At 37.1% G+C, this 144,179-nt stretch overlaps 1 long non-coding RNA gene and 2 pseudogenes across 3 annotated transcripts; 1 reads left to right on the top strand and 2 right to left on the bottom strand.

The window, feature by feature from the left end:
• The first annotated feature begins 52,777 nt into the window (after positions 1-52,777).
• LOC308552391 lies at positions 52,778-102,575 on the top strand. The gene is made up of 3 exons (XR_013998125.1): positions 52,778-52,884; positions 54,132-54,291; positions 102,075-102,575. It is a non-coding gene; the product is annotated as an uncharacterized lncRNA (long non-coding RNA).
• On the bottom strand, positions 62,671-66,030 carry LOC308553520 (small ribosomal subunit protein eS6 pseudogene; annotated as a pseudogene). The gene is made up of 3 exons: positions 65,906-66,030; positions 65,614-65,630; positions 62,671-63,452 (listed from the first exon to the last, which is right to left on the bottom strand). The product of its transcript is annotated as a small ribosomal subunit protein eS6 pseudogene (transcript).
• An 18,410-nt stretch (positions 102,576-120,985) lies between the features above and the next one.
• Positions 120,986-121,866, bottom strand: LOC308552845 (ubiquinol-cytochrome c reductase complex assembly factor 1 pseudogene; annotated as a pseudogene). Its single transcript has one exon. The product of its transcript is annotated as a ubiquinol-cytochrome c reductase complex assembly factor 1 pseudogene (transcript).
• Positions 121,867-144,179: the final 22,313 nt, after the last annotated feature.

The raw sequence follows: 144,179 nt of genomic DNA, 5'->3' as shown, positions 1-144,179 counted from the left end.
GTACATTCCTGTACATACACATTTTGCTAAATGGGTAGTTCTAAAAAATGTTCATGGTGACTATGGGGCATTCCCCCTATTAGAAGAGAATACAAAGTCCTTTCTATTCAGAGGCATTTTTATGGGTTCTCTCACCTCTGATGATGTATTTTCCAATCGGCCTCATTCCTCCTCTAATTTCCTCACAATCATGGGAGAAGGGGAGAGAAAAGGAAAAAAATAAAATAGTGTGTACATATATACAATAAATGCTTGGTACACACACGTGTTTGTATGTGTATGTGTGTATACGCATGTATACCTAGCAATCAAGGCAATACAAGAATAGACTACACTCACCTCAAGAGATATTTGTGATTCCTGGGTTTCATTGCGTATTAACTTCCTTCTTGTTTTCCAATGTATCTTCAGCTGTGTGGGAAACTTTCCGATGCTGGGTGAGCCAGAGTCTTTATTCCCGAGAATTGTGTAAGGTCAGTTAACTCAGCCAACACTTCATGTTGTGCCTGTTTGTCTCATTTATGCTAGGTGGCGGTATCTGCTTCTAATTCAGTGTAGATAATGTGTTCTGATTCAAATGTTCCTAACCTTTAGTCCTAAAACTTTTACAGGAAAGTAGAAAAATTCTCATTACTCACAGAAATTAATGCATTTATTGTGTGTGTGGTGTAATCACAGATTATCAGTAGGGGACAGTAGGTGCCAACTGTATAGTTCAATTTCTACCTCACCTTGTTGGTGCCTGGACCAATATATTGTGTTTTTTTATATTTTACTAAATATATTGGGGTGACATTGGTTAATAAGATGATATAGGTTTCAAGTGTACATTTCTGTGATACATGATATTCCTATTGCATTGTGTGCTCACTACCCAAAGTGAAACAATCTTCCATCATCACATATTTGACCCCCATTTACCCCCTCACCCCTCCTTATTTCTGGTAACCACCATATTGTTATCAGTATCTATTGGTTTTTGTTTGTTTTTCTTATTAGTTCATTTATTGCTTTCAGTTTTATATCCCATATATGAGTAAAATCATATGGTTCTTAACTTTTTCTGTCTGATATATTTTACTTAGCATGACATTCTCAAGGTCCATCCATGTTGTCCCAAATGGCAGTATTTTATCTTTCTTACAGCTGAGTAATATTCCATTGTGTATGTGTGCCACATCTTCTTTATCCAATCAGCTATCAAAGGACTCTTCATTTTTTTTTTTTCTATGTCTTGGCCACCATGAATAATACTACAATGAATATAGTAGTATTTGTCTTTGTGAATAGGGGTTGAAGAAGAGGAGTTGCTGGGTGATGTGGTAATTCTACTTAGAACTTTTTGAGGAACCTCCACACTGCTTTCCACAGAGGCTGTACCAGTCTACATTCCCACCAGCAGTGAGTGAGGGTCCCTTTTTCTCCACACCCTCTCCCACATTTGTTATCACCTGTCTTGTTGATAACAGCCATTCCAACAGGTGTGAGGTGGTACCTCATTGTAGTTTTGATGTGCATTTCCTTAACTACTAGTGAAGCTGAGAATCTTTTCATATATTTGTTGACCATTTGCATATCTTCTTGGGAGAAGTGTCTGTTCAAGTCCTCTGCTCATTTTTTTAAATATGTTTTTATTGATTTTTAGAGGGAGGAAGAGACAAGGATAGAGAGATAGAAGGAAAAATCCTGAATGGCTGCTTCCTGCACGCCCTGCACCCTATTGGGGATTGAGCCCACAACCCAGGCAAACCATGACCACTGGTTCCTGGGTGGACACACAACCACTGATCCACACTGGCCGGGTTGCCCATTTTTTAATTGGATTGTTGGTTTGATGTTGAGCTGTATGAGTTCTTCATATATTTTGGGTATTAACCCCTTTTGGAACTATTGTTTGCAAATATCATCTCCCATTGGTACACTGCCTTTTTGTTTTGTTGGAAGTTTATTTTGCCATGCAGAAGCTTTTTTAGTTTGATATAGTCCCATTCATTTATTTTTGCCTTTATTTCCCTTGCCTTTGGGGTCAAATACATAAGTTCTTCCCTAAGCCCAAGGTCTATAAGTTTAGTAGCTATGTTTTTTCCTGTGAATGTATTGTTTCAGGTCTTATATTTAGGTATTTGATCCATTTTGAGTTAATGTGTTATATATGGGGACTAACAGCAATCTAAGTTTGTTCTTTTGCATGTGGCTTTCCAATTTTTCCAGCACTATTTATTGAAGAGGATTTCTTTTCTCCATTGTATGTTGTTGGCTCCTTTGTCAAAAATTATCTATACATTTGTTTGTTGATGGATATTTGGGCTGATTATACATTTTGGCTGTGACGAATAATACTTCTGTGAACATTCATGTACAAGTTTTTGCTTGGACATATATTTTTCTTTTTTCTGGTACATATTTAGGCATGAGTTTGCCAGGTACTCTAGTATATTACATATAGTATATATATTAAGCTTTTGAGGAACTGACAATCTATTTTACACAGGAGCTGCATTATTTTATATTTCTGTTAGCAGTTCCACATACTCACCAAAATACCGGGGGGGGGGGGGGGGGGGGAGTAGGTTTATAGTTGTGAGTATGCAAAACACAGAGTTTATTCTTATATTATTATTTATTAATTATTGTATTACTTTCCATATACAGACAACTTTCCTGATTTTCCTTGCTAGTATTTTTAATACAGTGTTGAAGAGAAATTGCACAAGTAGGCATCTTTATGTTTTTCCTAATCTTAAGGGAAAATTATTTGTTCTTTCACCATTAAAAGTGTTGTTAGCTGTGGGGTTTTTTATACATCCTATATCAAGCTGAGGATGAGGATGCCCCTTTTATTCCTAACTTATTGAGTGTTTTTATCATAAAAAGATGTTCCAGCCTGGCCAGTGTTGCTCAGTAGTTGAGCATCAACCCATGAACCAAGAGGTCACCAGGTCGATTCCAAGTCAGGGCACATGACTCAGTTTGTAGAGGTTGTATCCTGCCAGGTTTTTGTCCATTTTATCTAAGCTATCTATTTTTAATTCATAATGTTAACAGGTTGTTCATAGTATTTATTAGAATCTTTTTTTTATTTCTGTAAGGTTTGTAGTAAATTCCCTCTCTATATTTCCAATTTCAGTAATTTGAATCTTCTCTTTTTCTCTTGGTCATTTTAGATAAAGACCTGTCAATTTTGTTAATGTTGTCAAAGAACTAACTTTTAATTTTGTTGGTTTTGACAACTTCATTAAGTTTTACTTCCAAAACCACACTGATCAAGTAAGGGAACTGCTTTTATTTAGGGTATTACAATAGGATAAACACTCCTGATCTGAACATCAAAGTGTCTCAGCAGGGTGACTCTACACTTTATACTCTATAGAGAGAAGTAAACAAGTTATAACTAGATAATTTACATTTGGGATTTTTCTGTGATCATGGAAAGTCTCAGTCAGTCAGCTGAATAGGAAATGTTTATCTCTCTGCCTAGCTAGTTTCACAGGGACAAATAGCTCAGCTAATCATTCATAAGACAAAGAAAACAGGGAGTTGGTGGTTTTATGTCTTGCCATATCAGCACATTCAGGTAAAGGGGAAATGTCTGTGTGTAGCTATGTCATAAGTAAACAAGTGAGTCACCCCTGAGTCTATTGGGAGAAGAGTGGACAGCAGTCTTATGTAAGTCATATTTGTACAGGTTTGTTCTTTATTGTAAGCCATTAGCCAGACACAAAAGGAATGGAGGGGCTCTTTAACTTTTGCTATTTTCCAGGACCACAGGACCAAAGTGCAACATTGCCACCACTCTAATATTTATTATTACTTTCCACTTGCTTTGGGTTTAGTTTGCTCAGAAGTAGTCATAAACCTCTTGAGAAGGGTGAATCTGGGTGTAAAAAATAGTTGAATCCTATCGAGGCATGATAGTAAATATAAGTTGATTTTGACTCCTGGAGATTAATACTCTTAAAAGAGGTATCCCTGAAATGAAAAAGAAATATTCATATAATAGTTGTGTTAAAGAACCAGGAGTTGAATATGGAGACTCTCAACTCCAGCAGATACCAGGAGGTTGGTAGATGAAAATGTTTCTATTGTGCCACACTGTTCATTATGTTTTTTAAAAATAAGGCGTTAGGGCTCTTGATGATGTTGTCCACAGTACTGATGACTTTTGGTATAGAGACACACATGACCCAAGCATTTCACTAGACTGACTTAGAGATCTCGACTTTGGTTTTTTCAGGGAGAAATCAAACCCATGTGTGGTCTGCTGTACTGACAAGACCTAGGTGAATATGTGAATTTGTTAAGATTTTGCAATTAATTATTCTTTAGATTGTGAGAGGGGGAGAAACAGGTGTGAGTCATCTTAGAGTCCTGATAAGGATCCGAGTATTCGGGTTTTAGTTTTGGGAGCAAAACTGGAAATCTTAGTTTGAAGGGTTGCGTTTGATATTGAAGGAAACAAGAAGAATTAAAAATTTGCATAACCAATGTTTCCAGTGAAGTCTTGTTAACTGGTCAAACACTTGCTGAACCTATACAACTAACTACATTAACATGAAGATAAGAATACACAAAAAAGTTTCCAAATTGTGAAGGGTTCCACAGGGATAAAATGATAAATGTTTCACTTCTGTTTATAAAAGCATAGTCTACTAAATTTATTTGAGTTATAGATAGTTTAAGAGAAAAGACAAAGTGATTCCATATATCCAGAAAATAAAATATTAAAACATCAGCATTACTCTGAAAACTCATAATCCCCTTTATCAATTCACTTAGTCTTATTTACTTAATTCTTGTTTTCTTTTACCTTGGTTTAGCAATCTCATCAACACATCTGCTTCTCCACTAAGATTCTGGAAATCCTGATTTAGTCTACTGTGTGGTCTTAAAGTTATTTATGAATAGACGCTTCTCCAAAGTAGACATACAGATGGCCAAGAGACATGAAAAAATGCTTAAAGTCACTAATCATCAGGGAGATGCAAATTAAAATCACAATGAGGTATCACCTCACACCTGTCAGAAAGGCTATATCAACAAATCAACAAATGACAAGTGCTGGGGAGGGTGTGGAGAAAGGGGAACCCTAGTACATGGCTAGTAGGAATGCAGACTGGTGCAGCCACAATGGAAAACAGCATGAAGTTTCCTCAAAAAATTAAAAATTGAAATGCCATTTAACCCAGTGATCCCACTTCTAGGAATATAAGAAACCAAAAACACCAATCAGAAAAAATATATGCACCCCTGTGTTCATTGCAGCACACTTTACAATATCTAAGGTCTGGAAACAGCCCAAGTGCCCATCAGTAGATGAGTGGATAAAAAAGCTGTGGGACATTTACACCATGGAATACTATGAAGCTGTAAAAAAGAAGGCTCTCTTACCCTTTGAGACAGCATGGTGAGACCTGAAGAGTATTATGCTAAGCAAAATAAGCCAATCAGAAAAAGACAAGTATCACATGATCCCACTCATATGTGTAATATAATAAAATAAACTGATGAACAAAATAGATCCAGGGACATAGAAGCATGGAACAGACTGACCAATCTCAAAGGGAAGGCAGGGTAGGGGAGGGTGGGTGGTGAGAGATTAACCAAAGAATTTATATGCATATACGCAAAACCCATGGACACAAACAATAGTGTGGTGAAGTCCTGAGGGGGCGGTGCAGGGTGGAAAGGGTAAATGGGAAAAAAGGGAACATCTGTAATACTTTCAACAATAAAGATAAATTGGGAAGAAAAAAAAATGTCATCAGAAGGCCATGCCCAAGAGTCCTGACTGTCATATTCAGGGTCTTGGAGATAATCACTGTTTGTTAAAGAAAAGCAGTCTGCAGTAACTAATTTGCAAGTGTTTTCAGGGAAGCATCAGAGTAAAACAAACAGCTATCTGTAGATGACAAGAAACTTAAAGTCGCTGTGGTTGACTTACTAATTATAAATTTTAAAAGTGACAGATCTGTTGAGAGTTCATTGCAGGAATAATGTAACTGACAAGAAGATTTTGGTATTTCTGTGACAGTCAAAACAAACTAAAGTCAATGAAAAATGTTGTAGATAAAATATCTATAAACATAATCAAATCTCTATTTTTCAAAGAACAGTAGATACTACTTCATAAAAATATTCTAACAATCTCTTTACAGAAGAAAAAAATCTTCAGATGTGTAATAATCCGGAGACATGATGTATTATGCATCTACCAAGAATATATCAAGGTCATTACTGATTTCAAGTAAGTAAAATTGTGACCAAATTAATATTTTAAATGCAACTGAAATTATGACTGATCACACTAAACTTTTGTTTACTATCAGGCAAAGTAGAACCAAGACTCTGATAAATAGAAACATGTCAGATTTGTCACAATGCAGTGATAAATCTCAGATGATTTCTGCAATATTTATATTAATAACATTTTACTCATACAAATTTAACCCAGGTAATGGTGGTCTCTTCTTCTGATTTGACAACACTTCCCCTACAACTCATATCAAATAAGCTAATTATTTCCAGCATCTCTCTTTTTACAAGGTGAAAGAACAAATCGTTTCTGATATTCCCAGAAGCACCTGGGAAATCTAAAAGTGCAAAATATATCATTCGGGATTTGATTTGGGGAAAGCAAGATATCAAAAGTTGTCCGGAGGTTTCAACATTTGATTGAATTAAGATCATAAGTTAGTGAGAAACGATACTTGGCTACCTATTTAAACAAGTGCCAATAAAATAATTTAAAAGTAGACATAGGTGGTAACACAATTTCAAAGAACCTTAGCTCTTTCAAAAGTGAGGGTTTGTTCTCTTAAATAATCAATGACATGGGAAAAAGTCAACATACAACACAGAAAATCATTCTGATAAATAAGACAGAGAATCTTTGCCTGCTAGGCTTGTTAGTCAAAAGTAAAGAAAAGCCTTTTACAACCTCTCATTAAGAGCACAGTAATTATCCAAGACAATTTTGTTTTGGTTTTTAACAGAAAACCAAATTTTATTCTTGCATCATTACAAGATTCAAAACTAGAAAAATCGTGTAAATACATTTTGGCTAGTTTTGACCAGGACAAATAAGATTCCCTTTTTGTGAACTTGCTGCAACTTTCTATATTCACTCAGGTTTTGTTCTACACCGTCCTATTTCTCATTCTGAAAACAGTCATTTTACTTTAGGACAAAACTACTCTATTTTTCCTCAAGAAAACACACCCTGTATATCTTACATAAAAAGTTCTCTGACCCTATTGCTTCTAGTGGAGTCTTTTTTATATATATTGATTATAACTTTTAATCACATTAACTTCAAATTTGTAGAGAAATTAAGATGTGAATAATTTCAACCCTTTATTATACACTAGCATTTTGCACAGACTAGCTGAGCTTGTGAACGTGCATATCACAACATTTTTAGCCATATGTTTGCCTAGAGTAAAACTCAGTTGGACAAAAATGAATAATTTATTAACAGACTCAAACATAAGTGTGGCCTCAGTGTAATGTATACAAATAAGATGCAAAAGCATATAAAATTAATATGCTTGGTAATTAATATTGCATCTTATAAATGATCTACTTAATGAATATCAAGTATAAGATTTTAAGTGGTCTAAAGATTTTTGAAACTATCTTCAAGCTGACATACTACAAAACATAATTACTGCTGAAATAGTCTGTTACAGTGATTCAATTTAAACATAAATTTACATTCTTCATAATCTAATGCATTTAGAGAGTGTAATACCACTTTTTCGATCTGCAAACCTGTGTAAGTTGAGAAAGAACATGCACATGTAGAAGACAAATGTATGCTTACATTTTACTAAACACTGGTAACTCAGAAAACAGCTATTTTTATTAAACTAGGCTTGTTTGCCAAAGATTTGTTAAAATTATGTGAAGATGAATTCTTAAACCTTTTTGGTAGTTTCTATAAGAACAATTTTTATTTGTTGGCACATGGAAAGTGTTCCAGGGCAGTAAAGAGCTAGGAAAATTCCAGGGCAAGTGGATTGGCAAAACTGAGACAGGAAAGTTAAGGCCAAACAGTGTGGGCAATATGCTGGCTAGCTTGTAAGTAACAAGCCATTATCTTCTCCAAACCAAGGACACTTGAGAGCAAATGGTTAAAAACCTCCCTATGGAGAGAATGCAGGAAAAGAGGAGGGGGGTTGGGGAAGGGGCAGTTTTACTTCCTAAGCAGGGAAGCCAGCAGTCTCAAGGCTTGGCAAGATAAAATTGCCAGGTGCTTATGAATTCTGGGAAGGCCACAAAAGTAAAAAGGGACCTTGAGAATTAATCTGTGCCAAAATATTCAGCAGAGGAATTTTGAAACCTATAGACAGGAGGGTATAGAACGTCTCAAACCCCCATCCAATTCACTCTTCAGATTAGTTGAGAGCCCGTCTGTGTTTCATAAGCCAGATGTATAGATTTGCTTGCCTTGTTTCTTTAATAAAGGTGTATACTTTAATTAAGTTGGCTTCATCAAAATGCAATCATCTGGAGTTTTCTCATTTAAATTCATTTATATGAGAAGACAAGAATTGAGGTTAGGGACAGCCGTCTCCCTCTGACTCGGGGCTGTCTGATAACCCCTCTCTGGTGTCTGTGAGAGGTGCCCCTAACAAAGTACTTGTAGATTTTTTTTTAATTACCTTGAAATTTTAGGGATATTCAACTTATATAATCACTTATTTATCTTGTTCCACTCCCAGATATAATCTGCTAAGCTTCTCTAGTGAATTCTTTTTATTTCAGTTGTACTTTGTAACCCCAAAATTTCCATTTGGCTGTTTTATAAGTGCTGTCATTTTATTGGTTTTCTTAATTTGATGAGACAATGTGCCTTCTTTTACTTTTACAATCATACTTTCCTTTTAGTTTGTTGAACAAATTTGTAATGACTGCTTTGATACCTTTAATTGTCTCTTAAATCTAACATTTGATCTGTTATAGATCAGAGAGAGTCCCTTAACCCTATACTGGCAGAACCAAGAACTGCATTGGAGAAAGATTGGCTATTTTGCTATGAATAAGTGCTACCCAGAACTGGAAGCTAATGCTCAAAAGCCCAAACTCTCTGATGGCCTCTAGGTTACAGATGATATATGGCAAAATCACAAGACACTTTGGGGTAGGGATTTTGGGATCTGGTTGGGAGCTGAATAGTTGGAAGTGAGGTAAGAGTAATGAATCCTTTCTTTAGGTTTTGAGGACAGCTCTGAGGTCTGTTCCGGTGTCCCTCTGTCTGGTTTCATGGAAAAGTAGCGAGAGGCTCGTTCCATCTTAGGTCTTAGGAGCTGAAAGATAACTTAGGTCAAGATGTTATTTTTAGCCCAGCTGGCCTGGCTCAGCCTTTGAGCTTCAACCTATGATCCAAGAGATCACGTTTCAATTCCCTGTCAGGGCATGTGCCCCCCGGTTGCGGGCTCGATCCCCAGCAGGGGGTGTGCACAAGGCAGTCAATCAGTGACTCTCATCATTGATGTTTCTCTCTCTCCCCCTCCTGTCTTCTCTCTGATATCAATAAAAATATATATTTTTTTAAAAAGATGTTATCTTTAGCTTTACAGAAACCCATACCCTTAGTCAAGACACAGTCATCATTTCTGGCTGCCTCAGGATGAAAATTACTAGTAAAAACAAAAAAAGTGCTAAGATTTACAGACCATGCTGTGCAGAAACTGAATAGAGTGCTGGGGCTACACAGGAAATCAAAATCATGCATTAAATCAGGACCCGCAGTTTCAGATCCCTCTCACAAGCAGTTTCACAAGCATGATTTGTTTTCTTTGTATGATAATGTATCCAAGTACTTAGGATACTGATTTCCAGCCTGCTCTCCAGTTCTTCTTGGTTCTGTTTGCTTGTTTATTTGTTTAGTGCCATTATGTTCCGGATAGCTTGACCTAAAGGCTCCCTGAGGTTTAAATTTTTTTTAACCTTCTCAGAATATAGGGATTGGTAGTTAACATAAAACTATCAGATTTGCCCTAGCATTTTGGCTAGAATAGTTAACATTTGCAAATTAAAGAACTCAATAAAATTCCACACTGTAAATCATCTTCTACCTACAGAATAATATTGTTATTTGCAGGTGGTTTTATGTTTATTAAGTTAAAGTGAGAGAAGTTGCTCCACTAGGAGAGTAAATGCCCCCTGAAACCAATAAATCACCTCTGAGGTGATTTCTCAGATTCACAGTGGTCCATTGTAAATTTATATGAACTCATGTCTAGTTTCCTCCTTCCTATTTTATCCCAATATCATCAATGGTACTAGGCCCAAGAATATTCTGGGCACAATCTAGGCACTGATGACAATAGCAGTCTATGTTTTTTATTTATATTTGGCTAGGGTTCAGAAGCTTTGAAATCTTGTGTCTCTGCTTGTCATTTTCTCATAAACACCAACTTCGAAGATAAACTTCAACATGGTTAGTGAATCAGGATAATTATGCAAGCTCCCATTACACGTATGCATTACCTGATCATTTGTCTCATGTTCTATTATTTTTTCTGTGCACAAAATATTGTGAAATATTCTACTTCGGTTCTTAATGACACAGCTTTTTAATTGTGGGTATCTTTCTTCTGTTTGGTGAGAAAAGTCTCATAGTATTTTTCATAGCTTTAATTGTAGGCTTACCTTTTTTCTTTTCCAAGTATATTTTGTTCATCAGTATATGACATGTCATATTTATATATGGTAAAATGACTTGGTTCTCAAACATTTGTTTCCTAATCATCAAGTTCACTTTCATTTGTCTTCAAAGCCATTAATAATATTGCTAATAGTAACTTTGTTGTGAGTAACAGAATTCTTAAAACAATAGCAAAAGACCATCAGCAGAACATATAAATGTATTGTTCAATATTAACATGAGCTTTCATATTTAATCATGAAAAAAATTAAATGATAGCTAAGACCTGAACTGGTAAATATCACAAATCTCAAATCTTAAATACTGTGTTGAATGTAAAGACAAGTTGCAGAAAAATACACATAGTATGGTTCCATTTATATAAAGAAATGTCTATAAAAAGAAAAGGTGTACATATAAGCAAAAATTCAGGATAAGAGGTACCTCTTAAAGGAAATGGAGAGTCTGAAATTAAAAATGTGCACACAGGGATTACAAGGGTTTGATATGGTTCTATTTCTTAACCTAAGAGTAGGAATATGCATTTTCATCTTAGTTGCAAAACACACATAAATATCATGTGTATTATTTTCTATATTTGATTTATTTCATAATATTAAAATAGTATGGTATATGATACCTTTGGGTAGAAATGTAATGGTTTGGTAATATCTTATGTACTTTTAGTATGAATGTAAATTTATTTTGGAGCATAATTTGGAATTTTGGTAAAATGTTCAGTCACTTCTCTGAGTCTTCTTTCCTATGCTTATGGAACTATTCATATAAATTGCTTCAAACACTACTGTATTATTTCCTAAACAAGTTATCAGGGAAACAGATATTTTCAATATCATTAAAGTTATAGTTAGTTTTTTTATCAATGATCTGATTTTGTTTCTAACTGGGGTAAATGGCTAAGTTGACTTTTGATCAAGATTTCTACATGTTCTTTCTTTTCTCTCATTTTCTTTGACCAACTTCTCTATTTCCTGCTTTAGTTTATGCCCTATGTAAGCAAGATCTTGTTATTTATGTGACACTGCTAATTCTTCAATGAATGTTCACATTTTATTAGAGTGAAATACAATATCATCAAAGGTGCAAATAGCTTCTTGACATCCATTTGGGAAAACTTCATATACATACACACACACACACACACACACATATCAATTAGAGTAGAGGTATTGTATTTCATCTTTCAAATATTGTCTGAAAATTTTAGAAGCATATTGGTGTTTCATAGATCTTTCCCTTTTGTATTTGCAGATATCAGTTATTAAAGACCTTATTAAATGGTATATCACATGTTGTCAAAATCAATTGGTATTGCAAACAGAAATATATGAAATTATCTTAAAATATAAATCTCAAAGATGTTAGTTAGGCCAGCAGACACAATGATTTCCCAAGACAATGAATAACTAGCCACTCCAGTGTTTGGAATGTCTGCTTCTGGAAGTTAACATCAACTCCACTACCAAAATTATGTGGCGAAAAAAGTGAAGGAGATATTTCAACGAGTATGATTCTTATTTTAGCACATTGCTGAAGTGTGAACTACTGAATAAAATGTAAAAAGACAAGCAAAGTAATTAGGTTTTGGAAAGAAATGTAATATATGAAATTATTCAGTTGTTTTTCATAGAATTAAGAACACTGAATTACTATGAACACATTAGTGCCTAACCCAACATTTGGAAAGTCAAAATTTAAAGAAGAATGGAGACAGTTACCCAAATAATTAATGAAAAACAAATTGTTTCTCTTAAAAACCAAGAATTTATATAGAATCTACCAACATTGATTAAAGTCACTGGATAAATGCTCAACTGTCCATTTCACTTTCCTTGTGTAGACAGAACCTACAAATAGGTCGTGTCATCTGGGTGAGGGGAATTGAATTTGACAGAGGACAGGGAATGGGGTCACTATATAGTAAATTGCCTCTTCAAGTGCAATTATCTATTCATGACATAAATCCAATACAATTCTACAAGGTCTTGATTTTATTCTGTGTACCTCTTCTTTTCTTCATTGTCTTGTTGACAACAAGTATTTTCTTGCTTTTACCAAAACCTCCTTATGTTCAATCCTAGCAGATGTTTTCATTGAAAACTAAAGTATTTTCTCCAGTGGATGCCAAATGACTGAATAAACACACTATTTTCTTGTGCAATATCAGCCTTTATACCATGAAACTTCTTGGCAAAGTAAAGAGTATGCCATAGTAAATATGTACATAACTGAAAATTGATAGTGATATTTTTAATTACCTTAAAATTTATTTTTAGTAACCACTTGAAGAAATCCCTAGGGGGGAAAAAATGCTTCTACATTTTTTACTCCTTTCAGCTTAAAGCTAGCTTCATTCCCCCAGCCCAAAGACAAACACACAAAAATGAATCAAGTTGCCCAGGTTACGTGGCTCAGTGGTTAAGCATCAACCTACGATCCAGGAGATCGCAGTTTGATTCCAGGTCAGGGCACATGCCCAGATTGTAAGCTTGATCTCCAGCAGGGGGCGTGCAAGAGGCAGCCGATCAATGACTCTCATCATTGATGTTCCTCTCTCTGAAATCCATAATAAATATTTTTTTAATGAAGCAAATCAATACAGCCATTATTGTACTTGTAGGAAAGCTGTTTCAATATAACCATATAGGCTGCAGTATAATTTTTTGTAGTAATTAATTTTTAATTGTAACAATTATTTCTATGTAATAAATCTTCCTGAATTGTAACCATCAGAAACAATATTTATATTATTTTGATTATAGATACACATATAGGATTTATTGAAAGGGTAGTTTTTATGTATCACCTCTTATCCATTTTAGGGGAAAATAATATTTTGAATGCTTTATCAAGGTTACTTAAACTGCACAACTTTTAACATTGGCACAAGGACAACATTAAGGCAAGTGGAATATAATATCAGACTATTTCAAGCTTATGTACTGCGAGTACATAAGCTGTTCCCTGTCAAGCTTTATAAAAATAATTTTATTTCAAAGCACTGAGTTGGAGCCACCAGAAATATTGTTATATCCCATCGAAACTTGGGGTTTTGAAAAATTTAGAAATTTCCTAAGAACTTTAAATATCATGATAGCAGATGGTATCAGTACTGTATCCGTGATTACCTCTAATGCCTTTACCATTTTCATGTATTTGGACTTCGGATGTGCTTTCACTCTCAACAGCCAACACTGGCATCTCTTTATCAGAGACCTTCCCTAGCTTCCCAGAGATCATTGTGTGCATGTGTACCAAGAGTCTGAAGAGACAGGGGATTCATGTTCCCCAGCAGATATCCCTTAAATAATGACTGATAAAAGATGGGATGTATATATTCTAGCTTTCTATTCCTAATTAGCACACTTTATGTAGGATCTACATTGTCTCCAAAATTCCAATGTAGCACTGAATCAAAGTTAGCACCTGTAAATCTGTGCTTGCTATTGAACCTTTGCTTGAGTCCCTTAGCTTTTAAGTCTCATTTTCCTGCTCTCATAGTACCCAAACTGCTCCTGGAACATTTCCTATGCATTGCCACACAAATCCTTGTTTCAGCATTTGCTTCTGGGGAACCCAAATTGAAACAGCTGGTTCCAGAAATGCTCCCAGGTAGCAAACTCTCAGAATGGGACTCCAGAGCTGGATCCCTCTGAGGCCAGATTACAATAGGGCCACACTGCCCCCAGTAAGTATTGTTTACCCCTGCTGGGTTGTAGCATTATACTTTGTTGCTAAGACTGCTTTTAGGTATTTAGATGGGATTCATATTGAAGAGGATCTGCTGGCTTGTGAAAAATCACTGGCATTAGATAAATATGAGAAAATAGTAATTAAAAAGATGGAGGTTGTTGGTTTTTGACAAATTCAATTGGTGCTCTGAATAAGGCAAGCTAAGCAATCAAATCGGCTAATTACCAACTCAGGGCATAATGAGCATGTCAAAATGCCTCCATGAAAGCATTAAAAAGAAATTTATCTTCAGCAACAGGAGGCCTTTATCAGAAAGCTAGCAAACTAGAGAGAAGGCTAACCTTGAAGCTTTACCAAATCACTTGTGCCTAGTTCAGGGCTCTGTAGGCCACACGAGAGGTTATGAGCTGCTGCTGTGTGGCTGGATTTTTTGTCAGTGAAGGAGCTAGGATTCTGAAAGGGGGAAGGTCAGGGGGCAGTACTGAACCCCTAGAGGCAGAACAGACATAATTACCATAACAGATCTTGGGATCAGATGGAAATCAAGGATTATGGCCCATAAAAACCTATACCAATGGCCAATTGATCATACTGTTCCTTGGGAAAACGTGAATTGACAGCCAAAAGTATCAACTGATGCATTTGATTTTAAAAAGTAGATGATTAGAAGGTTGATAGCAGCTGTTCCAATGGAAAATCACAATCTTTCACACATTACTATGTCTGAGACATTTTTCATACCAGAGACAATCAATTGAAGAGGCTAATATCCCGTAAAGGATCATGACATGACACAGTGTTTACAACAGTAATCTCTCTAGTTATTTTCCAAAGAATATGTGGCCCTTCATCTGAGTAATTGTACACTGGGGAGAAAGAAATACCTAGATTTTACAAGAGATTTTTAACTTGTGAACAGGTTAACATCAATTCCAGGGACCACCATTTGTGTGGAGGTGCATCAAAGCCAGATAGTAAATAGAGGCATGGCAAAGAACATCTGTCAGAGGTTACAATACATCCAAGGCACCCACTTCCCAGTCCCTGATTGTATATTTAAAATGGATAAACTTAGCACCAGGAAAGACCTTAATTATTTCATTGAACACTGGAGGAAGGCCTCTTGAAAATTCCACCTGTGCCCAAGATTATAAATCAGAAGTAGTGCCAAATATTGAGTAAAAAAAGAGATTTCCGCCCCTTTTAGAAGCTGTCAAGGATGAAGAGTTTGGTTAGCCCTGTCATGTCCCCATTTATTTTACAGATTAGCCCCTGGGCGGGGGGGGGAGGGGGGGTATATGGTAGATGATGGTTCATCACTACAAACTGAAAGAAATGTTTAACCATTTCCTGTGCCTGATGTGGTATCTTTACCAGAAGAGAACAACACATCCTCTGCTCTGGTACGTTGCATATTATATGAATCTGGCATAGGTATTCTTTTAAAAATACATTAGGACCTGCCTGGCCAGGCGTGGCTCAGCGGTTGAGCGTCGACCTAGGATCCAGGCGATCGGGGTTCAATTCCCAGTCAGGGCACATGCCCAGGTTGTGGGCTCGATCAGTGACTCTCTCATCATTGATGTTTCTGTCTCTCTCTCTCCCTCTCCTTTCCTCTCTCTGAAATCAATAAAGATATATTAAAAAAAAAAAAAATACATTAGAACCAAAAAAAAAAATTTACTTAGAATGGACAATACTACAAAGGTGGAAAACCTTATATACTTACATATACTCACTCTTCTCCCCTCTGCTACCATGTGTTCCAAAATCACCTAAAAACCTGGGCTCTCCACAGATGTTTCTGGGTGGACTATGTTAACTGGACCTGAGGAACAGAAAGTGATAAGTATTGTGGATCCTTTTGTATGATGCATAAAGTCCAAAGGGTGGAAATTAAACTCTACAAAGCTTTAAGCGATTTCTATAGTGTGGAAACTTTCAGGATCCCAGTGGCGAGGAGCATGATGAGTTGTATTCTCCCAGTTGAAAGACGAGATTTTGTACGTTGCAGTTCTTACCACTGCCACTCTGCGCTTGGACAGCTTGGATTTTGACCTATTTGAGAATAGTGCTCTGAAAATTTATTAGGTAATGTTTAAGGCTGTCTGTTGTAAGTAGGATCATACATTCACCTTTGCCGTGAGACCTATTATATTCAGTGGTGCTTCCAGAGATATTGGTTGTAGATAACATGCCATTTGGAAACTTCGAAAGCCTCAATAGAGTGGTGCAGTACCTAGGATTCAAGATCAAGGTCACGCTGTCCGAAACGAGTGACTGTACTTTGTAAACTTTGAGTGGGCACAGCAGTTATCCACCAGGTAAAACTAATGTAAATCTGGAATAGAAACCATCAGGTCCAGAGGGGAAAGGAAGTTATGTAAATAGGTAGCCAAGGTTTTGGGTCATCTGCATATGTTAGACTAATAATATTCCCTCAGTTTACATCTACTTCCTAATTGAGTTTTTTTTAGGATCCACTGATGGAGGTAAAATCAGGTCCTGGTTTGTGGGTAGTTTGGCTCTGTGACTATAATTAGTTCACCTTCTTATATCAATGGAATCATATGACATGAAATCTTTGGAAGGCTTCTTTCCTTCCACATGATTTTGAGATTCATCTACATTGTTGGGATAACAGTAATCATCCCTATTTGTCTTATAGAGTCGTGTGAATGCCTTATCCAGCTCCTCCGGCAGGCGATAACTTATATAACTATAGACGGATATCACAACCACGGCATGATACATTTAATTAGGCTATGTATCGTACTTAGTTTTCATCATCTCTTTACATGCATTTATATAAGTGGGTGGGCATAGATCTGTGTATAGGTTTGTGTAACCACCTACAAAATCAAGATACAGAATTATTCTGTCCCCATAAAGAAACCCTTCATGCTCCTTCTTTATATTCTCACCTCCCCCATTCTCCTCCCTCTCTTTTGGCAACCACTACTTTGTTTTCTTTCTCTATAATGTTGTCATTTCAGTAATGTTACAGAAATGGAATCATAGAGTATGCAGTCCTTGGAGATTGACCGTTCCTCACCTTTGAGATCTACCCTGGTGTCTGCGTGTATCAACAGCGTATTCCCTTTTACTGCTGACTAATGTCTCATTGTATAAAGGCAGTGTACTTTGTATATCTGTTAACTTACAGATGGATAGTTGTGTTCTTTGAAAATTTTATTAATATGATTAAAGCATGAATATCCATTGGACAAGTGTTTGAGTGAAATATATTTATATTTCTTTTGTGAAAAACCTAGGAGTGGGATTTTTAACTTTATTTAAAAAAACTGCTTGCCCTGGCCAGTTTGGTTCAGTGGTTAGAGCATTGGCCTGTGGACTGAAGGGTCTCAGGTTCGATTCCACCCAAGGGCACGTACCTCGGTTGCAGGCTTGATCCCTGGCCCCAGTCAGGGCATGTGCGGGAAGCAACCAATCCATGTCTCTCTCTCACATCGATGTTTCTCTCTCTCTCCCTCTCTCCCTTCTGCTCTCTCTGAAAAGCAATGAAAAAATATCCTCAGATGAGGATTAAAAATAAATAAATAAATAAATAAATAAATAAATAAATAAATAAATAAATAAAATTTAAAAACTGCTAAACTTTCCCAAAGTGGCAATGCTGGTAGTTCCACCAGCAGCGGTTTCTTGATCTTATTTCTGTGTTATATTGTGTTGCAATATTTTCTCCTTTTATATGGTTTGCCTTTTCATTGTGTTAATGTTAACATTCAAAGAGCAATTTTTTTAATTTTATAAAGCACAAATAGTGTATTTTTCTTTATATTATGATTTACTTTGTGTCCTGTAAAAGAAATCCAAGTACCAGACAAACATCTAATGTTTCTACATTTTCTTCTAGGAGATTTTAATTTTAGCTTTCACATTTAGGGTTATGATCATATTTGGAAAAATAATATGGTTATGTTGTAAGCTAAATGTTGATGTTCTTGTTTTCATAATGCACTTTTTAGAAAGACTTTCCTTCTCATGTTGAATTATGTGATAACTGTCAAAAGCAAGGTAACTTTAGTCAAAAAGCAATTGAGCACATATGTGTGGCCCTATTTCTGGACTCACCAGTTCTATACTTTTTAAAATTTTTGTTGCTGTATATAAGTCTTTAATTTCTTATGGTTGCTTTGGAAGTTATATTTTAATATCAGCTGCAACTTCAACTTGTCAATTTAATCCAAAACAGCGCCTGCTGGATTTATATGGAGTTTAGCTGCACACATTGATCATTTTGTAAAATTGAAATCTTGACAATATTCCAATCCATGGATACTGTGTCTCTCAGTTATTTGGGTCTTCAATGTATCTCAGTTTTCTGTAGTTCTCAGTGTGTGTGTATGTGTATTCTAAGAGTTATTCATGCATTTTTCATGTTTCACACTAGTGTGAATCAAATTGATTTCTGTTACTTCATTTACCTACTTTTTGGTGATTTAATATAAGAATACAGTTAAGTTTGTATGTGCATCTTGTAACATTTGACTTTGCCAAATTTGTTTATTATGTCTGTTGTTTTGTGCAATCAATAATTTTATTCAAACACAGCTACAACAGATACAAATAGAAAGCTTTACATTTTACTTATTCTATTATTATAGCCTTTTCCTTCCCTCCCTCCCTCCTTCTTTCTTTCCTACCTTCCTTTTTTCCTTCCTTCCACTTTATTGAAAAGGCTAAGAACTGTGATACAATGTTGCATAGAAGTGATGAGTGCAGACATTCTGGCCTCATACACAGTCTAAGCAGGAGAGTATTGAAGTGTTTTCGTTAGTTGAAGTTTTTTCACATATGTCTTTATTAAGTGGAGGGAATTCTAATCTAGTCCTACTTTTGTGGAAGTTTTTATCATGAACGTGTGTTGAATTTTATCAAATCTTTCTCTATACCTTTAGGGATGCTAACATGGTTTATCTCTTTTTCTATTAAAAGACTATTACATGATGTGATGTTTGCATATTAAATCAACTTTGCATTTCTGAGATAAACCTGACTCATTCATTTTTCATATATTCCTTTATTCTAAAAGTTAAATTTTGTCAAAGGTTATTATTTGTTGTCTTGAGGGATAGTAGTTTGAAGTTTTGTCTTATTTTGTTTTTCCAGCCGTCTGTTTATGGGAACATCATAAGGCTGATTTTATAAAATAATCTTCTAATACACATTGGTTTCACACAGCTGCATAACAAATTACCGCAAAGTTAGTCCTTCATTTTAAAAACACATGAATTTATTATCTTACAGGTGTGTAAATTAGAAGTCTGGCATAGGTCTCGCCAGGATAAAAATAAGGTTTTGACAGGGTTGTGTTCCTTTCTGAAGGCTCTAGACAAGAATTTGTTTTCTAATATTTTCTGCTTCCTAAAGGCCACCCACAGTCCTTGGCTCATGTCCCCTTTCTGACATCTTCAAACCAGCCGTGTTACACCTGCGACCATTCTCCCTTGTGCCCCCTCTCTCTCTCTCTGAACTCAGGAGTGAAAGGTTCCTTCATTTTAAGGACCCATAAGATCATATTGTTCCCACCTGCATAACCCAGAGCACTCTCCTATCTCAACATCCTTAATTAATTCCAATTGCAGAGTCCCTTTTACCATGTAAGGTATCATTCGCACAGGTTCTAAGCAACTGGGACATTGACATATTGGGGGGTATACACTATCCCGCCTATCACAGGAAGTGTGCTGCCCTCTATTTTCTGAGAGAACTACTTTAAAATTGGTAATATTTCTAAGTGTTCTGTAGAATTCAGCAGTGAAGTCTTCTGGGCCACACTATTCTTTGTCCAGAAGTTTTAAATTACATATTCAATTTATTTAATAAAGCCCTCTCTTCTTTGGTGAACTTTTCTTTAAGTACTTTTTTCCCCATTTATTCTAATTTGTTGGAAAGACCACATGAGATTGTTAATAACATTCTTATATTATCTCCTTTTATCTGGAATCTGTGATAATAACCTTGTTGCAATAATTTGTATTTTGTGTTCTCATTGTCTGCCTCCCTTTCTTTCTAATACATATCAATTTTTGTTAAAATTTCAAAGACCCAGCTTTGTTAGCTTTTTTCTTTCTTGTCTGTTTTCAGTTTCATTCATTTCTAACCTTAATTTTATTGTATACTTCCTTCTAATATGATTACATTACTTTTTATTTCTATCTTTTTACTGTGGGATCTTATTGCCCTGGACCTCTCTCCTACAGAATTGTAAAACAACAAATTATAACTTTTAATTGGATTTATTGGAGTGACATTGGTTCACAAAACCATACAAGTTTTGAGTATACAACTCAACAAAACATCATGTGCCCATCGCCCAAAGCAAAGTCCCTTTCTGTCTTCATTTGCCCACCTCCACCTACCCCCCTTCCCCTCTGGCTGTCACCACACTGCTGTGTGTGTCTGTGTGTTATATATATACACGTTTTCTTGCTGAATCCTTTCACCATCTTCCATTCAGCTCCCCAGGCCCCTCCCCGCTGACTGCTGTCCGTCTGTTCATTGAAACCATGCCTCTGGATAACATACTCCCTGGAAATTGTTTCTTTGGCCCATGCATGATTTCAGATTATGAGGGATAATTTCCACATGTTTGAAAGTTTACTAGATTTCTGATTATTATTGATTTACTACTCATTTGTGTATACTATAAAACATTGTATATTTGTGAACTCTTTTTTTAATGGTCTGGCATATTGTTTTTCTTGCTGAGTGTACCACATGAACCTTATGAAAATATACTGACTTTGTTGTTTATAGTGTCCTATCTGTATCAATTAGGCCAAGACGGTTGACAGTGATGCTCACATCCTCTATGTTTTTCTAATTCTTTGATGAGTTGTGCTTTTATTTGCTGAGAGAGGAGTGTTAAAATCTCCACTATGATTGTGTATTTATTTACTTATTTCATTGATTCTGTCAGTTTTACATTTTTAAAATGATCATGCTCAAATTAGGTGTATACACATTTATGATACTTAAGTCTTGGTGAGAAGTGATCCTTTTATCACTATTAAATTGTTCTATTTCTTTTTAATACTCTTTGTTGTCAAGTTTATTTCATCTGATGTTCCTATAGCCACTCAAGCCTTTCTATGTTTATGGTTTACTTTGTATCTACATGTTTTTCCATTATAATATTTTTAAACTTTTCATGTCTCCATAAATGAAATGAACCGCTTATAGAGAGTATATAATTGGGTCTTATGTTTTATCTATTTTATACCTCCCTTTTAATTGTAGTGTTTAATTCATTAACATTTAAAGTAATTATTGGCATGATTGAATCTATATTACCCATTTTTATTTGTTTACTGTTCCTTCTGTTTTTGGATTTATTTCCATTTTTAAATACTATAAATAAAACCCAATTTAGTTTATATATTGTCATATTTAGCAACACATATTTACTTTTTTATAACTACTCTAGGGAGTATAATATAAGGCTTAAATTTAAACAGTCTTTGAAGAGATGTGTCACATAAAATATAGAAAATTTGTACAACCATGTAGGCACTTTTCCCTGCTAACGTCTATGCTCTCTATGTCATATGCATTATATCTACATATATTTCATACCCCATAGATAATTACTACTTTTTAGAGAGAGAAGAAGGGAGAGGAGAGAAACATCTATGTGAGAGTGAAATGTCAGTCGGCTGCCTCCTGCGCGCCCCCCACCAGTGACGGAGCCCGCAGCCTGGGCATGTGCCCTGACTGGGAATGGAACCAGCAACCCTCTGTGCAAAGGATGACGCCCAACCCACTGAGCCACACAGGCCAGGGCCACCATAAACATCTTATAATTTTGGCTTTTAGACAGTCATATTCATGTTAAATAAATTAAGAAAAATACGATATTTTGTTTTTACCAACATATTTACATTTCCAGTATTTTCATTCGGTCATGTTTTGTTTCCTACTGGTTTCATTTCACTTCAGACTGAAAAACTTCTTTTAGCTTTTCTTTTATTTTTTTTTTTTAAATTATTATTTGAGAGAGAGGAAGGAAGAAAGAGAAACATTGATTTGCTTTTCCACTTATTCATGCATTCATTGGTTGCTCCTTGTGTGTGCTTTGACCCACAACTTCAGTGTATCAGGACGACTCTAACCAACTGAGCTACCCGGCAAGGGCCTCCTTTAGCATTTCTTATACTATTGGTTTCTTTTATCTGAATATAACTTCTATTGACCTTATTTTGAAATATATTTTTGCTAGATCTAGAAAAAGCATATACATTTTTTTTCTTTTTTAAGCATCTCAAATATATTGCTCCACAGGATTTTGGTCCCTTTTGATTTTTTTTATGATCTATTAGAATGTGTTAGTTTTCAAATGAATTTATCTTTCCATCATTGAATTTTAATATTGTGGTCAAAGAACATATTTTGTATGACATAACTCTTATTTATGTTGAAACTTGTCTCACAGCCCTAACTATGGTCTAAACTTCAGAAATATTTTGTGTGAAATATTTTGTGTGTGCTTGAAAACTATGTGTATTCATTTTCTTTTGAGTGAAAACTTTTTCTTTTTTTTTTAAATGTATCTTTATTGATTTCAGAGAGAGGAAAGGAGGGGGGAGAGAGAGATAGAAACATCAATGATGAGAGAGTCATTGATCGGCTGCCTAGCCCGAAACCCAGGCATGTGCCCTGACCAGGAATCGAACCCGATCTCCTGGATCCTAGGTCGATGCTCAACCGCAGAGCCATGCCCTGCAGGGCTGGGTGAAAGCTTTCTATAAATGCTATTAGGTTTAGTTGGGTTCATAGAGTTGATCAAACTTCTATATATTTAACTGATTTTTTTCTCTAATTCTATCAATTATTGATATCGAACATAATCACATTGATTTATTTTCAATCAAAATAATAGTTCAGTTAAATTTAATCTGGTAGTTCATTCTTTGTTTATATGAAATGTTACTACTATATGTACACTTATTGAATACTTGCATGAAAAGGAGGTAATTGATTTAGAGTTTTGAGCCACATCGTTTGAGGTCAACACTAGCTCTATCACTTGCTAGCTGTGCAATCTTGAAAAACTTACTTACTTTTTCTTTATTAAATGCAAGTAAAAGGTATTAGTATTCCAAAGAGTTGGGGGGGTATAGAAAAAATAACTGCATATAATATGCTCTAAACACATTTTGGCATGTATCTGTCCATTTTGCTTTGTAGTATAATATAAAGTTTCATTATTTAATCATATTCTAAACTCTCATAATGTCTTTTTGATTGCATAACATAAAGAAGATACTATGTTATACCCATAATTCAAGTGATAAAACTGAAATATAATAAAATTAAATGACTTGTCTAGGTTTAGGTAGTTACTAAAAAATGATTAATAGAACTCAGGTTTCTGATCCCTAAGTATATTTTAACAGAAGCTTTTCTAGATATAAATATTATACTCTTTAGTTAGGAAAGATAAAAATTAGTATATTTGTGTGTTTTCAAAACTAACTAAATGTATATTTAGACATAGGTAAAAATGGTATCATACTAGGACTCATGTTAAGTCACTATAAGCCAATACAGCCATGCCAATTGTTAAATTATTGAAATCCATTCTTACAATGTTTGAAAACTATATGCTGCTCCATTTCCCATATTTCCATATGGGAATATTTCCATATTTTCCATATTGCTCTCATTTCATCAATTTGGCCCCTCCCTGAGGACCCCGAGGACGCCTTTGCTGATACTTCATACCACAGAAGACTTCCAGGAGCCTATTTCAGTGTTTAAGCAACACTGGGCAACATCATCTGTCTGTTCCTGCCCATTATCTATTGTTAAATATTTTAACTATTATTCAATTTACAAATGCCTACTGGAATAGGCAGATGGATACCTTTTTGTGATATCATGACAGAAACTCTGCAGAATAAGCTGGTTCAGATGGAAGTTTTCCTAGCCATTACTGAGCAATTAGCATATGCGCGGCAATTTACTAGCTGTTTTAATAGTACCTTCATGGGGAAATGATGACTAATAGTTTTCCAGGGCCAGAGGGGGGAATTTACTAAATAGTAGTTTAAATAGTTTCTTAAAGGAGCCAATTAACCCTGTCATTAAATTGCCTGATTTAGAAAGTCTACTCGGGAATCCTATGCATAGTTGTACACTGCTATTCAATATAAAAATCTGAATTTCTGAGTCTTACTTTAATAAATAGCATTACCTGATTCAGTAGTCAAGGCACTGTGCCTTCACACTATGTACTAATAATAAAGGAAAACATATGCTTAAACTTGTTTTATAGCTAACTAAGAAAAATAATACTTTATACAGGTGTTGTAGATGTCTAGAGAAAGGACTTCTCCTTTACTTGTTTTTGCTTCTTTTTAAAGACACTGACACAGGTGATCCAAATATAGTTATATTTAAGGGGTAGGGTGATGTAGGAGATAAGAGAGGATCAATGTCTGTATAGACTACGTTCATTGCTGCTCCAGCTGAGATTGCTACCGCACACCAGCTCTCACAGATTTTAGGCAAATCTAGATATATAAAATGACTTTCGCTAATTGGAAGTTGTAGAGTTTATTAGTCAGGGAAGATAGCTTTATCTTTCTTATCTTCAACCACACAATCATTTGTAAACTGAACAGAGAAGTGTTAGTTTTATAGATAAATAGTAGCATCTGGATGAGAAGCCCTTAGAACAAAGATGAGTTGAACATGGGAAAGTCATAAAGGAGGAAAGAACACAAACTCTTTTCTCTCCCCCTCTTTCCATTTAAATATAGACTTTATTTCTGTCACTTATGACCTGTCAGTATCAGGCATCACTGTTAACTTTACAAGAGATTTATAAAAAGTCCTTATACCTAGAAATAAAGAAATATGTAATTATTAATAACTTGAAAATTCTCTAGATTCGCTCAACAAAGGGAACAATATGAATTTTGAGGGGAAATTACACGTCCACAGCTCAGAAGAGTGCTTATAGACAGAGCTGTATCTTGGGTAGCACATGAAATTATAACATGAATACAAGGTGGGGGGAAAGCAGGTTTACAGTTGTTCATATGGAAAATAATACAATAATTAATAAATAATACAAGATTTAACTCTGTGTTTCATATGCTCACAATCATAAACCTACTTTTGCCCCACCCTCTACATACCATTTGGATAATTAAAATTTGTACTTTACCTTTAGAATTTTTATCATGTACTTCTGTTGCCAAACACTGTATTCTATTTAGCTTTAGTTTCTCTAAATTGTATTGTTAACTACAAATCCAAGTTTTACTTTATTATCCCCAATATTTTCTAACTTAAATACATTTTCCAAATAAATGTAATTATGCTCTTCTTGTTGGATTTTCTTCCCCAACAACTATACCCTGAATTAACTTCAGCAACCTTTCTTTTATTTTATTAATGAGAACTATCACTATCAAATTATGTAGCCTTGAGTATTGCAGAATATTTTTTAAACATGTTAATAGGTTATCACCTTTAAATCTAAGAGTCTTTAGCTACCCAGGAAGCAGTGAATTTTATTACATGATAAAGGTCAAATCAGTTTATAATGTGGAAAAATAAATTGAAATCTTAAAGTTGGAGGCTTGGTAAAGAAATGTAAGAATGGGGCAAGTAAGTACAGAATAATTGACCATATTTTATGTTCTTTCCAAAATGTTTACTGTAATTCTTATCCATAACTTCTGGCACAGTTGAGGTTCATGAAAATTAAAAACAAAATTGGGACAGTGACTTTTAAAAACACCTGGAACTGCCTGGCCAGCGTGGCTCAGTGGTTGAGCGTCAACCCATGAACCAAGAGGTCACCGTTTGACTTCCTGTCAGGGCACATGCGCAAGTTGTGGGCTCGATCCCCAGTAGGGGGTGTGCAGGAGGCAGCTGATCAATGACTCTCTCCCATCATTGATGTTTCTATCTCTCCTTCTCCCTTCCTCTCCCTAAAATCAATACAAAACATATTTTAAAAATACCTGGAACCTAAAACTCAATGTATGTGGAAACCTTTTCATAACTGAGTTATAGCCTTGCCTCAGACAGGTGAACTCATATGAGCCATTTCAAGCGGGGTTCTGTGCACATCGTGATCTTAGAATTGCTCTATTAAAAGTGTATAACAACTCCATGACTCCTGCTGACAGAGGTTGTCTTTCATTACTAGTTTGTGAGGACCTTTAGACAGGATGTGATCTGGGTGGCTGTGACACCTCATTGATCCATTTACAGTGTACCCCTGGTTGTTCTGTAACAGCTATGAAGTGGTTTCTTTCTCATGCCTTCTAATAACCAGTCTAGGGATTTTTCTGAGAAAGTTTTGGGTCTGATTTTTTACAAATTTCAATAAACAGTTCTTGTTGTTAATTTATTGATTGATGTATTTTGCAAACATAAAGTTAATAGAGGTTACAAAAAATTGGCCTTGAAATACAATTTATTGCTGTTTACACATAACATTGAATTTTTCAAACCACGATTTCATGTCTCAGTTGTATCTTTGCAAAACACAAAGAGCAACATTGTGTTATTCTTAGGATGTGTTGCTTGAAAACAATTCTTAAATTATTAAATATTAACCACAATCTTTCTTCTTTCTCTAAAGATGACTGTCTTAATCACAGTCATCGCTTCAAGGACGCAAGTCCCAAAAGTTTGTCTCATCCACATTGTATTTCTAGTGGTCTCTACAAGCACCACTAATATATTAATCACCTTCAAATATATACATATTTCATACCTGTTTCCTAGGTTTCACTCCCATATTCTCAAATGTATCAAATACTGTCCAAGCAAATGCCTATATATTTACTTTCTGACCACTCACAGAAAAGATGTGGCAAAATCCCCATAAATACACTATTGCAATATATGTTAAGTTCCATGTTAGAATTATGTTTGAGCAGTTATCAAGAACTGCAAACATTGCCTAAGCCTCTGAAAAAGAATTTCGACCCTCAATCAGATTTTAAAGGAGGAACAGGAGGCAGCAGAAGTAGCAGAGAGCATTGAAGACTAAAGAAAATCTGAGTAAAGAGTGTAAGGTCTGATGGGACATGTCTCACTCGGTGTAGTTCACACGGTTTAAAATGCCTGAAGGGCTTTTTTTTTTTTTTTTTTTTTGGTGGTTGTTACTGGTATGAGACAGAACATGTAGGGTAGCACTGAATCATGGAGTTCTTACAGACTTTCTAAGAAATTAAATTTTAGCCCGCAGGAAATAGGAAAAGAGGCAATTTAAGCAGGACAGTGACGGAATCAGATGTGAATTTCATAAAAAGGCCCTGACAGAACTGTGGAGGGTTGACAGGGCAATGGACAGACTGGAGGGCCGAGACTAGCAGCCTGTCATCATAACTTTCGCTAGAGACAGTATGACTATACGACAGTTTCCGAGCAATTGGAGGGAGTCGGCAGGAGACAGGAAGGAGACTTATGTTTGAGAAGGAGAGAAAAAAAAAAAAAATAGAATGATTCCCCAGAAATTGCCTTGGGCAACTGGATAAGTGACAGCATTATTAAATAAGATAGAAAATATATTAGGTTGAAGTGAAAAAAGTGATGATTTATATTTTGGACAAAATGAATTCAAGATGCTTTGGGGTATCCAATGGATAATATCCAGTAGGCACTGGAGAGATGAGAGTGGAACGTAGGAAATGGGTCTGAAATGTGCATATATTTGAAGGTCATTAATACATTAGTGGTGCTTGTAGAGACCACTAGAAATACAATGTGGGTGAGACAAACTTTCGGGACTTGCGTCCTTGAAGCGATGACTGTGCTGAAGACAGCCGTCCCAAGTGTGTAGAGAAAGAAGAGAGACTGTGGACTGAAATTTAAGATGCTCAGACAGACAAAAGGAAGAAGGCAATGGAGCAAAGCTCCTCTTGGAGTCAGGTGACAGCCAGCGTGGAACAATATGCTACAACCAGAGTCAGTTTTTCAGCATTCCGTCCTTCTGCTTACACATGATCCAAGTAGTTGGCATGTATTTTAGTGAGACACAGTGTGCACTCATGGCGTACAGTACTGAGTTACAAAGTTAAAAGCATGCTAGCCAGTATGTAAAATCACACAGGAAGAGGCAACTCTGGGATCTCATCACAGATCATTTTATAAGTTATGCACATACACTGCTGGTTGGGAAAATTCAAGGAGGTTTCAGAAGCTCAATAAAGAGGCAAGTTAGAAAGATCAGATTGCCTGGCTTGGTGCCTGGTTCAAAGACCCTATTTTATTAATTTTGATTAATTCTTTAAGAAAGACTTAATCCAGGAGTTAAAGCAAAAATCCTTTCTTGTTCAAACCACTTAGAGTTTACTGTATGTGAGACATTGCTTCATACAATATTAACTCATTCCATCCTCACAAAGATCCTGTGGGACAGGTACCATCATTATCTCTTATTTGCAGAAAGGAAAATGGAAATTGTCTTGGAAATGGAGATAACGTCTCTGATGATGGAGAAATTATGTTTCTATTACCTTATTTCCATGCATGAGACATAATCATGGTCTTAATGTTTGCTCATCTTGGGCTTAGGACCAAATTTTTTATTAAAATACAAACATATCCAAGGCATACCTTTTTCATATTTGAATCCTTAGCACATAGTTGCCTGATACACAGTAAATGCTAATGGCTACTAAGGGAATATACAAATATAGACATCCTGAGCAGGGTCCAGGTACTCAGCATGCAGCAAGTAAGGAGAAGCATGACTCAGGGAGAGATCTTATGAGTCAGGTTTGAATAAAATGTGCTGAACAGGCACATGAATGAAAATCAACATTAATTGAGCAATTACCTTGTGCTACACATTCTCTTAAGTGGCTTAGAGAAAACTCTCACCTAAGCTTTAGGAGGAAAAAGTGTACCCAATGCTAATTAATGGATGAAGAACTGATGGTTGGTTCATAGGATTATATAACTTATTCAATGTTAGAGATGTTCTCATGGATGCAAAGCTTGCTCTTGTCCCATTGCACTTTGACACACTGCCAGACAGAACACAGTCTATTGGTAGCAGATGTCTATTAGGAGTTGAAATCCATTGATAACAAATAGAAGATACATAGTTTTACTTTCCTGATTAAAAAAGTGCTTTCTTAGTAATGATCATTGTGCACGCTGTCAGCGGTACACCTCTGTTCTTTCTACTTGAGAGATTACAGCATGTGTCTGCAGCTTAATAACCACTGGGTGGTGATTGTGATTTAGGATGGGTGACTGGACGGGAGGAGGGAGGGAGGGAGGGAGGAAGATAGATAATCCTAAACAGATATTAATAGAAAAGAAAAATAACTTCCCATCCATAATGCATGTGTATACACACACTACATACATATAAAACCATGCACACACTCACATACACACACATCAAGATGAAAAGACAGAGGCAGTGGCGGCGATTTGCTTACCTTGCCTATCACTGAAAGGAAAGTTGTGTCTATTTCTAATTTAGCAATAGTGCAGAAGAACAATTCAGTCATGTGCGAATACTGCAAACATATTGCTAGGATCAGTCAGCCCCGAGGTGATTTCTAAGAAAGTGCTGATCATGTAAGTTAATACTGCTTGCGGAAAGCTTTAACTTATGTATTCAATTTATTTTCAAGTTAAAAGTATCTTCCGAAATTATCTGGATGTCAAAACCCAGCATATAGAGTAAATGCCATTTTAGTGGTTGTGAGAGTAGCATCAATTTTGACCCTCTCATCTGCACCCTAGTATTCTAGTAGCTGTGTCATCAGTTCAGGACTGAAGAAAAGCAAGTTTCCAACCTAGTCAGGGCTGTAATGTAAGTCAAGGATGTTGAAAGTCACAAGTCCTCAGCAGCGCTTCTGTGGGCTTCCATTCTGACTGTCAACACCAGAGATACCAATCAGGTCAGGAAAAGGAATCTCTCATGTAGCTTCAATTCATAAACCCTAACTTTCCCTAAATGAGACTCATTACATGAAATTTTCATAAACATATCACAACATGACAGACAACACATTCTGAGGGGGATAATAGCAGGCTTTAACAGATAAACAAAAAAATGAACTATGGATCGACTATAAAGAAAGATCATGGAGCACAAATCGGTCTCATTATTTAACTAATTTGAAGAAAAAGAATAATTCTTAGGAGAAGGATATCTCTGGGTAGAATTCTGAAAGGATTGGGTGAATTAGTAGGTATTTTATCCCTAACTTTTTAGATTTTATGACAAATGTATAATTAAAATTATGTGTAATTATATAATGTACAGTATAATTCAAATAATGTATAATTATAATTACATGTGTATAATTACAATTATGTATAATTACCTAATTAAAATAACACTTATTTCTGAGACACACATCAATGCAACTATATCAAATACTATTTTCTTTCATGGGAAGAGATAGATGTACTTTAATTAATTTAAGATTACTTTTCATTCATTATATTTGTTGAGTTAGCAATAGAAAGTGAAAGTTTAGATGTATAGTTTTGGAGTGGTGTGGATGTGTCCAAAAATTAAGCAAACTTCCTCCATTTGTGGAACTAAAATGAAATATTTTCCTTAATATATCCTAACCCTAGTCCTAAATGTTTTCCTGAAAATGTTTCAATATTTTCATGGTATATTTGTAGAAAATATTAAAGACAAATACTCACCATATGTACCTTTTACTAAATTTCATAAGCAGTAGAATTATCATTGCTTTACTTCTCTTTCATCCTATGTATGACTTGCCTACTTCCACATTTCTTCTGATCGAGCAGAGAAGCACCTTAAAGCTCAGCGGTCATTCCATCATTTAAGTGGCAAGCTATAGCTTCCACCACTCTCTTTCTGCAGTGATGATTTTATGTCTTCCTGACGTTTCTCAACAGCCTGCCAATTTTCACAGTCTGAACTGATTGCCTGGTAGCATGCAGGTTCTGATATTGGAACTACACCATCATCTCATGGCCCCATCTAAAATTCTAGCTGAATTTGGGTAACTATATCTTCCCTGTTGTTAAAACAAAGGAAATTGGTTCTCCACTGAAATGCCAATATTTCTACACATGGTTTCAGTCTCATTCCACTGACTTCTTTCATGGACCTCATTCTTTTAGTTAACTTCTATTTGACTATATCTTCAGCTTCTGCCTCTCTACTGGATTCTTACCCATTACATTCAAACATGCCTTAGAAATTATATATATATAAAAGAAGCACAGACAAAAATCTTTCTCTGACCCATATTTCTCTTTCATTTTGTGCTCACATTTTTTTGTTGTTTTTTCTTTTCAGTTTTCATCACAGTAAAGTTTCCTTAAATCTATATAATTTATTACAATATGGTTTCACCTTCAAAATTTTACTCATAGATATTTGCTAAGTCAGTAATTAATGACTTCCATGTTGTCAAAACAAAACAAAAAACAATTTTTAATCCCCATCTTATTAAAGATCCATTCATATTCTACCCATATGAGAAATCCCTGTTTTCTCTTGGCTTTAATGGTACCAGGACCAGTGACATAACTTATGGAGTCCAGTACAAAATGAAAGTATGGAGTGCCTTTATAAAAAATTATTAAAAATTGCAAAATGGTGATGGCAAAGCATTAAATCAATTGTGAGGCCCTGTGTGAGTGCACAGATCACATGTCCATGAAGCCAGCCTTAGGTGGCATCCAATTATCTGAGTTTTCTCATATTTCACTGAATACATGTCAGTCTAAATTCACAGTAAGCCTTCCTTTGGGTTACTTTTAAATCATTGAGATATTTATGACTAGAATCTAGACTTCCTCTCCATAGTATCATCACCATTTCTTGTGTTTTACTTAACAATTTTGTGCTACTCCAAAATTTATAACTTATGTGGATTTTCCTTTCTTTTAGGCCCACATACCCTTTAATCTATTTTCTATATCTTTTTTTTTATCTGAATAATTTTAAAAATAGGATAAGAAGGAATAAATAACTGTGTTGTGAACTGCTTGTGAGAAGTTCAAGTGGCAGGTAACTGCACTAGGACTACAGGACCTGTGAGCAACCTACATTTGGCAGACAGTAAGAAGCTGGACTCTAAGTCATACAGCCAAAAGGCAATGATTTCTGCCAACAGCTGGAATGAGTTTTGAAGTGGATGCTTTTTTCAAAGCTTCTCAAGAACTCAGCCCCTTCAATATCTTGATTTCAACCTTGAAATACCCTGAGCAGAGCACCCAGTTTAGATACGCACAGATTCACAGTCAAGGAAATTATGAGACAATTAATGTGGGTTGATCTAAACACTATACTTGTTTGTTTTATAGCAATAGAAATCTAACATTCATGTATGTCTAAAAACAAATTGTGTTCTCCTTGTATTATTTAGTAGAAACTGCTAATACAGATTGGCTGTGATGGTTAATTCTATGTGTCAACTTGACTAGGTCCTGGAGTGCCTAGATATTCGATCAAACATTATTCTGAGTATTTATGAGAGATAAACATTTAAATTGGTAAAATTAGTAAAGCAGATTGCCCTCTCTAATGTGGATGGGCCTCATCCTGTCAACTAAAGACCTGAATAGAATAAAAATGCTGACCTTCCCCTGAGCAGGAAGGTTTCTGGAACTGGCTCTCTAATCTAAATAGATGTAAGGATGCTAATGACTCTCCTTCCAGTAGAATATAGGGAACTGATAGTCAGTGGGGTGATATGGCAAAAGAGATAGACAAAATATCACCATTGGATTCTCTTAACCACTTATATGAAACAAGGAGCTGGGAGACTGTGTATATACTAAATATGAATATTTTTACAAACTCATGAATGTGATGCGATTGTCTGGTTGCTTCTAATGTGACTGAACAAAGTGCTAAAAGAAAAGTGCTAAAAGCTCAGGGATTTCTATTCCAGTTTAAGTACTGTATTAAAGTCCTGAAGACTTCTGTGTGTGCCCTGAAGGAAATCTTTATCTTTTCTAGCATCAGGGCTGAGATTGCTAAAAATCAAACTCATAATCTCATCCTGCATCTGGCTGATACAAAATGTAAGTTGAACTCCCAGTTTGTCAGTGTGTCTACTGTGGAACTGAGTATATTGGTAAAGGATGGGATCTTGAAAGCTGGGATGTGTGCCTGTGGGAAGACATTTATGAAGCTGGGGACACTGAGCCCCTAATTCTGATTAATCTTCTTTGGCAGTGGAAACAGCTTCTGCACCTCCAGTGAAAGTGACCTCTCCACTTCTTCTGAGGGGATGAACCCTGCATTGACCAAGGAAACTGGAATAGCCCCCTTTGAGGTAGTTGCCATGCAAGACAATGCTGATTCTTTTCAGAATCCACCCTACCACCCCTCTTTGCTACTAGACCTATAACTAGACTTATGTCCCCACTGCCCCTAAAGATGAGGTACTTTTTATGACCCATGAGGAGGTGCTCTACATTCCAAAACAACTACTCTAGTTTTCTAATTTATTCAGAAAGAAATTTGAGGAACATGCATGGGAATGGCTTTTAAGGATACAGGGTAATCGCCCGGCTGGGCGTGGCTCAGCAGTTGAGCATCAACCTAAGATCCAGGAGATCAGGGTTCGATCCCCAGTCATGGCACATGCCTGGGTTGCGGGCTAGGCAGCCAGTCAATGGCTCTCTCATCATTGATGTTCCTATCTCTCTGTCTCTCCCCTCCTTTCCTCTCTCTGAAATCAATAAAGATACGTTTAAAAAAAGAAAAAAGAAAAAAAAGGATATAGGGTAATGAAAGGAACACAAAATTGAATCAGGCCAGATTTATTTTTTTTAACAAACCTTTATTGATTTCAGAGAGAGGAAGGGAGAGGGAGATAGAAACATCAATGGTGAGAGAGTTGTTGATCAGCTGCCTCCTGCACGCCTCCCACTGGGGATGGAGCCTGCAACCCCCTGCGTGTGCCCTGACCCGGAATCGAACCTCAATCTCCTGGATCCTAGGTCAATGCTTAACTGCTGAGCCACTCCAGCTGGGCGAGTCAGGCCAGATTTCTTGGTGGGCTCGCTAAGCAAAGATTCTGTGTTAATGTTGCAGTTGGGGGAGGTAGAAAGGGCTCAGACTCATTGGTTGCTTGGTTGGGTGGAACATGGACCAAGAAGTGGCCCACAGTTAGTGAGTTGGAAATTCCAGCCCTGCCTTGGTTTAAAGTAGAGGAAGGGATTCAAAAGCTTAGGGAGACTGGAATGTTAGAGTGGGTTTATTGTTTAAGATCTACTCACTCGCATGAAGAGTCTGGAGACATACCTTTAGGGTGAGAAATAAATTTGGGGAGGGGGTGGTCCTCATCCTTGAAGAGCTCAGCAGTCTTTATTCTCTATAATCCAGGCCTTACAGTGGGAATTGGAGTCACTGAACTGCAAAAATGAAATCAGTGGGAGTAATTCCATCTCAGGGTGGCAGAGGCCAGGTGGCAGCACTCCACTGCCAAAGACAAAGTGGGGATAGTTACTCTAATGGGCAGAGTAAAGGCAAAAAGTACAATAGGCTGGCTCACACAGACTTATTAACTAGTTGATTGTGATGTTCCTAGAAGTGAAATAGTTAGGAAGCCTATTAAATTTTTGCTGGATCTATATAAGCAGAAAGGTTCTAGGTCAAATGAACAAAAGTCATGATCCCTCAATCAGTTACTAAATGTGAGCCAGTTTGTAGTCCTAGGACCTTTTGAATGAAGGGGAGACCAGGTTCTCTTGAAGAAGGACTCCAATATCCTGCCAAAAATTTAGGCTGTTAATCTTTCTCCTGGCCTTCCTCAAAGGAACATATGGCCTTTCACCAGAGTCACTGCACTGGAGAAAAAAAGTAAAAATAAACTGTTGAGGACTACTAGACACTGGCTTTAAACTAATACCAATTCCAGAAGACCCAAAATGTCACTGGGGTTCATTTAGAATAGGGGCTGTGGAGGTCAGGTGACCAATAGAGTTTTAGCTTAGGTCTGGTTTACAATCAGTCCACTGGGTCTATAAATCTGTCTTGTGGTTATTACCCCAGTTCTGGAATGCGTATTTGGAATACACAGGGTAACTGGCAGAATCCCCATAGGCTCCCTGATCTGTAAAGTGATGGCTATCATCGTGGCAAAGGCCAAGTGGGAGCCAATAGAACTTCCTTTACCTAGGAGAAGAGTAAACTAAGGCAACATCAATAGTAACTAAGCCTGCTGATACTTGTGCCACCATCAAGAACCTGAAGGATGTAAATGTGATTCCCACCACATCCCCACTCAGTTCATTTACTTGTCCTGTACAGAAGACAGGTAGTTCTTGGAGAATTACAGTAGATTATCATAGGTTTAACCAGGTGCTAACTCCAGTTGTAGCTGCTATACCAATGTGGTTTCATTAGTTAAGCAAATGTACACATCCCCTGGTGGTCAGATCATAGATATAAATAATAAAAGTGGCTGTAGCTGCACTGGCTGGTTGGTTGGAGCATCATCCTGTATGCCAAAAGGTTGCAGGTTCGATTCCCGGTCAGGGCATATACCTAGGTTGTAGATTTGATCCTTAGTTGAGGCATGTACCAGTACATGCAACTGATGGATGTTTCTCCACACCCCACCCTACTCCTCTCTCTCTATCCCTCCCTCTCTCTCTAAAATAATAATTATATATATATATATAATATATATATATATTATATATATATATATATATCTCCTTGGGTGAGGATTTAAAAAAAGGCTGTTACTTGGGAGACACAACTTTGCACACCATGCCACAATTTTACCTAGGCTTCAGAATAGTGTATTATGATAAGTGTCTTTTTGGGGGGTTTTTGTTTGTTTGTTTGTTTGTTTCCAACTGAACTAGGGCAAAGAGGAACTATTCTCATATTTTAGCTAGAGCTATCCACTCCAATATTATTGAGGGGTTTTAAAGTATATTTGTTCCTTTGTGTTGATGGTAGAATTTCTTTCACCTTGTACATATATATTGCTATATTTCTCCATCTAATGGCTTAAGGTAAAATAGTCTTTGCAGAAGATTTTAAAGTATAACTCTATGTATATGAGCCTTGCATGTGTGTCATATTGGTTACAGTTACAAACACTACACTATTTACGGTGTTCTATTTTGCTGATTTTGCCCTTAGACCCAGAATAGATCCTGACTTTGCTGTTTATGCAATGTTCTATTTAAAGAAATACTTCACTCTGAGATTTTTAAAAATCATCTCCTTTTTTTTTTTATCACCACATCCATAAAATGACTGATTAAAATTAGTCATTGCTATAAGCAGCATTAGTATTTGGAATACTCTAGTATACTTCAAAATAAAAGTTTAGAGAGTAATTACCAAACTCAGATTGCTGGTTTCCTATTGATTATTCATAAGGCATGGAAGAAAAATTATAGCCAAAAGTGGTTCTTTAGTCTTTCGATCTATATTTGCATACTTAAAACTGTCTTCTACTCCAGAGTGTGGAAATAATCCTCATTATTACCCCAGCTCTGGAACGCATATTATATGCTACTGCACATACCACTCTTGCACCCTCAATAAGCAAATGCCAATACAAAATTACAGGTATTTTGAAGTAGGTATTCCTTTTCTTGATTATTACTATAATCCTACCTGCTATATGAATGTTACTTCATTTTTCATGACTTAAGCAACTCACATGATTAACTTTATCCCATGTTTATTTCAAACAATTCTAATACTCTGCACATCTACCAATTTTGTGATAATGTTCTACATTTTTGTTCAAATTAGGCATTTTTACAGTACAGCACTTGGACAATAAAAGCATGGAGGTTTGATTGTAAGTAGGGCATATAGCATTAATTGTATGTTGAAAATTTTTTTCTGAAGTGAAAATTATTTTTTTTCATTTCAATGAATATATTAGTCAGTTGCATTCTGGAATGATGTAAAATAATGTTTACTGTGGTAGAGGCACATGCCATATTCCTTACTTAACCTCCTTGCTGCAAAAGTGTGACTCTATAAACATTAACATTCAAAAAGATGCATTATGTTCATTTGCAAATAAAATAAGTGTCCTTGAAATCATACATCCTTCACTGTAGTTCAACTCACTTGACACATTGCTAACTTATCAGATAATTACATGGAAACATAAGTACCAAATATTTAAAGCAACTTTGTACAATAGATTCTAATATGTATAAAACACCAGGTTCATGAAAATAGAAAATAAGCGTGTACTTCAAGGAGAGGAAGGAAAATATGTGAAACATAAGGTGCTATCTGCCAAGTAATCTGCATTTTGTAGTCAGTTGTCAAATATGATTAATTGTGAGTTCAGGGGACAGCCAGTACACAGTGGCCTTTGTTAGATCCAGAAATTTCTTGTGCCCTTCACTAATAGCTGGGATGAACCTGCTTACATATTTGACTTCTCCTGCACTGCATATAGATTAAAAAATCTCATGCACAGAGACACTATGAGTTTAGTTATTTTTCCCATGGGTAAGAAAAACAGTAGAACTAGGAGCAGGAATGGTTGTGAAACAGCCATTCACATCTCCAATGATCTCAAACTTATTTTCCAAGAGAGATAATTCCAAGTTGATTAAATAGTTTAAAAGAATATGCACCATGAAGCACTTTTTCTGGACAAAGAGTGCAATAAAACAAGCTACAATGGCATGGAGCACAGGTGCTAAAAGAATTAGAAAACTTGCACTGGAAGAAAACCTGAGGCACTAAAGTATAAAGCATAAGGCATGTTCTTTATAAGAGTACTATTTCTCAGTTTCATTGTAGGCCAGTGTGTATTCCTGGGTATTAGCTCTAAGATTTTATGCAGAGTTCATGAGTATCTGCTTTAACACTCTTCTGTGATATTTAAAAATTCTCATTTCTTACTAAAATAATTTAAATATTATATCTGTGAAATACTGTGGGGCAGTCTAAGGATATACTTGTTCATATTTCATACTTTAACTGGAATAGGAGAGATATTCTATTTCTGTGCATAGATGGAGACAGTGTTGCTAATGAGCACATGGGCTTTTCCCCCCAGCTGTTTCTTGTACTGTTGGTGTGATTTGAGACAAGTAACTTAAATATTTGAACCTCTCTTGAAAAAAACTATAAGTCAGTGTCTAAACCACGGGTTGGCTGGAGGCATAAATGTAGGTTGTGTAGTGGCTAGCATAGTTACTAGGTGACCTAAGCTCACAATAAATGCTACTTATATATTCCAATTGTAATAATATTATTGTTGTAGTTTCTTCGTTCTATTTAGAAAAATTCCAGAGAACACTTTATTAGATTCTCAATAGCTTTTTCTTTCTTTTCTAATAAAAGTAATGAAAGGATCAAGAACAAGGTCAGAAAATATGTCCTTGTTGATACATGCAGGGGCAGTTAGAAGGAATGAATACTTACAGACCCATCACTAATAATTCCATGATTGGCACATTCTGCACATTGGGAGCATGCAGAAATGCCAGAGGGAGATGAGCCAGCCATTTCTCCACTCTTCTATACCAGGCGTTCAGAACCAGCAGTCCATCCCAATCAGCAGGTTCCCATGTCCTCTTGGTTCCAGTTGGAGTCACCCTACAGGAGCCTTAGTAGGAGATCAAATACAGAAGAATGGCATTGGTAGCATATTTTTTGCCCTGTCTCTGGACTTGCAAAGTCACCTTTATGTGCCTTCATCTCTTCAGAGGTCACTACTTTTTTTAAGGTGGCTGACACTATGAAAACTCAGTCCCTGTGGGTTCTGGTAATTTCTATCTTCCCATGTCCTTCAGGCTCTAGTTTCCTCTTTAACCCTTGAAGTTCCCCTGCACGCACTATGTAGAATTCTGTATTAGTTTCCTATTGCTGCTGTAACAAATTACCATAAAGTTAGCTGTTTAAAGCAACACTAATTTATTTTATATTTCTAGAGGTCAGAAGTCCTAAAATCCAGGCGTTGGCTTTCTTACTGGATTTTCTAGGGGAGAGTCTGTTTACTTCCCTTTTCCAACTTCCGAGGTTGCTTGCATTCCTTGGCCCGTGGCCCCCTATTACTCCGATATTTGCTTCTCTCATCACATCTCCTCTGACTCCCCTGCCTCCCTCTTTCATTTGTAAATACTCACGTGACTACATTTAATCTTCTGGAAAACCCAAAATAATTTCCCTCTTTCATAATTCTTGACTTAACCACATCTACAAAGTACCTTTTGCCATATAAGACAACATAGTCACTGGTTCTGTGGATTAAGACATGGCCATCTTGGTGAGGACATTATTTTGCCTACCACATGCTCAAATTTTCTAATCTTGAGTGTGATATATCTTCTTGGTGGGATCCTCAGTGATACCAGAAGACCGAGTTCTCTACTATTTTCTTAGATTCCTTTTGGAGAATTATTCTGTGTAACATTACTTTTCAGAGAAAGTAGAAGGGAGAGAGACAGAGACAGAGAGACATCAATGTGAAAGAGACACATAGATTGGTTGCCTCCTGCACTTACCCCGACTAGGGCTGGGAATCGAGCCTGCAACTGAGGTATGTTCCCTTGGTCGGAATCGAACCCAGGACCCTTCATTCCTCTGGCAGATGCTCTAACCACTGAGCAAAATTGGCTAGGGCTTATTTTAATCTCATTTTTATACTCTCATATCACCAATCATACTTCATGTGTCTAAAAGAATAATAGTCTCAAAATAAATATGTTTTCTAAAAATAAACCTAAAATCCTATGTCCTCGGATTGATATTCCAAGCCAACTCATTTTGAGCAACTACTCCCATAGTACATATTAGTATTTTTAATACCAAATTCTAATATTCAGAAATTTGAATATTCTAATTTTATTGAGTTAGTATAAAGGTTTTCCTAGCTTCATAATTTTTCTTATTTTTGTTAAAAAAATGACATTTTTCTAAGATTCATTTCAATATCTTCCTTCTCAGATTAATGCAGATAGAAGTGGATCCTCAATCTTCTAAACTTCTATAGGATTTAGGCATTTTTTGTGGTATTTATCACAACTCATAATCTAGTTATTTCTATTTTTATAACTATACCTAGATTTCAAATGACAGGATCTTTGCAGAGTTAAATTTTTATATCCCTTACTATAGAATAAAGAGAACACATATGCAGTATTTACATGGTTTTCTTTTCTTTTTTTTTTTCTTTTCTTTTTTTTTTGCCATGGTAACTGACTATTTAAGAGTACTAAAGTAGGGACTCTGAGCATGGAGCTGCACATCATGGTGAATACAGTATTTTATTGTGTTGGATTTTCTTATACAATGAATTTTCAATATAAGCATTAAACTGGGAGTTATTTTTTTAATTCATTGCCCAAAGTTTATCAATTGAATCTTGGTTACTGGGCCCAGCTAATAGCATAAGAAATCATACATAAAGTATTAAGATCTAAATTTTAAAAGGTGAAATTCATATTATGCCTCTGTGTAGTGATTCTTACCTTAAAAATGAAAGAAGCTTAACTAAAAATGAGTGGAGCGTTTTGAGAGAAACACAGTGTGTGGAATCAGCCAGGCGTGGGTATCTATTCTGGTTTTGCTGCGTAATGTGGCATATTACCTCAGCTATGTGGCTTAACATCTATGAGCTTCATTGTATTCCTTTATTATTTACACACAGGATTTTTGAGGACTGAATTACACATAATTTGTTTTGAAAGCAATACATGTAAAATATCTACTCCATATTCATTAAATTTATGTTTAAAAATATCTTAAAAACATGAGATGTTTATACCAAACTGCAAATCTATATTCAGGACAATATACAAACTGTGACAGCACCTGAGGAACATAGGCCTGAGAGTTTATGATTTAACTTAGAACAGGAGGAAATATATTTTTGAGATTTGTAGCTGTTGTTCTTCTGATTTTGTGTCTAAATGAAGGACTGAGGTCGATTTTTACAACAGTGCCGTAGGCCTGGGGGGTGGGGTCAAAAGGGGACATCTGTAATACTTTCAACAATAAAGATAAATTTTTTAAAAACTGGATAAAAGAATTTTGCCTACTAGATATGAACAAGGAAAATCACAGTCATATATATTTTTTAGTATTTTTTTTTTATTGATTTCAGAGAGAGGAAGGGAGAGAGAGAGAGAGAGAGAGACATCAAAGATGAGAGAGTCATTGATCAGCTGCTTCCTGCGCGCCCCCTGCTGGGGATCGAGCCGAAACCCAGGCATGTGCCCTGACAGGGAATCGAACCATGACCTCCTGGTTCATAGGTTGATGCTCAACCACTGAGCCACGCCGGCCAGGCTCACATAGTCACATTGAGGAGAGATTTCCTTCCTTGTTAAGTTTTTCTTCCCCTGTTATTACATTAAAGTTCTCTCTTTAGGTCTGAACTACTGTTTCTCCTTTATTTACCTCCTTCTTCAAGCAGATGGTATAAAGGCAATCCCTCCCTGTACGTCTTCTACCTTTCTGTGTGAACCTGTAGGTACTAATGCAAGTAAATGCGGTAGATCTCAAAGAAATAAGGTTTCATCTGAAGCTGGATAAATTATATAAAAAATCTGATTATTTTAAAAGAAAATTTGGTTTCTCATAGTAAATGATGTCAGTAGAAAGCTGAAAGGACCATATCATACCAACTCACTTTTTAATTATTAAAATGTTATAGAACACAATAGATTATAATATCTTCTATCACAATACACGGTAAATGTTTCATTTCATACGCATTGCAATTTGACTACTTCCTGAAGTAGTTAGTCATTGATAAACAGCACGTGTTGAAAGGAAGCTTACCCTCTGGACCTATGCTACAACAAAAATAAAAATACAACTATTTAACAAGGGAAGAATTAAAATCTGAACAGCAGTGCTCTGTCTGGAGGGAATTTTAGTATTGCTTGTGGAGGATATTCAGGGAGACAGCAATAAAAACACAACAAGTAGACTGAAGTTTGTAAATTAATTTAGCAATTGCTATGACAAAACTACAGGCATAGAACTAGCTAATAAAATGTGTCAATCATATAACCTTTAAATAAAAGTGCAAGAGAGCAGTTATTGTAGACTTTAATGGTGCTGCAATATTTAATCTTTTCTTCCAGTCATGACCTTGTATCATAATCCCAGGTGGTTTTTCCAGTGAAAGAGAACTTATTACAACTATAAAACTGTCATATATTTCCAATGTCTTTCTTTCTCTTTTACCTTTGTATTGAACATTTTCCAATTTTAAAATTAAGATAATATGATAATAAAACCATTAGGGTTTTGTAGGTAGATGGAAGTACATATGTTTAGACAGAAAATATCAACAAAATCTTAAATTTTCCACAGACTATATTGAATATGGTTTCCTCTGGATATAGATAAGAAACAGATATCTATTTTGAAATATGAATAACTCCCCAAATTGATTAAATTCTGCAGAATATTGATTTAATCATTTAACAAAACAAATACAAACATTTGCTTTGTTTTTACTTCAATAAAACCTATAGAAACAAGAATTAAGTTATGTCCTGATCATTTCTTTCAATCTAAATTAAGCTTTCATATTTCTTACAATAGATACTATAATTATAACACAGGAAACAAGATAAATGTCCTTCCACCTGCAAATCATTATGCTTTAAAATAAAGCCCTATCAAGATAAAAATCAAATATTTACAATAGTTTTAACAATACCAAATACTCATACACACATAAGCAGATACATATTCACACATAAACAAATGTACATATAAAAGAAACATACATCTTAAGAAAAATCTTGGAAAATTTTGATTAGTAGAGAGAAGTAATTGTTTTATGGAATTTTTTTAAATACCAAAATGTATGTCATATCCTTTAGAAAGCTTTATTTTTCAACTCTGAATCTCTGAATTTCAGGGTTTGAGAAGTAAATGCCTTTAATGCCTTTTTAAGTAAAGGCTTAGATCCAATTACATACCTTGTGCATGAGTTGTCTCTATCATATTGACATCAGAGATCAACCTGCTTTTCCTGATCCAGGGCATCCCAGGGCCACATGTTTCATCTTTGTCCCAACTCTGAATGTTGTGCAATTTTCCACTGAAGTATGCCTCCTTCTCTACATTCTTTATATTAACTAGATTACCACCTTGTCACAGCTGTTGCTGAATGTCCATCCTTTTTATAATAGACATTAAGCTAAAGATAGTTAATATATATCCTAAGTTGCGGAACTAGAAAGCAAGACTGCTATCTGTTCTTTGCTGGGTTTATTATCCATACACCACTTTAGTAGCTATGATTGAAAAGTGTAATAATATGCACGTCTCTGGTTGTTGGATTGCAATATGTATGATATATATATAATATATTTGCATATATATCACATATATGTTTGTGTGTACATACATATACATCATATATAAATGTCTGTGTGTGTATATATATATCAATCCTCTCTATATATTTATTTTTATTTAGTTTAAATGTAAGTGTACATTTCTATGATACATCATCTGTATATTGCATTTGTGTGCCCACCATCCAAAGTCAAATCAACTTCTATCACCATGTGTTTGGCCCCCTTCACTCTTTGCTACCCATCCTAATCCCTTCTCTCTGGTAACCACCAGACTGTTGTCTGTGTCTGTGAGTTTCAGTTTTAGTTCCCACATATGAGTGAAATTATATGGTTCTTAGCTTTTTTAGACTGACATATTTTGCTTAGCTTAATATTCTCAAGGTCCATCCATGTTGTCGCAAATGGCAGTATTTCATCTTTTCTTATGGCTGAGTAGTATCCCATTGTATATATGTGCCACATCTTCTTTATCCAATCATCTAGCGAAGGACACTTTGGTTGTCTCCATGTCTTGACCACCGTGAATAATGCTGCAATGAACACAGGGATGCATCTATGTTTGCAAATAAATGTTTTTGAGTTTTTTAGGTAGATAGCCAGAAAAGGGATTGCTGGGTCATATGCTAACTCTATTCTTAATTTTTTGAAGAATCTCCATACTGTTTTCCATAGTGGCTGTACCAGTTTACACGCCCACCAGCAGTGAATAAGGGTCTTATTTCTCCACAACCTCTCCAACACTTGATATACTTGCCTTATTGATAATAGCTATTCTAATAGATGTAAGATGGTATCTCACTGTAGTTTTGATTTGTAGTTCCCTAATAGCTAGTGAAGTTGAGCATCTTTTCATATATCTGTTGGTCATTTGTGTGTCTTCTTGGGAGAAGCATCTGTTCAGGTCCTCTGCCCATTTTTTAATTGAATTGTTTGTTATTTGGTATTGAGTTGTACAAGTTCTTTATGTATTTTGGATATTAACTCCTTGTCACAGCCATTTGCAAATATCTTCTTCCATTCAGTTGGTTGGTCGCCTTTTTGTTTTGTTGGCACTTTTTTTTGCCTTACAGAAGCTTTTTAGTTTGATACAGTCCCACGGAATCTCTGCTCCTCCCAGCTGAAGGGGGTGGCAGCCACAGCCTGATTCCACCCCTCTGCGGGCTGAGCCCCACCATGAGCTCCCAGCTGCTCATCTGTGGCTCATCTCAGTGTTTCTCCCTTCTCACATTCCTGGTTTGCTCCCACTTGCCCACTTTTAGATGTTCTAATTGGTTTTTTTAAATTTATCTTTATTCTTGAAAGTATTACAGATGTCCCTTCCCCCCACCCCCATTGACCTCCTCCACCCCACACGCATCCCCTCCCAGGCCATGACAATTATTTTTAACCTCACTCTGCCTCAGCTTTCTCAAGTATATAAAAAATAATGTTATTGATACCCAACTCAGGGTTATTAACAAGGCACAATATGCTAATATATGAAAAATGACACTCAGAATAATGCCTGGCACAGGGAAATCTCTCAGTAAATGTTAGGTTTTATTCTCCTTTAATTTATCTTATATTGATATTTTCCTTTGTGGTTTTCAAAGCATTTCCTTAAATACCATCATGTGTGATAGAGGGAGACAGGAGTATTTCCTCTACTTAAAATATGATGAAATGTTACTTTGTGAATATGTGTTCTGTTTCTTCTTCAAAAAGAAAGTATCTAAGTCACTGGAGATAAAGGAAGAGAGTGATTGAAGAAGATTGCACTAGGGAAAGGCATTTACATTTCATATCCAAGAAAAAAAACAAGGATGTGCTAGCTCACAATAAAGAAAACATGCCTGGCTGGCGTGGCTCAGCAGTTGAGCATTGACCTAAGATCCAGGAGACCGAGGTTTGATTCCCGGTCAGGGCACATGCCTGGGGTTGCAGACTCGATCCCCAGCAGGGGGCATGCAGGAGGCAGCCGATCAATGACTCTCTCATCATGGATATTTTTTTCTCTCTCTCCCTCTCCCTTCCTGTCTCTGAAATCAATAAAGATATATTTTTTTAAAAAAACAAAAGCAAAGAAAATATGTCTGCTTCCCAATAATAATGAAAATCTGACAGAGACCCATATCTAGTAAGTTGGACAAAAACCTATACATCCAAAATGTGGGGTCTCTAGTCATAAAATATCACAGCGGGAAGGAGATATGTGAAGCCACATTGCCTACGTATAGACTGGTTATGCAAGCTCTCTGTACGCAGGTTACTTGTTTGTTGCTGTTGTTGTTTTATGTCTCTACTTCCTTTATCTACATAGTGAAAGAATAATAAGGTTCTATGAGAATTAAGTAAACATTTGTAAAGTGTGTGGAATAGCAGCTGGCATATCATAAACCCTACTTCTGCTTTTGTTAAGGTGAAGAGGAAACTGGTCAATAAGTGTTTGGATGAGTTTTCAGTTTATTTCACTATTTGAGTCAAGGAATGTGGACATGTAGACAATTGAGAGATCTTTGGACAAAAAAGTCACAATAATTAGTGTGACTAAACATAATTTGTAGAACGTATTAAACAATATAGATTCCCACACTTTGCTCCTCAGATTTTCTAATTCAGAGGAATGTGGTCTGATTCAGGAATCTGCATACACTAAACAGTTTTCATCCAGGAGGTAGAGCTAATGATGTTTTGAGAAAAGTTGCTGTGAAATAGTGGAACCAAGTTGTACAAGTTTAAGTCACTGTTTTTATTTCTATTGTTTCCTCTCCTTCACTACACCTGGGATTTATTTTTGCAACAGGAAAGCTGAAAATTAAAACATTCTGGCTGCTACAGAAAACATCTCTCTTTTCTCTCTCGATGTGATCAAGTGGCTTTCAATTCTGGATTTTTGCCAGCTCTGTTTAGCAGAGGGGAAATCTGACCGTGAATACAATCGAGAAATACTTAGGAGGGAGGTATCCCTCTTCCTTTCACACTGAGAAATACAAATGTGACCTCTTCCAATTACAGATGATGTGGAAAATGGCTTTATAGCTTCACAATTGATAAAGAGCAAAAGGAAGTACAACTGGATGTGCTGCTGCGGAGACGGGCAGCCCCTAATCGTGAGCCACACAGGCTGCCCCAAGTCCGGCTGAACTACAAACTGCAGGCAATTCTTTGAAAACGAGTTGTTGATTCTGAGTTTCGAAAATCTGCTTCTATGTCTGTAGCACCTCTAGCCAATGAATTTCTGTAAAATCTCATAGCAAATATATTTGCTTGAACAGTACTTCTGGAATTATTTGAAACATAGGACAAACTTGTGGCATAAAATCATTTGAAGGGTCTTTGTTGCCCATAGATATTATAAAACACCTGCAACATTAAATTTTAACTGCATATAACATTTGGAAACTTGTGTCATAAAAATATACTGACCTTGCCCGGCCGGCCATTTCTCAGCAGTTGAGCATCAACCTAGGATCCTGGAGATGGCAATTCGATTCCCAGTCAGGGCACATGCTGGGGTTGAGGGCTCGATCCCCAGTCAGGGGGCCTGCAGGAGGCAGCCGATCAATGACCACTCTCTCATCACAGATGTTTCTATCTCTATCTCTATCTCTATCTCTATCTCTATCTCTATCTCTATCTCTATCTCTATCTCTATCTCTATCTCTATCTCTATCTCTATCTCTCTCTATCTCTATCTCTATCTCTCTATCATCTCTATCTCTATCTCTATCTATCATCTATCTCTATCTATCTCTATCATCTATCTCTATCATCTCTATCTCTATCATCTCTATCTATCTCTATCTCTCTCTCCCTCTCCCTTCCTCTCTCTGAAATCAATAAAAGATATATAAAATATATATATATAAAATATATATATTAAATATATATATGTTCACCTTTATATGCTGAATCTGGAATTCAGAGCTTTTCATGATTCAATTCTCATAGATTTCCTGTTCTGAGACTCCCCTCTTAAATGTGCTCATTTTTCTCTTCTCCAGGAACTATCATTTCCTACAATGGCCAGTGACTTAGGGACTTGTGCTGTTATCTAATGAGTTCATCAACACAGTGTATCACATGCAAGTTATCAAATCTGTTTTTGCATACAAATCATGTTCATCCTAAACAAGCCTTTCCTCATTCCAAAGATGCAGCTTGAGAGAGATTTAACTCTTTTCTAGCGCTATCTCTGCTATTTTTCTCTCCTTTCTTCAGAACTTTTTGTTGATTTCATCACAAATGTATCACACCATTGCCATGTGCCATGTACTGATGTAGACTATGGAATTTACATTTACAAGTTCACTTTCCATAGTCACTTCCTTCCCAGGATAATTAGATCATCCATTAGAGCCTTAGCTTCTTGGGACTCCAGCCCTTCTTCCCCTTGTCAATTTCCTGATCGATTAGAAGTATTACAGTATCAAAACACAAACTGGTTCCTGTTAATTTCTGCCTATCAAAATCCTACCCATCTTATAATGCTATCATGGTTGCCATACTTTCATTCTTTAACACTTGGATCACTGAGCAAATTATATTCTTTTCACTTTGGAAAAATACAGCAACTATTGTTATTCATTATTGTCTATTGGAAATACACAATCATCCATGTTCTTTTGTTAACTCTTCTATATTATTTTTTTTCTAGCCTGGCCGGTGTGGCTCAGTGGTTGAGCATCCACCTATGATCCAGGAAGATCTCGGTTTGATTCCCAGTCAGGGCACATGCCTGGATTGCAGGCTTGATCTTCAGTAGGGGTCATGCAGGAGGGAGCCAATCAATGACTCTCATCATTGATGTTTCTAACTCTCTCTCCTTCTCCCTTCCTGTCTCTGAAATCCATAATGACATTTTTTTTTTTTTCTAAGTATGAAGTTATTTTTTTTGGTCCCCAGTTTTGCCTATGTGAGTACACAAGCAGAAAGTACATGTTTATTGAAATGATTTCTACTTACATTCGTAAGTCCTGTTATTATTTTATTTGTAGTAACTTTAATTGTGCCCTCTAAAAGTGAAAGGTGTTCTGGTACTTGAAAATAAACCACAAATACATATAGAAAATATAAGATTAATAATATGGAAAGTTAAATTTTAAAAATATCTTTTATTATTAAGAGCAGCTACTCAATCATCCTGGATCTCCATTAACAAAATGTATTCCACTTTTATGAATGAATTAAAACAATTTCTCAGTTTATAGTAGTATTAGCTTGTGATTTCACAGTTACCTATTCTCTACTGTTAATGATTATATGTGAATTGTTGAAGGGAATATTCCCAGTGTAGTTTATTATACTAATAAAGACACTTGATTTGAGTCCCCACTTAGCCATATACATGGTATGCAACCTTGGGCAAGTTACTTAACTTCTTTGAGCCTAAATGTACTACTTGGTACAAAAAGATAAATAAAATCTGGCTCATGAGAGTATTTTGAGTGTTAAGTATTTCAGTTCATGTGAAACACTTAGACACTGCAGGGTGTTCTTAAAACCAGACGTTAGCTTGTTACCAAAGGCTTACTATATGCTAATCATTGGCCAATCATTGGTCACAACAGTTCGGAAAGAGGTATTAGTTATTTAATAGATGTTTAAATGCCCATTTTTTTCTCATTCACTTATTCAACAATTATTTTTGAGCAGCTACTATATGCCTGGTGGTGTCATAGGTATAAAGTTGACAAGTAAATCTCCTGTCATTATGCAACTTATATTCTAGAGGTGGGGAGGAAGATAAATGACTGTACCAATAAAGTAGTGCCCTAATGTTGGCTAAAGAAACACACAGATAATCGTGCGGTGGCAGTGAAGGCCTGGTGGGGGAGGGGAGGAGGTTCAGGATGGAAGGGGTCAATGGGGGGGGAAAGGGGGACATCTGTAATACTTTCAACAATAAAGATAATTTTTAAAAAAACAAAACACAACACAATCAAAGGAATAAGAGGTGACCACAGGCATTCTGTAGATTGGGGGACACCTTGATTAGAAATTCGTTAATGAGAAGGAGACAGTCACGAGAAGATTTAGGTTCAGATTTTTCTAGGGAGGAAAAACAACAACAAATGCAAAAATCACTAAAAAAAAATAAAAACCTTGGTGTGTTTGAGAATCAGACAGAGATCCATGGGCTGCCGTTTAATGTGTGAGGGGCAGAGGAAGGAGAAGGAGGCAGGGGCCATCTCTGTACTGCCTTCAGGCTGTAGAAAATAAGTTTGGATTTTATTTTAAGGCAATGGAATGCCGCTGAAGGGTTTTTAAGATAGAAAAAACATAATCTGATTTGTGTGGTAAAATTTCACACTGACTGCTGTGTGGAGAATGGATTATAGGAGTGGAAATGAAGAGGCAGAGACAAGCGTTAAGAAGCGGTTCCAATATCTACATATAGCAGGATAGCGGCTTGGTTAGAAAGTCAGAGGATATATTTGGGAACATCAATTTACTTAGAAATTTCACTCCACAAGAAAAATCTCATCCTTAGTAATTTAATTAGTGCACGATGCTACTTAATGAATTACAACATGGTCCTCCTGCACAGAGTGAAAGTTTAGAAGGATGAGCAGAGTTTAAAATAGCATTCAACAACTGGTATTAGTATATCAGACTATGGCTGTATGACACCGTGTCAAATACGTAATATTTGAATGGCATAATATACAGTATTTTGTATGTTTTTTCCTTCACATGGAATGATTTATTTTCACTGTTTAAATATACTAGTGGCAGCTGCAACCAGTCTGAAAGCTGAAGCAATCCTGGAAGAATGGGAAAACAGAACTTTGAGGAAAAACCCAAAGAGGCCCACACCAAGACACATCATAATTAAAATGCCAAAGGTTAAAGACAAAGAGAGAATCTTAAAAGCAGGGAGAGAAAAGCAGTTAGTCACCTACAGGGGAGCACCCATTCGACTGTCAGCTGATTTCTCAACTGACACTTTGCAGGCCAGAAAGGAGTGGCAAGAAATATTCAAAGTGATGAAAAGCAAGGACCTACAGTCAAGATTACTCTACCCAGCAAAGCTGTCATTTAGAACTGAAGGTCAGATAAAGAGCTTCACAGATAAGAAAAAGCTAAAGGAGTTCATCACCACCAGACCAGTACTATATGAAATGTTGAAGGGTCTTCTTTAAGAAGAAGCTAATGAACAAAGTAATCTGACAAACAAATTAGACCCAGAGACACTGAAGCATGCAACAAACTGTTGTATCTCAGAGAGAAAAGGGAATGGGGGTGGGGGGTGGGAGGAGATTAACCAAAGAAGTTATATGCATATATGCATAACCCATGGACACACACAATGATGAGGTGAAGGCCTGGGGAAGGGGAGGAAGTGGGATGGAGAGAGTCAAGGTGGGAGGATGGGACACCTGTAATACTTTCAACAATAAAGATAAATTTAAAAAAAAAGAAAGAAAGAAAGAAAGAAACTGAAGCCCAGCAGGGTGTGGTTCAGTGGTTGAGTATCGACCTACGATCCAGGAGATCGAGGTTCAATTCCTGGTCAGGGCACATGCCCGGTTGCAGGCTCGATTCCCAGCAGGAGGTGTGTAGGAGGCAGCCGATCAAAGACTCTCTCATTGTTGATGTTTCTCTCTCTCTCTCCCTCTTCCTTCTTCTCTCTGGAATCAATACATATTTAAAATAAAAAAATTAAGTTTGCAGGGACAGAAAGCCACTTCTGATAGGAACAATGGTTTGGTACTGATGTTTAAATTACAAGTTTCCAAGTAATGTGCATTAAAATCCTGTTGTTTATATTCCTTTGGATATAGCATTACTAACAGCAATTGTTATTATTGTAGGCAGGAAAAAATATTCACTTTCCCATGTGTTACCTGGGAAAAAGCAGAGTTGATAGTTCCGGCTGTTTTCATAGACATTTATTAAATACCAGCACTTGACTGTGCTCTCAAGTATTTTACAATTGGCTGAGGAGACCTAGACATATAACAGAATTATTTGAATATAATATGGAAAAGGATAAAAAAAAATAGATGGCACAAAGAGTACTCCATAGCCCAGCAATAAGGCAATTGTTCCAACCACCACACTCAGGGAGGTCTTGGTAGACAAGGTGGTGCCTATGGTAACTCTTTAAAACTTAGCAAGAGTATAGCAGGTAAAGAAAAGTGTAAGGGCTTTCCTGGCAAGGGGACAGCATGAGTAATAGAAGGGTGAACTAGAAAATGTGATGAATGAAACAAAATGACAAATAATTCCATATTATGGGAGCATGGTGGGGAACTGTGAGATCTGATGCGTTGGAAGTATTTAAGGAAGAACTTGCATTCAGTGACTTTAATCTATCTGTAATAGAGCTTCTCTGAAGAACATTAAGCAGGCGAAGCCTCAAGGATACTTGAATACTATGGAGAAAATAAAAATGAAAAATTCAGATTATCATTCAGCAGTTATTAATGATTAAATAATTTAATATTAATCATGGCTATATCTACACAAAACTTGCAATATGTATATTAAACAATAATTACTAAAATATATATGTGTTAGCATATATAAACCTATATACATATATGTGTATGTATATACACATACATACATACAAATACATTTATTGAGATTATAAATAGATGCTAAACTCTGTCCCAAATTCTTTACATATCTAATTTCTGTCTCCATGTAACACTGTAGTTGATGGTCTTTTTATACTGTTTATAGGTCCCAAAGCTCTTTCTTAACTATGTAGAAAGTATAGCTGAGTGTAATTAGCTACATTTGTTCTAAATTCACTCTTTCTAAATCTAGCATTTGAAGCTCTATGCCTCATTTATTTACCAGACATTTAATAGGCAATACTTAGTATATTACTTGGCTAGGGTTTCTGTAACAAAGAACCACAAACTGGATGGGTTTGCCAGTGAAAAATCACATCAGACACAGTTAAATAAGCAAATAAGTCTTTATTCATGACTATTGCAATAAGGATGAGCGATTAAACTCAACTCTGTTGAAACAAAAGGAAAGAAAGTTTTTCAGCACTGGCGTGAGCTAGAAAAAAAGGACTGGAGGTCCATAGAGGGGAGGTCAGTCAGTGTGATTAGGACATCACCGTTTGACAGTTGGTGTTTTTACTGAATGATGACAGATTCTATTCTCCTACAGACACTGGGGGTATCAGGATCCTACCTTCCTTGATGCTTGCCTTTCAAAGAGATGGCTCCCAGGTCCTTGAGAAAGACATTCCTGGCTTATAAAACAGGCGTGAGGAGGTGAGAAGACTTACATCTCAAAGGGGTAGAGGAAGAATTTATAATCGCAAGTTTTCTAAAGTAAATGAGCTAAAATAAGGAAGCTCAGGGCCTAGAGTCAGGAAGGAATTTCTTTAAAGTGTAGTCAAGCTTAGGGTAATATTAAGGCCCTCTTGGTCAGTTTAAATAACAGAAATGTGTTGCCTCACAGTCCTAGAGGCTAGAAGTCTGAGTTCAAGGTGTCAGTAAGGTTGGTTCTCTCTGAGGGCTGTGAAGGAGACTGTTCCAGGCCACTCTCTTACCTTCTTGGTTTGCTGTTAGTCTTTGGCATTCCTTGGCTCCTGCTGCATTGCTCTGATCTCTGCCTTCATCTTCACATAGTGTTCCTCCTGTGTGCCCGTGTTCAAATATTCCCTTTTAATAAGGACACTGGTCTTATTGGATCAGGCAGCTACCCTACTTCAGTATGACTTCATCTTAACTAATGATATTGCCAACAATTCTATTTTCAATTAATGTCATATTCCGAGGTGCTGGGGGTTAGGACTTTAATCTATGAAACAATTCAACCCATAACACTTAGTATTTATGAGTTAAAGGGCACATTTAAGAGCTCAAATGGCTCCAGACATATTGAGAATTAACACTTAAATGAATTTCCACTGCAATGTAAGACTATGAATCATTTGGTTTATTTTATAAAGAACTGTAATGTTTATTATAACTGATATTTTTAATATATTTATATATATTTAATCTCTGATTAAAAAACTCTTAGTTTATTTTAGAGAGAATGCCTTCCAATAAATATTCAATATTAACTGCTAGAGTAAAAATTTCCCCATTATGTCTAAAAATAGAGAGTAATCAGTTTTCTCCTGCCATATATTTAATATTTTCATTTTGAATATATTAATATAAGGTGCCTTAAAACTTCCATGACTAGATTTTTACAGGATTTTGGCATATGCAATTAAATTGCAATTAATGCATGTGAGGTTCATTTCCAATTAAAAATGTAGTCAATAAAGAAAAAAAAGTAATTTTCCTAGATGTAGTTTTCTTAGCCTAATCTAAGTAATATGGATTAGTAAGGCGATGCCTAATTTATTTCACTATAAATAAGTATATCTCCATATAAATATTTTTATCTTGCTATTTTGAGTTCACACAGGTTTTATAAAAGGTGTGAGTTGTTCTCTTATCTGTAACTACAATAAAAAGCTATTGCCTAAACCTGTTTTATCTTTCTCTTCTTTATCTCTAAGGGATACTCAAGTTCAACTGGTGACCCTAGAGGAACAAGGAGATGATGGAACAATGGGAAGCAGAACAGGAGGGTGTGATTGATTATGTCAACAACAAAAGAGAACGTGAAGAAAAAGCTAAGAACAGAACAAAGCAGTAAAAGACATCTCAGACAACATGGTAAGTGAAAACCGTTTTTATAGGAAGTTAAACCGAGTGGAAAGAAAGGAAGTTTTTGATAAAGAAAATAGCTTTCTCGCCCTGGCCAGTTTGGCTCAGTGGTTAGAGCATCGGCCCTTGGACTAGAGGGCCCTGGGTTTGATTCCAGCCAAGAGCACGTACCTTCATTGCAGGCTCGATCCCTGGCCCTGTGGGAGGCAACCAATGGATGTGTCACTCTCACATTGATGTTTTTTTTTCTCTCTCTCTCTCTCTGTCCCTTCCACTCTCCCTGAAAAGCAATGGGGGGAAAAATATTCGCAGATGAGAATTAAAAAAAGAAAAGAAAAGAAAATAGCTTTCTCAAGTTTCTTAGAAACAAGAAGAAAAAGTAAAATATCACTCATATGTAAAATTTAATGAACTAAACTACCAAGCAAAATAGAGACAGATTCATAGAGAACAGGCAGACAGCTCTGGTGGAGCGAAAGGGGGAGAGGGGTTGAGGGATTGAGCAAAAAAGGGAAAAAGAGAGAACTCAGGGACATGAACAACAGTGTGATGGTTGTGGTGTGGAGGTGGAAGAGGGCATAGAGGGGATAAATGGTGATAAAAAAAATGAAATAAAATAAAAACTAATAATAATTTTAAACCACCAGAGGTAGTATCCTAATGGAGACTAAGAAACACAGGCTATATTTTTAGAAATCATTAGAGATTATTTTTCAACTCTACATTTCCTTTAACCTTGAAAAACATATTACATTAAATAAGTTAATTAATTAATTAATTAGTTAATTTAAAAATAGCAATAGTCATGCAATGTTATAACCTGTTTTTGTTTTGTTTTGCATGGAGTAACATGCTTATACCTAAATAAAGTTTCCTATAAATAACTTAATTTAGCCCAGCAGGGCGTGGCTCAGCAGTTGAGCGTTGACCTGGGATCCAGGCGATCAGGGTTCAATTCCCGGTCAGGGCACATGCCCGGCCGGGTTGCGGGCTCCATCAATGACTCTCTCATCATTGATGTTTCTGTCTCTCTCTCTCCCCCTCTCCTTTCCTTTCTCTGAAATCAATAAAGATATATTTAAAAAAATAAAATAAAATAACTTAATTTAAAATGACTGAAATAAAAGAGTCTTGACTGAAAAACAGTTGATCTTAAGAGGAAAGGGAGTTTAATTCCAGATTACTTCAAGCCATGAGTAGAAAGTGAATGGAATAATCTTCTAGAAGGAGGAAAAAAAGCAGGCCAGTGGATTTTGTTCACTGTTTTTTAATTTAATTTATTGGGGTGACATTGGTTAATAAATTATATAGGTTTCTGGGGTACATTCTATAATATATCATCTGTAGACTAAATTATGTGTTCACTACCCCAAGTCAAGTCTCCTTCCATCACCACTTACCCCCCTTACCTTCCCCACACCCTCTGCCCTTTTTCCCTCTGGTAATCACCATACTGTTGTCTGTGAGGGTTTTGTTTGTTTGTTTTTGCTTAATTCCTTCACCTTTTCACTCAGCTCCACCTACACTCTCTTCTCTGAAAGCTGTCAATCTTTTCTCTGTATCTATAAGTCTGTTTCTATTTTGTTGACTCTTGTATTGAAGTTTAAAGTATTTGTTTCAAGGTTTCTAACCAAAGTCCTTTGCTAAAAGAAATTAAAATATAGGCTGATTCCTGGCTATGGCTTAACATTAACTTTCCTTAAGGTGTATCTTTTTTTTATCGATATGGTATAAACAAATTAGACTTTCACTGCATTATCTTTTGTGACTATCTGAAAATGCTTATAGTATACTACTTGAAAGGTTAATAAAGACAGTGAATAAAGAAAAGTTGAATTTATTTAAGGAAAAGGGGATGGGGATATCCAAAGGGAAGGGCTACACAGCACTGAGCCAAAGGGTATTGGGTCCATGATGGTATGATGGTAGCAAAATATACTTAGGACAGTGAAACAAGGAAGGTGCATAGAAAAAGTAATTGGAGAGCCCAGGCTGGGCTGCTTTGGCTCACTGAGAAGTCAGAGAGAGACGGGGGCCTTGGGGACAGGTTCAGGGGGTAAGCCTGGGATGAGCTGCTGCTGCCCATTGCTCCCCTGGTTACAAGTCTCCTGGGGTCACCTGGAAAGGAAGAAGGAGGAAGGAGATGGTACTGAGGTACTCCCCTGGTGGGTCCGTTGTCCTGAGTATATTTATCTCTCTTGCTGGTGGAAATCTGAGGGGAGGTCTCAGGGGAGGGTCCTAATAGAATATTCATCAGCTTTCCAGGTATGCTCTTTCAGGGTCCTGGTCTCCACTGATCAGTTGGTGCCAGGGCAGAGGGTCATTTGTCAATGTAGCTCGTCCTGAGGCAGCCACAGCATCACTTGTCTGGTTTTGCTGCTTTTCTGGGCCTGGAGCTGAAATACAACTGAGGCCTAGATGTTATCTTTAGGGAGGAAATGCTCAGGGGATCTAAAACCCCATGACCAATGATATACTAGGGGAGAATAGATTACCCTGGAGACAAGGTTCTTATTTTCCCAGTTTTTCCCCTTGCTAGGCATCCAGGGCTTTCTGCCCTAGTGAGTTTCTGTACCTGGCCCATGTCCTTGCTCTGCTCATGTCTGTCTAACACTACTCTGTACTTAAAGGGCTACCTGGATTGTTTATACCACATTAGACCCTGTGCTTTTTCTCTAAAGTCTCTTGATCTTTCTAAATTTTGTAAAATATTTTAGAAAAATAATTAAACTGTTGCTCTATCATTCACCATGGGTTTTGTGGATGAAAGTTTTGCTTTACTTTGAAATTATCTGGTCTGGATAGAGATACATATTTATGTATGGTGCCTATGTTATTTCAGTGTAAGTAATTATATCTCCATGTAAACATTTTTGTGTTTTCCTTGCTATTCTGAGGGTACACAGGTTTTTATGTGTACATATGTGGAGTGTGTGTGTGTGTGTGTGTGTGTGTGTGTGTGTGGCAGTTGCTTAACTAAGCAAATATTTGGAGTTATAAATATTTAGGTAAGCATTAATTAACTGATGACATGAAACATCTGAGACCACGAGCACTTGTGAAACAGCAGCAGATGGAACTACTTTGTAGTTACTGTGAATAATAGTGTAAATCCTCCTTGGGTAAACTGAGGATCAGCAGAAGCTATTTTCTAAAATATTTACTTATGATAACCTGAACTTTGTATAAATGAAGAGAATTTAATGGCAGCTTTTAGGCTTTGAAGTGGGTGATTTTTTCCCCGTAGACTACTGTATGTTAAATGTGTTACACTTTTTTTCTTAAGCTGTATAGTATAAACAAGGCACTATGGAACAAATAACTATTGTACTTGATTTCCTACAAACTGTAACAGTAGAGATAGTTTTGAGAGAGAAAAACATAGGATTTTTCAAATGTAGAACTGAGTTGAGGTTCAAAATTTTGAGACTGCTGTAACTTGTCACATCACAATAAAACAAAACCCATTAACTATAGTATATCAACTAGACAACTTGTTCTTATGATACTCTTAAGAAGGGTAACACAATTTCATGGAGTGTTTTGCTTTTATGAATATTTTATAGTTTGACTTTAATCATATCTCTTTTTAAAAAACAAAAATATATCTTTATTGATTTCAGAGAGAGGAAGGGAGAGAGAGAGACAGAGAAACATCAATGATGAGAGTCTTCATTGATCGGCTGCCTCCTGCACACCCCCTGCTGGGGATCTAGCCCACAACCTGGGCATGTGCCATGACCAGGAATTGAACCTCGATCTCCTGGATGCTAGGTCAATGCTAAACTGCTGAACCATGCCTGCCGGGCTTAATCAAATCTCTTGCTTTATCACCTGTAATTGTTTACAACAGTATGTGATTGAACCAGATAACAATCTCTTGAGATGCCTTGTTAAGGATAGGCATCTCTGGTGGTGGAGTGTATTTTTATGATTGAGCTGGTCATAGGCCTTGCTACCATGTAAATATTGATGTGTACATATGGAAACACATCATCCTATTATGATAGTCAAATATATCTTTTGATTTCCTTATCCTCTTCCTTTGTTCCAGTTATTCTTTCTGCTTTGATAGGACTTTTATCCCTCCCAATCCATACTTTTCTAAGTGAACTCATTTTGTAGCCCATTAATACTTCTCTAAGGATCATATCACTTGTTGAATAAACAGATAAAAAATAAAATTGTTTTCTTTCTCTCATATACCACAAATCAGTAAGACTTTGATGCTATAACTGATGGAATTATACATTTTTTTCAAAATTGCTATTATATGATGGGAGATAAATACTCTTCTTTTTTTTTTAATTTGAAATTTATATTTATTGTTGAAAGTATTACAAATGTCCTCCTCTTTCCCTCATTAATCTCCTCCACCCTCCACCCCTCTCCCCAGGCCTTCACCCCACTATTGTCTATGTCCATAGGTTATGCATATAAGTATATATTTTCTTATGTCAATCTCTCCCACCCCCACCCCCACCCCCCACCCCCACCTTTCCTATGAAATTCGTCTGTCTGTTTCATGGTTCTATGTCTCTGGATCTATTTTGTTCATTAGATTCCACATATGAGTAAGATCATGTGACACTTGTCTTTCTCTGACTGGCTTATTTTGCTCAGAATAATACTCTCCAGGTCCCACCATGCTGTCTCAAAGGGTAAGGGATCCTTTGTTTTTACAGCTGCATAGTATTCCATTGTGTAAATATCCGAGAAGACATACTTGATATGATTTCAATCTTATTGGACTTGTAGAGGTTTGTTTTGTGTCCTGACATGTGGTCTATCTTTGAGAATGTCCCATGTGCACTTGAGGAGAATGTCTATTCTACAACTTTGGAGTAGAATGTTCTGTAAATGTCAATTAAATCCATCTGACCTAGTGTGTCATTTAGAGTCACTGTTTCTTTGTTGATTTTTTGTCTGGAAGACCTATCCAGTAAAGTCAGTGGGTTGTTAAAATCCCCTACTATGACTGTACTGCTGTTGATCTCTCCTTTAAAGTCCTCCAGAAGGTTGTTTTTTCCCCCCAAGTCTGTGTGAGAATTTTGTTCTGAGGTGGGTCTCTTCTAGATAGCGCATATTTGCGTCTTGTTTTCTTATCCATTCAGTTACCCTATGTCTTTTGATTGGAGCATTTAATCTATTTATATTTAAGGTTATTATTGATAGGTACTTAACTATTGCCATTTCATTTCTTTATGCCTATGTTTCTCATTATCTCTATTTCAGCTCCTTTATTTACAGAAGTCACTTTAACATTTCTTGCAGTGCTGGTTTGGTAGTGATAAATTTCTTTAGCTTTTTTTGTCTGGAGAGCTCTTTATTTCACCATCTATTTTGAATGATAGCTTTGCTGGATAGAGTAGTCTTGGTTTCAGATCCTTGTTTTGCATTACCTTGAATACTTCATGCCATCCCCTTCTGGCCTATAGAGTTTCTGATGAGAAATCAGCTGACAGCCTTATGGGAGCTCCTTTGTAGGTAACAGCTTGCTTTTCTCTTGCTGCCTTTAAGATTCTCTCTTTGTCTTGACTTTTTGGCATTTTCATTATGATGTGTCTGGGTGTTGGCCTTTTGGGTTCTTCTTGCTTGGGACTCCCAGTTTTTTGGATGGTCTCTGGTGCAGGCCAATGTCAGATGCTGTTTAGTGACTGGCCTTGAGTGCCTTGTTTGAAGTTTTCCACACTATACAGCTTCTGGTTTCCTCTGCTGGGGCTGGGTGTGTTTGGATAGGAAACAAGATGTGCTCCAATGTCTGCTTTCCCAAGTTCTGGGTCCAGAAGCAAATCAGGAAAAGACTCAAAGCACTCAGAGTCTGTTATTCAGTCTCTTAATGAACCACAGGCTATAGAAACTCCACAGGGTGGGGCCAGAGGTTTTCCAGCAGGGTGAGGCAATTGCTTCCCCCCAGGCAAAAGCTGCTTGGAAGGTAAATGTCTGCTGTATGGGAGAATGGCTCACCACAGGGGTCCAGATGGATGCCCTCTGAGATCTATTCCCCCAGCCAACAGCCCCTGGATTCTCCTTACACTGCTCTAGTCCACTCTGCCTTCCCTCTGCTGGAGCCCAAGGTGAGTGGCTGCACACAAAACTTTGTGCATTTGCTCCTTAAGAGGGTGCCTGCATTTCCAACTCTCTCTCCCTGACAGACAGAAACCCTGCTGCTTTTCACAGACAGATGTTGTGTGGGCACCTTACTCAGTTCTGGTGCTCTGGACTGGGGAACCCAGCTTGGGGTTTAAGCCCCAGAGTCCTCTGTTGGAACCCCCACAGCTGAGATATCCCTCTGGACCTTCAGCGGCTGCCTGTAGGAATCCAGCCTGCCCTCTCACACCTCTGCACTTCCCACCAGTCTTTATGTGGTTTCCACTTTAGGTCCTTGGTTATTAGGGTGCTCTCCAGCTCGTCTTCAGTTGCAGATGATTATTCAGATTGGTTTTTCTGTATTTTAGTTGTAATTCCAGTTTGGGCCTGGGAGAATGTCAGTGTAGCTTCCACTCAGTCCACTACCATCTTAGATCTCCATTACTCTTCATTTTTAACTACATTCAGTGTTCCTCTCCACTATTTAGTCCACATAAAGAGGTACCTTCTGTCAATTCAGACTCAAGCCCTCTCTGGTTTTATCATTTTATTTAGATCTTCTAATTATTAAATTGAATGTATTTAAAAATATACTTTGAGTGTTTATATGTATGTATGAGAGAAAGCAGGTGTATTTTCTCCAAGAAGTATTAAGTTAATGCTATAGTACAGAGCTAATTTTACACAAATTTGCTATAGGTCAATACAACATTCTCATGTGAAAGGAATAGCTAGCTTCAGTAACAACTAAATTAACCTTTTTGTCCTTACAAAGACTATATCTATATATGTAAATAAAATTAAATTATGTAATTGAGTATTTCCTTAATTTGTGAAATATATAACTACTAAAAGCAAACCAGAGAACTTCGTATTTGTACTGCTAGAGTTTGTGATATCAGGTAGATTATAACAGTGTGTTTCTTTTTTAGTTATTTACAACAAAATAAACAAGCAAATATTGAAAGTGGAATCATTGAATGTAAATTCAAATAGTATAGGTTTTATCTTTATGGATTTGCTATCACTAATCATATCTTCAGTGATATGGTGTAGCATGAATTCTGTGTCTAAATTTCATTATCCACAACACTATTTTATATTGATATATTACATTGTCTGTGCCTTAGGCATTGTTTTTATTTTCATAACACTTATACTTAAACCATTCTGTTTTTGAAAAACAGATTTTACCTCTGCATTTTACAGTACAATATAATTTCTTTTAATTTGGATCATTTCATATTCTTTAGGGAATTTAATTAGCAGTTTACTGTTCATATTATCATAATATTATCAAAATCTTTATTAAATATTAATATATTAACTTTTCAGTGAAAAAAATATGTTGCTTTATGTTGGGTTTAATGAAGTACTTTTCCCAGAAAGCTTGAAATAAAAACTTAATTTTTTTGCCACATTTCAACCTGACATCATGTTGGCTGTTGATTAATTATATTAGACTCAGATAATGTCATTTGTCAATGTTTTTAATGGTCAGCCTACTTTTGGATTATTTCTTCCATGTTTCAGACTATAAGTAGAGGGTTTCCTTAAATTTTATATTATGACAACATGTAAATATGTCTAATCCACCCATGCTCAACTAAATATGACCTTTTTGCTTGGGTTTGACACTTGTCATATGTTCTTTATCCACAGATAATATTTAGTTATCTCATTTGGTTAATAGGCTATATACTTATTAGTAGTGACTGCTTATTCAACTTTGTTTCTTTAGCAAAATTAGCTTAGTTCTTATCATGTAATAGATGCTCAATAGACGCAATGGATATTTATAGAATTAAACTTGGTGAAAGCAGCATCAAACAAATATAAACTATAGCTATCAAAATGTATATAGCATGTGTGAAGCACTACAAAAAAGATGAAGTATCAAAGTATATATTTCAAATTATTTGAGACAAGTCTTAAGAGAAGCAAGAAACTAAGAATGCCTGAAAGTATCACATCAATGACAAACAGCAAGAAAGGTGGGTTATTAAATCACCTAATTTTCGGAGGCACACAAAAATAATAAGTATTTTGGGAGCCCCAAAAATCAGTTGCTGGGGGGTGGGAAAGGGTGGACTGGGTCATTGGGGAGAAAAAGGAACATCTGTAGTATTTTAAACAAAAATAAACACAAGTAAATAAATAAAGGAGTTGCTAAACAAAGAAGAGCAAAGATTAGAATTTAAATGTCATATGTCTTAAGGAAATCTTCACATAGAATATTAACTTCCTTAAGATTTGTTAGACATTGATTTTCTTATTTTTTTTTTTTTATGTTTGTCCTCATATATTTGTGACTCTCAGACCTAGAGGAGAAGCTCTCAGAGGGGCCAGCCTGCGTCTTTGGCAGTCTGTCCCTGGCGTTTTTTTTTGGACTCCTTCATTCTCCTGGCCAAAAGTTTAGGTATTCTGCAGCCTCTTCCTTATTTTCCTTAGTCCGCTGTTTCTTCAGAGCCATACCCCAACGTTTGTGTTGTAGGACACGTGGAGTAATGAGATGCTGACTCTTGGGTGCTTTAGTCCAGGTTTCTTACCTTCTCTGTTCAGGAGCTTTCTCACAGCACATTGGTGAACATTATCTTCTTTAGAGAGACTGAAAAGCTTGCAGACTTCTCTAGCTCTTTTGGAGCCCAGGCGATGAGGCACAGCAGTATCAGTGAGCCCAGGAATATCTTTCTCCCCTTTTTTTACAATGGCCAAGTTGAGATTGGCATCCACAGTGCAGCCCGGACAGATCTGCGCTTCCTCTGTCCTGTCCTCCTTGGTCTGTAACAGGGATGCCCCTACTCAGCAGCAGGCGGACACGGCCATGGGACAGGACACCCTGCTTCCTGGGGAAACCTTGTTTGTCGTTCCCACCGCTGATTCGAGCCACATAACCCTTCCATTCCTCACCCAGAGCGTCAGAAACTTCTGTGGCCATATGCTTCTCATAAAAGGTACAGAGTTTGCGTTCATTGGCCACTTCAATGAGTTTCTGGCAGCCAGTGGCTGGGAAAGGAACATTCAGCTTCGTCCTGAAGCAGCGACTGCTTCCGAGGCACCATGAAAAAGACAATATTTATCTTTAAAGAATAATCATATCTCAGGATTTTACACTCACTCAACAAAGGGTGGCAGATGTCCTAAACCCTCTGACAAAAACAAAAAAATTGGGGGAAATGACAGAAAGAACATCAACAGGGTATGCAATAAAGTTTTTTTGGTTACAAATAATTTTTATTTATAAATTCAGTATATAAATAAAAGTTTATCACTTCAGAAATGCTTTTGTGCACCAACATATTAAGGTAGGAGTTTTAATAGGAATATAAAGGCCATACTCAAAAAATACTTTACTTGGATGTAGAAAATCTATTCCATGTATATTAGTCTGTTTACATAAACCTTCATGACTTATGCATTTGTACACTAATGACTAAGAAACTATGTTTAGTGTGCTCCAGAGTTTTCAGGGTTCCCAGCAAGATTTAAAGCTTTATTGTTCCCAAATTAATCTTAATCTTTATAGAAACTCTCTTTAATATGTAATTCATAGTACCTTGAGAGAGAACATTGTACCACTGGGTGAAATAATGGTCCAATGGGAAACTTTGTATAGCAACACCATATATATATATATATATATAGTCAATTTATGATTATACATGAGTGGGTACAGTTTGAAGGTCTCTTTAGATTTTAAATGGTCTCATTCTTTGTTGTTGTCATAGATAATGTTGTTTGTCACTACTGAGCCACAGAAAGCTGAGATGTCATAAAAGTTTATATTGTTTTTCTGAAGCCCAAAATAAGTCCCATAATAACTAACACATGTGAATATTTCCAATACATTTATTTTACATATAATAAATATTTAATTATAAAATTAATTTTATTTATAAAAATATTTTTAAATCTGTATTTTGAATACTATGAATTAATAAACAAATAGGCAGACAAACCTATAGAAAATTGGCATGGCATATCACAAGAGAATAAATGACATTCATTATGGAAATGGGCAGAGGCATTAAATAGGAATAGATGGAAAAAATTAAATGACTAAATGCTATACATGAAGATTGTATCATTACTAATACATTGATAAATATGAGTTAAGATGAGATGATGCCTCAAAGCTATCAATTCATAAAACTTTCAATGTTGGATAATACACATATTGGTGGTGGTATTGGGAGAATGGTACTATGATCCACTGCTGGTAAGCATTGGAACTGGTACATATATTATAAGAAATAATCTGATATTTAGTTGAACCAATATGTGTTTATTCCAAGGCTCCAAATCCATCACTTGATTTATACTACAAAAATTTTTCATAAGTTCCACACTGTCAAAGAACAAAAATTTTATAATAATGTTGCTTGTGGTGGAAGATACTTGGATGTAACCTAAATGCCCTTACTAGGGAAGTAGATACATAGCTAAATGTTTTAAAGAGAAAAAAAAGAGAAGAGTATGTGTTGTGAAAAAGTATAAAATCGATGGTAATTTATAACATGATATCATTATGAAAATTAAAAGCAGACACAACAAATAATACTATATACTGGAGTGGTCAAAGTAGGTTTACAGTGTTGATGTTAGAAACATCCAAACCTGAAAGAATTTTTGAGTTTATTTGAGCCCACTGACAATTGCTGGGAAGCAAAATCTCAGTGGACTGAGAAAATGCTCCAGAGAACGGCAGTTTTGTACCTTATCCTATACATTACAATCAAAAGGGGAAACCCAGAGGGGTTACATGAAATCCACTGGTGATAGATTAGGGAGGCGGGAGAAAGCACAACGGGGAAATCTCTGGGATTGGATAAAAAGTAAAATGAATAGCCATGTACTTCTTTTATATAGGTAAGTCTAGGATAGTTAACAGTTAACATTTAACATGATAACAATAACAGTGAGGGGCTTTGTGGTCTCCTGCTTTGGTGGGAGGTTATGCCCTGAGGGGATCTGGAAAAAAGAAACTACTCTGATATTCCAAAGGTATGTTATCATAGATGAAAAAAGACAATAAACAGGCTCAGTTAATGTAAAGATCTACCTTTGTTAAAGGAGATACTGTTGTAGGACATGACTACCTGCCATGACTCGCCTATAATTAAAAAGTTTTCCTTTCAGTCCATCCTATGTGGTTACTTTAGGTCTCTGAGATTGTAAGGATCACCATGCAGGTCTCCCCTGAGTGTGTCAGGGGAGTGTGTCAGTTTAGTCTGTGGCTACCTTTTCTTCCACAACAGCTGTAATACAAATAAATAATATAAAAATTAATAAATAATAATACAAGAATAAGTTCTGTTTCACATACAACTATAAACCTACTTTTGCCCACACCGCATTTAAGGCCACTTATATTTTATATTTTAATGGGGACATTAAAATATAGGATGAGCTGGGCCATGTTTCTCAATGATAGCATTGCTGGGTAGAGTAATCTTTGGTTGGAACATCAATGGGAAGGATTTACCCCCGGGTTGATCAGCTGCAAGGACTGGCTACAACCACTGGCGCCTACCTTGACCACCGTGGAGGATCAGCTGTGCAGGGTCCCGCTTCAAAGAGCAGCACTTGCTTCAACAGGGCTCTGGTGCCCGCAGATTTGCCCCTTGAGTGTGTCACTTGTGGAGGTGGTTGAGTCATGGTGCTTTGTCATGGTCTGAAACTGTCCACTAGATATGACAGCTCCGGTGCTTCCTAAGAAGTGCAGGCCAAGGCCAGCCGCCACCTGTGCCCTGCCTGAGGCCATCTCACATGAGCCATAAAGCGATCTGCAGATGGCTGCTACTTGAGCTGGGCTTGGAGGTGCCCAGGCAAGACCAAGCTGAAAACCAAGGCTGGCTGCGGCTAGTGCCAGGCCTGGGGCCACTTAGTGAGGTATGGGCTTCCTGAGGCCAGATGCTGCCTGTTTGAGAGGTTTTAGGAAAATGTGAAGCATGTGCCAAGACGGGCCATACATATGAAAAAGTGATTAGAAACAGTTTGGGCAGGCCCAAAAGTTGGGTGGGGTGGGACATCTGGGAATCACCAGGGCTAGGCAAACAGTGTGAGCCAGGTTGATGGAATCTCAGATATGGTGCCCACCTGCCCGACCTGTGGGGGTAAGGCTCATCGAAGGAACAATGGCCTCTACCAATACTTCTGTCTGGAAGAAAGCTGCCAAGTGCCTCAGCTCTTGCCCTGAGGATGGACAATTCAGTTCCTCCCCTTATGTCTCTGGTGCCTTTCAAGCTGCTTCCCCCACCCCGGAGCCCATAGAGTGTGAGTCCAGGTTAGTCCATGCATGGATCCCTGCCTGAAACTCTAGCAGATTTCTTTCTCCCTCAGCCTCCCTCACTGCTGGTTTTTACAGCCAGAGGTTATTGGGGCTTCTTTTCCTGGCACTGTGACCCTGGGCTGTGGGGCCTGGTGTTGGGCTGGGACCTCTTGCTCCTCAGGGAGGACTTCCACAGCTGATATATCCCTCTCAATTTTTATCCGTGGGTATGAGACCAGCCCATTCCATGTCTCCGCCTCTCCTATCAGTCTCCATGTAGCTTTTTTATTAATTTCCTAGTTGTAAGACTTCCGTTCAGCTTGATATCAGGTGGTTCTGAATGATGGCTGTCCTGTAGTATAGTTGTAACTTTGATATTGTTGTGGGGGGAGGCGAGTACCATGTTTACTTACACTGCCATCTGCACCGAAGTGAGAAATGTTACATTTAAATAAAAATTGTGAGCACATCAGGTAACAATTCATTATTTGAGGAATCTGTTTTTTCTTTCTCTTTGTGGATCTAAACTAAAAATGGAATGAAAAAGCAGAATTATTATGATAAGCACTATGAGAGAAAATATTGAAAATGCCTATTACACATAACAATGTATAGAATTTACCCAAAGGAAAACTGAAAATGAGTTGAGTTTGAGAAGTCTCCAGAGAATGCAGAGGACCAGTAAAATAATATATAAATGCAATAAATAAAAAGGACAGTCAATAGAAATCAAACATATGGGTAACTAACATACTCAAGTTAGACAGCAAAAGAATGGCACAGAAAACCATTCAAAGTTATGAAGAATGAAGGTTGAGTCTGTAGAGTCATATGTATCACCATGTTTCAGGAAAATTTAATAAAGTCAAATCAAATCAAAATATATTCTGGTAATATACTAAATCTCAGAGATGAAGAAAAAACATTATGGATATGGGGGCAGGAAAAGAAAGTTACCCAGAAGGAATAAAATTCACAATATCCGCACAGGTATTTTCAATATCACACAATAAAAAATATTTCTGGGAAATATTTCCAAGAGAATAATACAAACCACCAAAAGATTACTCAGAGTAACATAATTAAAAATTTACACCTTTTATTGAAAGGTCACAACAAATACAGAAATGTAAATCATATAAGCAAAGATGTTATCACTAGGCTTCACAAATTACAGGACCAAATGTAATTTTTTATAATTCAATAATAGTACTTACGCGTTGCAGATCATTGCAATACATGTATCAGCAATAAACTTGCAATGTAAAAGTTAAATTTACAAAAGAATTGTTACTATTTAAAATTCTCTTATAAAAAAAATAATAAAAAATAAAATAAAATTCTCGTACCTTCTCACTTCTCAAACTCTTTGAATCTTGAACGTTTTGCTGTTAAACTCTACCACGAGTAGTTTAATTTGAGCTGAGGGTAAGTCATGTTATGCTTACTAGGTTCTGCTGTGAATTCTGCCAGTTTGGTAATAAGAAGCACATTTGTGATAAATTTATTTGATACCACAATATAATTGGGAAGTATTCTGGAAAAGGAGTCAAACTACTTATTGGTCAAATATCAAAAGTTATGTAAAATTTTTGTTCATCAATGTGAGACTTCATATCCTCCCAATAATTATTGTACCCACCTGGCAACATATATAGTTATTACAATATTATGGACTATATCTCCTATGCTGTACTTTACATACACATGACTATTTTGTAACTACCAATTTGTACTAATCTCTTTAACTTTTTCACTCAGTCCCCGAAGCCCCCCATTAATCAAACCTCAGTTTGTTCTCTGTATCTATAAGTCTGCTTTTGTTTTGTTTGTTTATTTTGTTCTTTAGATTCCACATATAAGTAAAATCATATGGCATTTATCTTTCTATGGCTAACATTTCACTTAGCATAATACCCTCTTGATCCAATTAAGTTGTCACAACACCATTTGTTCTTTCAATAAATGTGCTTAGATCATTATTTTGTCACAAGTGTCCTAGATGATGCTGTCTATTTAGTTGTATTTATTAGACAGTGTTGGTGCATCAGGAACATGTGGGTGTAGATTAAAGAGGGAAATAAATATGGAAAAAACTACGTCAGCTGAAGAGATTGATTTTAATTTTTTTAAATGAAGATTTTGTTTGGATTTTATATTAACCATATTGCTACACTTCTTTATAAAACAATTTTCACTTGGAAACAATCTCAAATTTACAGAAGAGTTGGAAATATATTTTGTAAAAGATATACCATATATTCTTTTACCAAAGTCCATTTATTGATAAAATTTTATTTATTATTCTGTCTCTCTGATGATTTTTATTTAAATGAGCACCTTTCTCATATTTGTCAACATGTGATAGCACAATGTTTTATTTATTCCAATATGATTTAATGAGATAAAAGTATAGAATGATTTTCCAGTGCCAGGCTGCTAAATATTCTTTATTTGGTTTTGATTTATGTTTAAAGAGATTGTAAGCTGTTAGTAGTGTTTTCTCATATGTATGTCAAGTACATAAGAGATTAAATTAAAACATAAGGGTAATATTCTTGGTTTGTAAGGCAGAACCACTTAAACTATTCCCATTAAGATAGTGATCTGTGAAAATGGGAAGTGTCTATGTTCTGTGAATGATATTAAATCATGATATCAAAGAATTCAAGTCATGTAAAAGTTTAGCTTTAGAGAGCAATGTAAACAAAACCGTGGATCAGGGAACTAGAGGGCCTCCTTCTGTCACATAGGGCTCAAGTTAACAACATAATGACTGGAATACCTTTGCAAGAACTCTAGTGTCCAGTTCAGAAGCTATATTACCCAGACCAATGTAAAACCAAAAAGGATTCCATCAAAAGGGGTAGGAAATTGTGTGGCATTTTGTGCATTTCACCCTGCCCCACCCACTGTCTGTGTGGTAAAACCAGGAAACCTCCCACACTAGGTATCCTTTCTTAGAACAAAAGAGTGGACCATGAGTCCAATCTCCTTGCTAGTCTGGGGCTGTGTGAAGGACTGTTGTCTGCCTCCCCTGACTGCAGCATTGGCAGGACTAGAGGCATTATTTCGAAGTCCCTGGAAACAGATTGTGGTTGTAGTCAGAGCCGCAGTTCCACAGGCAGACAGCAGGTGGAGCAAGAATAATGGACTTCTGAGAAGCATTGATAAATTGTTGAGGTAATTTGAGCCAACTAAAAGCACATGCACATGCTCAGAGAAGATACATAGTCAGAAAAGATTTGAGAATTCCTAGACCTCTCTCTAGCTAGGGTGATCAGTGGAGGTCTTCCCATGCACTAAGACAATCCATAAATACCTGGAAGGTGGTGGTTTTTTTAAATGCTGAAGTCTCAACTAAAACCTAACAATGCATAAAAAAGAAATGTGGAGACATGACCCAATCAAAGGAACAAAATGAAACTCCAGAAACCAACCCTACACAAATCAAATCTATGACCTGCCTTACAAATAATTTAAAATAACTATCTTAGCCCAGCCGGCATGGCTCAGTGGTTGAGCATTGATCTATATGATCCAGGAGATTATGGTCAGGGCACATGCCCAGGTTTGGGCTTGATCCTCATTGGGGGGGGGGGGGGGTGTGCAAGAGGCAGCCAATCAATGACTTTCTCATCATTGATGTTTCTCTTCTCTCCCTCTCCCTTCCTCTCTCTGGAATCAATAAAGATATTTTTAATATTTTATTTAAATATTTTTAAATAAAATAAAATAACTATCTTAAAGATGCTGAATGAGCTAAAAGAGATCACAGATAAACACCCAAACAAAACCAGGGAAATGATGCATTAACAAAATGAGAATAACCAAGAAAGAGACAGAAGCTATAAAAAAAAGAACCAAAAGAAGTTCTGGAACTGAAAAATATAGTAACTAGAAAAATTCACTAGATGAGTTTAACAGCAATCTTGATCAGTCAAAAGAAAGAATAAATCAATGAACTGAATCAGGGAATCAAAATCAAATCAGTAAATTTGAAAATAGGTTTTTTGAAATTATCTGAGGAAAGAAATAAGCATACAAATCCAAGAAGCTCAATAAATCCCAACTAGAATAAATCCAAAGAGACTCACATTGAAATATATTATAATCGAAGTATAGGCAGACAAAAGAAAAAAAGACATCCTTGAAAGCAACAAGAGAAAGGTGGCTTGTCATAAACAAGGGAGCTTGAACATGATTAACAGCAGATTTCTCAGCCAAAATTTTGCAAGGCAGAGGGGAGTGGGATGGTATATTCAAAGTGTTGAAAGAAAACTGTTCACCAAGAATACTGTATCTGGCAAAAATGTACTTTAAAAAAAAAGGAGAAACTAAGACTTTACAAAAAGAACAAAAGATGACAGTGTTCATTATCACTAGACCTGCTCTTTAACAAAGGTAAGAGGGAGTCCTTCAAGGTGAGAGCAAAGGATGCTAGACAGCAACATGAAGCTACACTAAAAGTTAAGGTTATCTGATAAAAGTAAATTCATGGACAAATATAGTGGTAGGGACCTCTTCTTCTAGTCTACCAGGTTCGTGTCTCGTGGAGTCGAAGAATGAATTCATGGACAATCGTGCAGCAAGCAAAGCAGGGATTTTATTGAGAGGATAGACAAAAGCTCCCACAGCGGAAGGAGTCCTCAACGGGAGGCCTTTGAGGCCTCCTAGTCAAAAAGTTTACATCCATTCATGGGTAGTTTCACTGGTTGTCCAAAGTGTCCAGTCCTAGCAACATCCTACCAGCATGTGGGTACTCCCGCCATCCAGGTTCAGTCTTTGGGCAAAGTTGTTTTTCTGTGTGGTTTTGTTGAGTCAACTTGCCCCCTCCTCTTGTCCCTTCCTGTTCTCCTTGCCCTTTCCTGTGCCTTTTCAAAAATGCCAAACATGTCATGTAGTTCCTTATTTATTACTTCCTTGACCCAATCTCCCTAACCGCCTTAATTTAAATCTAACTCCTCAATAGTAAACTATATTAATGCAAATGTGATGCAAAAATTTACTTTTAATGCTTGTGTAAAATTTAAATTCATTAGGGCAACATTGGTTAATAGTGGTTACCATGGTCTGTGGGAGAGGGAAAAAGGAATTGTTGCTTAATGGCTCTAAAGTTTCAGTTTTTCAAGATGAAAGAGTTCTGGAGATACGTTTTTACAATGAAGTGGTAAACTTTATGATGTGTTTTTAGTACAATAAATAATAATAAAAATAAAATATGGGAGGCAACCGATTGATGTTTCGCACATCGATGATTCTCTCAAAAAAAAAAAAAAATTAAGTAGTATGACAAAGATTTTATAACTGTGTACTGCTAATCTTTGGATTATTGGTATAGTCTGAATTATAATGAGAAATTGCAGAGGCAAGAATGAAAGAAACAGCTGCTGGATCTGAGATCTTATTTTCATAAAGTGAAGTTGTTAGTTCTACTCAGATAAGCCAAGCACTTACATAAAAACAGCTTCAGGATTATTTTAAAAATACAAACCTATATTAAACTAGATAGTGAAGAGTTAACATGAATTGATATTATAACTATTCCAAAGTTTTAAAAGATATAGTTATTTGTGAACACAATTCAAAAATCCTCTAACAGATTCCAAGCTTAATACAACTTACAAAAATTAAGCTGGCTGAAAAACTAGACAAGTGCTCCAGATTCCTAGGAAATTGGAGATTTATTAAAGTAGAAGCACTGGTAGGTCATTCCCAGTGAATTGCTTGCTGTCTGCCAGGAAGACAGAGGATTCGCTCCAGGAGATGTGGGTCCCAGTGAAAATTCTCAGTGAAGAATTTTCATCCAAGTTTAGGTCTGAGTTGTAATAAAAAAGGAGGATCTATAGTAGAAAATGTAGACTCCACTACACATAGTGATATGGAAATGTGAGAGAGCTGTGAGACAGGGAGCATCCCTTAAGGTCAAGATGTCAGCATTGAAGACCAATAATTAAGGAAAATGAGGCTAGGGTATGAAATCAGATTAGTCAAAAAAGAGAACATGCAAATCTTATCTAGTAAGAGATCTATGAAAGAATATGGATGCAATAGTCAAGATTACTGCTAGAAGCCTGCCTTGTCTAATAAAAGCTTATTTCTTCAGAACAAAAGGGCAACAAAAATAAAGTGGATCCTGACATTTTTCTCTTTCTAGAAGACAGATCTGAGTTTTGGAAGCCAGAATGTATTTAGGAGATGAATAACTATTAAATTGTTAACAGCCAAATGTCCAGCCTGTTTCTTAGGAATCTTGGTTCAAATAGAATTTTCTTTACTATCTTATTAACTTAGATGATCTTAATTAAATCTATATCTATGGTCAATTGTTTAAAAAAGCCTGGAGTTTGGTTATCTCTGAAATACTAAATAAGTATTACTTACTCCTACTTGATATTGACTAGTTAATACAAGCATATTTTAATGAACTATTGTTGGGGGCAGAGATGTTAATCATGCTCTGTTGACTGTGATTATGAAAGGGAGGAGGGCATCTAATAGGAATAGGAGCATAGTTGTTTAATGATTATTCACCTTACTAGCTATATATAAGAAGTTTTCCTACAGACCTTGGGAAACTGGAGGTTGTGCTTCAAGAAGAAAAACAGTGCTTGTAAAAAGATAAGAGACACATTGAGGCCTGGATGGGTCCACTGTTCGGAAAAGAAAATGCATTTTAAGAACAAAGGACAGGATGTGCTTCGATTTGGTTGCTGTGCCTGGAGCCTGATCCCCGCTCTGGGATTTTGCCTCAGGAATGCTGACCATTCTTAGGTCCCAGGAACTGGTTAACTGGGTTTTAACACCACTGAACATTAACTACCTTTTTATCAGACTTCCAAGATCCTGGAAGGAGACACACAGACCACAGACCCTGCAGCCATCCTCCCCTGCCCACTTCCCCCCTTGCATGCAGCCTTTCTCCCTCATCCCTATATAACCAACCAGCTAATAAGGGAAGGGCAGAGACGATTTTATGTGGACAAGTCCCACTGCTCTCCCATTTTGCTGGCAATAATGGAATTAAACGCTTATATATGATTCAACCTTTTCCCTGCTGAATTGGCTGAAGTAGTGACAGGCAGCCAGGACCTATTGAGTCCAGTTTCACTATCACTTCTCTAATATAAGATACCATTGACTGCAAGGGACCCTACTTTGTGACACTAATAGAAAACACTACATATATAATATTGGGAAAAATTCCAACTACATTGCATTTTTATATTATACGTAAAGAAAGAACTCATTCACGTCTATGTAGACCTAGATACTGATTATGTATCATTCTTATGTATACATAAGGAAGTAAAATATAAACTAAATAAATGGATTAAAGTATGTCTAAAATTTCTTTTCACTCAGAGTTAGCAGTGTTCACATTTATCTAAGAAATATCATCTTCAGGGACATCAAGAGAGTTGGTCTGCCACATTTCTTAAAATGACATTTCACTATTGTCTTGGGGGCTTTATTCCCAGCTGTTAGCACCTATCCTGAAAGTTCCATTCTCATGCACACACAATGACAACACATTCCACCTGCTGCCTGTGATTGTAAAAGTAAGCCTAATTTCCAGCATACTTAACTGGCAAATTGGGGAAAAAGTGAACTAGAAATTCCTAGCTCAATAGTTTTCTTTTTCTCTTAGCTACCTCCCTGCAGATCACACAGAGTCCTCTCTAATCCTCATGTGAAAGGTTTGTAAGGGAGGGGACCCCAAGGTGGTAGTCTACGGTGGAGTTAGTGTATTATGAAGTCCACTTGCCTACAGATACATGCCATCTTATGAAAATGTTCTTCTCATTTGGGTTTATTTCCTAGTAGGTTTAAAATATGATCAGGGAGAGTATTTTCCTTTAAGATGAGAATAAATAAAATGTAAGTACCACTTTAAATATTTTACAAGGCCATTGCCTGCAGGTTGCAATTTTGAAAAGAAGGTGATACGTTATGGAGAGTGGAGAGATTATTAGATGGCAAATATAAAACCCTGAAATGGAGGTTTTTAAAATTTGTAGTAACAATAAGGTTATTTGAATAGGAATTCATTTCAGGTGGTCAAACTTTTCATTTACAGTCTCCAGTTCAATTCTTTAAATATAAGATCTTTAATTGCCATTTATTGTTAGACATTTGGGAATAAAATGTAAAGCAAAATAGACCTGAGAACAGTTCCCTTTCCAGGGGAAAACACACACAATTAAGCAATAGATGTAAAATACAGTATATTCTAATAGTAATAGGTTGCTATGGGATCATATACTATTATAGCAATATCTCTATGTCTCCAAATGCACAGTATGAACAGTGTCATTTTATTTGCTAAAATTAATTTATGTTTTTTCTATAAGCATTCAGTGCCTCCAGGCCCTTCAGAAATGTTCTATAATTAATTCTTGGGGTACTTTGTGTGGGTTTATATTGTGATAGAATCATTCAGTCAAAGAAAATTTCTTAAGTATCTATAATGAGCATTATTACACTTCTTGCATTTTTTATAGCCCAAAGACATTGCAAGACATAAGCCATCTTGAGTCTTGGGCAATGGCAAAAAGCAAAGTCCAGGTTCTGAGAGCTAGGGATCCAAAACTCCTCTCGTGATTCTCCCTTCCCAGTGAATTTTTCCATATAATTATTTGCAGGGCCCATTCTCTTCCTTCTACTCTTCCCAAAATACTCTTTTTTACTGAAAGTCCATTCCTCCTCAATGGTTTTAAGATTTTTAAGACAAAATCCCAGAAGTCCTGCTGAACTTATTCCTACTGGCAGGCAACTCCCCTGAGGCAGAAAGGTGAAGACCTGCTGTTCAAAAAATCATGGAGAAAGAGAAGGAAGGAAATGTGGTTAGGCAGGAAGAAAAAAGTTTCCCAAATTATATATAAAAATATGATCTGGCCACATGAGTCTAGGGATGGACAGGAAAAATTATATTTAATCTGATAATTGAAGTAGGAGGGCCAAAATTGTTTGACAGAGGAAAAAATGCTGGTTTGAGAATCCACAGGCTAGAGAAGACATTTTGTCCTTGTAGATAAGAGAATTTCAAAATAACCGTAGCTTAGAATGTAAGAGGAGGTAAGAATGAGGGATGAAGCCCTGACCGGTTTGACTCAGTGGTTAGAGTTTCCGCCCTTGGACTGAAGGGTCCTGGGTTTGATTCCGACCAACGTGGCACCTACCTTGGTTACAGGCTCCATCCCCACCTCAGGTAGGGATAAAAAAAAGAGTTAGGGATGGAGAAAAATAAAGACAGGCAAGATAAACAGGCTATGACCCATATTAAGCAGTTTTAATTTTAAGGGCAATTGGAATGTTTTGAAAATGTTTAAAGCAAGGAAAAGACAAGGTTGACTTGCATTTTAGAAGTCTCACTCTGGTTTCAAGTCAGAGGGAAAATCCTCATACCTCTCACTTCTAAATGCTTCTTTTCTCTCATAGCTTTTATTGGACTATCTCCCCACCTGCTATTTATTATATAATATATATTGCAATTCAACCATAAAAATTAAATATCTTAGCATAATATTTTAGGATATTAAACTGATTTTTTTCTATCCTCAGTAATTCCTGGTTCATTCTTGTTCCAGATTTTTCATATCAAACTCCATGCCTGATAAATTCTGATCCAAGCTTATTCCATACAGGAGAAAAAGTATTCTATTCATTATTAATACGTCATTAGAATTTCAAACATAAAAACAAATATTTTTAATAAAATTAGTTATAGAATCCTTGAGTTTAATTTTAAGAAACAAACATTCAATAAATACTTGTTGAACGACAAAAACACAGCTTTAAGAATGTGTCCTTTTATTTAAAGATTACCATATTACTTCTAGAGAGGGACATTTTAAAATATAGTTTTTTCCATTTTAATTGTAATAGCTCTCACTATAGGGCAACACATCTATGCTTTTGTATCAAACTTAATTCAAGTCTACCTGCTTTTTCCCCACTCCATTGAGTATAATTTTCAGTAACCACTCAACAAATACTCCTGGGTATTAATATGTAAATGAAGGCTGATTATAACAATCACTTCAAAAGAGCTTTTTAGGCATCTGTATATTTCTTCTTAATCTTACTTTTTTAGGAATGAAGTAGATGTTTCAGGGGGGTTTTAAGTTCCTGAAAAGCCAAAAGGCTTTATGTTATTGGCTCCCTCTCCTCAACCCTTCAGTCTCTGACCTCATGTATCCTCACTCAGCACTGCCTCACCTTCCACACTTACAGAACCTCCCAGATATTCAAGGAAATGCCCCCACACTCCTGGCTCAGGACCTTTGAACTTGCTGTCTCTCTGTCTGTAGGCAACACTTGTCTTCAAATGTCCACACCACTTGCTCCCGGACTTTCTTCAAGTCTTTGTTCCAAAGCTCCTTTCTCAGTGAAGCATTTTCTAACCACACAAAATCAAATTACAGCAACAACCTCTAGTGTACTACTGGAGTCCTTATACCCTTTTCATGATTTTCTAAGTATTTATCACTTTTAATGTGTTTTTTTTTATTTTTATTTTTGCTCTCCCTCTTTAAAATGCAAATTTCCTGAGATTAAAAAAATTATGGCTCTGTTCACTGTTGTGTGTTCAAGGCTTAGAGAAGTGCTTGTGATGTAGGCCATGGGAACTGTACCAGGTGTTAGGCCCTTGGGTTCAGACCAAACCTGGGTTCAGAAACATTGGTACTTGGGTTCTGGCTAGGAAAAAGTTCAAAGCCAAGACCCAAACTGCAAGAGAACATTTATTTGTAAAATGACAGAGGTGGAAGAAGTAATATTTAGAAGAAAGGGGCTTAGTAGGAAACAAGTTATAGAGGCAAAGGAAGGGCCTTTGGGGCTTGGGAGAGAGGAAGCTAATGGTAATGTGGGGTGGGGGTAAGGGGGGAGGTGGAGAGAAGGGAAAGGCAAAAGGAAAGGGAAGGGCAAAGGCAAGGGCAGCTCCCAGGAGGAGAGTGCTAGGTCCTCCATTCTAATGTTTTGGGTTTTTAAAAAATATATATCTTTATTGATTCCAGAGAGAGGAAAGGAGAGGGAGAGAGAGAGATAGAAACATCAACGATGAGGGAGTCATTGATCGAGCCCACAACCCCGGCATGTGCCCTGGCCGGGAATAGAACCCCGATCGCCTGGATCCCCGCTGAGCCATGCAGGGCTGGGCTCTAATGGTTTTAAGTGAGGAGATTTTAGGGACGGTCCCAGGGGATGATCTAATTATAATACTCAGCAGTTTTCCAGGTGTGTCCTTTCAGGGTTGTGGTCTCCAATGACTGATTGGTCAGCATCAAGGTGGGGGGCATTATCCAATGCAGATGCCTCTGAGGTCAGTCATGGCAGGTTTTGCTGTTTTTCTGTGCCTGGATCTAGAATATGACTGAGGCCTAGATGTTATCTCTAGGGAGGAAAGGTCAGGGGGTCCAAACCTCAAGACTCTTGTTAGGGGAGGAAAGGCCACCCTGGGGGAGAGGTCCTACCCTACAGTTGTCTTTTGCTGGCCTCCAGGGCTTTCCACCCTGATAACCTTCTGTACCTGGCCGATCTTCTTTGCTCTGCTCATGTCTGTCTAACTGCCTATCACACTTGGATATTATGTGGTGAATAATTATTTGTTGAATGAATGAACCTCTATATACATAAAGAATTTCTTGTACTTGATATCTATCAAGATTAAATTTTATTTATCTTGTAATTAGAATATATAATTTACATACAATTATGCATCATATATATGATTTACTCTCATAATTTACGAGTAAGAGATAATTCATGAGGAGTGCTGAATTAATGCACATCAAGCTTTTATCTTATACATAAGTGGGTAAAATTGAAAGGCATTTAACAAGTAATAATTTAATCCCCTTAGTGCACTCACACAAGTCACACACATGTGCATGTGTATATTTTATCTTGGATATCAACCATTGACCAATGTTATTTGACAGGCACCTCTCACAGACACCAAAGAGATGTTATAGGATAGCCCCCTTAGTTAGAGGGAGAGGGTTGTCCCCAGCCTCAATTCTTGTCTTCTCATATAAATGAATTTATATGAGTGTGGACAAAAAGGGGCCACATGCTAAACCTGACAAGCTCAAGTAAGGCCTGAATGGTGGCCTTGCAAACTCAGAGACTAAGATAACTACAAAGGATGGCCTGAAATACAAACTTTTTTAACTAAAAACAGTCTAGGGTGGGTAGTTATGTCCTAAGGCAGTATTTTTTCCTAACAAAAGTTAATCTTCACTTTAACCCGTCCATTTGTCCTTTTTTAACTGCCTTTGGAAAAACAAAGTAACTTTCCTTTTTCTGGACCCTTAAAAGCACAGGCCCCCTCCCTGCTGGAGACCACAAATCCCCTCATTATCGTTGTTATCATGTTAATTGTTGACGGTTAAGTATCCTGCACCCGCCTAAGTAAAAGAAGTGTGAGTCTATCACTTTACTTTTTTTTTTCTTTTAATATCTTTATTGATTTCAGAAAGGAAGAGAGAGAGTTGAAACATCAGTGATGAGAGACTAATCACTGATCGACTGGGGATCAAGCCTGCAACCCGGGCATGTGCCCTCACTGGAAATCAAACCACGATCTCCTGGATTCTAGGTCAATGTTCAACCACTGAGCCACACTCTGCCAGGCTCATTTTACTTTTTATCCAGTCCCAGAAATCCCCCCTTTGCTTTTTCCCACCTCCCTAATCTACCACCAATAGATTTCATGTAACCCACTTACATCTCCTCTTTTGACTGTAATGTATAAAACAGGGTTTAAAACTGACATACTTCAGAGCATTATCTCAACCCTTGAGATTCTGCTTCTCGGCATGGTGTCGACAGTTTGGCTCAAACTCACAAAAATTCTTCACAATTTTGAATGTTTCTTTATGTTAACGTGAGAGACCTTGATTGCATTGTGATAAAGTGAATTTATTAAAAAATTAAAGCATGCACATTTATTAAAGAAGCAAGGAAAGCAAGTCTATACATCTGGTTTATGAAGTGCAGTTGGGCCCTCAGATAATCTGAAGAGCAAGAGGGGTGGGGGTTCAAGGCCTTATATTCCATCTTGTCTATAGTTTTTTTAAAAAAATTCCTCTGCTAGATATCCTGGTACAGATTAACTCTGAAAGTCTGCCCTTTTCCTTGTTATGGTTTGCCCACAATTTATGAGCAGCATCTGGCAATTAAATCCTGACTGCTGGCTTTTTGTTGAACAGTGGGATGAGATAAAACTATACTCTCTTTCACCCTCCTCCTTGCTGGTTTAACAGCTTCAGGATGATTTGCACTAAGTAATCTCAGATTCCTCTGGCCCCTCTCCACCTCCCCTCCCCCTTCCTTTCTTGCATACTTTTGTGAGGAGAGATTAACCCTCTGTTCTTATAAAGTCCTGCTACTAGTGGCCTGCAAAGCTTTTTGGCCTTAATTTTCCTGCCTCAGTTTCCCTATTCCACTTGTCCCAGAATTTTCCTAGCTTTTAATTGTCCTATAACATTATGACATTAAAATAAAAGTTCAAATACTTCTTAAAGTAAGGAATATTAAAATAAATATTTTTATTATTTATTATTAAACCTCAAACAGGCACAAACATGTACACACACACACACACACACACACACACACACACACAACAAGGATTTAACTTCATCCCACAAATTTTAATAGGTCATATTTTCATTTTCATTCAGTTCAGATATGTTTTAAAATATCCCTTGAGAATTGTTTAGTATTTGGGTAAATTTCCAGATATATGTTTGCTATTAATTTATAGCTTAATTTTGTTATGTGTCAAACATAAAACATACTTTATTTGAATTGTTTTATTTTACATTTGCTGAGTGTTTTTTAATGGCCTAGAATATGATCTTTCTTAGTGAATGTTCCCTTGTTTTGTGGTTATTTTAAAAGAAAGTATATTATGCTGTTTGAGGAAAGAATATGTTGTAATATTCAACTAGGACTAGTTACTTGATGGTGTTGTTCATTTTTCCTATATAACTCCTGATTTTCTCTTTTTTTATTGATAATTGAAAGAATAATGCTGGAGTCTTTACATATAAATATAAATTTGTCTATTTCACCTTCTAACAGCTTTTAGTTTCATGAATTTTGATAATCTATTTACATATGCATACACATTTAGGATTTACATGTCTTCTTAGATATATAATCCATTTTATTATTATGTAATATCCCTCTATATCTCTGGTAGTATTCCTTGTTATTAATTCAAATTCTTTAGATATTAAAATTGCTATTTCAGGGGGGATTGTGTTTTTTTTTTTAAATATATTTGTATTGATTTCAGAGAGAGGAAGGGAAAGGGAGAGGGAGATAGAAACATCAATGATGAGAGAATCATTGATCAGTGCCTCCTGCACATCCCGAACTGGGGATCGAGCCTGCAACTTGGGCATGTGTCCTGACCGGGAATCAAACTGCAATCTCCTGGATCCTAGGCTGATGCTCAACCTCTGAGCCTCACCCGGCCAGGCGTTATTTCAGTTTTTTATTATGTTTACATGGTGTATCTCTGTCCATCTTTTAATTTTAATTTTAAATAGCATAGAGTTGGTTCTTTTAACAAACAGGATAATATTAGTATTTTACATAAAATGTTGGACTCATTTACTTTTTTTTTAATGCAATAAATTTTATTTTACTTTTTTAATGTTTTTATTTATTTCAGAGAGGGAAAGAGAGAAAGAGAGAGATAGATAGATAGAAATATGAATGATTGGAGAGAATCATTGATTGGCTGCCTCCAGCACGCATCCTACTGGGGATTGAACCTGCAACCCAGGCATGTTTCCTGGCTGGGAATCCAACCGTGACCTCCCAGTTCATAGGTCAACACTCAACCACTGAGCCACGCCGGCCAGGATCATTTACTTTTTTATATTTTACTTTATTGTTGTATGAACACTTCACATAAGATCTACCCTCTTAACAAATATTTAACTGTACAAGACATTGTTTTTGACTATATCAACAATGTTGTAAGAGTATCTCTAGAACAAATCTTGTTTAACTGAAACTTTATGTTTAGTTACTCATTATTTCTTTCTCTCTCCAGACCCTGGCAACAACCATTCCACTATTTGATTCTATAAATTTGAGCATTTTTGACATCTCATATGATTGGAAGCAGGATCTCAAAGAGATATTTGCATTCCCCTGATTGTTGCCACATAATTCACAACAGTAGAAATGTCAAATCAACCTAAATGTTCAACAGATGAATAGATAAGGAAAATCTGGTATGTATACACAATAAAATATTACTCAGCCTTAATGAAGAAAGAGATTCTGCAATATGGAAAAATATGGGTGGACCTTGAGGACATTATACATATGAAATAAGCCTGTCACAGAAAAGAATCACTTTTTTTTAAACCTTTTTTTTAATATGTCTTTATTGATTTCAGAGAGAGAGAGAGAAACATTAATGATGAGTCATTGATTGGCTGCCTCCTGCACACCCCCTACTGGTAGGTACCTGAAATTTCAGGGGGATTACTTTGTAAAGTATGATTGTCTAGCTACTATGCTGTAAACCTGAAACTAATTCAAAATAATATTGAATGTCAACATAATTTAAAAACAAAAAGAACTTTAGCCAGTTTTGCTCAGTGGCTAGAGCGTCAGCTCATGGACTGAAGGATCCAGGGTTCGATTCCAGCCTAGGGTCCATACCTCGGTTGCAGGTTCAGTCCCTGGCCCTGGTAGGGAGGCAAACAGTCAATGTGTCTCTCTCACGTCGATGTTTCTCTCTCTCTTTCTCCCTTTCTCTCTCTCTCTCCCTCTCTCCCTTCAACTCTCTCTGAAAAGCAATGGAGAAAATATCCTCATGTGAGGATTAAAAAAAGAAAGAAAAACAAAAACAAAAGAAAAAAAATCACAAAGCAATAGGCAGTGAGAAACATCCTGATTTTTTATTTTATTTTTATTTTTTTACTTTTTGTGGGAGTAAGTTTGGGCATGGAAAGAGTAGGGACACATGGAGACAGCCCAGAAGGAAAGATAGCTGTATCCACCCTGACTTTCCTGGGCCAGCCAAGTTCAAAGGCCCTCAATCAGATCTCATTGTGCTACTATAAATGCCTATTGTAGCTGCAAAGAGTAAGTTTGGCCTTGCAATAGTGTGATTTATAATAAATATACCTTTGGTTACTCAGATGTATTTCTTATATATGCCTGGCCTTCACCCATACTTCCTGACTCACAACTCCCAAAACCCTTGGAATTTCCTAAGTGTCAAGAGTGAGAAGGAGGCTTTTATGGGCAGGAGGTGACTTTTTGAAACACCTAAGGATGAGGATTGGTTGGCAGGAAACCCAACCGTGTGATTGGAGGGTTAGAACTTTCAACCCCATACCTCCCCACCTCTGACAATGGGGGGGGGGGGGAGTCAGAGATTGAATCAGTTTTCAGTGGCCAGTGATTTAGTCAATCATGCCTGTGAGCCTCCACAAAAACCCGAAAGGACTGGGTTTGGTTAGCACATGTTACTGCAGGGAGAAGGGAGTGCATGGAGAGGGCATGGAAACTCTGCATGCTTTCCCAAATACTCTTCCCTATGCTTCTCTTCCATCTGGCTGTTCCTGAGTTATATTATTTATAATAAACAGGTGATCTAGTAAGTAGAATATTTCCCTGAGTTCTATGAGCTTCTCTAACAAATTAATCTACCCAAGGAGGGGGTTGTGGGAACCTCTGATTTATAGCCAGTTGGTCAGAAGTACAGGTAACAACGTGGGCTTGAGGCATCTTGGTCTTGATGAGGTGATATCTTAACCCATTGTTCACAGATGCACCACTTCCTTAATTGCTTCAGTAGGATCAAGGGGAGTGAAGGGTACAAAGGCCTAGGGGAAAGAAGTCTAAGGAAAAAAAACCTTAAATCCCTGCTTACATAAGTATATGTGTTCTACAATTTTATAAGTAATATAATTATATTTCAGATTAATTCAGGTGCTCAATCTTTGGAAATTATAAGTGCCCCTTATCAGTAGTAGTGTTCAAATTGAGGTGAATTTTTGTACAACCTGTTGGTGGGCCCTGAAAATGGTTTATTGGTGTGTGGAAACCCCTCTGCCACATTAGAATTAGTACCAGAACTTATTTGGGCCTCCACAGGGAGAGGGTGAGAATTTAAGAATAGGAGCTACTAGGGCTACTAAGAACTTGACACTATTCTGCAGTATTTGGTACAATCTGGAAGGGTGGGGTCTGCTGACAAACCAGATTAAGCCAATAATGATTGAAGAGGCTGACCTGAGCTGAGAATGGGCAGCTGATTGTAGGTTGGGAGAACTTGGTGGGAGAAGGAAAATCCAACAGGGGAGCTAATCCAGGGTTAAATTTATTATTATTCCCTGGATAATGACACACCAGGGAAGAATATCTCATTTCTGGTTTTGCTATAATGTCTCCGCCAGCCAATTATTTCCTCCCACCTGCCATAGTTATTACTATATTTATTATAGTGATTTATTACAGTGTCAGGCAATTCCAACATCTGTGTTATATCTTAATCTGGTTCAGACTATTGCTTTATCTATACTTAGTGTGTTTTTTCTTGCCTTTACATATATGTGATATTTCGTATCAACACTGGCATCATATGTAGGAAAGAAGAGACTGAAGTAAGTCCAGTCGGGTGTGGATCAGCAGTTGAGCATCAACCTAGGATCCAGGAGATCCAGGTTCAGTTCTTGGTCAGGGCACATGCCCGGTTGCCGGCTTGATCCCCAGTGGGGGGGCGTGCAGGAGGCAGCCGATCAATGACTCTCTCTCATCATTGATGTTTCTATCTCTCTCTCTCCCTCTCCCTTCCTCACTCTGAAATCAATAAAGATATGTTTTTAAAAAATAGAGACTGAAGTAAATAATATGTATGCTTGCAAATGGGCACACTTGTCTAGTAGGCCTTTAATGCAAATATATGAGTCTCTATAGTTATGGGTTGGACTGGTTTTGTAGAGCTGCTGCTATGGTTTTTGTCAGTATATCTCGGGCTTCACATTTCTGTAGAAATACTTTATATTTAGAGTGGGGTTTGTCTTCTAGAGCAATGCATCTCCAATATTGAGTTCTAGGTCTTCCCCCTGTGGTATGCCTTAGAGAGTCTCTGAATGCTCTTTTTCTTACTCTTCTCCTGACAGTGTTCTGCAGTAACTTGTTATTCGAAGTTTCTTCACTTAAATAATGGTCTAGTAGGTCCATTCTTTAATGTTCTAATTTAGTCTCAAGTTTAACCCTGAATGATGTTCCTGGGTTTGGAGGTTATAGCTTCCTTGATCCTGCTGACCTTCCCCTGACTATAGTTGTAGGCACAATGCATAATCCAACCACTTTCCAAGGAATAGTTTTTGTTTGTTAACCCTGAAATACTCCCTGAGTTGCAATGGATATTTGAAAAGGCCAGAAATTGAAGGTAAAATACCAAAGTTAAAAAGGCAGAAAAATTGAATGAAAATGAAAAGTAGATATGTGACAAGTAAGAAGACAAATATATATTTTTTCAATTTAAGAACTCCAAATATTAGTATAAACTCACAAAGATCTTGGACTCATTGTGAAAATTTACATTTTGGATGAAAAGGGACCACATGCTAAACCTGACAAGCTCAGGGAAGGCCTGCATGGCAGCCTTGCAAACTTGGAGACCTAAAGTAACCACAAGGATGGTCTGAAATTAAAACTTTTTTAACTGAAAGCAGTCTGTGTTAAGTAGTAACATCCTAAGGCAGTATTTTTCCCTAACAAAGGTTAATTTTCACCTTAACTAAGCCTGTCAGTTGTCTTTTTTGCAACTGTGATAACATACCTGATTAACATGTCTTCGCAAAAACAAAGTAATTTTCCTTTTTCTGGACCTTCAAACCCTTCAAAGCACCGGCACTGCTCTGGGGGAGGCCACAACCCCCTGATTGTTATCATGTTAATTGTTGACTATCAACTATCCTGCACCCACCTAAGAAAAAGAAATTTGTATCATTTTACTTTTTATCCAATCCCAGAGGTTTTCCCACTTTGCTTTCTCCCACCTCCATAATCTATCACCAATGGATTTCATGTACCTACTTGCATCTCCTCTGATTGTAATCCATAAAGCATGGTACAGAACTGCCATTCTCTGGAGCATTATCTCAATCTGTTGAAATTTTGCTTCCTGGCAATTTCGGCAGTTTGGCTCAAATAAACTTATAAAATTCTTCACAGGTTTGAATGTTTCTTACATTAACAATATGAACATGGAATAGTATAGGAAGAGATGGCTTTGGAAATACTAAAACAATTTCCAAAAATAAAATATAATAGATTTGTTGGAAAATAGATTTGGTAAAATATTCCAAAATATTTAAATCAAAACATACAAATGATATTTTATTATTTTGAGTTGCTTGTTTCCTACATCCTGGCTCCCACTAAAGTGCACCTATGTATCTTTCCATTTAAAGTATTGCCACATCTCACACACACATGTATATGTATATCTATCTATATATCTATCTACATGCACATATAATATACACACATATGTAAAAAATGTTAAAGAAACCATTAGTATAGCAGAAGATAAACTGATATTGCCTCCGGAAATTCCTATGTATACAGAAGTATGGCTATAACTTTTTATCATATTAAAACTGTGCTGTACTAATTGTTACCAATTTAATATATTACTTTGACCAACACATTGAAATAAAACACACAAATACCCAGTATGCTCATTTACATTCTGGCACAAGTTCATTATCTCTTCACCAGTAACATTTCGTGAATCACAATATAATAAACAGTTTCACTATGATCTTGAGCATATTTCCCAATCTTCTGAGTACATTTTAGTATACTATCTCAGTATGTATCATCTAGTATATGGTTCAACATTTCAATCTCATATTCACATTTTTACTTGTCACTGGCCAGCCTTCAGTATGAGGAATTTAAAATGAGGAGAGAGAGGTATTTTTTTTAAAGACTTTTTCTCCAGCCTCACTTTGGAATAGAAGGAGACTCGCTCTGTCTTATAGGCTCTCTATTGCCTGATGTGTTGGGTCAAAAAGGTAAAGGGAAAACATGACAGATATGTTCCATCTCAAAGAACATCTCCTATTTTAGGAAAAGAGAAGCTCACTCACAAGGGATGGCCAGGGTACTTTCTGCTAGGTCCCTGACACATACCCCAAGGCATACACAGGCTTACTTCTGAAACCCTAATTTCCCCTATGTAGGTATTGCTTATATAATCTGAAGGAGACAGTAGAAATTGATGCAATCCTTAATTATTCTTAGAGAAAATGCCTGGGTTGCAAATGTTTATGATTTTCTGTAGGATGAGGATCTTGAGGCCTCCATATCTCTGCTTGGAATCAGAATAACCAACAGGAGAGCCCAACTGACCATATTGGTCATATGGCCTGCTCATTTTGAGAATGTCTCTGTATTGCCAGGATATGTCTCAGTCATTTACTACTTTATAATTGTTAAAAAGCTATTTCATTTTCTAGTTCTTCTTTTTTCTCATCTCTGAAACAAGAATATAAAGGTATCTGTTTATTTTGTTTTGCAAGAATTAAATAAGATCAAACATAAAAAGTATATAGTAGGAAAAAAAAAGCATATAGTGCAAAGTCTGGCACATAGTAAGTGTTTGATAAATATTATGAGTCTTATTATTATAATCCCAGTCTTCACATTCTTGGGTAGAGATGAATTCTTTCCTCACAGCTCCAAAAGCGCAAAATAATCATTTGGTAGAAAAATCACTTTATAAAAATTAAGAAAATGTAGTTGAACTTCTACTTGTCTAACAATGTGACCTAAAGAAAATCATTTACCAATTTAGATTTCAGATCTCTCATCTGAAACTGAGAGGTGGCTATGATATCTCACTAATGTGTTTCCAAATTTATAACACTTATTGTATTTGAATATTGTTTCTATTCTAATAACACTATTTCTTCCTTTACATTAAGGAATACAGTGCAGTTAATTTCCCCTCTAAATGAGTCTAGTAATAGGAGCATTCCACCTCAAGCTGCCTGAGTTAGTAGTTCACTGCATAACTTGACATTAGTGACAGGTTGTGTTCCAAAAACTGATAGTTATTTAACCCAGGAAGGCAAGGCCAAGGTAAGAGACCTAGCAGCTAAAAAGGAAAATCACCTTAACTGGCAGTTTCAATAAAATATATATGCCTTAAAGAGAATAGATTAATTTGGCCTAACCTTCTTTTCTTTTCCTCAATCTCTGCAAGCAATGAGTTTTCCAAGAGTGGAAGTGGTGAAATGTCCTCTATTCTACACAATAGAGAACAGTGTGATTGGAGGAAGGGATGTTTTTTACTCTTATCAGAATGATGTTAAACCCATTTGGCCCTTGCACACTACAAGTTTTTTTAATTTTCCAGTGAAACTTGTCTTAACATAGTATAAGTATAAACTGCCCACTGTGTTTTCAGGACTTGGTTTGTAAATTGTGGACTACATGTGGAAAACAACTCTCTTCATCCAATATCAGAGTTCAGATTGGACAGGATACTTCGACATGTCTTTGTGGGACCAAAGGAATGTTTAGTAAACATTTGGTTATAGATACTGAAGCACAGAAGACAGGACTAGGCTGCAGATGTACATTTGCTGGTTAGCATGTGGGTAGCATTATTAAAGTAGCTATCGATGAGGCCAGTGAAAATGAGCATGTGTAGAAAGAAACGAGGGCCTGGATCGGGGCCTTACAGGCATTTTACTTGAAGATTTTTACTAAATAAAAGGAAGAATCCCAGGAGAAAGTGGGGTCATGGAAGATGATGACAGTGTTTTGATAACAAAAGCATGCTTCTCTCCTGTGAGTTTTGACTTCTCTGCAGCCGAGAAAGATGAGAATGGAAAACTGTTCATTGACTGTTCACCTCAAGATGCCAGAGCTGGAACTGTTTCCCTTATGAGAATGAAAACCCGATTGGATTTATTAATTTGTTAGTTATTTAAAAGAATATTAATTCAGGAGCTCCTATGCACTAAGAAATAGTCAAGATTATTGGGGCTGGCTTGCTCAGTGGCTAGAGTGTCTCCCCTCAGACTGAGGGGTCCCGGGTTTGATTCTGGCTGGGGGTGAGTACCTTGGTTGCAGGCTTGATCCTGGCCATGTGCCAGAGGCAGCCAATTGATGTGCCTCTCTCACATCGATGCATCTCTCTCTCTCCCCCACTCTCTCTGAAAAGGCAATGGAAAAAATATCCTTGGGTGGGGATTAAAAAAGAAATTATTGGGGCAAACCTGAAAATTAAGAGAGGAATTCCTGCTTTATTCAACATATAATCCAGTGGCAAAAGACAGTTAGTAAATGAAATGAGTAAGTAAAAATAGTGTCAGAAGAGTAAATAAGTGATATGAGAAAAATAAGACAAGAAACAGCCCAGCCAGCGTGGCTCAATGGTTGAGTGTTGACCCATGAACCAGGAGGTCAAGGTCCAATTCTGGTCAGGGCACATGCCCTGGTTTCAGGCTCAAGCCCCAGTAGGGGGCATGTAGGAGGCAGCCGATCAATGACTCTCATTCATCATTGATGTTTCTATCTCTCTCTCCTTCTCCTATGCTCGCTCTGAAATCAATAAAAACAAATTTTAAAAAAAGAAAAGAAACAAACAAGGTTTTACAGGGAAGTTGCAATTTTGGGTAGCATGACTAATAATTTTCTATTGTTGCTCTAACAAACTACCAAAATTTAGTGACCTAAACACCAAATTATTATTTTGTACATCTGAAACTAATATAGTGTTATGCCGATTATATCTCAACAAAAAGAAAACTTAGACACTTAAAATAGCACAAATCCATTGTCTTACAGTTCTTCACATCAGAAGTCTGAGGTCACACTGGGCTAAAATCAAGGCATTGGCAGGGCTGCATTACTATGTGAAGTCTCTAGAAGAGAATCCATGTCCTTCCTTTTCCATGTTTCTTTAGCCGTCTCCACCTCAACTAATAGTTTCACCAGCCAGTTGTTCAGGACTGAGCTATTAATCAACCTTCCTGAACAGTGCCACTTCTCATAACCCCCTATAGTTTCCTCTTCTAATTGCAAGCAGAGTAACAATTTTACAGAACAAATCAGATGTGTTACTCACATGCTTAATACACATCAATGGGTTTTCATTGCAATTGGAATAAAGTACAAATCTCTTTCTGTGACATATAAGGCTTTACCTTCTGTACCTTCATATAGAAATAATGTCACCTGGGTCCTCATCTGCAGCATTATTATTATTTTTTTTTCTCTGACACTGAAACACTCCAAACTTATCCCAATCTTTGCACGGGCAATTAATTACGCTCAGAAGGCCTTTCCTTACATCTTACTAATACTAGATCTTCTCAAATGAGCTGAACTGGCTCCCAGCTGATCTCTCTAGATAACACACACCATTATCTATATACTCACTAATAATTCCACTGACTTTTAAATTTTCGTTTTCATTGAGCTGGCCATTTTCTGAAGACATTTATTTCTCATATGTTTGACATCCTACAAGATTTAATATCCAAGATGCAGGAATTGTTGCATAGTTCTGGGGTGAGATATTTCCATGTTGTTCATATAGGAACTGTGCGCTTGGCAGTGTGTATTGTGAGTTACCTTCAAAATGGAAGTAATAAAATCTGTCTTGTGTTTCACTCTAATAAGCTGGCAGTTGGTGGGTCAGATGTTCACTAATGTGAATGAAATGAATGCGTTTCTAAAGGGTCATTGCTCTTTTTTCTTAGGAATGTAATAATAATGATAGTATTACATGCTCTAGGTTGAGGGTCAACAAGTAAAATTCTAATATAACTAAGCGTGCATTGATTTATCACGTTCAACTAAAGACTCAAGCGTTTTACTTGCCTCACACTTACATGTTGTCAGTAATATCTCCATTGTAAAATAATTGTGACTGTAGTTAAGAGACTTCCTAAAATTGTACTGAGGAAAAGGATTGGCTACAAAAGTCATTTATCTACTTATTTTTACCATAATAAGTCTACTAACTATGTGTCACTGTACATAGTTATTATGACATTATTGACTCTATTTCCTATGCTGTACATTACATCCCCATGACTTATTTTATAACTGGAAGTTATACTTCTTAATCCCCTCCCCCCTTTCTCTGCCCAACCCTGAAACACCCACCCATCTGGCAAACATCCATTTGTTCTCTGTGTTTATGAGTTTGTTTCTCTTTCATTTGTTTTGTTTTGTTTTGGATTCCATGTAAGTGAAATCATATGGTATATGCCTGTCTCTGTCTCACTTATTTCACCTGACATATATATACTGTCTAGGTCTATCCATGTTCTTGCAAGTGGCAAGATTTCATTCTTTTTTCAGATATACAATAGAATATTACAGCTAATATTCCACTGTATATGTGCACCACATCTTTTCTATTCATTCATCTATCAGTGGATACCTAGATTGCTTTCATATCTTAGCTATTGTAAATAATGCTATGAACATAGGAGTGCAATTATCTTTTTGAATTATTGTTTTTTGTTTTCTTCAGATAAATACCCAAAAGTGGAATTGTTGGATTGTACCGTAGTTCTATTTTTAGCTTTTTGAGGAGACTTTGTACCATTTTTCATAGTGGCTGCACTAATTTACAATCCCATCAACAGTCTACAAGGGTTCCCTTTTCTCCATATCCTCATACAAAAGCATTTTAATAAGTGGGGTAGTTGGAAAAGGCAATCCAAGAATGGTTAATTTAATTCAGGAAACAAAAAGTCACATGTAAACTATGTCTGTCTCTATTCCCTAGAAAACAGACATTGCAATGCTTGGCTCTGATTCAGAACCTTAGGAGCCCGAAGCTTCTGCAGGAACATTCCAGAGACATTACACGGCATCCCCAGCCTAGAGTGCTTTCAAATATTCTGTCATATGACACAAGTTGTACAGCAGCTTGACCCTTAGCTCTCTTTTCATTTACCATCCTGTTCCCTTAGCTTAACCTCTCCAGGTCCCCTTTTGCCTGCCACTAATTTTTTAAATATATCTTTATTGATTTCAGAGAGAGGAAGGGAGAGGGAGAGAGAGAGATAGAAACATCAATGATGAGAGAGTCCTCATTGACCGGCTGCCTCCTGCACGCCCCCGACTGGGGATCGAACCTGCAACTCTGCATGTGCCCTGCCCGGGAATCGAACCATGACCTCCTAGTTCATAGGTCGACGCTCAACCACTGAGCCACATCCGACTGGGCGTGTCACTAATTTTTAATTAGCTCCTGAAAATTCCTTGGTTTGTTGGTTAGTTTATTTTTCTGATCAGGGCTTGCACTTCCTCACTTGATCTGTGCTGAGACCTGATCCTTTTAAATGTAGAGGCTAATGTGCAGCAAATGTGGAAGAAAATAGAATTCACTTTCAGGTACTTGTTAGAGACAGGGTCATTGCTTGAGGCTGTGGATGAACAGGGGCCACATGCTAAACCTGACCAGCTAAGGGAAGGCCTTGCATGGCAGCCTTGCAAACTCAGAGTCTTAAAGTAACCACAAAGTAGACCGTCTGGAATTAATTTTTTTTTAAACTAAAAGCAGTCTATGGTGAGTAGTAATGCCTAAGGCATTATATTTCCCTAACAGGTTAATTTTCACCTTAACAGTTCATTTGCATTTTGCATCTGAGATAATATATGTGATTAATATGCCTTTGCAAAAACAAAGTAATTTTCATTTTTCAGACCCCTCAAAGCACAAGCGGGGCTCTCTGCAGGAGACCACAAATCCCCTCATTATCATTGTTATCATGTTAATTGTTGACTGTTGACTGTCCTGCACCAGCCTAAGTAAAAGAAATGTGTGTCTATCCTTTTACTTTTTACCCTATCCCAGAGATTCCCTTCCACCCCCACCCCCACTTTGCTTTCTCCCACCTCCCCAGTATAGCACCAGTGGATTTCATGTAACCCATTTACATCTCCTCTTTTGATGTAATGTATAAAACAAAGTGTGAAACTGCCATTCTCCCGAGCATTATCTCAATCCATTGAGATTCTGCTTCCTGGCAATTGTCAATAATTTGGCTCAAATAAACTCACAAAAAAATTCTTCACACTAGTTTGAATGTTTTTTATGTCAACAAGGCCACCCTTAGCCCAAGGAGAGAGTTGCTACTCATTTCCAATTGGGTGGAGGAAAATACAGTACAGGTATTCAATATATATATATATATATTTTTTTTTTGTAATCCTCACCGTAGGATATTTTTTCCAGTGCTTTTCAGAGAGAGTGGAAGGGAGAGAGAGAGAGAGGCAGAGAGAGAGAAGCATCAATGTGAAAGAGACACATGGATTGGTTGCCTTCATAAGCGCCCCCACCAGGGATCAAGCCTGCAACCTAGGTACGTGCCCTTGACCAGAATCAAACCCAAGACCCTTCAGTCCTTGGACCAGTGCTCTAACCACTGAACCAAAACAGCTAGGGCGGTGTTCAATATTCTTAATCCCATTCACCAAAATATCCTCATTGGTCTCAAGGTCCCACTCTTCTTTTTAGGGGTCATGACATTAAGGCTGCATAGTCTTAATTGCAGCATTTACAATCTTATAATCATTCACTGGGCCTGATTTTCAGCACAGTCTTCCTTGTTGCTGAAAGAGTTAAAAGTTGCTAAGAATTCTAGAGGTGTTTTTTGTTTGTTGTTTGTTTTTTGTTTTTTATAGCATGCTTAACATTAGGGACAATCTGTCCTGAGCCTGTGTGTGTGTGTGTGTATATGTGTGTGTGTGAGTTCTCCCAAGTCTGGCAAAAGCAGACATCTGACATAACATTTCTTATAATTATCATTTACTCTATACTAATCAAGTACAGTCAACGTCCAACTCCTTACCTTGCATCTGAGCTTCTTCCTAATTAAACACCACTGAAAGCCTTAGTAAATATGATGCCAATGCATGCCAGAGATTATTACTCACTCTGATTATCCACAAAAAGTGTATCTCTATTGACTTCAGATCAGCAAGAACGCAAGCCTGAGATTTCATTCTGATGGTTTGTTTGTAGGGTCACTGTTGGAACCAATTGTCTTGCCCAGATTTTCTTGAAAAATCCAGCCAGAGAAATAGCTTATATGGTTAGGCAGGGTTTTTTGTTGTTATTTGCGGGGAGAGGGGGAATGGAGAATTGCTGTATTACCAGGCCACAAGACTTAGGAAACAAGTGTAAGAGATGTTTTAGAGAAGGAGAGAAAGAAATATGTTTGTGGATAACCATGCTGGCCACAAATTTACAAAGGCATATAGGTTTACAGTGTATCCCTGGAAAGGATGGTTGGAATTATTGTGTCTAGAATTGCCTTTTAAGGTGGGAGAAAAGGAAGGTCAAGCTATTTATCTAGCCAGTCCTTCACATCACCTGCTTTTCGTTATTGGAAGTTTACCTCATGGGGTTTAATAGCCCTGCATTTCTGGACTGTGTTAACTGGCCCTGCCTGGCAGCTACTGGGGAAGCCAGAGCCTGCATGGTTCTAAAGAATTTGGACCTGGGAGCTAGTGAGTGTGACGGTGACCATGACAAAACTCAGTCTTTATTCTGAGAGGCTGAGACAAAAATTTGAGGCTGTGGGAGATGGTGGGACTGAGCAAGTAAGGGAAGTTGTATAACTTGGATACTTAGTCTGTTAATATTATATCACAACTTTATTTTAAAATATTTTTATTAGATGCTCTGTGTCTGTGGGAATGCATATACACGTATGTGGTTGTGACATGTACAGTATTCAAAATACTAATTTTTGTTTGTTTTTCTTTTCCCCCTTAACCATTATTAACTATCGTTCTTTAAAAAAAAAAGAAAAGAAAAAGTGTTTTTTAAGTATAATCTAAATTAACATAGCAGAATTAGGATTTATTTATTTTTGTCATTGTTGATGCCAGAAAAGTGGCTCCTTTATTTTTTGGATGGTGCTGAAGATTCCTGTAAGTGGCAAGATAAACTGATTGTAACAATTTGCTTTCCTTTTTTAAAAAAAAAATATATGTTTATTTTTCAATTAGAGTTTACATTCAGTATTATTCTGTATTAGTTTCAGACATACAGCATAGTGGTTAGAAAATCATGTACTTTACAGAATGGTCCCCTCAGTATTTCAAGTACCCACCTGGTACCATACATAGTTATTACAATATTATTGACTATATTCCCTGTGCTGTAATTTATGTCTCTGTAACTATTCTGCAACTACCAATTTTCACTTTCTAATCCCTTCACCTTTTTTAAATTTTATTTTAAATATTCCTTTATTGATTTCAGAGAGAAGAAGGGAGAGGGAGGGAGAGAGAGAGAGAGAGAGAGAGAGAGAGAGAGAGAGAGAGAGATAGAAACATCAATGATGAGAGAGTCATTGATCAACTGCCTTCTGTAGGCCCCCTACTGGGGATCAAGCCTGAAACCTGGGCATTGAACCTCGGTCTCCTGGATCATAGGTCAATGCTCAACCCCTGTGCCGTGCCAGCTGGGCATCTCTTCACTTTTTTTTATCCAACCCACCAAAAACCTTCCCTTCTGATAGCTGTCAGTCTGTTCTCTGTATCTATGAGTCTGTATCTATTTTGTTTGTTTATTTTGTTCTTTAGATTCCAAATATAAGTGAAATCATATATTTGTTTTTTTCTATCTAACTTATTTCACTTAGCATAATACCCCCTAGGTCCATCCTTGCTGTCGAAATGGTAAGATTTCATTCTTTTTTATGGCCGAGTAGTATTCTATTGTGTAAATGTACCACTGCTTTTTTATCCGCTGATCTATTGATGGGCACTAAGGCTGTTTCCAGATCTTGGCTATTGTAAATAATGCAGCAGTGGACATAGATGTGCATATATACTCTTGAATTAATGTTTCTGGTTTCCTTGTATATATTCCCAGAAGTAGAATCACCAGGTCATAAGGCAGCTCCATTTTTAATTTCTTGAGGAACCTCCACATTGTTTTCCATAGTGGCTGCACCAGTCTGCATCCCACCAGCAGTGCACAACAGTTTCCTTTTCTCCACACCCGCACCAAGACTTGCTGTTGATTTGTTGATGGCAGCCCGTCTAAGAAGCCAACCCACTATCTACAGGAACCAGACCGGGAAGCCAAAGTACTGTCTTTAGCAACCAGTACAGGAAACCAAACAATAACCCCTGTAGCAATCAGCCCCAAATGACCAGGACTTGTTAATAACTTATAAGTTATTTCCTAACCTTTGCTCTCATCCCTCTTTTTAAATCCCTTTTTCCACTTCCAACTTAGGACCAAATGAAGAAAGCTTAACTGGCACATAGGACGTCCTGCTTCTAGGCAGCCTACCTCTAGCTTCCTCATGCCAACAGCCTCTGAGCAGGGAGTGTCTGAAGTTTTCCCTTTTTCCCACTATACAGCTTTCTCACTCCTCTGCCTTTCTTTGTGTTTGCCCAAATGCAAGTGATAAACCAGCTTTTATTTAGCATTTAATAAAGTCCCTGGATTATTGTACTCGGTCAAAGATGATATCCTGCTGAAGGGATTCAGCATATATAGACATTTCAGAGGCTGTACTTAAAACTCAACCTTTACAAAGTGCAATACCATCTTGTTTCTGTATGACTTTCAAATTTAAGAAAGAAGATTTAGCCCAGCTGGCATGGCTCAGTGGCTGAGCATCAACCCATGAACCAAGAGGTCACAGGTTCAATCCCCAGTCAGGGCACATGCCTGGGTTTCGGGCTCCATTCCCGATAGGGGGCGTACAGGAGGCAGCCAACCGATGGATGGTTCTCTCTCTCTCATCGATGTTTCTCTCTCTGTCCCTCTCTTTTCCTCTCTCTCTAAAATTAAAAAAAATATATATTAAAAAATACTTCATTAAAAAATTTTGGGAAAAAGAAAGAAAGAAGGTGTGGTGATTAACAATGACACATATGTCATTTATGGGCTTACCTATGTGTGGGCCGGCTCTTGATACATGTGCTCTTTTACTCCTATCTTGTGTGAACCTCCAACCTTCTCTAAGGAAAAGTTCAACAACGCCCATGACTTTGTAAGAAAGCACTGACTTTGGGCAAATAACACTCTCCTTTTATAGAATTTCAGAGTTCTATTTGAGAGATCAAATACTTAATAAATGTTTTGGAATAGGTCAATAATACAAGATCCCATTTCCACATAGGCTTAAACCTCCTTATAACTGTGATAGTGTCTGTTAAAATTATGGACTGAGAGAATTACATGGCTTTGTTAGTTTACCTTTCAGAACAAAGGACTGAATGAGTTGCTCTCCTAAGCAAGGAATGCTGCTCGTATTTTCAAACAAGTAACAAATATGTTCATGAATTTTCAAACCACATCCAAAAGGATGATTCTGCATTTTACAAGATGAATGTCCAGGATCTGTTCACATTGGCAGGTCACCTTTGCAGGAACTTAGGGGTGAAGTTATACAATGTATATGAGTGGTGCTGGAAAAAATGATTAATAGAAAGCAGTAGCTTTTCTAAACTGTGCCATAAGTTGAAGCCTTAGAAATTCCTCACAGTATAACTTGCCTGCATGTTAAATGAGTAAGGTACACTCAGAATATACTTGAAATGATCAGAAAAACAAGAGCCAAAGGGTTTTATGAAGATGGACATTTAAGAAAAAATATTTTGTGAACCAATGGCACCACAATAGATTCAATGGAAAAAAAAAGAAAAAATGTTGCTTAATAAACAACAGTGTTTGGAAGGAAAAATACTCTGATTCTTTAAATCTTCCTCCATAAGTTATAAATATTTATTTTTTAAAAGAAAAAATAAATAACTATGAATAAAAGTAGATACAAGTGTCATGATCAACTTGATATGTAAATTATCCTAACTACTAGTTAAAGGAAACTCAATAGGATTCAAAGGAGAAAAATGTCACTCAGAGGGAATGAGGGAGGGTGGGCAGGGAAAGATTAACCAAGAACTTATATGCATACATGCAGAACCCATGGACACAGACAATATTGCATGGAGACCTGGGTGAGGGTGAGTGGGGTAAGGGGGTGGGGGGGTGGAGAGGATAAATGGAGGGGAAAAAGGAGATATCTGTAATACTTTCAACAATAAAGATAAATTTATTTTTTACTTTTATTTTTTTGTATCTTTATTGATTTCAAAGAGAGGGAGAGGGAGAGAGATAGAAACATCATTGAGTTGATCATCTGCCCCCTGCTGGGGATCGAGCCCACAGTCTGCATGTTCCCTGACCAGAATCGAACCATGATTTCATAGGTGGATGCTGAATTGCTGAGCCTTGCCCGCAAAAATAAAAATAAAAAATCTTCTATTTGGGTCACTTGCATGAATTTGTTTATTAAATTAGCATATGAACTTATGGTATTTTTCAAAGATTCTGTGTCTGTATTTATACAGTCCTCCAATCAGTGGTTGAGAAGTTTAGGTTATACATTAACTGAACTTAAATACATGCTAAACTCAAAAGAATTTGAAGTGGTTGCTTTGAATATTATTTCATAAAATTATAAATTTGTGAAAATACAATATATAGTTGCATGTAAGCATCATTTGTTTGCAAACTTTGTAATATTAAAAATGATACACTTTGTACCTCTTTTTTTTTGTTTTGTTTTTTTAAATATATCTTTATTGATTTCAGAGAGAGGAAAGGAGAGGGAGAGAGAGAGATAGAAACATCAATGATGAGAGAGTCATTGATCAAGCCCACAACCCAGGCATGTGACCTGACTAGGAATCGAACCCGGATCACCTGGATCCCAGGTGGACGCTCAACCGCTGAGCCATGCCCGGCCGGGCTGTACCTCTTTTATAGAGTACATATATTTGGGTTTGTTGATGTCCCTGATCATTTTTGCTCTAATAGTATTTGTAGTATAAGTGTTACTGGGGAGATAAGGAGATCTTGGTTCTTGTCTTCTTGAGGGAAAGATTTCAATCAAGAGACAAAATGTAGAAAAGAAAGCAAGAATTTATTGACTGCAGCAAAAATATACTTAGGACAATGAAACCAGGGAGGGCATAGAAGACGCAAGAGGAGAGCCCAGGCTGGGCTGCTTTGGCTCCCTGGGAAGTCAGAGAAAGGGGGGCCTTGCAGACAGGTTCAGAGGTTAGCCCAGGACGAGCTGCCACTGCCCATTGCTAGCCTGGTTGCAAGTCTTGTGGGGTCCTTTAGAGGTTAGGGTACACATGACTGTGGGGGAAGGAAAGGGAAAGGGAATGGCGCAGGCATGCTCCCTGTAGGGAGTGGGCCCTGGGACTGAGCTACTATTGCCCATTGGTTGTTGCCCTGGTTGCAAGTCTCATGGGTCCCTTCAGAGGAAAGAAGGGTGAAGGAGATGGCGCTAGTGTGCTCCCCTGGTGGGCAAAGGATGCATTGGGACCTTCATTTTCAGAGGTTTTAAAGGCTGGGCATTTAGGGGAAGTCTTAAGGGTGGATCAATAGAATATTCATCAGCTTTATGCTGATGTACCAAAATGAAGTTTATTCTCTTAATTTGTTTTTCTGTGGGTGTGGTTGGCAAATAGTAGTAATTGGATTTCTAGTATCTGTATCCTTGGGTAGAGTGATTTAAGCTATTTACCCTCTGGCTAGGGAGGAGAAATGCAAACCATTTACTCTCCAGTGTCCTTGGTTTGGGGAAGATAGGATTTACTAGGTTGCTGCAAACTGCAGTTTAATTATCTGTCTCAGTTTCCCTATTCCTCTTGTCCTGGAATTTTCCTAGCTCCTTACTATACTATAACATAAGAGACACATGTCTATAAAAACTTGTTAACTTATTCATAAGCTCTCCCAGTCTGCTTTGTGACACTGATGTATGACAGTTCACGAGGACCCATCTCTTAGTGTTCCCTGTGAAAGAAGTTACTGTGGAGAAAAGTTATAACTGATATAAGTGAATAGGAATATTAATGGCAGAGAACACTTTGCATACAAAGTACACAGGGTGTGTTTTTGTTATGGAAAAAGAATAGTTTTTTACCTAAAGAGAAATGACTGGTTGACCCAGAATAAGAGGAAAGTGTAGGACAAAACCTGGGTGGAAATATAAAGTGTGTGTGTTTACTGGTTCCCCCAATAATCATTCACTCTTTCTGTTACAGGGGAGATAATGAGGAGACTTTGGTTCTTGTCTTCTTGAGGGAAAGATTTCAATCAAGAGGCAAGGTGTAGAAAGCAAATAAGAATTTATTGGCCACAGCAAAAATATACTTAGGATGGTGAAACAAGGAAGGTGCATAAAGGAAGTAACAGGAGAGCCCAGGTTGGGCTGCTTTGGCTCCCTGAGAAGTCAGAGAGAAGGGGCCTTGGAGACAGGCTCAGGGGGTTAGCCTGCGGTGAGCTGTAGCTGCTGATTGCTCCCCTGGTTGCAAGTCTGGTGGGGTCCCTTAGAGGAAAGAAGGGGGAAGGAGCATATTTATCTCTCCCTTGCAGGTGGAAATCTTAGGGGAGGTCTCAGGGGAGTGTCTCAAAATATTCATCAGTTTCCCAGGCTGCTCTTTCAGGGTTGTGGTCTCCACTGATTGGCCGGTGCTAAGGCAGAGGGTCATCAGTCAGTGCTGGTCCTGGGGCAGCCATGGTGTCAGCTGTCTGGTTTGGCCGCTTTTCTGGTCCTGGCGCTGAAATATAACTGAGGCCTAGCTGTTATCTTTAGGGAGGTAAAGGTCAGGGAGGTCTAAACCGCATGACCAGCAATATGCTAGAAGAGGAGGATAGGTTGCCCTGGGGGTGAAGTTCTTGTTTTTCCAGTTTTTCCCCTTGCTGGGCATCTGGGACTTTTTGTCCTGGGTGAGTTTCTGTACCTGACCCATTGTCCTTGCTCTGCTCATGTCTGCCTAACCACCTATGTAACATTTCTACATCCTACATCCTTCAAGGCAACCACATCATCTTCATGTGCTTATTGCTCAATCTTTTCAGATACAGATTTAATTTATAAAGTTATCAATTATGTTTCAGCAGCACCCAATAATTTTGCAGTAGAGGGTACTCCAGTGCATTTGATCTAACATATTGCCTAAAGTAAATTTCTAATAGTACTTTTAAAATATTAGATAATTTAGATTTTGTCATAGCTTTTTACTAAATCTTTTTTTTAAAAATAAGCACATAGAGTTCTTACAGTAAATTTAGGGATATATATAATTGTCTATTTATTTTGTAGGAATAGAAGCTAAGATAGCTTTTGAAGTGCCAATGAGTGTTCATTTTATTCTTCTGTTAGACAACTGTAATTAAAATTAAAATAAACATAATTAATTCTCAAGTTGTTTGAATGATGAATTGCATATTTCTTAAAACTCTCTATGCAACCATTTAACCTTGAGATATAAATTGTAATGAAAGTAGTTTCAATATGTGGTAAGCTTTCCTCAACTTAAATGTTCAATATTTAGATCTGGACTATGTGTTTAACTTTATAGTATGTTGCTGTGATGAATTTACCAGTGTGCTGTGCAGAACTATTTTTCACCCCTTTTGATTTCTCTTTGCCCTAGGTGGCTAACTTTTAGATCCCTCACCCACTGGTTATAGTTTTGGCAGAAGGGTGGGGGAGAGAGAATGCTTGGGATCTATTCCATGGTGGGCCACTGTTCTGTCAATGGCTACATTCTCTCTGACCACAGTGGCATTCGGGTGGCCGCACTTCCATGGCTTAAATGCTTAGTGTAAGGTCTGATAAAGTCATTCTCTTCCCTGTAAAGCTAGGCATTGTAAGAGCTTCTTGCTATTACTTGTCCCTGGGAGTTTCACCATCCATTTTAGTTCTACCCAACTCCGCATCTGCTGTTGTAAATAGTAAATTCATTAAATTATCTTGAAATAAACTATTTGTTTGTGTAAAATGTGTTCAATGCTTTGTTTTATTTCTTCTTTTTTTTTTAACCCTCACTTGAGGATATTTTTTCCATTGTTTTTCAGAGAGAGTGGAAGGGAGAGAGAGAACCATTGATGTGAGAGAGACACATCTATTGGTTGCCTCCCGCACGCTGTCCGACCAGGGCCAAGGATTGAGCCTGCAACCGAGGTACGTGCCCTTGGCTGGAATGGAACCCAGGACCCTTCAGTCCACGGGCCGATGCTCTAACCATGGAGCCCAACCTGCCAGGGCTTCTTCTTTTCCTTCCCCTCCCCCTTCCCCTCTTCTTCCTCCCCCTCCTCCTCCTTCCTTCTCTGTCTGTAGTGATGTTTTTGCTAAACCACACATAATTCTTATGTACTCAAAGCCAAAATTTTTGGAAATGACTTCAGTATGAGAGAAAAAAAGTTAATGGCCAACTGCTTCATGTTACCTTATCTACAGGATTTACAACTGTTTCTATATTTTAAAATAATCACCTTAGGGCCCTGAAAAATCCGTAAAAAAATTTTTTTTTATTACATAAATTAACCCATTTATTATAGGCTAGCAATGTTTCAAACTGTGGAGCTCCTACTGGTCCTTCAGTGACTTCATTCTTCTGATGGCAGACTTGACTGCAAGGGCAGAAGAGGTGCTGTATGTCCAGCTACCACCAGCTATGGTTTCATGCAGGAACTGCTGGGGTCCAGCCCCAGCGGTCCAGGGGTCCCCAAAGGTGTGGATGGCGTCAGCGAAGAATGAAAGACACGGAGACAGCGTTCAGAGCATCAGGACAATCAGCTTCTCTCCTTATTGCCTTGTTACAATTGTATTTATATTATTTGATTTTATTGCTGGTTAAACAACATGACATCAGGCTTTGTTCCGGTTTCTGGTTTGGCCTTTCACAGTTAATGAGTATACCTTCTTAGCTGACCTTTGCTAAAGAATTTACATCTGTTTAGGTATGTTAATTTTAGTCTTACCTATTGTTTATATTTCTATAGGCTATTCTACAGGTTAATCTCTAGTTTGTTATTTATATTCTGAAGTTACTATTTTATTGCTCTGCCACATAGCTGAAAGGAGAATAACCGAGCCAGCTTTCTTATGTGAAGGTTATGCGAGTCCTAAGTGAGGCTCTGTCGCCTGCGGGTGCTTGTTCTTACTGTGGTGACTGCCCGCCTGCCTGGCACCTGCCTCAGTCTCCCCGTTTACATTCCCGGCAGCAGTCCGTCCTCACTGTAATATTCTGTGTGTGATTATTCTGTGTATGGCAAGGGTCCAGGTGTAGATGGAAATAATCTCTTTCCTAGACTGCTCTTTCCTTGTGGGGATTCCCAGTTTTCCATGAATATAAACACCACCAGTAGTACATTCCTTGTGGGAACTCACTGGTGGCCTCCCCGTGGATGGCCCTGCGCCCCGAGTCAGCAGGGCCCGGACCCAGCCTTTCCCTGGTGGGAAGGCCCCCGGGGAGTGGGCCTAACAGTCCTGACTCTGCTGCTGACAGTCTGAGTTCCTTACAGGCCCCGCATGATATCTTGGTAATACTTGGGGCTTTTACTGAATCATTGTCCTTTCCAGTCCCATCCGACTCCCCTGCTCGGGAAAGGTTTCCAGCTCGGGTGATGCCCTTTTCTGGTGCAGTGACTCGGGGAAGGACACAGCGTCAGGAAGGGAACAAGCATGGGAAGAGGGACATGCCACACGCCAGGTCCCGTGGAGCACTGGCCGCGCAGATGTCTCCTCCTTGAGGACCGTGTCAGGCAGCAAGGACGGAGCGGCTTCCGGCAGGGAACCATGTGCAGGTCCCACAGCTCGGCTCTTCATCTTGGCTTCGCCACAGAGGAGCACGTGTACTGGGCATGCTGCCTGACCGCAGTTCCCTGCGCCGTTTCCTGAGGGAGGCGCCTTACCAGCCCCGATTTCCTGACCATTCCGCCCTTCCTGATGCTTTTAGCCGTGTCGTGGCAAACTAGGTGTAAAGACCTAAACTAAGTCTAAAGACCAAGAACTAAAATTTTTATTTAAAATACTTTCATTACTTTTCCAAAAATAGGCCTATGCCTTCTTTTCTTTTCTTTCTTCTCTCTTTCTCTCTTTCTTCTTTCTTTCTTTCTTTCTTTCTTTCTTTCTTTCTTTCTTTCTTTCTTTCTTTCTTTCTTTCTTTCTTTCTTTCTTTCTTTCTTTCTTTCTTTCTTTCTTTCTTTCTTTCTTTCTTTCTTTCTTTCTTTCTTTCTTTCTTTCTTTCTTTCTTTCTTTCTTTTTTTAAAGAGAATCTCATCAATTTATGTTGGTCAAGTTATTTGAATAGTGTCAAGTTATTTCAGTGATTATTCCTAAATTGATTTTTAAAATAATTTGATTTTAAATATTTCTGAGAGAAAATACTGTACACAGATATAGTCAGTCTGCTAATCTAAATTAAATAAAATTAAAAATGCCAGCTGTATTATCTCTATGATCGCTGATAATTTTACTTTAAATATAAATTTCTATTTGAAAAAAAGTGAATACACACATTTTATCATATAAGAACTGAAAAATACATTGAAGTATTAGCAGAATGAAAAATGAACAAACAAAACAGAGACTGGACGGTCCAACTGAGATGTTTACTCCCATTTACCTCCACCCTCACAACCAGTCAAACAAGCCAAATTAATGCAAAGCTACTTATGTTTTATTCTGACATTTAAGATGATTTTTGGACAACTTTCCAAAGACAAGCCAAGTACACTGTGAAAGGAAACTATCTCGAAGTATGATGTAAAATAAAAGAGAAAAAAATAAGAATGTTAGAACAAATTTGATAAATCAAGCAAAAGTGGAAAATAGAGGAGAAAAAAAGTCAAAATTTCATGGGCATAGCCCTGGCTGGGTAGCTCAGTTGGTTAGAGCAACATCCCCATGTGCCAAGGTTTTGGGTTTGATCCCGGGTTAGGGTACACGCAAGAATCAACCAATGAATGAATAAATAAGTGGAACAACAAATCTCTCCCTCTCTCTCCCTCCCCCTCTCTCTAAAAATAAAAAAAAAATTTTTTTTAACCCCAGCCAGGCATGGATCCAGGCGATCGGGGTTTGATTCCAGGTCAGGGCACATGCCTGGGTTGTGGGCTTGATCCCCGGTTGGGGGCTGCAGGAGGCAGCTGATCAGTGACTCTGTCATCATTGATGTTTCTGTCTCTCTCCCTCTCCCTTACTCTCTCTGAAATCAATAAAGATATATTAAAAAAAAAAAAAAATTAAAAATTAAAAAAAAAAAATCTTCATGAGCATAAGCACATATTATTTGGTAAGCTTGATTAATAATGAGTCAGTTGCATGTTAAAAAATGAAAATACCATTCCTGCCATTCAAATAATTTCCTTTTTAAAGTCAGATAATCTGAATTTTTTCTGAGTTTATTAAGTCTAAGAGATATAATTAAAACAAGCTGTACTGAGAGATACTTCTGTAAGAAAAAGAAACCAACTTATTGGACAATATTTTCTTTTTTTTAATTCTCCCCTGAGGATATTTTTCCATTGCTTTCCAGAGAGAGTGGAAGGGAGAGAGAGAAACCTCGATGTGGGAGAGACACATGGACTGGTTGCCTCCCGCACTAGCCTGCAGCCTGGTACGTGCCCCTGGCCGGAATGGACCCTGGGACCCCTCAGTCCGCAGTTGGTAGGTAGTGTTTGGCGGGGGGGCTTTGGAAGATGATTAGGTCACAAGAATGGAGCCCTCAGGAGCGAGGTTAGCGCCTTTACAAAAGAGAACCCGCCCCGCCCCTCCTGCCCGGCGAGGAGGGGGATATAGCCGCCTGTGAACCAAAAGCGGGCTCTCCCCAGACACCGACCCCGCCCGAGCCTCGACCTGCCCACGCCTCCAGCTGGGAGAAGGAACCCTGACTGTTTAAGCCGCCCGGTGCATGGCAACCTTGGTAGAGAGGACCCAGCAAAGACAAACTACAGCCACGTAACTTACACACACACTGCTAGAGATGCAACCAAGGTAAAGAGGGAGGAAAGAAATCCATGAGCTCGTCCCTTCTTCAGACTCCCCGAGTTGTCACCCTTCCCTCTCATTGACCAAAGGCTGCCAGATGCCAGCTGAAACGGGAGGGGGGCTTCATCCTGAGACACAGGGCGGAGCGGAGCAGAACTATTACACAGCGGAGACACAGAAAACACACGGTATGAGGAAGAGTGGAAAGAAACTTAGAAGAGCAGAGCGAGAAAAGCCGTCTCGCACCAAAAGATGAAAGTGATAACAGAGCAAAGAAACAGCTAAAAACCCGTTTCGCGAACAACTTTACGAGCGGAAGAAAACCGAAACCGCAGGAACTTTTTCCGCATATCCGTGCAAGAGCGGACCGGCGCTTATAAGCATAACGTTGAACTCGCAGAGCTTGTTGTTCACGAAAAGCTGCGAGTTTTATATCAGCAGGACACTTGAAAGTCCCGTCCTTTTTCTTTCTTTGCACCAGCATTAGACAGCCTTGTCGAAACAAGGCCACCAAAAATTAGGTTGCCTCCCAAAAAAAAATGGGAGAGAGAGAGAAGATGCCGATCAACTTGGTAACGCACGCCTCGGGTAAAAGCAACTTCTATTACACTGACGGTGGCTAGTTTATGACAACACTTAGTGCTTGAATAAAAATTTTCAGATTACTCTGTATATAAAAGTATAATTTTCTGAAACTATAAGTGGGAAAAAAATTTAATTTTCTTCTTTTTAAACTTGGAGTTGGTGCAGTGCACTGTGGGTATGCAAATAAGGCGAGTCACCTTACTTTCGGTCCCGGAAGTGCCTTAGTGTTCACGCGCTGCCTGGCCTCACCGTTAGGGGGCCAAGCGGGAAACGGGCTCCGTGGGATCTCAACGTCGTCTAGATCAGACTTGAGTTTTTTATGTTTTATGTATTTATACATCTGACTTTGATTTCTGTTAATAAAGACTTTGCTGTTAAATTTAAAATGAAAAAAATTTGCAAAAATTAACAAAGTTGATGACCGTGGCTCCTCCCTGCTGGGGGGTTGGAGGCGTGTCCCTGGGAAAGGGCACAGAGGGGGTTTAAAGGTGGACAGTTTCCTTTGTCTTAGGCTGCGGGGTGGGTGCACGGGTGTTCTTTTGATACAAATGAATAATTTATTAGGAGAGAAACAAGGTACAAATTAACCCAAGTCTGTTTTAGTACAAGAATTTAGTGATAATTATAAACAATATGTTGTTTTTTTAACCAGGGTATAGGTTCTTGAATATCATGTTTTTCCTCTAGCATTTGCTTTTATATCAAATAGTATTTCTTTAGTGTTTCTGTGGTTAACGACATTTTGGTTACAGTTTTCATATTTTCAAAACATATAGCATCTATATTTAATATAAGCTCTTTTAAATTTACCTTATTGTATCCATCACTGTTCTACTAACACCCCTGTCTTTCAGCCTTTTTGAGCTATTGAGTGTTTAATATTTTTCACATGTATGCTCTCATTTTACTTTGGATCTTACTAGAACAAGTTGCTCATATAGTCTCGTCTAGGAAACATTGTTGAATGTACAATGAGCTTTCTGATTTTCTGGTTCACTGGCCTAATCCTCACTCCCACCCTTTGTGATTCAAAACATTAAAATCTTACTTTAGAAATACAAAGATATAGTGTCAAATTATTATAAAAATAACTCACTGCAATTTTGTTGGTAAATTCTAATTGCATATTGGCAAATGCTTAAAAATTCTTTGGGTGTACGTCATTCTTTTGCTTCTCAAGGATCATATGATTAGCTTGTGAAAGAATCCTGTATGAGGTTTTCTGCTTTCTGTTTTTAAGTAACCAGATTCTAATGAAAATTAAGCATACTCGTGACATTAGGCAAGTCATTAACATGCTATAATAAATCCATTATGCACCCTGTCAGAAATATGTTGGAGAGTCAAGGTAATAACGTATAAAATCATTTTCATCATTGTGTAAGAATGTGTTTGAAATATGAATAGCCCAGCTCTGCAAAATTTAGCAAACTGGTTTTGTCTTTTTTTCATGGTATGAATAGGGAAAATTTTTGTACATGGGAGAGTATTGGACTTAGAGTGGGAAGAGAGTCAATTCCTTTGAATAAGCCTGGGGGATAAATGTCTTTAAATATCTGAACCTTAATTTCATACTGAGATGCAAAATGCAGGTGCACAATATGCATTTGAAAGAGCAGTAGTTGAGAAACTATATGTAAAGTGCTATTTAAACAGTGAAATCCTACATGAATATAGCCATGGGTAGATCCAGGTTTTGTGGGCCTTGAACCTAAGCAATATAAAAATAAAGGATACATTTTAGAAATAATATTGGATATGCACATTGATATTTATTTAGAGTGGGGAAAAATTACAATAAATTACAAAGTTAATAAAACTGGAAATTACTACAAATATCACCCAATCCAGAGAAAATGCCATTATACTGTATAATTTTCTCCCCGACACCCCTATAATATTTTTTCCTATGTATTATTTGTGTGAATACTCCTTGATCACCTCTTTTTATGGAAGTGATTTGAAGTATTTTCTATAGAATAGAATACTTTGAAGTATTTTCTATAACGTCAAGATAATTTTTTGAAAGATCTTTTGTTCTTCACATCTAGGCACTTCCACTGCTCCTGCTCTGGACTCCATTCAAATAGTGAACACTTCCTCTGTGCCTGGGCCATGAGGCCAGGAGAGCTGTCACGGCGCCACTGAATGAGAACAGGAAAAGGGGTCATTACCTTACAGCAGAGTGAGTCAGGATAGTTATAAAAAATAAAGTGCGATATGTCCGTGTGGGATTATAGCTCTCTCATTATATTCCTAGTCCCTAGCACAGTTTCTGACCCATGCATGATAGGTTCTCAATATATAATTGTTCAATGAATTAGGAAGTTCATGAATAAATATATCTGGAGCTAATTTATCCTGATTCCTAGAAGCCATTTCCAAACTACGGTTCTAATAGTAATTACGAGTGGACAGGAGCCTGTTTGAACTTATCCGGTTAAAATTAAGTTAAATGCACTCCCTACTCCCCTTCATTACGCATTTATAACAAAAATACCTGCAAATACATTTATGCTAATGAACTCCAGACTCAGTCGGATGGGGGAGCAGGGGCGGAGTAAAACAACCCCCTCTTAATTTTACAAGTTTTACACAAGTATTATAAAAAGCCAAGTGAATACACTTTGAAAGCTCTTTGAAGGGAGCTGCGAATGTTTAACTTCATTAGCATCACGGCGTCCGCGGCGCTGGGGATCAGCAGGCCCAGGCCCTTCGGGCTGGGAGGAAAGGTGATTATTATTTTTTAATTGATTTCAGGGAGAGGGAGGGCGGGGAGAGGCGGAAACGTGGCTGGTGAGCTGCTGAGGGCGCCCCCTGCTGGGGCCCAGCCCCCGGGCGTGCGCGCTGCCGGGACCGCGGGAGGGAGGCTGCACCCAGACCCGCTGCGCCCCAAAGGCTCTGCGAAAGCCCAAGCCCAGCCGGGGGCTCGGGATGGGCAGCCCCGGCCACCTTCCAGCGCCCAATGGGTCTAGGCCCTGGCTTTTGTCTTCTTCTTGCCCCGCCCACGCGTTGTCCTAATCCGTCTACACCATTCGTCCTTCAGCTGGTGGGCTCCCTAAAATGTTGTGGGTCTGCTTCGCTGGGGAGCTGCTTAGAATTCCGTGTGCCCGCAGGTGTCTTGTAAGATTTTGCCTGTTTGGTGCTGGGAGTCATTTTTTACTGCACCCCCCCCCCCCCCCCCGTTTTTTATCTAACTCTTTTGGCTGTTTCAGCGTTTTATTCGACCTTTCCCTAGTTTATTTAAGCATGGTTTGTGTCAGTCTGTCCTTCCTCTGCCCTGCTGGTCTCTATCTGCCCACCTACTCTAACAATGGTGACTTCATCTCTGAATGTGGCCTTGCATGGAAACGATGGTTCTTCTCGAGAAGGGGATCTGAACTTTTTATGTAACTAAACAGGCGGTGATACTGGGGGAAACCCTGAGCACCTTTCACTGCCAGCAGATAGTGCCTCCCCTAATATGTGGGCATGACTGGTGGCTTTCAGCATTAGGAACACGATATTAATGAAACAGACTCAGCACTGGGTTTGCTCCGGTGCAAACTTCCAGAAACCCACCTGGAGGGAGCCCGCGGCAGGCCTCCTTCCTTTGCTGTGCAGGCGAGGCCTTGGTGCACCTTCTATATACCGACATGCTGTGTAATGTCAGATGCCCTCCACCTGCTGCAGAGATTATGTCTAGTTTATTTATGTATTCTCAATGCCTAGCACTTTCTTTGACCAAATATAACCTCATGAAACACTTTTAAATTTAATGAATACTTAAAATACACATATATTTTCTTTCAGCTTAAAGAGCAGTGTCTAATAGTTCACATGGTTAACCGCAATGCTGCAATAACTTCACAGCCGAGCTCTCTGCTTCCAGTTCTCTGTTTTTTTTCCATGCACTATCCTCTATGCACACAACATTTGTATGTTATGTGTGTATAAAACACATTATATCAGTTCTCTTCTTAAATCTATCCACTGTCTCCCAGCCCATATCTCATTCATCCCGTCATAAGAGCCACACTCCTTTTTCTCGGTAGCAGGGTCATGCTGATCCCCTGCCTCTTCCTCCCAGGTCCTTGCCATCCGTCTTCACCTTGCTCAGGCCACCCGACCTTCAGGGACTGTCTTATTCTTCTGTGTACTTGGCGTGTGCATTCTCCCATGAACTTGCTTTACCCTCTTTCTGCTTTATATTGGCACCATATGAGCCTCACTGTTTTTTTGTCTTCAGGATTTAGCAAGTAGATTTTTTTTTAAGATGTAGATATTTCCTGAGATTAACAGCTAAGGTGTTTTCCATCTCTGTAGTCACTTCATCTTTCTCACTTTTTGATAGAGCATTTTTCTCTCTCTGAAATGATCTTGTTCTTTAAAACATTGTCAGGTTTTTTTCAACTCCAGAAATCACCTCCTTGAATGCAGGAACCATTTCATTTTTACTTTGTGTACAATGTGTTCCCATTGTTAACAAGTATGCCTCGAAAAAAATGCTTCATAGGGAATATTTTTAGAATGAATGGGTAAATGATTCAGAGGCTAAATAGCCATGAAATATGTCATTTATTTTCAAGTACATAGAATGTTATCCTGAAGCAGAGTGCCACTTTAATCTGAAATTCTAAATTCAATTTCTATATTTTGATTATATTTCCTAATATAGCATGTTGATAAAGAGTTTAAAATAGAAAATTCAGGATTCTGTAGTTGTACAGTGAAATTATTTTGAATTTATATACTTCATACAATTATTATTTTTATAAAGGTTATTGAGTAATATTTTAATTATTTTATTTTGTACAAATTATTTAAAGAGAACTACATGGAAACAAATGAGCTTGGTATTAAACCAGGCTAAGGCACTATTTAATTGCCCCACAAAAAGAGATAATAAACTTATCCATATTATGAAGGAAAGCTGTAAATTATTTTGCTGTCAGAATAGATTTAAAAAACAAAAAAGAGAAGATGGCTCTACATCCCTACTACCATTTGACAGTTGTTACTAAAAATCAAAATGTAAAATAAATCAACAATAATTAACTTAGAATTATAAGCAAATCACTTAAAAATATTAGGTGTATGCATACTGAAAAATAAGATTATTTTTTACTTCTTTTAAAAAATACCTCACCAAGCATTAAGATGAATAGAATATTTTTCTTAATTTTAAACACAATTTTTAATAAAAGCATAGTTTTCAAAGGCCATAGATGGTTTATATAAAGAGTAACATTTACAAAATTATTGAGAGACATAAGTCAATAAATATATCTCTAACATTGTCATAAACCTTCTGTCATTGGTTGAGAGTACATAAAAGCAAATTTGATATTTTTTCTCTAAATTGGCATTGTTTTTAATTGTATTGTGAGAATCAAATAAAAACTAAGTCAGTGAAAACCCACAAGACATTGACATTATCAAAGAATCATGATAATAATAAAGTCTATGTAAGATAACTTCATTCCCCCAAATTTGAGTCAAAGCCCTGAGGAAGTAGCCATTGATGGGATATTAAGATGGATTGTGGTGTAATCATCATTACTTTTTTCCCCTGAGTTACCAGAAATTGAGTTTATTTGGAAATAGCAGATGAAACTGTTCTAGTAGCACTAAGGAAAATTTACAGTACATAAAAGTCTCAAAGAACATGCGTACTTAGGAAAGTTCTAAATAGTACAAGAGCATACAAGAGCCTGGCAATTTAAGCATTGCAATTTAATCCTCACAATACCCTCTTGAAAAAAAAAAAAAAAAGTTTCCCCATTTTACAGATGAAGACATTTAGATTCAGGGCAATTTCACTGTTTTATTTGGTCCAGTTATCTCAGGCATATAGGCACAATTGTCAATTCAACTGTCTTTTCCCAGGAAGTTATTATAATACTTCTCTAGCTATGAATACAAGTCCTCCACGAGGGCTGACTCCAGATTTTCTGCTTGAGAGGTGCTAACTTCCCATGGCCAAGAATTACTAAGCTGCTATGAGAACATGAACATGCAGCCTCATTTGCCTCAGATGACTCAACTCGGGGGTTGCAAATGGTTCACTACTAATTGTTTCAGATCACCCTTTCCAAGAAGTGGCAGTACCAGCATCTTGATTAGTATTTACTGCGCCTTGAATAAATGGAATCTCACTGGCCCTTTCCTCCTTAGATTACTCCTTTTTAAGTTTGTTTTTTTTTTTTTTTTGCAAAGGCACTGTGTTCCTATATATGAAAATACTTTTATTTTAACCTCATGCAAGTATAAAACACTAAATTACAGTTTTAAGAACAAGGGAAAAAAGAAATTCCACTTTCAAGCTTTCCAGAGCAAAATGTTCTAATCTCCCTCTTCTCCCTTCAAACCATTTCTGCCTTCATCACAAACCTTTGAAACCACTATGTTGATTACACCGACAAGATCCCTGCTTACAGAAGCCCATGCCCTCCTTATCTGATTGTCCAGTGGAGAGTTAAAAAACTATTTCAAAGGTGAATATTTACAGACCATATTACAATTTCGTGTTCCTTTTTAGGAAAGAAAAATCAATCATTCTATATATTTATTCATTTTTAGCACAGAAAAGACATTAAAACTCATAAGGGCATAATAATACATATTTTATTTAAATGCATTTCTCCAGATGCTGATGACCCTTGAAAAAATGTATAAATAAAATTCTAATTATACATGCTATAAGTCTTATACGTACTAAGTCTTGGAGGCTTCCCTTGCTCAACTATTATATAAATAAGTCACATAATGAATTCATTTTAAATCACTTTCAGGGAGAGTGATGATTAAATCTATGCCAAGAGTCAGAAAAGATTTAGAAGCTCTGTGAAGATTGGAAATTAGAAATAGAACATATAGATCTTGCTTGGAACATTAACTTTATCTAATTATACTTCTCTTAGAATAGGGCTCAATTTCAACCTTCACTTTCTGTTTCCACTCCAGAGAAATTAACTCATGATCTCAAATTCTCACAATTCTAGGAACAAAAACAAGCTACAAAATTATTTTTTGTTTTATACCTTTTAGGATAAACATACATATTTGCTAAATTTTAATTACTTCACTTTAAAATTTATTTTTTTTGGAGAAAAACTAGCCATCCATATCTGTAATTGAAACAGCTACTAATGAAATAAATGGAGTACCAGTAATTTGTTTAAAAAAAGGGGGTGGGGGTAGGGGAGAAATGGTCTTATAAGACTGGACATATGAAGAAAAAGGAAATTCTAGGGCATGCTGACCTTTGTGGAATACTTTTTAAGTACTTGGATATATTCACATACAAATTTCCACATTCTTTATTCCACATGCTTTCTTTGACAAGTTGTCTTTCAATTAAAAGAGCTTTTTTTTTAAAAAAAAAAAAAATCACTGGGCATGTTTTATAACTATGTAGTTATCAAAGAGGACATACAGATGGCCAACAGATACATGAAAAGATGCTCAACATTACTAATCATTAGGGAAAAGCAAATCAAATATGCACTGAGCTATCACCTCACACCTTCAGAACGGCTATTATCAAAAAAGACAGCAAAGAATAAGTGTTGGTGAAGACGCAGAGAAAGAGGCACCCTCGTGCTCTGTTGATGGCGTGGTAAACTGGGGCAGCCACCATGGAAAACAGTATGAAGATTCTTCAAAAAGTTAAAAATAGAACTACTATATGACCCAGAATTCCACTCTTTGGTATTTGTCAGAAGAAATAAAAAACACTAATTCGAAAGTTTATATACACCCCTATATTTACTGCAGCATTATTTACAATAACCAAGATGTGGAAACAACCTAGTTGTCCAATGACAGATGAATGGATAAAGAATATGTGCTATATAGATATCTATATATAGGTATATGTATATAGACACCTGTATATCGATACAAACACACAATGGAATATTACTCAGCTACAAAAGGAATAAAATGTTGCCATTTGTAATAACATGGATGGACCTAGATGGTATTATGATAAGTGAAATAAGTCACACAGAAAAAGACAAATACTGTATAATTTCACTTATATGTGGAATTTAAAAAACAAATGAGAAAACAAAACAGAACAGAAACAAACTCATAGATACAGAGAAAAAAATTGACGGTTGCCAGGGAAGAGTGGCAGATTAGTGGAAGGGTGAAAATGGTGAAAGAGATTAAGAAGTGCAAGTTGCATGTTATAAACTTAGTCAAGGGAGTGTAAAGTACAGTGTAGGGAATATAGTAAATAATATTGTAATAACTATGAATGGTGCCAGATGGTACTAGACTTACCAGGGTGATCACTTTGTAAAGTATCTAAATGTCTAATCACTGTGTTGTATACCTGAAACTAATATATTGTTTGTCAACTGTAATTTAAAAATAAATTTAAAAAAGAAACATAATAGGTTGTTTTTTAAATATATTTCATGATCACTAATTGGTCTTTGGTAGAATTCCACACCATAAAGATACCATAAAAATGTCATTTATGTTTCCTGAAATAAGGACTTGGCAAACTTTTGTGTAAAGAGCCAAATAGCAAATTATTTAGGGTTCCTGGACCATGCAGTTTCTGTTGCAACTGTTCAACTGCCTATTGTAACATGAAAGCAGCCACACCCAATAAGTAAATGAATGGACTTTGTGTTTCAATAAAACTTTACTTACAAAAATAGGTGGCAGGCTAAATTTGGCTCATGGGCCATTGTTTGCCAACCCCTGACTTAAATTATTTCATTTTATACATTGTAAAACCATAAAATAGAAAACTATATTGCCAATAAATTTAGTAAATAAGGATAACTCTCATTGCTTGAGTCAAAATACATTTATTATTTTTTTAATTCTCACATGAGGGTATTTTTTCCATTGCTTGAGAGAGAGAAACACACACATTGTGCCCTTGGTTAGGAATCAAACCTGGGATCCTTCAGTGCTCAGGCCAATGCTCTAATCACTGAGCCAAACTGGGTAGGACTCAAAGTATACTTAAGTTAGACTGAGAAATGTTACACTTGGACTCACTTTGTCCTTTGTAACAAATGCCTAGGTAGTACAAAAATAGTATGAAGTGAACAAGAACCTGAAACTAATTTATCAGCCTTGTGAATTCAAAACCTTCTTCAATTAACTACTAATCCTGCAAAGGATTTTTAATTCTAGTAGCTATAAGGCTATGAATTTCCTTTGAGCCAAAAAATTGACTTATCAGTATTATTAATAGATAACATTATTTTTAAGTTTCTATAATAGAAAATTAGAATTCTAATTTTTGAGCTGACACAAAAAATATATGAGAAAAATGAACAGTTTACAAGTTTGGGCTTTACTAATTTCTTGATAATTTTTTTTTTGTTATATAAAAAAATTTTTTGTGTTACACAATATATTGAAAGAATTATAATTCTGTCAAAGTGTTGTGTAACACACAAATACTAGTGTATTTGTTTCTTATTGCTGCTTTAACAAATTAGCATACATTTAATGGCTTTAAATAATACGAGATGTATTATCTCATAGTTCTGTAGGTCAGAAGTGTTATTACAGCATATCTCAGTTGGTTCCGCTGCTTAAAATTTCACAAGGTCAAAATTATGGTATTGGCTGCACTGTGTTCCTCTCTGGAGGCCCTGGGGATGGATTTGCTCCCAGTCTCATTCAGTTGACCGGCCAATTTTAGTTCCTTGCAGCTGTAGGGCAGAGGCCTCCATTTCCTTGCAGGCTGCCAGCCAAGGCCCTGCCTGCATCGCTTCTGGTGCTTTCCACGCTGCCCCTCCAGCAAAGGTAGGTGGAGGCCCACTCACTTTCTGAGTTTCCTCCTCCCACATCTGTTTAACTCCAGCTGGAAAAAGCCCTCTGCTTTTAAGGGCTTACGTCATTAGATTTAGTTCATTGGGATAATACAAGATAATCTATTTAAAAACCCTTAACCTCAATTATGTCTGAGAAGCCCATTTTATCATGTTACAGAACATATTCACATGTTCCTGGGATTTGGGGGTGGGCATTTAAAAAATAATTATCTTTATTGTTGATAGTATTTGCAGATGTCCCCGCTTTTCCCCTCTATTGACCCCCTCCACCCCGCATCTGCTCCCCCCAGGCCTTCTCCACACTATTGTTTGTGTCCGTGAGTTATTCATATATGCATATAAATTATTTGATTAATCCCCCCCCTACTCCCCCACTAGGGGGTGGGCATTTTTAGGAAATCATTCTGCCTTGCACAATTAGTACCACCAGTGTAGTTACTAACCAGTTTATGAAACAGGTATTTTCTCTTCAAAATATAGTTTACCTCATTCTTTATCTCCAGTTTCAGAAGTAACCACTATTCTGAATTTTGTTTTCCATTCTTAATAACAAAGGAATTTCTCTTTAATGGTTGGTACACATTTTCAGCTTTAGCAGATGATTGGAAATGAAGATATTTTCCAGTATATAAATTTACACAACGACATAAAACATTGTATGTGTATTTCCACTATACCACATACTCACCAAAAATCAATATTTTACTTAAAATTCTTAAAAAATATGTAGAGATGACATGGTATGCGATTACTCTAAATACTGTGGAGATTCTGAGCCCCTTTTTACATGGTTATTGGTCATTCAAATTTTATCTTCAGATAAATGCCAATTTTTCTACTAGTTCACTGACTTTTTCTTAATTATTTCTAAAAATTCTTTACGAATGTCAATCATATATCTTCTAGATGCTCTGTCTTGGTTTATGATATGCTTTAAACTTCCTTTAATGTTCATGAAGAACAAAATGTGGGAAGGATAGAAGTGATGGGAATGGAGTAGAAGGAATTCACAGAGGGACATTCTCAGAATAGCTTTTGTACAGATGATTTTAGAGCCATGATCACATTTCAGATAAATAATTTAGTGAATTGAAAATGATGAGGGAAAACGAAATATGGATTTAAAAAAATAATTATTTCACGTCACATTCATAAAGATGTTCTTTATATTTTCTTCTGTTACTTGTATAGTTTTCCTTTGAATATTTGAACATTTAGTCTTTGTAAGTTCCATCTTTTTTGTTACAGCACGTATCCAGTTGTATATTTCTTCATAAAGGGAACCAGTTTTCTTACTCCATCTGCTAAAGAAATGCTTCTTGCCCTATTGATTTGTTTTACTTGTGTCAGTCCTTAAGCTCTCTATTCTCTCTCCATTGCTCTGTCTGCCCTTGTGACAGTAACATGCCATCTTATTACTTTGCCTTTGAAGTGCAGGCAATCCTTACTTTGTGTGGTTCTGATTTACATAAATTTCAATTACCAGTTTGGTTAAATAACTCTAGTCCTCCAGAAACGCAATTCAAAATATGGTTACCTGGGTAAATTAATTGTGAGTAATTGCATGTTCACACACACAAACTTCACTGCTAGCTGTCATTTCACTTACCCCTAAGTAAATAGAAGTTTCACATCAGGATCAGAAATCAATCATGTCCCTTTTTTCAAAATCTGTTGGTGATTGGTCACTGCCCACCGGTTATTCAGTTCACACACAGACAGCACAGCATGTGATTGCCTTGTCCTGTAGTGTCTCATTGACACAGTGTATAAAAAAATGGAAAATCAAAGGAAGAAATTACCCCACGAAAATCAAAGTGCGGCAAGGAAATGAAAAGCGATAATGCTGGAAGCAAACCAAATGTAAATAGAGTTATAGAAGAAATAACCGACCAGGAAAATGTTGACATTGCTGCTGTGGGAGAGACTCCGGATATAAAACCAGAGGAACTCAGTGAAGGTGAATTTATCAGTATAAATAAAAAGTGGTTTTGATGAATAGATGAGTGTTTCCAGAGGAGGTAATGCCAGGGAAATGTTCACATGAAAGGATCTCAGAGGGGTAGTTCATAACATTGAAAGTGCAAACGATAAAAATGCTAGAAGCTGATCCAAACTTAGAAAGGAGAATAAAAATCTTCAACACATAGAAAAGATGTTCACAATATATCTTAAGTTATAAGATAGGGAGAGAAGGAAAAAGCACTCAAACTACTCTTGATAATTTTTTTACAAATAAACAGAACACTTTATCCATATATCGAATGTTTTATATTATAGTGCACTGGGTATTACTTTAACTGAATTTAGTATTTTAAGAAAAAAATTAAAGGTTCGGGAACAATAGTAATTTTTCCCATTGATTTTGATTATTTAGACTGTTCTGAATGATTTTGGCCTGCTGGCGTGTGTGCATGTGTGTGTGTATTGTGGTATCACACCATTGTGAAACATGAGCACCACCTGCATACCTTAATATTTGGTAAGTAAAATATTTCTCACTTTTATTTACTTATTTATTTTTAAAATATGTTTTTGTTGATTTCAGAGAGAGGAAGGGAGAGAAACATCAATGATGAGAATCATTGATCAGCAGCCTCCTGCACGCCCCCTACTGGGGATCGAGCCCAAAATCGGGCTTATGCCCTGACCAGGAATCGAACCGTGACCTCCTGGTTCCTAGGTCGACTCTCAACCACTGAGCAACAGCAGCTGGGCTCACTTTATTTTTTCACACTTGATTTTACATATTATTTGCATATGCGATATATTTTTCAAGAGATTTGTTTATTACATTAGGAAAAAAATTAGATGACTTTATAAAGACTTTATTTGAATGCCCTTTTTCCTAAAAAAAAGTTTTCTAATTATTTCTCTTTTTCTTTCTGGAAGATATTTCTTCTTTATATAATTTCATTCTCCCTAGAAATAATGTAAGTAATAAAAATATATTTGATTTTAATATTTTACTGTTTTACATTTGCTGTACTAATAGTCACTGTTATGGAATTAGTATTTTGGCCAATAAAAAATTAATATATTGTAACCAAAAAAATAAGCAATCACTGTAAAACGACTGCTTTATATGCGGAAGATTATACAAATATTTGACAAACCTGTCCTTTAATATATCCTAGATCTAATAGAAACTTACTTTGCTTTTACTGGAAACAGTTGAGTAGGGCGTTAACAGTGGGTGGTATTGGAACAAAGGTAATCTTTTTTCTTTTCTTTTATGGAGTAGTTCAAATCACCAGGATATTAAGAGCTTGCCTGGTTATGCTCAGTAACCTAACCACTTTAGTTTGTGTTTTCACCTCCCTTGTCTTGGTTTGAAAGAAAGTCCGTCCAGTGAATAAAACCACAGATAAGTTGTTAGATGGTAAGGGCTCATCCTCAGGTCGGAAAGTGCTGCCCAGCATTAGTAATTCCTCATTAAAACGCTGTGTTTCTCTTGGGGGATTGTATTCCTCTGTTCCAAGGAGACTGTTTAAAAGACTTGATTGCAGTTTGAAACTAGCTGATGCCTATCAGGGAGCACCAGAGATCAGGTGACTCCTGAATTAAAACAGGTTTGGGTTTCATAGGATGGCAGAAGGTCGGGCATGGGTCCTTCTGGTTTTGGCTCAGGCAGCGGTTTTTGTCTTTAACTGAATCTTGCGATTGAAGGCGTTTCCTGCTTTGGTGCCTCTTGCTCTCCGTGGCTGGTGTCTTCCTGATAACCATGAAAACAGTGCTTTCTGTTTCTGAGAGCCTTGCTGTTGGTGAGTCACGGTGTGCCCGGAGGGAGAGATAAGAAAGGAGGCAAAGGGTGGAAGGCTCAGGGAAGACTGTGGCTCCCTCTTTCATGTTTGCTTAGACCTTTTACACCTATAAAGATATGACTTGTTTGATAGTGGAATTCAACTCAAAAAGTATATTTTCTTTGCTGAAAATTGCATTATATGTATGATTTTGAGGGGAAAAATAAATTTTCCATAATATTAGAGGCTGCACTTTGATATCTATGTGACATTTATATCTTTCTACCTTATATGTAAGTGGTCCAAAGGGCAACACAAAATTTATCAATGGTTTTGACTCTCCTCCTGCTCAATAAGTATCAATAGAAATTATTGTGAACAAAGAATAAAATAATTTACCTAGCACATTTATAAAAGAAGAAGAGGGACATGTAAAATCATCTGGAATTTACAGATTATTTAGTGAGATGTGCACAGTTTCAAAGCTTTTAATAAACTTTAGAAACAAAAATGGGTAGTTACTGAGGATCAGTTTTGGAAACCTGATTTAATTTTTTAATTTAGAATAGTGTAGTATTGGGCAATATCTTAAATGCTAACAATGAATAAAGAAAGCTGGGTAAAAAATAAAAATTTAATCAGAAATTAATATTTTAGTGGAATTGTGTACCTGAAACTTGAATAGTTTTATTAACAAGTGTCACCCCAATGAATTCAATAAAAAGCAAAAATAGAAATAATATTTTATGTGGTGAAATATCAGTTTCCAAACAAGCTGCCTTGAGCAATAAAGTCTATTTTATAGAAATATCATGCTATATAAAGGTTTTGAATTTTAAATTAAAGGCTTTATATTTTATGTTATATGTTTTTATTTATTTTATTTTATTTTATTTTATTTTATTTTATTTTTAAAGACTGTTTCTTTTAATGGCTAACTCAACCCCACAGCTCAAAGCCAGGGGACAGAGCATGGTTACTCATCTTGATTCAGCAGCATTACAAACAGTTCCTGGGCCACAGTGGGCCCTTGGAGGGGTGACCCCTTTCTAACATACCACCATCCCTTCTGTGGCGTTTGGGAAAAGATGTCCATCACAAGGTTGCTAGAGGGGACTTTGGGAATGTGTTCTCGAGGGAGGACACCCCAAAAGAGCTTCTCTCTGTACTATACCCCACCAGATCAGATTCATGGGCATTCTAAGACAAAAACCAACCTAAATGGGGCCAGGTATTTGACAGATGGTGTTCATAGGTCCGTTCAGGCCACTTTCTGCAGGGCCCTGGGCCAAACAGGTACCTCTCTCTGGAGGTTCTTCAAAGTCAGCTGGCCAGCTTCTCAGAGGCACCAGCCCATCAAAGACCCTCATCATTGTGAGTTGGGGAATAGGGCTTCAGGACACTCTGAGGATTCTTCTCCACTAGAGGGCGCCAGCTCCCCTCCCCGGGCAGAAGCACATCCTCACTAGTCATGGAGTCCATGCACTGAATCTGTTTCCTCACATATTCCACCAACAGTTCAAGCTGTCGAGGGTCTTCACATTTCTGGTTGAAGAAGGTTCTCCAGAGCAGCAGCAGCCAGCCCATGATCGTCTGAAAGGATTCCCTCATCATACCTCAAGATTGCTGCATAGCAATTATTTGTCACAACCACCATGGTCTTCAGGATTTAGGGATTAACCTCCATGACTCTGCCTCACTGCTCAACATCCTCCCACATAAAACGAACTATGACGTGAAAAATGTATTTCCTAGTCTGGCCTTCCTGCTTTATTCAGACCAGACACATCCAGACATAAGAACCCATGAATTGAATGTATCAGGCACCTGACACTTTAGAAAGAGTTCCTCAAAGTTTTCTTCACACAGCTAGTAGATGTTTGTAGGGCTGCAATCTTAGTCTTCCACTTACTGTATTTCAAAGGTCCTGTGAATCCCATGGCTTCTATTATCTTCGTGAAGGCACCAACCTTCTCCTCAACAGGCTGGGGGAAGTCCTTGGGAGTGGAAAACTTATTTGTGGTGTGATGCTTCCTACTCAGCTGTATGTCTGTTCCAGTAATCTGTTCTGATCCACCACATGCTAGGGACTGGCTCATCTGGAGCCACTGGGAAGTGCCAGACAGAGCCCTGCCCCACCGGCCCTGCGGAGGAGACAAAGGTACCAACAGGCTGCATGCTGGAGCCCTCTGGGGGATGCTAATCTGCTTCCTAAAGACTCACACCAGCAACGCCATGTTCCTCAACAACCATTTCTGGGGCACGTTATATGTTTTTAAATCTTATACTCATTTACACAATTTTTGAATATATGTATAATATTTCCTTAAATATATATACATATGTAAGCATGTATTATTGCTTTTAGTAAAATTCAACATATACTTTAGGGTATATTGATAAGTATTATATAGTATAAGCTTCAGCTGCTTGAGGAAATTTGTATGTCAAATTCTACATACTCTGTACTACAGTTCTATTAATTTTAATGAGTAATTAATTTAATTAATTTTAATTTTCTATTAATACTTTGAAATTTAATTTCTATTAAATTTCTATTGATGTGAAAGTCTGTTTTGGTAACATGTGGAGCCATGATCAGATAGTCCATGTTTTATGTTTTTTTTTAAAAAATATATCTTTATTGATTTTAGAGAGAGGAAAGGAGATGGAGAGAGAAATATAGAAACACCGATGGTGAGGGAGTCATTGATTGGCTGCTTCCTGCATGCCCCCCACTGGAGATCGAGCCTGAAACCAGGGTTTGTGCCTTGACCAGGAATCAAACTACAATCTGGATCATAGGTCGATGCTCAACCGCTGAGGGCCAAATATTCCATGTTAATAGAAAACAAGATTACCTTTGTGAGCTTGCATGTGAAGAATTACCACAGAGGGTGATAATTTAATCAAATAGTAGCAAGAGGCAAATTATTGTGCAGTATGAAACTTGTGTTAAATTTCCTCACACACAGTTTCCTTCCAAGATACTGAGAAGGATCCTAGGAATATGGTCAATGATGTTATCAATGTAAAGATTATTCAGGTTTGTCACTGCTCCAGAGTACTTGAAATGGCCTCAGATGTTAATGCTCATATGTGAAAATAAAACCCTGAAACTGGTTTATCCTAACTTGAAAAGAAACCTATATATTTAAATGAAGCATTAACAAAATTAATGGAGAAGATAAAACATATTTTTTACTTATCAATAAAAAAGACATTTGATCAAACTTGCTAGAGAAGAGATTAAATTACCTTTTAATTATCTCTATAGAAAATGCAAAGAGAATGAACCTGAAAGATTGAAGAACAAATATAGAGAGAGGTATAAGGGGCAGTTAATACATAAACATATTTCCCCTTACATTTTATAGATTTTGTGGTATTTTCTATTTTTAAAATGTGCTGTTTACTAGAAAAATTTTCTTATAGTAATCTAAGTAAATGTATTTATATCTGATGCAAATGTTATATTTATATTTGATTTTATCTTTGTTATTTTGATATATTTTTTTCTCGTTGTTAATCCTCACCTGCTCACTGGAGGGTATTTTTCTATTGATTTTCTAGAGAGAGTGGAAGGGAGGGGGAGAGACAGAAAGAAACATTGATGTGAGAGAAACACATCGATCGGTTGCCTCTGGCACGCTCCCCAACCAGGGCCTGTGACCGAGGTACATGCCCTTGGCCAGCATCGAACCCACGACCCTTCAGTCTGCGGGCTGACCCTATAACCACCAAGCCAAACCTGCCAAGGCTATTTTGATATATTATTTTTCTTAAAATTATTCCAAATTTTTATTTGCTTCTAGTCCCACAAAACTTAGGCTCTCCTATAGTGTGCTCAATCTAGATGAATGCAATTTGAAATAACCTTCATCCAAATTTTCCTTTCCTCCCCCTCTTGAAATTAAGAACTTATATTTAGAAAGGATATCAATTATCCATGAGTGTTCTGGTCTGGATATAACGCCTCAGTGTTCACAGGGTCAATTTGGCTTTTCCTGTAGTGAACCATTTTACGAATTCTCTCACGTCACCCTATGCATTCTCTTTCTAGTTGAACCTGGAGATTAAAAGGACTGCCAGCCTCTGCAAGTCGACAGTGCCCTCTTCCAGATCCAACTGACCGTATCAACGTGTTAGATGAGCCAAAGCTGGATGCGTTACAGCAAACTTTTTTGGAAGGCATCCAAGGAAAGCACTGGTAGGGAAACGAATATATATGTACGCCCATCTTTGGATTTTTGGATGGATCCACTACACTTACAAGTACTTTTTCAATGTATTATTATGTCTTTGAGGGCATAGTCTGTGGATATTCAATTACGTACCTCGAGCAAACCAGCTCATAACACGGTACAAAAAAAGTAAGCAATAAAGTCTTGTGTTTTGATGAATAAAGAACGAAGGAAAAGATGAGAGGTAGACAGGGCAATTTTAGAATTTTTGTAGGTATTCAGGAGGTGTTTTAGAAATTTCTTTTATAGAAATTAAACTAAAACTTTGTAAAGATATAATAGAAACATTCTACTACCTTCAGAAACATTACGTGCATTTCAATCTTCCATAGTTAAATCTTTGTATGTTTTTCTTAGATTTGTATCTGTTTTTCTCCATTAGCTATTTTTTTATATGACAATTGTACTATGATTATGACAAAATGTTCTCCATGATGGAAGAGAAGCTGGAAGAGTATATTCTTCTCATTCCTAAACTCATTCCCCTTCTTATGATACTTTCTACCGCCTATATTTTATCTTTGTGTTCTCTCCTAGGGAATGAGAAGATTCACAGAATATCCTGATAATGCATACTCTTTTTTTAAAATTTTAAAATTTTAATTTTTTATATATTTTTAAAATTTATGTTTATTGTTGAGAGTATTACAGGTGTCCCATTTCCCCCCCTAATTGACCCCCTTCACTTTGTTCCCCCCCCCCAGGCCTTCAATCCATTATTGACTGTGTCCATGGGTTATGCATATATGCATATAACTTCTTTGGTTAATCTCTTCCCACCCTCCACCCCCTTCCCTCTTTCCTCTGAAATGTGATTGTCTGTTGCCTGCATCAATATCTCTGGATCTGTTTGGTTTGTCAGCTTCTTTTGTTTATTAGCATCTTCTTAAAGAAGACCCTTCAACTTTTCCTGTAGTGCTGGTCTGGTGGTGATGAACTCCTTTAGCTTTTTCTTATTTGTGAAGCTCTTTATCTGACCCTCAATTCTAAATGATAGCTTTGCTGGGTAGAGTAATCTTGGTTGTAGTTCCATGTTTTTCATCACTTTGAATATTTCTTGCCACTCCTTTCTGGCCTGCAAGGTTTCTGTTGAGAAATCAGCTGACAGTCGTATGGGTGCTCCCTTGTAGGTAACTAATTGCTTTTCTCTTGCTGTTTTTAAGATTCTCTCTTTGTCTTTAACTTTTGGCATTTTAATCATGATGTGTCTTGCTGTGGGCCTCTTTGGGTTCCTCTTGTTTGGGACCCTCTGTGCTTCCTGGCCTTGTAAGTCTATTTCATTCCCCAGGTAGGGGAAATTTTCTGTAATTATTTTTTCAAATAGGTTTTCAATTTCTTGGTCTGTTTCTTCCCCTTCTGGCACCCCAACAATATGAATGTTGGGCCTCTTAAAGTTGTCCCAGAGGCTCCTTATGCTATCTTCATATTTCTGAATTCTTTTTTCTTTTTGCTCTTCTGGTTGGGTGTTTTTTGTTTCTTCATGTTCCAAATTGCTGATTGGATTCTCAGTGTCCTCTATTCTACTGTTGGTTTCCTGCAAATTGTTCTTCATTTCAGTTCGTGTAGCCTTCATTTCAAATTGGTACTTTATTATGTTATCAATTTTCTCAGTATTTCCCTAATAGTCTGCTTAAACATCCTTATAAACAAAATTCTGAGCTCTGTATCTGTTAGCTTGCTTGGATCTATTTCATTTAGTTCCTTTTCTAGAACTTTCTTCTGTTCTTTCCTTTGTGACATGTTTCTTTGCCTCCACATTTTGGCTGCTTCCAGGTGTTTGTTTCTATGTATTAGGTAGAGCTGCTATGTCTCCTGGAATTTGTAGAGTGGATTTGTGTAGTAGGTGTCCTGTAGGGTACAGTGGCTCAGCCTCCCCAGTCACCTGAGCTGGGCCTTCTAGATACTCCCTTGTGTGGGCTGTGTGCACTGTCCTGTTGTAGTTGAGCCTTGGTTGCTGTTGGTGTCACTGGGAGGAACTGACCCCCGACCAATCAGCTGTGAGGACCAGCTGCAACTACAGCCAGAGAGCTGCTGTGCTGGAGACACCCCTATGGAGCAGGATTTACTTCAGTGGAACTTTGGTGTTCACCAAGTGCACCCTTGAATGTGTCACTTGTGGATGTGGTAGGGTTGTAATCCAGTGTGGTCGAGTCTGACCACCAGGTGCACTGTCTCTGGGGCCTCCCGGGAGGTGCACAGTCAGCCTCTGCCAGTGCCTTGCCCAGGGCCACCCAGCATGAGCTACACAGCAAACAGTAGTTGACTGCTACTTGTGCTGGGCTTGGAGGTATCCAGGAGAGGCCAGGCTATGAGCCAATGGAGGCTGCCGCTAGTGCCAGGCCTAGGGCCGCTTATCAAGCCGTATGGGGCCCACTGCTGCTTGTTTGAGAGATTTTAGGACAGTCCTAAGCATGAGGCTCCAGAGGCCACTTGCACAGAAAAGCCCCTGGAAATGGCCTGGATGAGCTGCAGGTGGGGAGGGGCGGGGCCTCCGGGAATCACGGGGCGGGGCCAAAGGTGTGGGTCAGGTGCTGGGACTCAAATATGGCGCCTGCCTGCCGGCTGTGTGCGGGGAGGACTCGCCAAAGAGCCATGGCCTCCGCCAGCCCTTCTGCCTGGGAGGAAGCCGCCCCTCCAGCTCTCGCCCGGATCTCAGGCAGGTTAGTTCCTCCCCGAGTGTCCCAGGTCCTTTCAGGCTGCTGCCCGGCGCTGGGCTCAGAGGGAGCGTCCGAGTGAGTCCGCGCCGGGCCCTTTAGGAGGAGCTGCTGGGGCTCCCGCAGCCTCCGCAACCCTCAGGGACAGTCCCCGCTGGTTTCACAGCCCGGAGTTGTGGGGACGCCTCTTTCCGGCCCTGGAGCCCTGGGCTGGGGGCCTGCTGTGGGGCTGGGACCCCTCCCTCCTCTGGGAAACCCCCACCGCCAAGATGCCCTCCCGGGTTTCAAGCGTGGCACCGGGTGTGGGCCCGTGGCGGCGTTTCTGGGATTCAGCCCCGATCCGCCCGCGTCTCCGCCCCTCCTCCCGGTCTCGGTGCTCCTTCAGCTCCCTGGTTGTGGGGCTTCTGTGCAGCCAGATCTCAGGAGGCTCTGAGTGACGGTGGTTCTGTATCTTAGTTGTGATTTTGATGTGGTTGCGGGAGGTGGCGGGTGCAGCTGTTACCTACGCCGCCATCTTGTTTCTCCAATACATACTCTTTTATGTAGTTTTTCTGTCTTTTTAAAAAAATATGTTTTTATTGATTTCAGGGAGAGGAAGGTAGAGGGAGAATCATCAATGATGAAAGTCATTGATGGGCTGCCTCCTGCACGCCCCCTACTGGGGATCAAACCCCAAACCCAGGCATGTGCCCTGACCGGGAATCGAACCGCGACCTCCTGGTTCATATGTGGACTCTCAACCACTGAGCCAACCACTGGGCTATGTAGCCTTTCTAGAGAAACTCTGGGTTAATTACTCAGAATAAATATTTAGGTATTAGCTCAATAATGTTAACAAAAGTTTGTGAAATGCCTACTCTGTGACAGTCAAGGGCAAGGCTGCCACATACATTGTGAAACTAAACAGAAGCAGTCATGTAGAGATAAGCGGTTTTAAAGAAAATATACTGGTGCTGCTTGTGTGCTCCTTGGTGCAGGCCTGGTACCCTTTCTGTGAAGTGGCAGCTGAGGAGAGTCCCACGCTTGCCATGGCAAAGGAAAAGCCCAAGGGAGGAGTGAGGACTGACAACAACAATCATACTAATTTGAAGGTGGCGGGGCAGGGTGCTTCTGTGGTGCAGTTTAAGATTAAGAGGACACACACCACTTAGTAAACGACTGAAAACCCATTGCCAACGACAGTTGGAAACTGAGGAGGAAGATACAATTGGTGTGTTCCAGAGCAGACAGGAGGTGTCTACCAAAAACGGAACCTGCTACTTTACTCCAGAACTCCCTTCCTCCAGACCGAGAAGACCTTCTTATTAGAAAACTGCAACTTGGTTTCCACACACCTGACTACTACAGTGTAGTTTTCTCTATTCTTTCATTTTTCCTTCCCCATTCCTTTATTGTATAGAAAGTAACTGATGTATGTGCACAAACATTTGCATTTTTTTTTAAACTAAATGGTCAATGGTATGTTTTGATCGACATCAAATGGAGATGGAATGGGGAAAAATACTGGTTCGTGAAAATACCCCCTTTCTCCATTAGTGGCATGCACATTCAGCTCTTATCTTTATATTCCTGTAAGTTATTTTGCTCTCACTGTTTAACAGAAAAAAGAACAACATAAAAATCCTTGCATACCTTGCTTGATTGGAGAATTTTAATATTTTTCATTTATCATTGTAAAACCAAGGACAATTTTATAACCTTTTTGTACGTAGCTGTTACATGTAGGGCAATCTGTCTTTAAGTAAGAATAAATTACTCTAAAAAAATGAATCCTACATAGTTTTCCCATTTATGGTTATGCACTTGTATATTTGCATAACCATAAATGCATCCTACAAAGGAAAGAAGCAGGGTAATATAAGAGGAATAATAGTCGTGACTTACTTTGAAATGCATGAATAAGAGAATCACACAATATTTTTTTATTTTAAAAATAAAATTTTTGTTTTTAGAGAATTTATTGCACAGTATATGAAAAATAGAAGTAGAAAATCAGGAGGAAAAAAAGAGACTATTAACCCTGGAAACATCCATCATTAAAGGGAAGGTAGGGATGCAGATGCCTTTGACTATGGATATTAAATCATTCTAAAGTTTTGAATAAAACTACATTTCCATCACACATATCTCATCATGCCCTATGCTCCAGTTGATTCCACTGTGCTTCAACCACAGTATATGCATTGGTTATCCATTACTGTGTAACAAATTACCCCAACAATTAGAAACTTAAAAAAGAATATTATCTCACATTTTCTATGAGTCAGAAATCTGGATATAGCTTAACTGGATTCTGCTGGCTTAGTTACTCTTATGAGGTTTCAATCAAGGCATTATCCAAAGCTATGATCTCAACTGTAGCAGTGACCGAGGAGGAATCCACTCCAGGCTTACTCAGGGATTTTTGGAAGGCTTCAATTCCTTGCTGCTGTTGGCTAGAGGCCTCTCTATGTACTTACTTGGTTGGTCACTCAGTAGGGCAGCTCACCACATGGTGGCTGGCTTCCCTCAGAGTGAGAGTTAAAGAAGGCAAGTAAGAAGGAAACCAGAGATTTTTGTGTGAACTAACCTCAGAGGTAACATCTCATCACTTTTACCGTCTTCTATTTGTTAGACTATTGACTAGTGCCAGCCCACACTAAATAGTCATGATCACACAAGGGTGTGAGAAACAGGAAATGGAAATCATTGTGGGTTATATTTAGAGGTGATCCTACCACACCTGTGATACACTCTTTTCTTTTTTTCTAAATCTACAACTCAATGTTAGGGTGAACACTTGTTTCCATTTAACTTTGTCCGGTTTTAGCACTAAAATCACACATCTTAGGAAACCCTTTAGTCCTGGACCATTGGGGAAAGTGGGTTAGCCTACTTACACTTTCAAAATTCAGCATTCTATATAGAGACTTCTACTTATATTATTTCAAAAGTTGTTTTTTTTCCTACTAGCATAAAAACTATTCAAATTCCATGATTCTGCTTAAATATTTTCTCAGAAAAATCCTTCCTATCTTCAGTTCAAGCTTGATGGTTCCTTCACAACTGCAAAAACAAAATGTTCTATGCAACACTAAGTACTCCTTTCACCCCCTTCTGTTAAGACTTGTGTGCCCTTCCTTCCTCCCACCACCAAAACTAGAATGGGGAGGGGGGAGATACGGTGGTTGATTCACCTTTCTGTTTATGGTCCCTAGCTTAGTGATTAGTAATTTTGCAAGCAAAGTCTGCAATATAAAAGAGGAAATGTGACCTCATAAAGGTGAAATAAAATGTTCAAATTCATCCAGGCAATAAATGAAGAAAAGAAAACCTGGAATTGCACTGGTATCTACCACATACAGTAAACAATGTCTATATTTTTATACAAGAAACATAATAACTGAAGAATAATTTAAATAGTGTTCCCCCTCCCCGAAAACACAGACATCTCATAATTCACATTGTTTTCACACTCTCTATTTGGAGAACTCAAACTATTAGGATGACACTAATAGACCATCCTGAGTTCTCTGCATAAACACTGATAGATTATAATTACAGGTGTTTTGGGATTAGGTAAAATAGCTTTCAAAACTGCACAATCTGCCTGGCCAGGCGTGGCTCAATGGTTAGGCATCAACCTAGGATACAGGAGATCACGGTTCGATTCCCGGTCAGGACACATGCCCCGGTTGTGGGCTTGATCTCCAGTGGGGGGCATGCAGGAGGCAGCTGATCAGTGACTCTCTCATCATTGATGTTTCTATCTCTTGCCCTTCCTCTCTCTGAAATCAGTAAAGATATATTAAAAAAAAAACAACTGTGCTCAAAATTTAAAAAACAAACAAAAAACTGCATGATATAATATAAGGAACAGGATCCATCTGGAATTACACTTTTCTCTCAGGTTATTACATATTGTTTTTTTGTTTGTTTGTTTGTTTTTTTGAAACATCAATGATGAGAGAGTCATTGATCGGCTGCCTCCTGCATGCCCCCCGACTGGAAGCCGAGTCCACAACCTGGGCATGTGCCCTGATGGAATCGAACCTCAATCTCCTGGATCATAGGTAGATCCTCAATCACTGAGCCATGCCGGCCAGGCTTGTTTTGATTTTTGAGCAACTGTGTATCTACTTAATAATACTGAGCCTGGAGTAGGGAGTGTAACTTAAATGTAAGGATGAACAATGATCTTTTCATTTTTATGGATAGATAACAAGGATTAAATAATGTCAGCGCATCATGGCTTTGAGGTAAAGGAATGGGATTTCTGTCTCCCTCCTCCCTTATAATTAAACTTAAAAAATTCAGCATATTTACAAAGGCTAGGAGCTTGGAGGTGACTTAGAAGTTAGCTTTTTATTAAAGTTATGGCAGCCTATTTTTCCTACCTTTACTTGACCTGGTCTGTAACACACATGATGTCTACCTCATGGTTATATTACTTAATTTTTGTTCTTTGAATGCCAGCAAACTAACCATGATTAATATAAACTACTATGGTAATCATATTTCCTTTTGTCAGATAGTTCTTTGGGCTGTTCATGTAACTTATATTGGAACATTGACATTTCTAAGGAAGATGTTGCTCCTCAATTAAAAGAGAGAACTAGGCAATTAGAAAGCAATTTTGTGATATTGCTAAAAATCAAGAATGTGATATTCAAAGCTATGGCTATAATCTTCCAAATCATAAAAGGATGCCAATAATATACTGAGTAAGAAATAGTGGAAAAACGGGAAGTAAAGCTTGGATCCATGAATTTGTCAGTAAATCAAATGAATAAGTGCCTGAAACCTACATCTAAATTTCTCTGACCTCTTTAGTGTTCTTGTTATGATTTTATTTGTTATGATTTTAAATGGCAAGCATTTGGATATTCTGTTTCAGCAACTGAGTGCATTCTAATGAATAAAAATTCTGTAGTAAAATTATTAGTGACTTAGCAAAAAAAAACCTTTGAATAAAATTGAAAATGAATTTACTCATATGACCATATTGTCAAAGACCAATAAAAAAAATCCAGACTTGCTAGTAATTTAGCATTTGAAATATGAACAAGTACAATTTTTAATGGCAAAACTAAGCCAAGATAGGTTAATTCTAAGAAATCTCCTTTCAAACGGAATAAGCCAATATTTGGTACACACACACACACACACACACACACACACTTGTATATATATCTTTTTTATGTATGTGTTTCTATTAATATTATAATATAGTTGAAAGTATAATATAAATATTTAACAAGTAGCAGAGGCTTATTAGCCTCTGATTTTAGGTAAAACACACACACAAAAGAAACATTACTAGATGTTGTTTACATTAATGGTTTTAGGGGATAATAGAGTAAAAATAGAATAATTTTCTCTTTGTCACCTCATCAACAATAAGTAACATTTATCAAACTATATTCATGTGTATATTTTTCCTAAATAGTCTCACTCTGTCATTAGAAGGATCAACAGAATAGGAAATCAAGACAGCACCTTCACTCACTAATTTTCACTGTGGTTAATCGTTGAAACCATTAATGAAACCCCTTGTGCTTTTCTGGCCATCTCAAACTTGAACTTGTTCAGCAAATTTTGTCTGCATTAGTAGCCATGGCAACTTCAGGATAAATATTGAGTTCTGGCCTTCCAACTGTTAAAAACCTTTAAGTCTCCTTTAAGTCCATAGTGTAGCTCCACAGAGACACAAGCATGCGAAACAATAGAAGCTTTTTATCTAGTTTTAAGGAAAGAAGGTGAAATGTTACAAACAATCTAGTTTATTATAAAACTAAATAGATGATAAAGTGGAAACATTAAGAAAACTTTTTCCCCCTGAGTTAGTAAAATAAACGACAAATTTCATAGCAATTATATAAAGCTTTCATATAAAACAGGTCATTAGCATAGCACCAGCTTAGTTACTTGAAGGACTACTGAAGAAAGGGTAGAAAAACAGGGTAGCTGAAGGCCAATATAATCTCAAAAACTTTATTTCATTTTATAAAATGGCTTCTTGAGACTAAAAGACAGTGTATACAAACCTCTTAAAGTGAAATATGTGTTACTAGAAACGTATTGACCACTCCTCAGACTATGTTGTTATCCACAGACTGTCTTGTGTTGACTCAAAGCTCCATGTCTGTGGCATCTAATTGCATATTGTTGATATATTGGGTAGGCAATCTTTTGTGCCCATCTCACATATGTTGATAAAACCCTTTGATTTTTAGAATACTTAAATGTGCAGCATTAAAGTTTATTAAATATATATATATATATATATATATATATATATATATATATATATATGCTCTGTGGCATATTGTATTTTCCACAGATGACCACAATAATATCTACTATGCCACATTCTCTTCAAACAACATAAACTTGACATTTCTCTTAAGTGTCTCCTCCCTTGGGCCACATGGACTCAACTGCCTCAAATGAAAGATTATGATAGAAATAACATTATGTAATTTCTGAGGCTAGGTCACCAAAGTAGCATGAACTTTTCTCGCTTCCTTAGGACACTTGCTTTTGGATCTCATGGCCATCTTGCAAGGAGGCCCAAACTAACTTACATGAATATATCACATGGAGAGGCCATATTTCAGCTGACAGTCCAGTAGAGGTTCCACATCATCAATTGCCAGATGTGTGAATTAAGATGTTTCCAGCCCTTATTCATTACGTCATATCAGACTTAGTGTTTTTGTATTGAGGGCCAATATATCTTTGAGTAGAGTAAGTCATCACTGCTCTGTTCTTGAATTTCTAAGCCTCAGAGTCCCCAAACACAACCAAATAACTGGTTTATGCTTCACATTTTGGGTAGTTTGTTATGCAACATGAGTAACTAGAACAAGCACCTACTACTTATCTCCTTATTTGTACCAACTGTCTTCAGGTAGTTAATTCTTATTTAAGCTTTATAAATTTGTTAAAAATATTTTCATTATATCAAGCCCACCTTTATCCAAGGAAAATCATTAAATAAATAGTTTTACTCAAAAATTAATGTCAGTTGAATTTCAACAAAGAACCACTTAAGAAATATAGAAGTTTTCTATAAATGCTTAAGTAGGATTTGCCAGTGTCAGAGTTTAAGAGAATTTATCAGTTGGATATGTAGATTAGAAAAACTGATTTTAACATGGTCAATAGGCATTATCTTCCCTCTTTATAAAATATTAAGAAAAATTTTTTCTTTGCAAGAAGCAACATTGGTTCGATAAATATCAGAAACCTATCCCCTGAGAATTTGAATTTTAAAACCAAGGTCTCTCTCAGGCTTCAGGCTTTGTTGTGTGTTGAAAATCAGTTAATGTAATGTTGGAAAGTGTCTGGAGAAAAAGAAAGAGACAAAGAGAGAGGGAAGGAGGGTGGAACAGAGAGAGAGAGAGAAAATATTCCTAATGGATTTTGTTTCCAGTTCTAGTCTTCCTGAAGGTACGAATGCATATCTTCATACCCCTACCTACCTGTAAAACCCAGTTGTTATCTGAGGTTACCTGAAAATAACGTGTCCCTTAGAATGCCTTTGACAGTATCAATAGATACAGAGAAACCAGAATCTCTCCATATTCTGAAGTTCACCTACTGCAGGTCCCTCTTGTGGCTGTAGGGTGGCTACAAAATGCATATTAATTCCATATCTTTCTTCCTTCAATACAAGAGATACCATCCCTTTCCCTATTTAGTCCCTACAATTATTTTCTTTTACTTGACTCTTCGGAGCCTTTTAATTCTTCATTTCCCCCAATATTTGGAAATCCTAACATTTGCATATTAATGAAATCTGCTAAAGAAAGGACATTCTTCTCTGGCTCACATTCTTTTTCAGCACAGAATCAGTGACTGGGTTTTAACAATTATTTTTCTCACAAGTTGCTATACTATGAGGGGAACAATAATAAGTCCTACAAAGAATAATTTGAATTTTATAATATTTCAGAAGGAATAGATACTATCCGTTTTTTTAAAATACTATTTATTTTCCTCCGTTTAACTTCACTTTGTTTTCTTTTTAGCTTTTTTAAAGTTTATAGATTATCAGTTGGAAATGAACACATTAATGAAAGTATTTATAGCAAATTTTCTATAACAATAATTTGTTTTTGTTTTTTAAAAATATATCTTTATTGATTTCTGAGAGAGGAAGGGAGAGGGAGAAAGAGAGAGATATAGAAACATCAATTGTGAGAGTCATTGATTGGTGGCCTCCTGCATGCCCCCTGCTGGGGATCGAGCCCAAAACCTGGGCATGTGCCCTGACCGGGAATTGAACAGTAATCTCCTGGATCATAGGTTGATGCTCAACCGCTGAGCCATGCTGGTCAGACATAGTAATAATTTGTTAACAAAAATAGTCTTTTATTTTAAAACACATTTTAAAAAATATGAATACATTTAGCTTATGTCAAATATAAATTACTGACTCTTAGGGAAATGACACAGAAAAAACAGATTTCACAAAATACTATTATCAAAAATTAAACACTATGGCCTGGCCTGCATGGCTCAGCAGTTGAGCATTGACTTAGGATCCAGGAGATTGTGGTTCGATTCCCGGTCAGGGCACATGCCCGGGTTTCCGGCTCAATCCCAGGTGTGGGGTGTGCAGGAGGCAGCTGGTCAATGACTCTCATCATTGATTTTTCTGTCTCTCTCTCCCTCTCCCTTCCTCCCTCTAAAATCAGTAAAAATACATTAAAAAAAATTAAACACCAAAAACATGTGTTGCTTTCCAGAGTTGTTTAAAATTTCTGTTATAACTCTAGCCACAAATTGTAACATATCCAATGTAGAAATTTGTCTTACTGTGTATTTTGTTAGCCTTATGCATAGAATAATTTTTCCATGCCATTGAATATTTTAAACAATGCTACTATAATATCTGTAAAATATTAAATAAGGAATGTAGTGTTAATAATTTTTATATTTTTATTTATTACAATATTTTTATATTTTAGATTATTATTCTTGTGTGTGTGTGTGTGTGTGTGTGTTTAATCCTTGCCCAAGGATATTTTTTCCATTGCTTTTCAGAGAGAGTGGAAGGGACAGAGAAAGAGAGAAACATTGATGTGAAAGAGACACATCGATTGTTTGTCTCCTGCACATGCCCCTACCAGGGCCCGGGATGGAGCTTGCAACCGAGGTCTGTGCCCTTGGCAGGAATTGAACTTGGGACCCTTCAGTCCGCGGGGCAATGATGCTCTAACCACTGAGCCAAACCGGCTAGGGCTCTTTATTATTCTTTTAGTATTAAAATATTACTATTATGTAGTGAATAACTTCTTTGCAAAAATTAATATCCACATTGTTTATTAACACTATATCTTTAAATTTATTCTTGTAAATTGAATTACTGGGTTAAATAAACCATGATTTCTTAAATTTTGTATCACAAGTGAACTTAATTATTAAAAGATATAACTTAAAAATTTGGGCTATTGATAATATGCCTGAAAAATGATTTCATGCTAGGTTTCACATAGTTATCATTTAATTCTATCAGTTTACATAGTGAATCCTAATAAATATTCTAATATATCAGCCATAGAAAATTGCATATTGCTTTATGGTCTATAAAGTACAATGAAACTTTCAACACTTTAATATATCTTCACTTTTCATCTGAAACATGGATGCATAATTTTATAGTATAAACACAAGCTTTGTTTTGTTTTTGTGAGCAGGAGCTATATACATAAAGCCAGTAATGATAAGTCTCTTTACCATTACAAAAAAGCAAAACAACTCTATTTAAGTAACAAGTTTTAGAATTGAAGGTTAATCATATGGAAATTTACTTTGCTGTAATAAATTCAATCTTGACAATTATTTTACAAATCTTGGAGTAATGCAGCTGAATTTTTTGGACATCGTAAAAAGGTATATCTAATTAATAAATGATAAATTTTCTATAGTAAAACATAGCCACTTAAATATATTTTACTGTTTATGTAAAATTTATTTTGCAAACAAATTAATGGTGTTTAATAGGAAGAGTTCATTCACCAACTTCTTATGCCATAATGGATATGCATATCTCAAAGGAATAGATTTACATCAGTATGGATATCACAATATAATTCTTTAAAGAACATTTGATATGTGTTTATATTTTTAGTTTCAGAATAGTGATTTTAGGCCAATGTGAGAGGGAGTTATTCAAGTCATATCACATAACCAATTTAGTGATTTTAGTTGAGTCAGGACAAAATTCTTTGTATTAAAACAAAGATGTTTACAGATATTTTTTATTAGGCTTTTGCTTTCAAATGTTTAGTATGTGTGGGGTAAAAACTATCTCCGAAGCAAGCTTGGCACCAAATCAACAATCAATTGATTGGAAGTTGAATTACAGAATTTCTTTAAAAGCACACCCTACATTTTCTGAAGTTTCTGTCTTTTTGCATATATTTTGGAAGGACCTATAAATCTATGTAATTTGTTTCTTGTTAAAGTCTGTTGCCAGTCCCTCCTCATATGTCTTTAGCCCTAATTAAGATTTTCTTAATCACAGTTCAGCCATGCTCTGAACACCTTATCTGCAACCTTATCTTTTCTTCAAACATTTTTATAAATGTGTTCAGGTAACTTCTGAAATTTTTTCATAGAAAAAAATCTACTTAATTATAGAAATATGGTCTGTGATTGGTTGATTGTTGCCAGTGTAGAAAGTCCCCTTCTGAAGTAAAGAAATCTGTTTATGAATTTGAAAAAGTGAATTTTATTGACTCTGCAGTAAGGGAGAATGCCACACAAATTCTGAGAACAAATCTTATTAGGAAAAGCAAGTGCAAGGATTTAATTGTATATGGATTGGGCCTGGATGTTATTATGGTGGGTTATCAGAGGCAAGTTGAGTCTTTATAATGGTTATTATTTAAGGAAGTAGAGATTTTGGGTGAAGATGAAAGTATAATCTGAGTCAACAGACATTCTTCAGTTACTACTGCATAAATAATAAGGGTGATAGTTTTAGTCCTTGGGAGCTATCTTTGGAGATAACTGAGAAAAAGAAAGTTTTGATTTTTTTTTAATGATTTATCTTAAAAATCACTCATTCTCACTGTATTTAGATAAGTTAGTAATTTTTTCAAATTATCCCTGAATCCATCTCTTAGTTTATGGTAAATCAATAGGAGATATATAGGTTTGTCTTTAGCTGTTTGAAAATCATAAATAAGCATAACACAGATGCAGAGGTGTGATAGACCTTATAATAATAGTGGATATTTACAAAGCACCTTGTAAGTACAAGACCCTGTTCTAAGCATTTTACAAGAATTAACTGACTTAGTTTTACAATGACCCTGTGAGTAGGTATTATTAGAATCGTCATTTTACAGATGAGAAAACTGCTGCACAGGGAGTGTAAGAAATTTGCCTACTTTCACATGTGTGTTAAGTTCCTGAATCAGGCTTCAAACCCTGGCTCCAGAGGATGTTGTTCATAGGAACAGGAGGGAAGGAAAACAAAGAGCGAAACAGATCATAGGTTAATGTCAAGAAAAAGAAGGGCAAAGGTAGAAAAGTTAAGAGCCCATAAGGGCCAGATTTGATGGGCAGTTTAGGAATATTAGGAGAAAAATATCGGTGGTTGATGCAATTGCTGTCTAAATTCATTTAAAGAGAAATTAAGAAAACAACTTTCAAGACTTTTTTATGTGTGCTATAAACAAGCTTTCACTTTGGCTTTTAGGAAAGACTTCAGTAAAGATTTAAATTGTTACCTTTGGCCCTGGCCAGTTTGACTCAGTAGTTAGAACATCGGCCCAGTTCGATCCCTGCCAAGAGGACATATCTCGGTTGCAGGCTCACCCAGATCTCTCTCACATAGACGTTTCTCTCTCCCTCTCCCTTTCTCTCTCTGAAAAGCATTGGAAAAAATGCCCTTGTGTGAGGATAAAAATAAAATAAAAAAATTAAATTGTTATCTTTGGTTTTAGAACTGTATTTCATTGAGTGAAAATGATCTTTGGGGATGGCCTCAAATTAAGAGAGGAAGAGTTAGACATAAAGTGAATGGGTGGTTCTTAGATGTTATTTTTCTATGATTCTCTACCCTACACCTATTAAATCATCTCCATGTGCGAAGCTAACCACATGTAGCCATAAAGAAACTTGATCACTATGAAAAACAGTGTGGAGGTTCCTCAAAAAATTAAAAATGGAGCTGCCTTTTGACCCAGTGATCCCACTTCTAGGAATATATCCTAAGAATCCTGAAACACTCATCAGAAAGAATATATGCACCCCGATGTTCATAGCAGCACAATTTACAATAGCTAAGATCTGGAAACAGCCCAAGTACCCATCAGTAGATGAGTGGATAAAAAAGCTGTGGGACATTTACACCATAGAATACTATGCAGCTGTAAAGAAGAAGGATCTTGTACCCCTTGGGACAGTATGGATGGACCTGGAGAATATTATGCTAAGCAAAATAAGACAGGCAGAGAAAGACAAACATCACATGATCTTGCTTATATGTAGAATCTAAAGAACTTAATAAACTGATGAACAGAATAGATTCAATGACATGGAAGCATAGATCAGACTGACTAATGCCAAAAGGATGGAGGAGGGTGGATGGGTGGAGAGGGAGAGATTAACCAAAGAATTTATATGCATATATGCACAACCCAAGGACACGGACAATAGTGGGGAGAGGGACTGGGGAGGGGGATGGGAAGGGGTGAAATAAGTCATTTGGGAGAAAAAAGGACATCTGTAATATTTTAAACAACAATAAAAAATAAAAATTTTATAAGAAAAAAAAGAAACTTGGTAATTTCAGAAACCATTGGTACAGGATTTTTGAGACTTGAAACAGCCATGTGAAACACTTATTATTATCATAATTTTATTTTATTTTATTATCATTATTATTTTTATAAATATATCTTTATTGATTTCAGAGAGAGGAAAGGAGAGGGAGAGAGAGAGAGAAACATCAATGATGAGAGAGTCATTGATTGAACCCACAACCCGGGCATGTGCCCTGACCAGGAATCGAACCCCGATCGCCTGGATCCTAGGTCGACGTTCAACCACTGAGCCACACCCGGGTGGGCTATTACTATCATAATTTTAAAAGATATGGCAGCTTTCTTGTTGAAATTATGTTGTGAAGCAGTGTTATGTAAAGTGGAGCATGCATGGACCAACAGCACGGGCCAGTATCACCTGGGAGCTTGTTAGACATGCAGATTATCTGACTCCACTCTAGGCCAATGGGATCATAATCTCTGGGACTCCAGTATAGGACTCTGTATTTAACAAAGTAATTACTATGCACATTACAGTTTGAGAATCACTGATGGGAAAATTGCCATTGTTCAGATGTAGGCCATGATGGTTCTTGGATTACCAACAAAATGCATGTGTAAAATTTTGGTCATTACCTAGAGACATGAAATACCAGCCTGGGAAAACTAATATTGTTTGAGATGGATTATCTACAGAGAAAGAAATATATACAACATTATGTGACGTTAGTCCACCACAAAATGTAAAATTCAAACTTATATTTTAACCAAAAGGCTATGGATTCCCAGTTTCATAAGATTTTCTGAACCTGTTAGGGATCATGCTGATGAAAATGGTGATGACCACAGCTCCACTAACTTGGTGAACCCACAACTTGCTTAATGGAGGGCATACTCGAACTTTAGTGGCAGACAAAAAAATAAAAAAGCCCTGCTAAAAGTGTTTTTTTGTTTTGTTTTGTTTTTACAAAATGATTTATATCATATAGTAATATCTACTGATAGGTCTCATTCTTTGTCTCTCTATATAAAACATTTCAACTAGAAATCAGAGCTCAAGAAAAGCAGTGATCACTTCTTGAGTTAGTTTCCTGATGCCTACTTTATATTCCAATATTCTGCCTCCTGTGGTACCCCACGTGCACTGTGCTATTTATTTATTTATTTTTTTCCTACACCTTCAATTATGTTTCCCTTCTGTTTGGAATGCCTTTCAAGCATCATCTCTGCCACAATTCCTTTTCTTATCTCCTCTACCCCATCCCAATCCCCACATTCATGAGTTCAGTACTCTCATACACGAGCCTTTTTCATAGCACTTGCTGTGATATATTGACATGTTCTGTGTGTGTATGACTTTTTACCCTACAAAACTCTAAGAGCCTTGAGGGTAAATTCTGTCTTTTTCACATTTGTAAACCCAGCTTAGATGCAGTGCCTGCCATTTAGCAGGCACTCATTATAAATTTGATAAAGTCAACTAATCAGATAGCACAAAGTCATGAACCTGAAAATCAGCAAACACATGTCTCTTAGTGGCCTCAGCAGACAGAAATGTGACATAGATTGTGAATCAAAAGCCAACCTCTTTCTTCACAAAAAAATCCCTCAGGTCCTACACACTCTTATTTTAGACACCATTAAAAAAAAGTGCTTGCTTATTTGATTTCCCAGCACACAGAAAATTAAAAGCAGCAATTTGGAAGCAGTAAGAGGTGATACTAGAGGCAAGCATAGTAACAAAAAGAAGTTATAGCTGCTGACTCAAGGTTATACAAAGGTGATACCAAATGTATAAATGAAGCACTTTTAAGAAAATTTAATTATGGATATCAATCTCTAATATGTTCTTTGACTAGGGATAAATTAAATTATAAATCAATTATTTAAGGAAGACAACTATAAAATTTCATGTATTTAGACATTAACTCATGTACTTCTACATAACTCTCATATTAATGGGACAACCACAAAAATGTAGAAAATATTTTGAACTGAATACTGGTAAAAATATGACATGGTGGAGATGTTAGATATAGTTATAACAGGGAATAGGGAGAAATGCACAGCCTTAAATATTATATATACACACACACATATATACATATATATATATATATATATATATATATATATATATAATTTAAAATGGAACAAAAATATATAAGATAACAAAACAAAAAGAGATGAGGAATAATAAAAAAAAAGATCAAGGATTAAATAAATAGGTAAGGTACTTACAATTGAAGAAATGAAGAAAGTCTAAATTTGTTTCCTTGCAAAAATTGCTAAAATTAACTTATCTCTAATTACTGACTAAGCTAGTGCATTGCATCAGTTACAAATCTCTGGATTCTAAATAGTAAATGCCACTATTTCAAAAAGAACACCTTTTAGAGAGAGACAACAAGATGGCAGTGTAGATAACTGTGGTACCTGCCTCCTCCCACAACCACATCAAAATTCCAGCTAAAATACAGAAAAACCATCATTCAAAGCCTCTTGAAATCTAGCTGAACAGAAGTCCTACAACTAGGGAATTGAAGAAGCACATCCAGACCAGGGTGTCTCCAGCACAGCAGTTCTTCGGCTATAGTTGCAGCTGATTGGCCTGGAGGAATTGGTCAGTTCCCCCCAGTGATGACAATAGCAATCAAGGCTCAACACAACAAGACAGTGCACACAGCCCATGCAAGGGAGCACCTAGAAGGCCCAGCTCAGATGACTGGGAGACTGAGCCACTGGACCCTACAGGACACCTACTACGCAAAGCCACTCTACCAATTCCAGGAGACCTAGCAGCTTTACCTAATATGTAGAAACAAGCACAAAAAAAGCAGCCAAGGAAACAAGGAAGCAAGGAAACATGTCACAAATGAAAGAACAGAAGAAATGTCCAGAAAAATAACTAAATGAAATGGGGCCAAGTAAGCTACTAGATACAAAGGTCAAAACAATGGTTATAAGGATGCTCAAGGAACTTAATGAGAATGTCAAGGATCTTAGTAAGACTTTTAAAAAAACTAGTGAGATTATCAATGACATAAAAAAGAGCCAGTCAGAAATGAAGGCTATACTAACTGAAATGAAGAATAATTTACAAGAAATCAACAGTAGGGTAGAGGACACCAAGAATCAAATCAGAAATTTGGAAGATAAGGAAGCAAAAAACACCCAATCAAAAGAGCAAAAAGAAAAAGAAATCCAGAAATATGAGGGTAGTGTAAGGAGTCTCTGGGACAATTTCAAGCATACCAATATTTCCATTATGGGGGTGCCAGAAGGAGAACAAAGAGAGCAAGAAATTGAAAATCTGTTTGAAAAAATGATGACAGAAAACTTCCCCTACCTGGTGAAAGAAATAGACTTACAACTTCAGGAAGTACAGAGAGTTTCAAACAAGAGGAACCCAAAGAGGCCCACAGCAAGAAACATCATAATTAAAATGCCATAGGTTAAAGACAAAGAGAGAATCTTAAAAGCAGCAAGAGAAAAGCAGTTAGTTACCTACAAGGCAGCCCCCATATGACTGTCAGCTCATTTCTCAACAGAAACTTTGCAGGCCAGAAGGGAGTGGCAAGAAATGTTCAAAGTGATGAAAAGCAAGGACCTGCAACCAAGATTACTCCACCCAGCAAAGCTATCATTTAGAAATGAAGGTCAGGTAAAGAGCTTCACAGATAAGAAAAAGCTAAAGAAGTTCATCACTACCAAACCAGTGTACTACATGAAACACTGAAGTGTCTTCTTTAAGAAGAAGCTGATGAACAAAAGAATCTGACAAACAAAATAGACCCAGAGACATTGAAGCATGCAACAGACTGTTGTATCAGAGGGAAGAGGGAAAGGGGATGGGGGTGGGAAGAGATTAACCAAAGAAGTTATATGCATATATACATAACCCATGGACACAGACAATGATGGGGTGAAAGCCTGGGGAGGGGGTGGGAGCAAAGTGGAAGGGGTCAATGGGGGGAAAATGGGACACCTGTAATACTTTCAACAATAAAGACAATTAAAAAAAAAAGAACACCTTTTTCTTATTCACTCAATTTTTATTTACTACCTCCTCTGCACCAGTAAAGGGAAAAAGGAAGAGTCCCAATTTGAAGGAGCTTATATTATTAAAGCAAAGCAAAAAAAAAAAAAAAAAAAAAAAACAATTAAAAGGCACACATGTAACCACCAACAAATACAAAAATTAAATAAACAAGAAAACATACCAACTAACAATGATTTTATTTTTTTGCAAAGAATATGGCCACAATATCTGTGAATATTCCTAAATCAAATAAGACTAGAAGAGTGAAGATTGGTTTTCAGATTAGTGATACCTCCCCTGTTAAGGAGCAAAGGGAAAAGGAATTTATAGTTAAGGAATGAAGACACTGTCTAAATAAAAGACATCCCGATATGTGGCTCTCTTTAGATCAGAAATATGAAGTCAAGAGGTATTTATGTCTTTTTCCAAATGTGGAATACTAGGGAATATTCTAGAAAAGAGAGAGAAATTAGGATCCAACAGTGATGGAGTGAAGTTCTTGAGAAATGAAAAGAAAGGAAGAAGAGCCCTGGCCAGGTGACTCAGTCTCAGTTGGTTGGAGTGTCATCCCGTACACCAAAAAGGTTGCAGGCTTGATCCCCGGTTGGAGCACATATGGGAGGTGACCAATAGATAGTTCTCTTTCACATCAATGTTTCTCTCTCTCTCTCTTTTATCTCTCTCTCCCTTTCTCTCTAAAATCAATAAACATATCCTTGGGTGAGAATAAAAAAAGAAAGAAAGGAAGGAAGGAAGGAAGGAAGGAAGGAAGGAAGGAAGGAAGGAAGGGAGGGAGGGAGGGAGGGAGGGAGGGAGGGTAGAATAGGATTAACATTTTAAGCT

Source organism: Miniopterus schreibersii, assembly GCF_964146895.1.
Source record: "Miniopterus schreibersii genome assembly, chromosome: 2".
Lineage (NCBI taxonomy): Eukaryota > Metazoa > Chordata > Mammalia > Chiroptera > Miniopteridae > Miniopterus > Miniopterus schreibersii.
Note: the sequence above shows the minus strand (reverse complement) of the source record. Positions and strands in the feature narration are given on the sequence as shown.